The sequence below is a fragment of the Cyclopterus lumpus genome, chromosome 1, assembly GCF_009769545.1.
Source record: "Cyclopterus lumpus isolate fCycLum1 chromosome 1, fCycLum1.pri, whole genome shotgun sequence".
Lineage (NCBI taxonomy): Eukaryota > Metazoa > Chordata > Actinopteri > Perciformes > Cyclopteridae > Cyclopterus > Cyclopterus lumpus.
In genome coordinates, this window is record NC_046966.1 from 11894072 (window position 1) to 12009304 (window position 115233).

General features: G+C 41.3%; 9 protein-coding genes and 1 long non-coding RNA gene across 16 annotated transcripts; 3 read left to right on the top strand and 7 right to left on the bottom strand.

The window, feature by feature from the left end:
• Window positions 1–7024: 7024 nt before the first annotated feature.
• On the bottom strand, window positions 7025–14911 carry LOC117732448 (protein Wiz-like). Of its 2 annotated transcripts, XM_034535407.1 has the most exons (10): window positions 14821–14911; window positions 13744–13842; window positions 13146–13218; window positions 12034–12507; window positions 11103–11846; window positions 10569–10919; window positions 9724–9938; window positions 9430–9610; window positions 9178–9337; window positions 7025–8610 (listed from the first exon to the last, which is right to left on the bottom strand). In XM_034535407.1, exons 3-10 carry the CDS (start codon window positions 13168–13170, stop codon window positions 8454–8456), a joined length of 2307 nt encoding a protein of 768 aa, XP_034391298.1. In that variant the 5' UTR covers window positions 13171–13218; window positions 13744–13842; window positions 14821–14911; the 3' UTR covers window positions 7025–8453. The 2 variants fall into 2 exon arrangements, with proteins under 2 accessions (XP_034391298.1, XP_034391288.1); XM_034535397.1 differs by having other exon boundaries at window positions 13744–14894.
• A 1942-nt stretch (window positions 14912–16853) lies between these two features.
• prdx2 (peroxiredoxin 2) lies at window positions 16854–20781 on the top strand. 2 transcript variants are annotated; one of them, XM_034561260.1, is made up of 6 exons: window positions 16854–16986; window positions 17862–17983; window positions 18104–18257; window positions 18657–18779; window positions 19751–19881; window positions 20401–20781. In XM_034561260.1, exons 2-6 carry the CDS (start codon window positions 17881–17883, stop codon window positions 20481–20483), a joined length of 594 nt encoding a protein of 197 aa, XP_034417151.1. In that variant the 5' UTR covers window positions 16854–16986; window positions 17862–17880; the 3' UTR covers window positions 20484–20781. The 2 variants fall into 2 exon arrangements, with proteins under 2 accessions (XP_034417151.1, XP_034417955.1); XM_034562064.1 differs by having other exon boundaries at window positions 16898–17000.
• A 1088-nt stretch (window positions 20782–21869) lies between these two features.
• On the bottom strand, window positions 21870–23887 carry LOC117748747 (transcription factor jun-B-like). Of its 2 annotated transcripts, XM_034560048.1 has the most exons (2): window positions 23396–23887; window positions 21870–23155 (listed from the first exon to the last, which is right to left on the bottom strand). In XM_034560048.1, exon 2 carries the CDS (start codon window positions 23115–23117, stop codon window positions 22209–22211), a length of 909 nt encoding a protein of 302 aa, XP_034415939.1. In that variant the 5' UTR covers window positions 23118–23155; window positions 23396–23887; the 3' UTR covers window positions 21870–22208. The 2 variants fall into 2 exon arrangements, with proteins under 2 accessions (XP_034415939.1, XP_034415097.1); XM_034559206.1 differs by having other exon boundaries at window positions 21870–23887.
• Window positions 23888–31399: 7512 nt separating this feature from the next.
• LOC117751216 lies at window positions 31400–49309 on the bottom strand. The gene is made up of 3 exons (XR_004611881.1): window positions 49215–49309; window positions 48998–49086; window positions 31400–31797 (listed from the first exon to the last, which is right to left on the bottom strand). It is a non-coding gene; the product is annotated as an uncharacterized LOC117751216 (long non-coding RNA).
• Window positions 49310–49713: 404 nt separating this feature from the next.
• Window positions 49714–51072, top strand: LOC117735877 (protein Hook homolog 3-like). The gene is made up of 3 exons (XM_034541198.1): window positions 49714–49968; window positions 50083–50157; window positions 50627–51072. Exons 1-3 carry the CDS (start codon window positions 49912–49914, stop codon window positions 50756–50758), a joined length of 264 nt encoding a protein of 87 aa, XP_034397089.1. The 5' UTR covers window positions 49714–49911; the 3' UTR covers window positions 50759–51072.
• An 89-nt stretch (window positions 51073–51161) lies between these two features.
• Window positions 51162–59182, bottom strand: best2 (bestrophin 2). Its single transcript, XM_034539966.1, has 10 exons — window positions 59013–59182; window positions 58602–58809; window positions 58416–58510; window positions 57742–57975; window positions 55410–55564; window positions 55190–55267; window positions 53602–53754; window positions 53416–53496; window positions 53133–53287; window positions 51162–52972 (listed from the first exon to the last, which is right to left on the bottom strand). The coding sequence occupies exons 2-10, from the start codon at window positions 58751–58753 to the stop codon at window positions 52198–52200; spliced, it is 1878 nt and encodes a 625-aa protein (XP_034395857.1). The 5' UTR covers window positions 58754–58809; window positions 59013–59182; the 3' UTR covers window positions 51162–52197.
• Window positions 59183–59984: 802 nt separating this feature from the next.
• get3 (guided entry of tail-anchored proteins factor 3, ATPase) lies at window positions 59985–64916 on the bottom strand. The gene is made up of 7 exons (XM_034541135.1): window positions 64693–64916; window positions 63769–63916; window positions 62838–62986; window positions 62531–62681; window positions 62191–62298; window positions 61537–61734; window positions 59985–61433 (listed from the first exon to the last, which is right to left on the bottom strand). Exons 1-7 carry the CDS (start codon window positions 64833–64835, stop codon window positions 61305–61307), a joined length of 1026 nt encoding a protein of 341 aa, XP_034397026.1. The 5' UTR covers window positions 64836–64916; the 3' UTR covers window positions 59985–61304.
• Window positions 64917–66198: 1282 nt separating this feature from the next.
• Window positions 66199–68038, bottom strand: LOC117734027 (noggin-2-like). The gene has a single exon (XM_034538066.1). The coding sequence runs from the start codon at window positions 67201–67203 to the stop codon at window positions 66199–66201; it is 1005 nt and encodes a 334-aa protein (XP_034393957.1). The 5' UTR covers window positions 67204–68038.
• LOC117734016 (target of Myb protein 1-like) lies at window positions 68030–75462 on the bottom strand. 2 transcript variants are annotated; one of them, XM_034538053.1, is made up of 15 exons: window positions 75156–75462; window positions 73189–73273; window positions 72716–72794; window positions 72365–72514; window positions 71771–71905; window positions 71528–71677; window positions 70780–70896; window positions 70112–70245; window positions 69955–69997; window positions 69747–69861; window positions 69248–69314; window positions 68750–68825; window positions 68559–68618; window positions 68412–68451; window positions 68030–68277 (listed from the first exon to the last, which is right to left on the bottom strand). In XM_034538053.1, the coding sequence occupies exons 1-15, from the start codon at window positions 75226–75228 to the stop codon at window positions 68135–68137; spliced, it is 1467 nt and encodes a 488-aa protein (XP_034393944.1). In that variant the 5' UTR covers window positions 75229–75462; the 3' UTR covers window positions 68030–68134. The 2 variants fall into 2 exon arrangements, with proteins under 2 accessions (XP_034393944.1, XP_034393935.1); XM_034538044.1 differs by having other exon boundaries at window positions 69747–69864; window positions 75156–75458.
• Window positions 75463–78920: 3458 nt separating this feature from the next.
• grk4 (G protein-coupled receptor kinase 4) lies at window positions 78921–114583 on the top strand. Of its 3 annotated transcripts, none has more exons than XM_034538023.1 (16): window positions 78921–79265; window positions 89686–89781; window positions 94142–94254; window positions 95328–95405; window positions 96175–96275; window positions 100454–100546; window positions 101115–101178; window positions 101434–101574; window positions 105291–105481; window positions 106536–106573; window positions 106970–107059; window positions 107192–107400; window positions 108692–108829; window positions 109430–109567; window positions 110412–110589; window positions 111215–114583. In XM_034538023.1, exons 1-15 carry the CDS (start codon window positions 79214–79216, stop codon window positions 110586–110588), a joined length of 1719 nt encoding a protein of 572 aa, XP_034393914.1. In that variant the 5' UTR covers window positions 78921–79213; the 3' UTR covers window position 110589; window positions 111215–114583. The 3 variants fall into 3 exon arrangements, with proteins under 3 accessions (XP_034393914.1, XP_034393906.1, XP_034393922.1); XM_034538015.1 differs by having other exon boundaries at window positions 110412–110543; XM_034538031.1 differs by lacking the exons at window positions 78921–79265; window positions 89686–89781 and having other exon boundaries at window positions 94215–94254; window positions 96068–96275; window positions 110412–110543.
• The last annotated feature ends 650 nt before the right edge of the window (window positions 114584–115233 follow it).

The following is a 115233-nucleotide window of genomic DNA, read 5'->3' on the forward strand; positions in this document are numbered from 1 at the left end:
TGCTTTATTTCTATATAGTAGATGATCAATACATAGTATTTCAGTGTATCAATGTAACTTATCTATTCGTATACTTCTGCTGCTATGACCCTGTATTTCCCTCTGTGGGATCAATACATGTTTCATTAGAGCCAAGTTGCACACTCATGGTCCACCCACACAGTTGTATTCACTTCTCCATCTTATTGGACCTCTTATCACGACCATGTGTGTGTGTGTGTGTGTGTGTGTGTGTGTGTGTGTGTTTGTGTGTGTGTGTGTGTGTGTGTGTGTACAAAATATGCTTGATTGACACTTATTAGTATTAGTTTCAGCTCCGCTAACTGTCACATGTGTGTTACAAGGGCACTAACCACCATGTGCCACCATTAATGTTATTAGTATTAAACCATTAATGTTATTAGTGTGCTTCTCGTTGAATAGACCAGTGAAATATGGCTTACATGTTAATTCCCATATTCCTGGAGCTACGCTGGTTTGGAGCATGCTTAGTTTGGCCAAGCTCTCCTCTGTAATGAGCAGAGCTACAGTGTATGCCTGTGTCACAGTATCTGAGCAAGTTCAAAATGGTTCATGTAAGGTTATACAGTGTTAGGATGGGAGGAAAGGCTTTTCAATTAACTACTAGTAGTGAGGGTAAATCCAGAGAACTTTGATCTATTGCTTTGAATATCAAATATCTCAGCTTATTCATCTGAAATGTAGTATTCTTTCTGGGTACCGTTCACACTATGTATATATGTGGTTACTGTAGAGGGGTGCTGCAAGGGGAGGAAAACCATGAGTAAATCAGGAGTGAGAGCTGGACAGAGAGCCTGGAAAATGTCAGGGATTATACAGAAGATATTTATTGTTTCAAAGCTACTGAGACCTGTTATGATTTTCTGGCAGCACATATCTTTATATGGTCAACTTGAACATTCAGAACAGTTATTAACAACAGTGACAACTGGGGTCCAATCACAATACAGGTGGATTGGGGTCTCTTTATTCCTTTAAATGTACTAATATCATAAAGGAGAAAAGCAGCGACTCTTATTTTATATGAGTGGTTTCAGGTGATACTTGGTTTCCTCTATCCTATGGTATTTCACGTGGAGCACCTATCTCCTGAAAGCAATGTGGTGCTCTGCCACATCACCTTTCTCTATATTCCATATATGACAATAAATATGAATGTGAGTCACATCTGTCCATCTGTCAGCGCTGGGATGGACTGGCAATCTGCTCTGTATCTATCTTGGGCCTCTAATTTAATGCCACAGATTGTTTTCTTGCATTTGCACAGTAAAAAAGTCAACGTCTGCCTAGGCCAGGTCTGACAGGAGGAGAGGATATATTCTGGAGGCCAAATAATGTAATTGTCCTGGTACAAAGGTTCATGTTCTAAACTCAAAGCAGAAAAGCAACCACAGGCTATTTGAGCACCTCGGCAGCTGGTTTAAGAACTGCAGTTTTGATATCCTCTTTGCTGCTGAGTATTAAGCTCACCAGTGAGTGAAATAAGGCAACCAAAGCCTTCACTGTTTTCATGTGCTCCTGAGAAATGACCTACAACTACTGCAATTCCTTACATGGTTTTCTCTTTATTGAAAATAGGCAGTAGGATTGATTTTGTTTGTTAAGTCCCTCTCTGCAGTCAATACAAATCAAATGCAGCGGTGCAGAAAAAAAAAAGCTTAGTCTGCAAATATCTGAATAAAGTTAGCAGGTGAAGCCACATCAAAATAGATGATCGAACCCCAGAGTATAACTAAAGACAGGTCTCTCTGGTCTCTCCTCTCTGGGGTCCTACACCATGTCGTAACACTATGTCCTTAATGTCTTACTGCTGAGTTATGGACGCATATACATCCACACAAACATGGGCTGCTACTACACATTAAAAAACATAGGGCAGATGTGAGTGTTGCTCTGGATCCACGTAGGCAAACCCTGGGCTCCAAGCTGCTGCTTCCTCACACTGCATCATAATGCAGTGTGATGGCAGGCTGCCCTGGATCTCTACAATGGTCATATTATCATGGCCCGATCTGTTTGGGGAGAAATACTTATTGAAACAATTGAAACAATCATCTCTAAATTAAAAGCAGCACTGATATAAATAATATCTGTATCCAATGTGTGACTTTGCAATAATGAATACATCTGATAAAAAAAGATTGAAACTAATTAAAAATGCTGTTTCCTTCCTTAAAAGAAATCAAAGATAGATGGTTGTATCAATAAGCTCTATATGAAGATTAGAGCTTCGCAAATGCAATTCCTCCACAAGTGGAAGCAATTTCATCATTGTCAGAGTAACAATACTTGTGCCACCTAAACAAAAATACTTTTGTTTGTTTGGGCTGTTTTCTGTGTGTGAGAGAGATCAGGAGTATCATGGTTTCTAACCATAAGTTGATTTGTATTGGGCACTTTTAACAAAATAACTCCAGAACAAGCTGATAAAGCCTTATAAGGTTTAACGCATATCTAAATGTAATATTCACTTTGCATTCAGCGTTTTCTTTGTTTATAATATCTAATTCTGCTGTTTGGGGCAGTTGGTTGTTGCTTTAATGTTCCCAAATCAGAGACCTTTTTACCAGAGGAGCAGGACAGGAAAATGCACAGCTGGTACCAATAACATTAACAATACAGCAATTAAGTCTCATCAGTCTCACCTGTGTTAGACGGGTCCTAATGACCAGTGTGGTATTCAATGGGTAAATGTCTTACTGCTGAGTTATGGACGCATATACATCCACACAAACATGGGCTGCTAATACACATTAAAAAACACAGGCCAGATGTGAGTGTTGCTCTGGATCCACGTAGGCAGTGTGATGGCAGGCTGCCCTGGATCTCTACAATGGTCATTATCATGGCCCGATCTGTTTGGGCAGAAATACTTATTTAATATATTGAAACAATCATCTCTAGAAAATTAAAAGCAGCGCTGATATAAATAATATCTGTATCCAATTTGTGACTTTGCAATAATGAATACATCTGATAAAAAAGATTGAAACTAATTAAAAATGTTGTTTCCTTCCTTAAAGGAAATCAAAGATAGATGATTGTATCAACAAGCTCTGAAAACAGAAATGTTGAACCTCTCTTATGTTTACAGATGCAGTAATTTCCAACACACACTTTTCTGCCCATGTTGCTCTGCTCTGTCCTGAGGGTCGGGTAGTTGCAGCCTGTCACATCTGATGCTGTTGAAAACATTTAGTGAGCTGGTGCCATGTTTTGTCTTTCAGCGTTGCACAATTGTTGCTGGTTAACTTCTTGTTTAACAGAGGCAAATATACACAAATATGGTTCTGGGCTGGATTATTCCAGAAAGCATCTTGGCAGTAAGATAAATCATCCGTAAATCACTGGAATTATTCGCTGCTTAATTTCAGATTATTTTCAACTGATCCAGGATCTGCAGTGACCTCAAAGCAGGAGTTACACAAGGTCACCTGAGCCGTCTCAAGAGCAATGGCATGATAACTCAGTTATCAAGCTCCTCTTTTATGGAACCAGCTTCCACTTTCAGTCCGGGAGGCAGACACAGTCACCTCATTCAAGAATAGACTTAAGACTTTCCTGTTTGATAGTGCTTATAGTTAGGGCTGAATCAGGTTTGCCCGGGTCGAGCCCCTTGATATGCTGCTATAGGCTTATAGGCTGCTGGGGGATGTTTTAGGATACACTGAGCACCTATCTCCTCTTCTCTCTCTCCTTATGGATGAATTTACATCTCTCCATTGCACCTTATTAACTCTGCTTCCTCCCCGGAGTCGTTGTGACTTCACGTCTCATAGGGTCCATTGGACCTGGAGGTGTCTGATGCCTGGCGAGCCGGCCTCCCGCGTTGGCCCTGCTGATGCGCCGCCCCCCTCCTCTCTACCTCCTTCTGTTTCATGGATTGGAGTTCCATTCATACATTGTCATATTCATGTAATGTGTTTATGTAACTTTGTAATGCTGTTCATTCTGTACACATGACATCTATTGCATCTGTCCATCCGGGGAGAGGGATCCTCCTCTGTTGCTCTCCTGAAGGTTTCTTCCCTTTTTTCCCTGTCAAAGGTTATTTTTGGGGAGTTTTTCCAGATCCGATGTGAGGTCCTGGGACAGGGATGTCGTATGTGTACAGATTGTAAAGCCCTCTGAGGCAAATTTGTAATTTGTGATATTGGGCTATACAAAATAAACTGAATTGAATTGAATTGAATAACACCAGCAGCATTACGTCCCCCAAGTAAAAGGCTCTGTGCTTGTCTCTGGTGTTCGGTGTCTGTGTGGAGTCTGGATGTTGCAAAACTGCTGATGCCAAGTGCACTTTGATGACATAATCATAACCTCTTTGCCTGGAAATGATGTTAAATCCCACCATGATCACCACTCCTGGTGCACACATACAATAAGGTGGTTGTTTGTTTCATCAATAAAGCAAACAAAATGCAGTTATCGCTGCATACATTGTGTTTGTATATGTGCTGAAAACAGATTTGTGTGTATTAGTTTATGTCTTTGAACTATAGTGCAGTACCTAGAGCACCTATTTATCAAACCACAAAACAACAAAAACATTTTTTTAAAGGGGAATTACAGATGCACTGCTAGAGTTGCACAGTCTCGGTTTAATCTGTCCTCTGAGGGAAGATTACAAAGTTAAAAGTTGTGTGATGAAACTCCATCTTCTGCCAAGACCCTGAAACATAAATCACACTGGAAGAATTTACTTCCAGACTCAAAGTCCAACTCGAGGACGGACAGAAAGTCTTTTCCCCTCTTGATCTGGTGCTTCCACCCAAATAACAAATACAGTTAGTGTATTAGGACATATTAGGACATCTTAATATGTTTGCTTTAAATAATTACAGGTGTTTCCATATATTGTTGTTGTTGTAAGTATTTCTGTGTTCTCAGCAGACTCATCTGGTTAATACACAACAACACTACAGCCATCTTTGGACAAATATATGTAATCTTTCTGGGTTCAAGATGAGTCATCAAATCTAGTTTTCCACTATACAGGAGAAGAAAATAGAGGGATTGTTATGTAAAAATACACATTTGGCATATAACAAGAGATGAATTAATAATGTATGTGAAGATTAGAGCTACGAACATGCAATTCCTCCACAAGTGGAAGCAATTTCATCATTGTCAGAGCAAGGATTTAATACTTGTGCCACCTAAACAAAAATACTTTTGTTTGTTTGGGCTGTTTTCTGTGTGTGAGAGAGATCAGGAGTATCATGGTTTCCAACCATGAGTTGATTTGTATTGGGCACTTTTAACAAAATAACTCCAGAACAAGCTGATAAAGCCTTATAAGGTTTAACTCATATCTAAATGTAATATTCACTCTGCATTTAGTGTTTTCTTTGTTAATAATATCTAATTATGCTGTTTGGTGCAGTTGGTTGTTGCTTTAATGTTCCCAAATCAGAGACCTTTTTACCAGAGGAGCAGGACAGGAAAACCCACAGCTGGTACCAATAACAATTAACAATACAGCAATTAAGTCTCATCAGATCACACCTGTGTTAGACGGGTCCTGATGACCGCTTTAGTATTCAAAGGGTAAATCATACATCCATGTTTTCCCTACCCACAAGACCCTTTTAAGGTGAAAATGTAAACATTTTAAGTAAATTTATAAAATCACAATTAATGAATAAGTTAATAGCATTTTCAGGTCATTCCGTTTCCTGGTGAGTCTTATTATTCCTGCGGGCCACGTTCATGCAGACAGTCTGGTTGAGAGTAGGCTAATAAAGATACTTGAAGACGATAATTGACCAGTCAGAAACCCAGTTATTATACTCTTTCAAATCCCACAGCCCTGGAAAACAGATGTGTATCTAATTTGGGCTCTCAGTTCAATGAGAGCTTTGAAAACTGAGTCCCTTGTGTTTGTGATTAAACCAGCAGGTGTTAATAGATGTGAGCAACAGCCTACTCAGACCCTGTCAGGGGGGGATCACTTGCTCACAAGATGCCCTGAGATTGGTGAACCAGAAGAAGAGCGGACATCAGATTTATCCATCAGCGGCTGAAGGCAGACTGGAACAATGCCCACGTCCCTGTGGTAGTAAATTACAAAGAATGAGACTCCAGAGATCATCACTGTGACGTGAATATATAGCAGAGAAAGGGGGAGAATATATACTCTCTGTGGTGGAGACAGAGCAGAAAACAGAGTGCTATGCTGCATGGAAAGCTGTTATAGATCATCTTCACAGCCTCTCCTTCACTGCAGAACAGAGGGCTCAGTCAGCAACTGTTCAATGTATTTAGCACAACAAGTGCACAAAGATGTCCGTCTTTAGAATAAAATGTACCGTATCATCTTTTCTGAACAATAACGAGACGAGATTGGAGTGCAACACTTCAGCTGTCTTTTCGATCCGATCTCACCTGAAGTATTCATGGACAACCATTGCAAAATGGAAATTACAAAAATAATGCTTTCATACTGTAGCTTTTGAGGATATAAAAAACGGTATGTCTTGAGAGACACAGGAGACAGATTTTTATTTGTGGCTGTCTGCAGATTTTTTTCAATGTAAACCTTTCGACATTATTGCTGTCAAAGAGCAATAATGGATGGAGGACACTTGCCAACACAATGATCTGCACTGCAAAGTCAAATCAAGAGCCACACTTTAAACATTATAAACACAAGGGACAGCAGCTCATGTTTGCTCTGAAGCCAAATCGTACATTAAATTTACTTTTACAGCCACAGCTGGCATCAAGACACATTTATCAACAACTTAATGTCATAGAATGGAAGCATTTTCAGAACAGGAGTAAAGTACAGAAACATACTTTTGTTGGGAGAGGTCCTGGTTTACAGGAACATAAAACATAACATAAAAAGCTCCTAACTGATGCAAAATGTGCAGCATCTTCATGATTTCCACATTTTTACAACTACAATGCTGCTTGAAACTTAAATCGTATCTATGACTTTAAGCATGATGCATGTTGCATCATAACTGCATCTCCCTTTTTAAACAAAGGGGAGATGCAGTTATGATGCAACATAGCAGGGAACGAACATTAAGCCTTGATGTTTCATGGAATGTGTAAACAAAGGAAAATGTGTTAAACAGGCACAAACCGATACAAAGCAATCTGCATGGAAAAATACACCCAATACAAACTAATTCAGTTATTCACAGAGCTGTTCACACATTCCTCCATGAGAGGGAACTACATCCTGGTGGGCTGAAGAGTGAAATGAGAGACAATGTGGCCTTGGGTTTAAGGTGGTGAGCATGAAGAGCAACTTCCACTCATTTCCTTCTCTCTCTCTCCACAGTACACTCGAATAAACATATAAAATAGCCCAAAATAATATTTTTTTTTTTTTATCAAGTGAGATCCCAAAAATGTCGTTAAAAAATCTAAATAAAAGATGACAGCGGACACAGCAAAATGAAAATGATATGTAAATGAGAGGATATGAAAATATATTTGGGTGAATGGAGATGAGAGAACTTGTGTGCTGAATTTTGCTAAAAAATGTATTCAATAAATTAGATTGTGGTCGACATCGCTGACGTGTACATCTGTTTACTTTGTGGACAAACTGTATTTGTATTATCTGAGACTGGTGTAATGCAGTTATATAGTTTCTTAAAAATTGTCCATTAATTTGTAAAACAAACAACAAAAACATGTTTTTATATACAAGACACGATTTAATTAATATTAGTATTAAAAAACATATGTAAAAGACCAGAAAACCAACATAGTATTTGAAGTTATACCTGACGAAAGTGTCAATAATGGAATCAATGTCTCTAGGGTCCAGACGGTTGAGGCTTTGATTTTCAGGAGATTACATTCCTGATAAAATTTTTCTTCCGACAAGTTGTCACCAATTACATCTTTTGTTATTTCTTTTCTCAGTGTATTGTGATTCCAAAACATTTCCATTTACGTAAAAACCCTGAAAAATAAATGTATAATACAAGATACAATTCAAAAGCATATAAAAGGAGATAAAGTGTATGGACGAACACACCAGTCTACTCAGCAGGAAAAACAAATAAAATAAAATCACTGACCCGGAACGTTCTTTCAGTGTCCGACATTAAATAATGACAACCATTGAATACATCGCACTGAAACAAATTTGCAACATCTATACAGATAGTAGGAAGTATGAGCAGGAGGAGGAAAGCACTGGACAACGAAATGAGGGATGAATCAGCTTTGGATATTAACCCCAAAACATCCAGTTATCAGTATTGTGATCTATTGTATTCAGTGGATTTTACCTGAGTGGATTACGTTCTGCTGCTTTCCTCATATGGCTCATGCTTGCCCTCTCTAGGACAAAAAAGGAACATCAAATTTGCACTTTTTAATGACAGTTAGTAACCTCAAAGTATGGCCTTGTTAAGGAAAGTGATGACCTTGTTTAATGTGAACTACAGAGACTTTGTGGACTAGACAGCGACTGGCTGGACGAGTGCTAGAGCTGCCACTGGTGCAGCCGGAGGAGATGCTTTGCCTTTGTAGCCCAGCGACAGGATGTGTTTCTGCAGGTGTGTGATCCATCGCTCTTGAACTGACAGAGGTCCATGAAACACTTCCTCACAGAACCTGAACAGAAGCACAGAGAGGGAAGTTTCTCCACTTGAGTATCTTTCACGGTTGTTCAAATGATCCTACCCCACATTGTCTAATTCTGTAACCTCTCACTCGCTACAGTGAGCAGGTAAATAAAGTCAATGAATTAATACATAAGCCGACACTTGATTTCTTTTTATGGAGCCCCAACATGAAAACCACTTTGGTTCCGTAACTTTCTGCTGTCAGTCAGTCAGCTTGGTGAAGGCAGGGTGTGAGCTGCTGTCCAGACATGTTGCTGAAAGATGTTAACCGAAGATGGAGTCAGTGTGGATTGGATGATAGGACGCGTATTCCAGTATAGAGTGCCAGTAAGATGCTGGCGACGTAAGCACACGTCTGGTTTGAGTCCAGCAGGCGAGTCTTTGCATGTCATTCCCGTCTCTTTCTCACCTCATTTCATGTGAGGGGAGACTTCTACTTCTACCTAATAATGCACGCTGGTGAATATGAGACTGTAGGTAACCTTATTGATGTGTTATTCTAAGTCCCGTCATTCACAGAACACAAGGGGAACGTGATTCTTTGTTTTGTACTGACCTGCACTTGAGGGAGTAGACTTTGCCCACCAGTTTGACCAGAGGTGTAAGTGGGGGCTTTGGTAGCATAGCGGGGATGCTGCCTGACCGTGATGGCTGCTGGGAATTGGTGTTGTGATTCTCTTCCCCTGCTGGCACAACACGTTTTGGTGGGTGGACCCCTGAAACCACAAAGAAAGGTAATAGAAACATTTAGAAATGTTTTCATTTATCAATTACAGTATATCCGTATCTGGCTATTTTCAACTCTCACCCCTTGAGGAGCGCACGCCGGTGTCGCCGTGGGCTGCAATAGTCCGCGTGTGGCTGTTTGAGTGTCTGGATGAGCCGGCAGTCACACCCAAGTTCTCCCTGCCCACCGAAGGCTTCAGGCTGCTGCCAGCGACAGAGTCAGAGTCTGTGGACAGAGAGGGCGAAGCAGTGCCTCTCTGGGACTGAAAGAAAATAATTGTACATGAGATTAGACTGAGCACTGCTTAATACATTGCTTGTATGTATCCTGTTGTGAATTAAAATAATGTAAAGCATATTTTACAGCACAGCCCACCTTCTTGATGTAAAGGTCTCCCATGCGATAGCGTTGGGTTATTGCTGCTACCTTGACTGGGTCCCTGCGGATCAACTCACTGAGGAGTTCGATAGGCGAGCTCGCGCCGTCTGCCTTCCATTCAATGATTCCTAGCTGTCTGAGGTGGGCCCGCGCGTGACTTGCCAGGGCCTTCCGGTTTTCAAAGTCAAAGCCACAAAGCTCACAGGATGCGTCTGACAAAAAGAAGCCGAGAGTCAGTATCTACAGGACCAATAACAGAGGAGACGTTTATCACCAGTTCAGAGAGTTCCAGGAATAGTTTTTAAATGTTATAATTGTGTACAAATTAAGATGTGTGGTCTGTGTTGAACAGTGAGTTTGTCTCAACTAACTCAACTGATTTTTGAGATTTTAGGGCATGTCAGTAGAATCAGTAGTAAAATAGTTCAAAGGGACAGCAGATTAATGCCAAGAGTGCTGAGAATGTGTTGAGGCATTGCATTCTGGGATGTTGGAAGAGAGATTACAATAAATCCAGTGAAAAAAATCAAACTATGCTTCTGTCTCTCGATACTTACCAAATCCCCTTTTCTGTCTGTTGCACTCAGATTCATTCTTTCTCATTTAAAGATGTAAATCTGGCTACTGTAGTTTTTTAACAAACTGGAATAACTAGCGCATTGGTTGGTGTTGGTGTTATAGTGAGTATTTTTGTACCAGGTAAGTGTTTGAAGGATTGACTCAGCGTCCCAGTTCATCTCAGTTAATAAACATGTCACAGAGTTCAACACTATCTTTTAACAACATGGTAGTAAAATGATTACATAATGAGCTATTGGTTAACAGTGGTGTTAATATATTACCGGTGTGTGAGCCCCCACTCCTGCCAGACGAGGGTTTCTCCTTCATGGAATAATCAAGCGGTGCTGTGGAGGCGTTGGCGGCTGGTTCCCCCATCTGGAGGCTGTCCAGGGACCTTCTGGAGCCTTGAGGGGTGCACGTGGCTTTGCCTGATGACCCAGTGGGCACAGACACTTTCTTGCCTTCTTCACCACGCATCATGACCTCTTTGAGGAGATCAATCGGCGACGTTCTGATTGACCAGGTGAGCCCGAGCTGGCGCAGATGCGCACGGGCGTGGCATGACAGGGCTTTGCGGGTTTCAAACAGCTGTCCACAGAAATTGCAAAGGACTGTTGGTGGGGATTGGACATCTGTGGAATAGCAGAAAAGAAATGAAGAGGATGAATCCACACGTTGGTAAACACATAACAAACAAACAAAGTAATACATTTGAAAAATAAATATGGGGTTTATTGCTGGCTTCTGAGATATGGCACCTAACAAATACCATTTGACAATTACTACTATTTCATATGAATGGCTCTCTGCTTTACCTGCATTCAGATGCTTTGAAGCAGCAGGAGACTTCTGCGTAGGAGAGTTGCTGTTAGTGCTGGATCCCTTCGGTTGAACAGACACCTCAATCTCCACAGGCTCAGGCTTAGGCTTCCTATGAAGGGGGTCCACTGCTAGCCTAAAGCCTTTCTTTGCCTTTGGGGCCCTGTTAACAGGAGACCGAGCGTACTTTGCAGGGCTTGGGGAGAGGGATGTTGAGGGAGACGGGGCTGCAGATGAGCTTGTTGCACTGTTCATTTTGGGAGGGGGTACGGCTTCCAGCATGCCACTGCTGACCAGTTCTTGAACGGTGTCAATTGCAGAGCTTTTCCCCAGCAGGTCAACCACTCCGATCTGACGCAGGTGAGCGCGTGCGTGGATGGCCAGGCCTTTATGATTCTCAAACTTCTCCCCGCACAGAATACAAGTAAAGTCCTCTGATGTTTTAGGACGTTTGCTGGGTAGGGACACAGGTGGAGCAGACCGATTGGATGGTCGTTTCGAGGAGGATTTAGAGGGACTGTTTGAGGTGCTCGCTCCCGCCTGTTGCTCGCTGCTGATTGGCTTGAGGTCCTCTTCTTCCATGATCTGGTAAAGCAAATCAATAGGACTGCCCTTGATGTCGCTATCCGGGATTCCAATCTGGCGAAGATGTGCCCGGGCATGACCGGAAAGGCCTTTACGTGTCCCATACCAGCAGCCACAGAGTTGGCACACATGGACCTCATTGGTGGCATCTGAAGCTGCAAGAATGAAGAAAATGATGAGTTAAAGGAACCCAGACTGTCATGCTAAAAACTAATGTTACATTACTAAGTACCTCTCATAAAATGAAATAAGCTACCTGGGTGTTTGAGCTCTGTCTTGAACATACCACTACTCCCCTCACTACTTTAGCTATTTCTTTAAACATCTAGAATTTGGTCTTACCTAAGGTGATGGGGGCGTCAGTTTCCAGTGGCGCCCACAATGGTTTGGTTTGGTGCTCTGAAGATGAGCTGCTGCCTTCACTTATTCTGGACTCAACCGACATAAGACCAGAGGGGGACGAGGCGAGGAGAGAGGTTTGTGACTCTTTTAGTCTGGCATGATCCATTTTTTGTGGTGTAGTCATGACTCTACTCTCTGCTTTGCTGGAGTCACCCCTGTCCTCTGGTGCTGAAGATGTCCTAGACCCCTGCTGCTGGGCTTTTTTGAGTGGGGTCGGCCCATGCACAGAGTCTCCTTTGAAATCAGGGAGGGAGTCACCTCTCTCCTGGATGAGCTGGTAGAGCAGTTCAATTGGAGCGCCGCTGCTTTCTGACAACGTCACACCGAGCTGCCGTAGGTGGAGGCGGGCGTGGCTGGAGAGCCCTCGTCGTGTCTCAAAGATTGTTCCACAGACCTCACAAATGACTGGGGTTGCTGTTGCGAAGTTCAAATATAAATTTGTCACCACAACTTTAATGGGCGCACTTCTGTTGGCGTCTCTAACCAAGAAAAAGAACAAGCCTGAAGCTTGTTCTGTAATGAGTTGATTGAGATGTTGACACTTGAAAACAGACTTGACAACCTTTACTTATGTCAAGATTTTTAAAAAAGTGTTTAAAAAAGAGTAGCAATGAACAGACATTAGTACTGGCTATCCGCAATTGATACCAATTCTGTTTCACAAATTTAAATCTGCAGCATACCTGTGCACTTATTGTAAGTCGCTTTGGATAAAAGCATCAGCTAAATGACATTTAATGTAATGTAATGTAACTCATTGGAATCAACTTTCAGGCCTTGAAAAGAGATATGCCCACTGACATGCATATGGTGAAATGTAATATCATTGCAAATGTGATTTTGTATTCATAAATGTTCTGTTTTCATAAATAAGACACATCCTGGGTTCCATTTTCTTAATAGTATAAGAAATGTGTTCAAGAATCAAAATCATACTACGATCAAGGTCTAATCAAGGTGTTGAGCAATTAAATAAACAAGCAAGCTTCCAGCTCTTGTAACAATGTATATATTGTATTATTTAGGAGCTCGTTGATAACATTGCCTCCTACCTTGTGCATCCATGGCTGCTGACATTGTTGTGGGTATCTTTTGAGGGATTAGAAAGTTGAATCTCTGCAGATCCTGTGTCCACAAATGGAAGAGGTTCATATAAATTAGGAAAATCTGGTGTAAAAAAATTAAATAGTATTACTTTTGATGACATGACAAAAATGGGCAGATCATGGATGTTTCTGTACCTTCCTCTTTTCTTTCTCCATTCATGTGAGACACACATAAAGCTTAGGAATATTATTTTATGGTGTTTTTTTAATGTTTTGTTTCCCCCCGCTAAGTGCTGTTTTTCTTAATGCTAATAACATACACACAAACATATTTGTAACATGGGGCATCCAAAGACGCAATAAATGTGTGGTGACAGCTTGTGTTACTCATGAAAAACTGAGTATGGGTGCAGTCCAAAGCAATAATCAGAGCTTGTTATTAATACTTGCTTCGCCAGTGAGCATTCAGTGACGGTGGAGGTGTGGGAATTACCACTTGTTACTTGAAACAGAAGCCCATATGAAGACTGAAAGGTGAAGAAGATATGCATGAATTATATGGAGACCCTGTTGGTGAGAAGGGAGAGTCCTTGAACTAACTTACCGGTCTGAGGTAGGCGTGTCCTCGGCCCCCTTTCTTACGGCGCAGAGCTGACGTGACGGCTTTGCTCGAGGACTGGGCCGGACGAGTTGAACACCCAACCTTTGGAGAGGAAAAGTCAAACACAGAGGGAGCCGCCTCGGTCTTCAGTTTTTTGGTACGGCGGACCACCAGTGCGCCAGACTCAATAACCCTTTCCCCCACATAGTCCTCGTTCACGAAGTGCTCGCTGCAAACCCGAGCGCCCCGCCGGACTGAACTTCTCTCTCGTTTCAGCGCGGCGAGCCAACGACGAAGGACCGCCTGTCGTTTAAAAGGAAAAGAGTGAAAGCGGACACTCTTTCCTTCGTCTTTGGCTCGATAAAACTCATTGCTGCATCCGGGGGCGATACAGAAGTGACCCCCTCGGCGTCGCATTACATCTCGGGGTCCATTGTTGTCCATTGAGCTCGCGCTGTCACCAACTTTTAGTTAGGTGGCGAATGTGAACCAACCAACCTCATGACGTCACGGCTCTCGATCAGACCAAACGGAAAAAACACTGTTTTTTTAAATAAATTGACTCAATGTTGATAATAAATGTTGAAAAAATGGGAGATATTTGTTTGAAAAAGAAAAGTAGATGACTTCCAAACAGCTACGCCCACGGTGTTAGACCGGTTATGACTTTTAGAGAGGAGTCCGCCTTCTGCTCAACACAACGTGACACGATGGTAATATCGCGATAAACGTTTGTTGTCCGTCAAGAAATAGGTTGGCTGTTGATTGCAACTTGAAATGTTATTCACTTTAAGAATCGTCTCTATTTCCAATGATATCGTTCGCATTACAACTTACATAAAGGGACAACTCAATAGGCCACCGTTGAGGTTAATTATAAAAGTGTAAGTGATTTAAAGCGAACTTAGATCGACGTTTTCATTGTTGCACCCTCTGTTTTGATCTGGCAGGATGCTAACGTTAGCTGCGTGCTAGTTCAAATTAAACATCATTTTAGCGAAACAGCGAACAGCTACACATCTTACGTCCGAGACTGAAAACTAATCGACACTTATCAAATGTAGATGAAGGTTAATTTACCTAAAAGGTTGCACACATTGCCTCAGTACCGTTACATCTGATTCAGACACTGACCACAATCTCAGCGGAAGTGGGGGTCCACACATTCCCGGGGATGGATGTTTTCAAAATAAAAGCACTAAGGCTGACCAAATGTGACCCTTGGTGACAATCTACAAAGAAAACCAGAGGGTTCAATTATTACTCTAAATATTTGATATGACTACTTTATTTTTCAAGGTCTAGTAAATATTGTCCCACTGAAAAGTCAATTAATCTTACTGGTAAAACATACCATTTATTTTACGTTAAAACAAGAAGATAATAAATGTTATGTTACTTTTATGTTATTGAAAGAGAACTTCATTACTATAATGCTATATTATTCTTATTTTTGGCCAGTTGCTTTTCTGTTTATATCCGTATAAACTGAACAGATATTTTAATTCAACTCAGGAGTACATGTCAACCAGTTCCCTGTACACTCCTCACTCTATCGTGATAAATACAATTTCCATTTCATTAGGCCTACTAACTGGCATAAAACAGCAATACTCCTATTATGATACTGAATCTGACCATAAAGACTGAACTGGCCACTGCAGGCTGGCCAGGTCTGTAACTTTGTTTGACAGAAAAACTCACCCTTTAAAAACCTACTGTGAAATTCACAGCAATTAACATTGACAAGCAACTTACTGTAAAACAAAGGGGTAGAGCACAAACTGTCTATTTATCAAATTAGCTGGGATGTGCATGTTTATTATGTAGTTTGGTTTACAGGTGTAAACAGTAAACATCTAACTTTTCATACCTCATACAAATTACAATTATCAAACAGCTGCAAACTCTGGATCCAGACAAATGTTCTCTGGTGAGATGAAATAGCTATTTCTGACCTGAAGGGTTTCTACATTTAGGTATACATCAAATGTTACTTTTGTCAGAACTATAATTTTATATATTTACAATTTAGTGGTGGCTGCAAAGCGTGCTCTGAGCTGCCTGTTTTTTCCTGAGGACCATGAATATGATCAGATGAAATTCATTGTGGACATGTTGGGTCGGCCACTCAATTATCTGATGAACTGTGGACAAAAAAAAAACTTGCTTCTTTCGTATTCAGAGCAGCCATAACCAGCAGACCTGGAGACTTAAGGTCTGTCTGTCTGTCTGTTTAAAGGTTGTAGTGGAGAACAGCAGTGAGCCGGTGGGCTGTGTCAACAAGTTCTTTAAGAGGATCTGATTTGCTCCTCCTAGTTCTAGAGTGACGACAAAATGCCATGAACCTGTCAAACTTTTGGTCTGCATGATCAGTCATTATCTCTTATTATGTAAAACCTTACACCGGCTTGTAGCTTCGTCACTGTGAGCTAAACATTCTGTTTGCTGTCCTGGCAAGTGTAATGAGCTCCCCATTGACATCAATACAACAGAAACTCTCTACATCTTCCACCAGAAACTAAAAACACATCTTTTCTGACTATACCTTGAATAAAGAAAGTAACACTTTAGTAGCACATATATGCACTTACTTATAGTATTTTGGAGTTTGGCTTTCTTGAAGAAATTGTTCTTTCTTGATTATTGTTGTTCGAGTACTCATGGTTGAATGCACTTATTGTAAGTCCCTATGGATAAAAAGTCTATTTTCAACAGAATAAACTAAATATACAGATGAGGACTGCCATGTGATATTGGCAAAAGCTCTAGAACAGCTTCTAAATGGATCTTGGGGTGAAACAAATGGTACATTGTGTCTTCAATTTACAGATAGTATTTTCTGTTATATCAAAAAGTGCAATGTTTCCCTCTGAACTGTTGAGGAGCTAAAGTAGGAAGTAGAATAACATGGATACTTCAAGTAAAGCATGCCTACTTTAACATTCTTACAACATAAAAGTAAATACACTGTATCTAATTTGAAGTTATATATACATAAAGTGAATGTATGCAATGAATGTATTTCTAATCAACCAATTTGGTTCACCTGCCCTCAAAGCAACACCGAATACACGCACTAATCTCAACCTTTACTTTGAAATAAACCATATTCACTTCCGGGGATCTAAACTGGCCCTGCCCACTTCTTGCACTTAACCGTCCCTTCCCTCCTCTGAGTGCTCTCCTCCTGCCAGCAGCAGACCACCGCTCTGCGAACTTCTCCTCGGCTTCGTTTGAAGACAGGTGAGTTGCAAAATGTGCGTTTGTTTGACGCCTGACCGCTAAACGTTCACCTTGAGTGTCTGCTGAGCTCGAGCGGAGCAGCAGCTTCTTGTCCCGCAGCAGAGAGGCAACAAAGGACCGGGTTTACTACACCGAGCTAACGTTAAGCTAGCCAGGCAGTGCTGGTCAGTGGCTCGGCTCCTCCTTAAGTATCTGGGCCTGTTTCTGTCTTTGTTCCGGGACTGCAGCTGACGGCAGAGACTGGTCCTCGCTTTGTGCAACTTTTATTGCATGCCACCTCCTTTTGAGAAGCGACTTTAGATTGTGAAGCGTTGACCTACGGAGCTGAACTTTGACCAAGCAGTGTCTACTACTGTGGTATCTCTCTGTAAGCCGACAAAGGATTGTTAGCTTCGGTCTGGTCTTGAATCATGACGAGGAAAGTGACATGAGTTTTCTTTACACGCACACATTGTTGATTTTACGTAAAACTGCAGCTATTTAAAAAAAGTCACTCACGTTAGCTCATGGCTGCTGTGAAGGCCTGGTTGGATCAATATTTTCTTTAGTGCGTGTGTGAACGAATTACAGCCTACTTTTCTATATAATTGCAAAGATTAAAGCTTGATTTAGAAAAAAATAATAAAAATAACACCGTTTTTATAAATCATGTATCCAAGATGTATAAACGTGTATCCTCGAGCTCATTTTCTTTTAATGTATCATGGTTGCGTAAGCTTCTTAATCGGCTGTTGTTCCTCGCGGGCTTAACATGACTTGCATGTGACTTTACACGGTTTTCCTAACGGAACCAGGTTTTGAGCTGTGAAAACTGGCTGTGTCTTTTAGGCTTTTATATGAGCATTCATAATTAATATGTGCTGTATCTCCCTCAGTCATTTGGCAATAATCACCATGTCCTCTGGAAATGCTAAGATTGGCAAGCCTGCCCCAGACTTCAAAGCCACAGCTGTAGTGGACGGACAGTTCAAGGACATCAAGCTGTCAGACTACAAAGGTAACTTGGCCTTATTATTTCACAGATTGTGTTTTTTTTGTTTTTTACTTTTTATGTCCCATCTAAAATGGATTGATCAGTTTCAATACATGTCCCCTCTTCTCCTCCTGTGCTCTTAAGGGAAGTATGTGATCTTCTTCTTCTACCCACTGGACTTCACTTTTGTGTGTCCCACTGAGATCGTGGCTTTCAGCGACAGGGCTGAGGAGTTCCGCAGTCTCGGTTGTGAGGTGATCGGCTGCTCTGTAGACTCTCACTTCAGTCACTTGGCATGGTGAGAAAAATAATGTTACTGTTATCCTTGAGAAAAAGCTGGTTTGTTAAGTTAACTATTTCTGACCGTGACCTACTTTAAGGCTTGTGTATACTGGGAGCTGTGTAGGAAAATACAAATATTGGATCAAGACAGTGTGAATTGGCAAATTCTTATAACTCTGCTGAGTGAAACTGTTTTTGGCCGATCTGAAGCAGCACTGCTTATCTCCTGTCACTGTGCTTCTCTGCGTAGTCTTGATAAGTTCTGCGGTAACGGTCTCTGCATTGGGTCTAGATGTGAGTTTAGATTTTGACATGCTTTATGTTCAGTACATCAGAAGTGAGAGTAAAACTGTCAGTTTGCTTGTCCATTAATTTGTTTTGGATTTGCCATTTATATTTTATTCATTCCCTACAGGATCAACACGCCAAGGAAGCAGGGAGGTCTGGGTACCATGAAAATCCCCCTTGTGGCAGACCTCACCAAGACTATCTCCAGAGACTATGGTGTACTGAAGGAGGATGACGGCATTGCGTACAGGTCAGGAAAACCTGCCTGTCTTTATAATAAGTTTTAAATGACAGGCCACTGGAGTGCGAGCTTGATATAAGTAAATGGCGGTTGGCACAGCCCCAGGTTGGAGTAATAGACAGGAGTACGGGCATGGGAGCAAAGCAATGTACTGCTGTCGGCTGAGGCATTTTTAGCCACCTAAAAGAAAGGCCCACCTAAAAGTTGTCAATAATACTTTAAGTACACGCCATGTTGAGAATAGTTCCACTGTTTTACCTTGCCGTCAGACATCTTTCCGACAAGGAACTGAAGCCATTATATTTATCTATGCTTTTTTCAGAGCTGTAGGACTCATTGACAAAAACAGTAATTTTACCTCACAGAATAAGAGTTGCTGGTTTACTGCTACCTTGATTGCTTAATTTATTTGTGTGACTTCTGTGGTTTAAAGGGTTAGTTCGGATTAACCAAAGTCGCACAATAACACAAACAAACTAGGCAATCAAACCAGCAACTCCTGTGTTCTGCAATGTAAAATTACTAAATGTAAATAATGACTCCAGTTTCTCATAAAAAGCTGTCTGATAACCGTCAAAATAAAGCGGTGAACATATTCTAAATATGGGGTACTGTTAAGGTGATATTGATTTGTTTTTTTAGGTGCTAAACTATGTTTTGCTGCTGTCGCCGTCCACGGTAGTACGTTGCTTTGCTCCGGTGCTGCTCCTTCTGTCTATCTACTTACTATGAATGTGTACCTCATACAACTCCACTTCAAAACATCCAAGTTGTCCCTTTTTAAGCATGTGGCGAGACTGACAAACGTAGATGTAATGATTGTTCTGGGATGGTGAAACTGTTCCTTATGACTACAGTATACACAACAATAACTTGGCCAGTAGGCCATCTCAGTCAGTGTTTGTGCATCTTGGGACAAAAGTCACCAATGATCAGTAATGTCTGTTGTGCAATACTTACTCTTAATTTGTGCCTGTCAGGGGTCTGTTTGTGATTGACGACAAGGGCATCTTGAGGCAGATCACAATCAATGACTTGCCTGTGGGTCGCTCTGTGGATGAGACTCTGCGCCTGGTCCAGGCCTTCCAGCACACTGACAAATATGGAGAGGGTGAGTAAAATCCTTGTCAACATACTGCCTTTTTTTTTTTTTAAACTGCTTTGTACAGGAAATTATATCATAAATGTATAACTAAATTATGTTGACCTTTTGCTTCGGCTCTTAAAAATGTAGTCGGTAGAAGCAGATTAGTTTCTGTTTGGTTTAATAGTTGTTTTATAATCATTGAATTCATTTTTAACCTTCAGTGGTGCACAAGGCTCATCAGCCACATAGATTATTTTAAGTTGCCAGGTGCTTGGTTAACTTTGTTTTTTATCTGACTTTTCGTAATCTCATTAGCATTTAATCGAAATGCAGATTTTATGTTATTTAGATACTTTGTACATATCACAGCTAGTGTGTAAACAGTTAGGAAAACCATTTTTTAAATGAGGTTGCCTGGACAAACCCTTGAATTTATGGTTTACCCTATGGGGTATTCACACATGTACTTTGTTTTCATGGTAAGTAAAGTTCACTGTCCCTTACACCTTGTACTAAACTTGGTTCCTCCTCCCTCCCACACAGTGTGCCCTGCTGGCTGGAAACCTGGAAGTGACACCATCATTCCCGACATTGTAAAGAGCAAAGACTTCTTCTCCAAGCAGTAAACGTGATTGTCTTCTGTCGACTTCCTAATCGTAACACTTGCCTTCAGATGAGGTGTTCCTGTGAAGCAGTATCAAATGGCGTCCAATCTATTAAACCCGACAATTTCTAAACTGGTTAGATAAATCTTTAGTAGCAAATCTTTTCTCTTTGTGCGTCCAGTGTACAATTGATGGGGCAACCTCATATTCTCAGCACTGAAACTACAGTTGTTTTGTTCCATTTTCAGAAAAGTATTGATATTTTTCCTTGCTGTAATTTAATGATTTGCTACCATCTTTATTAAAACATTGAATCAATTGTGACGTGTTTTGTCTGGCGGATGTAGCAGAACTGATGTACCTTATATTGTGAACCTCATTCCACTTGTGCCCTCTAGATGGCGCCATAGTTCCTGTATATTTTTCAGGGTGCCTATAGTTCAGTGATTTAACAACTTCGAAGAATTATGCCAGACTTTTTTTTTTTTTGGGGGATTAAGTCTTTGAATCGGTTTTAGGCCCTGAGCCTGGCTACGGATCAGAGTACGTCACAAGGCGGTGAAATGTTAGTTACTGAGTTTGACTCAACCTGACATTGCCAAATGGCACTAGCTCATTGGGAAAGATTGGATTGTTCTGTGTGTGTAAACCGACCTGCGTGACGGTCCTAGCTCCAGATACGTCTTACAGAAGAGTCATCTGTATGTATCCTACAATCTTTCCATTGAAATGACTTGAGTTATTTGTGTTAAGTAATATTTTGAAGACACCCAATCCACCTTGTTATTTACTGAAGTAATGGTTGGATTATATCACTCTTCAGAGGGCACAATCCTGATTTTGGGGTCATAGTTTATACATTAATTATTGGGTGATTGCCACATGTAATTGGTGACCTCTACTCATGTCTTCAAACTGTGTTTCTAACACCACTTATTGTAATTTCAAACTAGCTCTTAATCAAATAGAAAGCTTGTTTTGTTTTTATAAACTTATTTTCCTGAGCTTGTTCTCACGACTTGTTTTGGGAAATTGAAAGCAGAATGGGGAAACTCCCGTAACTCAAACCCCTCATTGACGAGCCTCTCATTCACACGCACACGCGTTGCGGTGCGCAGGGGAGAGCGCAGCGTGTATGGCGCAGCGTGTATGACGGGCAGTGTAGGAGGGAGTTCCCGGAAACCTTTTCATTGTGACGTTTGAAAGCAAGTTGACCATATATGGACTGACGTATGTGCGTCAATTGGGAAACTATCCTACGCTGGGACGTCTCCAACGTCAAGCAAACCCCTAACTGCTGACAAGAGATCACCGGCGATATTGTGGTCATGTTAACGATAATTGCCGTAATAACCCTAAGCGGTGACATTTTTTTCATAACATAACCTCTGGAAGAAACAACACATCTTAGTTTCATAATTTCATTTACTTAAATATATACTGTACAAGTAAAAAAAAAAAAACAGGCTCATCCGGGTCAACCCGACGAACACAAATAACTTACATATGAATGTATCACAGATCGTAATTAAAGTAAAATGTAAACAGGCAAAGCCAAGACGACACTTTTAAAAACGTATTAAAAAATGCCCTAAGTGTTTTAGTCTTGTATGATTTCTGCTGCGCCTCTTTCAGCCGTAGAAACCACATTGGTCCAGTTCTCTCGTACAGACAATGTATAAAGTCAATGTCCATTGTATTGTCAGTGCAGTTCTTGTCCAGTGTTTTAAAAAGTGCATTGTTTCTTCAATAAGACTTCACTTTGGGCGCCAACATGAGCTGGCAGCCACTGCTCACATGTGTCATGACTTTCTGTTTGAGTTGGGCCACCTGGTCCCGCAGCACAGACGCCGTGTTTGACAGCCCGGCGTTGTCCGTTTTCAGCACTTTCACCTTGTCTTCCAGACGAGAGATGCGCTCCAGTTTGCGCCTCCGACACTTTGACGCTGCGAGCCGGTTCCTCAGCCGCTTGCGCTCAGTTTTCATGCGGTCCTGGTTCTCCAAATCGATGGGGGACATCGGCGGAGACCCGTCGCTGCTCAGCATGTCCGGGACCGTCTGAGGCTCCTCTTTCAACCCGCCGAACCGCTGCGAGTGGATGCCCACACTGGCCAGCGAGTGCTGGAAATGGTGGGACCCGTGCGCAATGGCTTGGGGATGCTGGTGGTACTGGTGGTGCGGCAGGTAGCTGATGGTGGTGGAGGGATAGCTGGCCGCAGATGACAGCCCGGGGTTCGTGGCGCAGCTGCTCAGGGTGGTGTACTCGAGCGCTTCATGCTGCATGGATGAGCCGAATACCGAGGCTGGAGCCGAGCACACAACCCCACCGGGGACACCACAGGCAACGCCGCCGATGGACACGTTTGGAGGAGCCATCTGGTTCATCTTGTGGAGGTCGTCCAGCGCTTTAACAAAACCTTCAGCGAAGCCTTCCTGCTCCTCTGTGATCCCGCGGTTGTAGAAGAACTGTGTAGGTGTCGGCGTCGTAGTGATGACCCCGTTGCTGTTCTGGATGATCAGTCGCTCCAGTTCCGGAGAGGCGAGCTTCAATGAGCCCACGTCCGTCGCCCCGGCCGAATAGAAATCACTATCGGCACGCAGGTGCTGTGGCTTGAAGTTTGAGTTTCGATATGAATCGGAGAAGTTCAAGTTCATATTCTGCTTTAGCAGCTTGTAGTCTGGCAGGGCTGCGCCTGGATGGCCATAAGCAGAGAGAAACGAGTCGTCATAAAAAGGTTGTTCCATTATTGTGGACATATTTCAAAATACAAGTCAAATACAAGAGTGCGCTGCAAAGATGCTGCGTGGACACCGAGGCTTTAGTGTCCCAATTGACTCAATCTCCAGCACAAAGTCCCGCTGTATTATTATACTGAAGACCAAAGCTATCAAAAACAGAGCAAAACTTCCAAAATAGTGGAACTGTACTGTACCAAGTCGTCGATTTGTGTCTTTAGTTGAATTCAAAGCGGAGTCCAGTGACTAATTCAGATGTTTTGATTCCACTCGTGTGTAGGAGAGTCTTTTCTGCTCTGAAACTGAGCTTTTCTTCTGTTTCCTCTGTACTGACAAGCCGCAGACGCGCTTTGCTGTACTTATATCATCCAGCTCCTCATGCGCTCCAACCAGCCTTCTGATTGGTTGTTACCGCTGTGGTCCCCGCCTCCGGGAAGTCAGACACACTTGCTGACGTCGTTGCCAGGATGAAGGTCTGTCAACAGACGAGGCCTTTTCGGCGTGAGGGAAACTCAAGATGGGTGAACGCAAGATGTAAGTGCACATCCACACTCCTTTCCGTTTATTAACGAGTCAGTTTGCATTTGTCTCACAACTCAAAAGTCATCCAAAAAAACACAAGGAGCCTTTTCTAACTGGAGGTCTGGGGAACCCAAAAACACTTCCAACAACCGCTTTGCCTTCCACTCTAAACAACAATCCCCAGCGGGGAGGATATATAGTCTGATGCTGAGTCATGCGATCCAAACTGATATCGGACAGTCCATATTTGGGTGTCCTGGCGCACCAGTTCCTCCCTGACAGGAGCGGGAAGCCAATCCCATGTTGGCCCGCTTCCAGCGCTCCGGGATGTGGGAGGCGGGGGAGGTGCTGCTGTCTGCCTTCACCCCGCAGGCAGGGAGAGGACGGGGAGGTGGCGTAAACTCTTGGGCGTGATGTCTTCAAAAATGCGTGAAGGATAATGTCTGTCTGGCAAAGTAAGACATGTGCTCGGGTTATCAGACACAACTCGTATGATAGACATATTTAATATTTAAAGATAAACTTATAGTTTAGCCTATGTTCACCGATGGAAAGAGTGAATCGGCTGTATACTCATAACACGAGTTGCTCACCAAAACACGGTACTTCTAATTAATATTGTATCAAAAAGGTAGTTGTTGCCTATCATTAACCATTAAAAAGTAGTAATTGAAGCTGACTCAAGGCAGTGTTTTTTCTTTTCTTCTCCTCGACTTCACTGTTTTTATAAAGTGCACTGAACTTAATCAGAATTAAGGGAGCAGAAACAAATGAGGAAATAGAGGAAAGGCATGTCCCCTGGACTGAACACCTGTTTGATAGAAGGACGTCTTTGTCTTCTCTATATGGTAATGACCTCTGAATCACTTCCCAGAGGGCCATGCGCCTACGCACGTTCATATCGTCTCGTAGTTCGACTTGCCACCTATCCTCAGGTCACGTGTGTGTTTGAGTGTTTTTCTCATAATGGCAGCACCTCATCCTTTAAAAAATATCTACCACCTTTTTTGAATGTATTAATTTTAGATAAGACAAGGCTTTTCTTAGTTGAAGTGATTTCTATATAACTTTAAAGGAATAGTTCACCTAAAATGCAAAGTCATTATGTCCTCACTAACTCTGACCCGTAAGAGACGTAACATTGAACAGTTTGAAGATAATGGGAGTCTCGCAAAATTGCACTGTGGGTGAAATAGTCAACTCGTATATATATTTTCGATTGTGCTTTTCACAGATAGTCTTCTGCCAGTCTGCTGTAAAGTACACAACAAGAGAGATGTCAGCAAGGACATGGACTGGTAAATTAGGTATTTACTTAAATGTTGGACTCATGGTGTGATTGTTTTGGTGGAATTTGATGGACATTTTATAGTTTCTTCTGTTGACTTATTGTCTGTAGTTTGGGCTTTAAAGGGGCACCCCAGCATTTTGGTATTGCACTACCATACATTTAGGGGAGTCACAAGGGATGTATTAAATAATCTGAGATATCCAGACTTTTAGTACGAGTCAAGTTCCAGAAAAACAGGATCCTACTTTTCCCATAATTAATATAACATCTGAATATGAGGTTAATATCCGGTTAAGCTCTTCTTTTTGAATTGGGGTTCCTTCATGTAATAAGACCAGGTTAACCGTTGAACCTTTTCACCACTCACCTTACCTGAAGTCAGAAATCAGGTGTACCAGTTAGTCTTCACCAGACATGCTGCATTTCTCTTTAACTTCAATGACAACAAGACAATTTTTGGGAATATCTGAAGCAACATCAGCAGCATCCTGTGCACTCCCTCAGATTGTGGGAAACGAATGTTGAGGTTTGGCCAGATGTTAGGTGGCGGTCAGTTTGGACCAAGCTCCTTCCACTGAATCAGTGGTCTGATGTGCCGTTGTCAGTGAGGAGAAACGTCAGGGGGAAACAGAAACAGAAGTAGTTTCAGGGAAACAGAGTGAAGTATCACTTAGTGGTCAGTTCCACTTTCAGAGTGACCTCATCCAATTCACTAAAGGTTACAATAGTCACAAAACTGACCTCTTATCGCATGTGGTTTGTTACATGTTTGCATTTGATTAGATTATAAATATATGGAAGATTCTTAGAAATGTTTCATAAGCTTATTATATTATCAGCCAACTCTTCTGTTTTTGTCTGAATATGTGACTGAGAATCTCGGGCCTTAAATCCGATTGAGTGAGGACGATACGGAAGTCTGTTTCGCTTATTGTTGCTAAATGTGCAGGAAATAAACTCTACAATATATATAGTGTTATTTAAGTCAGACTTTTTTACTCGAGACCCTTAATTGGCTCTGAGGCTCTGAACAATTTCTTGCTCGCATGCACATCATTTCATGCGGCTATGCACCAGAATTCACAGGCGCACAGTTCAAACACCTCATACATGCAATTCTGTCACTTTCTTTGAGCGCTGGTGTGATTCAGGTCGACAGTATGGTAATAAAGAACAGAAGCAGCAACAGAAATATGAAAAACATGAAAGCAACAGAGAAGCATATAGGTGCAATCACCTCCGGTGGTACAGATGGCGCCTGTGGCTGAGCCATAAAGAAACCTTTCTGTTCCCATTGGCTGTTGACACATCACATGATAACTGCTGGCTGTGCCCGGGAGAGAAAAGTGAACTATGGGTGGTATACGTGATAGGAAATAATTGAATATGTCACAATGTACTGTATCATTTATAAGAAAGTCTAAATGTCAACAACACATCTGGTCTCTCAGTTATGAATCATGCTTCCCAAGTATATTTTTTTACTGAGAATTCAATGATCTGGAACCAGCCAGGACTGCTGACCGAGCTAGAGATTGATTGCAAAATCATTAAGGGATGTGAGGATGAGTTATTGAGAAATTGGAGATAGTTCAATCAAGATAGGGATTTGGATTTACAATATGATGGTTGTCTGCAATTTCTCAAACACTTTATTTGGTTTTAATGAAACCAAGAAGAAGAAAAAATCTTGTTTGTCCTTCACTCACTTCAAAAACAAAACTTTTGTCAGAAAAGGACACAACTCCGGAGCGCCTGGAAGCTGCTGATGTTCATTTGGCTTTCATCACGACTTTAACTCCCTGCTCTCTTTCTTGCCTCCCACCACAACCTCCGCAGCTTGTTCAGGCACTAAAACACTGGGCGTCTTTATCAAATGAACCAGAAGTAACGTCGCTCCTGCATCTTTGGCAAGGTCTTCCACGCTGGAAACTCTGTGACCTGGAAGCGGCCTGTAGGTGTGGTGAGTCAGGTAGGGGTGTTTGTCGGGGCAAAAAGCTGGCTGTCCCCGCGAGGAGAGGACAGCTCACACAGCAGCATATTAAGTCAGAAGACTGTTAGTCCTTAAAGAGTGTGTGTGGGTCACTTAAATTAACGCTAACAAGCAGCCGTCGTCAATCCCTCTTTCCCCCCTCCTCTCCTCCATGAACCGAACCCCATCCCTGCACCAAAAGCCCTTTTCTTCTTCTTCCCCCTCATCGTTATCTGGCTGCCCGTGGGAAATTGAACCGCCTTGTGCATGTAATCGCTTTAATGAAGGCATGTTTAATCAGCATATTCTTCGTCTGTAGCTCCCAGATAGTGCCAAGGAGCCTTGTAGCGACGAGAGACCTTTAGCACAAGACAGGATGATTGCTGGGGCCAAATGAGTGTGGCAGGAAAAGACAGTCGGACCCAGCTGTCCCCCCGGGCTGACGCAACGCATATGGAGCTGTCCTTCCCACTTCCCCTTCATCTACTGCTTAAACTCCCTGTCACTCTGCCAGTCTGTAAAAATGGCAAAGTGGGGGGTTTAATTAGGTCTAATCTGATTTTGCATGCCCATTTGGTTTATTAATTGAGCTGTCTTTTTGTTTAAAAAAAGACACAAATATGAACTTGGTTATGAGTGTGTGTGTGGGGGGGGGGGGGGACTGTAAACATATAGCAGTGTTAACTTTAAGGATTGCTATTATTCTGATATATTTTGTCTATTGGCGTCCTTTGTTTTAGAATCAGGAACATGGCTTGGATTTGAAGTAATGCTAGCAATGAGATGCTGGTATCAAATGAGAGTAAGAGTTGAGTGACAGAGGTGATTTAAGAGGTCAAACATTCCCTTTGCAAACGCACCCAAACAAGACACATCATATGTTTGCTGTGACTGTGGCTATGAAGGCTAATATACTGTAAGTGACTAAAAGGTTGCTCACAGCTGAGACATCGTCTCATGCATTTTAACCTCGTACAAAACAATATATATCGTATTAGGCAGCAGAGTGCCACCTGGGCATTTCTGTATTAGTTTTACGCTACAATAAGCGACACAAAGATGCCAACTGATTTGCTCTAAATTGGTGGGTCATGGAGGAGAGGTGGGATATATTGCGAATGTTTGATTCCTCTGTATCTCCTCTGCTGAGACTTCCTCTTTCAGAAAAAAATAGGAGAAGTGAATGTGAGGTGGCGGGAGGCCAGGGTGTGGAGGATTTGGGTACACCACATTTTCATTTCCTCAATAAGTTGCTGTAATGGGCCAGCTGCGGTGCCAGTGTGGCAATGGTGGGCTTGAAAAGGTTCAGATCAACGTTGAGTCTGCTTATGCTTTGTGGGCCCATCCTTTAATAGGACAAGTATTAGTGGACCTACAGCTCTTCATACAGGATGTCAGATACCTTTGTAAGTCACATTACTCATGGCTGTGTAAACCTCGTTGTTCGGCATTATGTATCAATCATCTGCAGTGTGTTGGGTTGCTATGGATTTCTTTAAGGTATTCGTTATAAAACAAATGAATTATTTATGTTTGCTAATATGCTAACACATGTCCATTATACAAGTCTGAGTCACACTCTTAAAGGAATAGTTAAATGGTAAGATCAATGACACACTCATACTTGTTCAATGAATATCAAGCTGCAGGCAATGGCAAAAGCCAGTTAGCTTAGCTTAGCATAAAGACTGTTAACAGGGAGAGACAGCTCATCTGGCGCTGTCAAATGGTTAAATAATACCAGCACCTGAACGAGCACATCATATGTTGTTTGATTTATCTGAACAAGTGTACAAATGACAACTTGTGGTTTTTACAGGGGTAATGGTGTCACTCTGAGACTCCAGTCTCCAGTCCTGTCAAGACGCCAGTGTTTATGCTCAACTAATTAATGTGAGAATGGTATTGTTGGACGTTTACACATCTCTTTGACAATTCTTTACAACGCCTTTATAATTAAGTTTGGACTCCGCATAGGGTGAATAATGTAGATTGAACATCTCCTTGTATGCACTTGTTTGAAAGCATGTTTTTGCATATCTATCATAGTTTTTCAGTGTTTTGGTTCCTTTTTATTCAAGATTCTTAGGATGATGCTTTGTTGAAAAAGGAAATCCCCTAATTTTATGGGGAGTACTACTGTATACTTGAATATCGTTGTTTGTTAAATCTTACTCATTTACTCTGGCTCTTTACGCTTTGCCATGTTACCCCACTGCTCGTTCTAGAGTTGCCATATGACGGTTTAGTTGATAATGATAGATTATGTTACTGATATACGAGAAAGAAATGAGCATTTCTGTAGTAGAAGTTTGAATCTCAAAAAACACACTCAGGAAACCAGATTTCCAAGAACTATTCCTTAATCTCTAACACCCCTTTCTCTCTACTGTTTGCATACACATATTCATTTAATTTTCAATTCAGTTTATTTTGTATAGCCCAATATCACAAATTACAAATTTGCCTCAGACGGCTTTACAATCTGTACACATACGACATCCCTGTCCCAGGACCTCACATCGAATCAGAAAAAACTCCCCAAAAATAACCTTTCACAGTGAAAAAAGGGAAGAAACCTTCAGGAGAGCAACAGAGGAGGATCCCTCTCCCCGGATGGACAGATGCAATAGATGTCATGTGTACAGAATGAACAGTATTTACAAAGTTACATAAACACATTACATGAATATGACAATGTATGAATGGAACTCCAATCCATGAAACAGAAGGAGGTAGAGAGAAGGCGCATCAGCAGGGCCAACGCGGGAGGCCGGCTCGCCAGGCATCAGACACCTCCAGGTCCAATGGACCCTATGAGACGTGAAGTCACAACGACTCCGGGGAGGAAGCAGAGTTAATTAGGTGCAATGGAGAGATGTAAATTCATTCATAAGGAGAGATGTAATTTCATCCATAAGGAGAGAGAGAAGAGGAGATAGGTGCTCAGTGTATCCTAAAACATCCCCCAGCAGCCTATAAGCCCCGCATTTAGTGAGCGCAGTTCTCTAGTGGGGCAATATGGTACTACAAGTTCCTTAAGATATGATGGTGCATTACCAATCGAGGCTTTGTAGGTAAGGAGAAGAATTTTAAATGTGATTCTTGATTTTACAGGAAGCCAGTGCAGAGCAGCTAATACGAGCTGCAGCATTCTGGATCAACTGGAGGGATTTAAGAGCCTGATAATAAGGAGTTGCACTAATCTAGTCTGGAAGTAACAAACGCGTGAACCAGCTTTTCTGCATCTTTTTGAGACAAGATGTGCCTGATTTTTGAAATGTTACGTAGATGAAAAAATGCAATCCTTGAGATTTGCTTAACGTGGGAGTTAAAGGACAAGTCTCGGTCAAAGATAACGCCGAGATTCTTTACAGTGGTGTTGGATGCCAGGGCAATGCCATCTACAGAAACCACATCACCAGATAATTGATCTCTGAGGTGTTCAGGGCCCAATAAAATAACTTCAGTTTTGTCTGAGTTTAACATCAGGAAGTTGCAGGTCATCCATGTTTTTATGTCTTTAAGACATTCTTGAATTTTAGCGAGCTGGTTGGTCTCCTCTGGTTTGATCGATAGATATAATTGAGTATCGTCTGCATAGCAATGAAAGTTTATGCAGTGTTTCCTGATAATATTGCCCAAAGGAAGCATATATAAGGTAAATAAAATTGGTCCAAGCACAGAACCTTGTGGAACTCCGTGATTAACGTTGGTGGTCATTGAGGATTCATTGTTTACAAATACAAATTGAGATCGATCTGATAAATAGGATTTAAACCAACTTAGTGCGGTACCTGAAATGCCAATCGACTGATCCAGTCTCTGTAATAGGATGTCATGATCAATGGTGTTGAACGCAGCACTAAGGTCTAATAATACCAGTATGGAGATGAGTCCTTTATCTGATGCAATTAGGAGGTCATTTGTAATTTTCACCAGTGCTGTCTCTGTGCTGTGGTGTTTTCTAAATCCTGACTGAAACTCCTCAAATAAACTATTCTGATGTAGAAAGTCACACAACTGATTTGCGACTACTTTCTCAAGGATCTTAGAGAGGAAGGGAAGGTTAGAGATCGGTCTGTAGTTAGCCAACACCTCTGAATTAAGAGTGGGCTTTTTCAGGAGAGGTTTAATTACAGCTACTTTGAAGGAATGTGGTACATGGCCTGTTAGCAAAGACACATTAACAATATCCAACAGAGAGGTGCCAATTAAAGGCAACACGTCTTTAAGCAGCCTCGTTGGGATGGGGTCTAAGAGACAGGTAGACGGTTTAGAAGTAGAAACCGTTGAGGACAATTGGTCTAGGTTAATGGGAGAAAAGCTATCCAAATATACACCAGGGCATACAGCCGTTTCCAAGGCCACTCCTCTTGATGACAGATCGGCAGTAGTTGAGGGCAAGAGATCATCAATCTTGCCTCTAATAGTTAAAATCTTTTCATTGAAGAAGTTTATGAAGTCATTACTACTAAGGTCTATAGGAATACACGGCTCCGGAATTTAGATATCGTTAGCCTACTTATACACTTGTCTGGCACAATAGTTAATATTGTAAGTTTAAGACGGCCCCTTTATTTTCTTTTTACTGTATGCCTGCTAACTGCATCCCTGCCTGTAATAAGAGCACCTGATTATGAGAAATGTTTATCAAAGTGACTCGAAGCAGATACGAGGAAAGGCCGGTGTGTCTGATGTGTGGTTGGAGAGATCAATGGTGCGAGTTGGCCTGAAACTGTGTAGGCGCCTTCTGATGCTCTTGCCTTTGCTGATGATCATCGAGACTCAGCACTTTTAGACTCCATTGCTTCCTGGAAATAAAGCAGAGAGATGTGAGCAGAAGTGGATGCCCAAAAAGAAGACTTAAGATCATGAATGTCTACGTCTTGTCGACGAAGAGAACATTGAGCAGTTGTTGATTTATGGGGATGAACTGTTTCAGTCTTTTGATATTTAACTTCTGCAATTGCTCCAAACCACGAGGAGTTCTTCCAAATCAGTTTCCCACCCATTCATTAATTCATCAGAACAGTGAGTACATCACACTGTACTCCACACAGTGATGTGCATGTTGATAATGCAGCAGAGTCATGATGCCCACACTGCCCTGGTTTACTGGTTTCATTGTTTTGTGAGTGATTCGGAAGCTATACATGTTAAAGTCCTCAGCTTGTTGCTATATCTACATTTGTGTTGCTTTAACAGTCCCTAACGCATCGCAATGTATCAGTGCTATGATATTTAAGCACCTAGCACAATATTAACATGATAAGAATCTAATAATCTAATTGCCTCCAATGAGAGGGTATACAGTCATAATACATGCCAGTCATTCAAGCCCCTCAAACCTTCGTCTGAATTCAACCTCATTATCTGATTCACAGCAATACAGAGATGACACCAGCAAGCAAAGCCCACTTCTATTTTATTTACCAGAAGTGGTTCACCAGCTTGGGTTTTCACACACACTCACACACACACACACACACACAGGAACTTTCCTGTCAAAGGATGGTTGTTCTCGTACGAAGAAAGCAAAGTACAAAGGCGGTCAAAGGCGAGTGCTGTTTATCTCTGCGTGCATTGGTTCACCTCGAGTGGGCTCCTAGATCATTTGTGCCACTCTGTATATCAAGAGAGGTGTTTCAGTCCTTGAGCAAGCAGATATTGCTGCCTGTCTGCTGCATCGTGTACTGTATCTGCTGTTCTCGAGTTCTTTTACGGAACCTTTTGTGCGGAGAAAACGTCTTTCTTCTGACGCCGTTATGATGTAAAAGAAAATCCTGTTAAGTTAGTCACCAACATATTACAGCCTACAGACCGTTTGGTGCAATATATGTGTAAAGGTTATCTATTACTGGTAGTGTTGGCCTGCTACATATGGAACACCGCTAAAGGCACGTAGCAAAGTTACGCAGATCAAGCCACAACATTAAACACTGAGTCTCGTGAAAACTATAAACCACAGACACTTTTTGTAAACATGAGACTCATTTGTGTCCCCTGCAAGTTATCACTCTCCTTTCAGTGCCACAGTAGCATGACACATACTGTGTGCACACTCACAAATACACCGACATGGGGCATTTTGTTTCTGCATCTTTTACGTTTGATAGATTCCACAGTGGTCTGGTGATTTAGCTCAAAAAGTTATTGAATTGTCATTTGTTTTGATATAAAAGTTTGTTTTAAGCAAAACTAATTAAAATTCATACACTGTAGGCACAGCCATGGGAGCAATTTGGGGTTAGGTGTCTCGCCCAAGGACACGCGGAGCCGTGGATCGAACCACTGATCCTCTGATTGAAGATTGAAGGACGACCCTGCTCACCACTGAACTACTCCACTAAATGCATTCATCAGGCTTGATTCAATGTGTTACATGCATCCCAACTATTTCTGTTTCCACTGTTTTATTTAATGTATTTTGTATTCAATATTTGCGCCACACCACAGGTTTCTTATTTTTTGTACCTGTTTTAAACCAGCTAACGTTGTTAGCATTACCTCTTTTTCTGAAGCTAATCCTCTTTAATTGCATCAGTGGTGAGTAATGTAAAGAGAAATATGCTAATGTTTCAAACAAAAATGCTACTTTTCCCATTTGGTATATCATATCTGGTGTTCTTCATTAGTGCAGAGGCATTGCACTGGCCAGTCTCAAATTGTATTCAATTAACATTGGATTTAGAGATCCTTCATTTATCAAGCTCCTCTTTTATGGAACCAGCTTCCACTTTCAGTCCGGGAGGCAGACACAGTCACCTCATTCAAGAATAGACTTAAGACTTTCCTCTTCAATAGTGCTTATAGTTAGGGCTGAATCAGGTTTGCCCTGGTCGAGCCCCTAGATATGCTGCTATAGGCTTATAGGCTGCTGGGGGATGTTTTAGGATACACTGAGCACCTATCTCCTCTTCTCTCTCTACTTATGGATGAATTTACATCTCTCCATTGCACCTTACTAACTCTGCTTCCTCCCCGAAGTCTTTGTGACTTCACATCTCATAGGGTCCATTGGACCTGGCGATGTCTGATGCCTGGTGAGCCTGGCCCTGCTGATTGCCCTGCCCCCCCTCCTCTCTACCTCCTTCTGTTTCATGGATTGGAGTTCCATTCATACATTGTCATATTCATGTAACTTTGTAATGCTGTTCATTCTGTACACATGACATCTATTGCTTATGTCCATCCGGGGAGAGGGATCCTCCTCTGTTGCTCTCCTGAAGGTTTCTTCCCTTTTTTCCCTGTGAAAGGTTATTTTTGGGGAGTTTTTCCTGATCCGATGTGAGGTCCTGGGACAGGGATGTCGTATGTGTACAGATTGTAAAGCCCTCTGAGGCAAATTTGTAATAAACTGAATTGAATTGAAATTTAAGGGTTTTGATTCACTTATGCTTATTTAGAATATGTAACTGTTATATATTACATAGTCTAATTTTATTGTGACATCTGTTCCTCTATTTACTCCCCTTACATTCCCATGAGAGCAAAGGGGAAAGAGAAATACTGCAGGGGGGAAATGCAGACTCAATTGTGGTCAAAACTTCTAAAAAAAAACATCCCCTCTGCACAAGCGATACGATCCAGAAGTGGTGAGCTCTTCATTTTTAGTGTTTCCCGTGATGCCATAAAAAATGCCATGTGATTGCCTCATGAATATGATAATTTGTTTTCAAATTTATCAGAACATTTGGTTTCATTTCAGAAATGTGCAGATTATACAGATGCAGACCAGTCATTAGGTAACTAATAAAGATGATTCATCGGAGTGTTCAGAGATCTGTCAGGTAGCGGTGGAGACAGGCGTGACTGGGAGTGGTCTAGTGACACTTTCATCCATTCTCATTGGCATGAAACACCAGAGACTGAGAGAGAACGGTTTTAGTCAGACGACCACAAAACAACTCAATCTGTCTGGCAGTGAAACGGTTAAACTGCACTTTTTCTTTTTCTGCCTCCCAGCTGTCTGGTATTACTGGTGGAGTCTGGTGCCCAGAAATAAGGTGCAGTGTGGTATCACTCTATCAGATGGGTACGATAGTAACCATCAGGCGATGTGCAAAAAGTTCTCTGCTTAGCTTTGAGGTGTTTTTTCTGGAAAACAGACTCCTTTTATTCTTTGCATCTCATCTTCTCTTTTTATCTATCCGTCCATCATTCTCTACATTTGTCTATCTCCTTTTCCCTCCCTGTTTACATGTGTGCATTATGTGTGCTTTGCTGAGCATGCTGTTTGCCCTTGGGGTGTTTTTTATTTATACATTCTTGGCACAAGCAGTGTTTTTTAAATTCTCCCCGCAGGGGAATCACTTGACCCTTGTTTACACTGCAGGAGCACACACAATATTGATGATAAAAAGTCTTATTTTCATGTAGTTCCCTGATCACTAAACACACATGCAAGTGTGCACATGCAGACACTGTTGTTGACGCTCTGGTAATTGCCCCCCTTGCTAAGCCCTGGAGTTTATAATGATTACAGTGGAAGTTTTTACATTTAGACAGAAGTAGACAAAAGCAGGCTTCTTATTTCTAACAAAGACTGTCAATTCTGATGGCGAAATGACATCTGCAGCTAGCTAACAGGTTTTTCTTCATCTGTAGCTAGCTAACAGGTTTTTTTTCATCTGTAGCTAGCTAACAGGTTTTTTTTCATCTGTAGCTAACTAGCTAATTAATGCTGAGTTGTAAACTTCACCCCAGCTGTTTATGCTGTTAGCCATGTTAGCTGCTAGCACACCTGTTACTAACAATTGGTCTCTTGTGTTTTGCAATTTTGTAAAAGTTTAAGAAAGACGCCATGTTTAGGGGTTAATTTCGATCAATTCAGCCACACTGACAAATCCCATCAGAGTGTGAATATTATATAAAAATCCGATAAATAGAAAAGCCAGTCTCAATATGCATCCGGTTATTAATTTAACAATTTCTGTTTTTTATGCTTGTATAAGTACACATCCGTGCTATCATAGCCTTTTTATAAACACAGATCTTTATTCATCAGATGTGTGGAAGCGGAGTAACTCGTAACTCGTATAAATATGATTACCACTGATTATAGAACTTCAAAAGTGCTGTGAGTGAGAGTGTGGTCCACAGTGAGTGTGGCTCTCATTCATAATACGCTGAAACACAGCGAGTTACTAACCTCACATCCTGTACCAAATGCAGCAGGAAATGCTTGATTTCCTGTAGTGAATTGTAAGTGGGGGCTATCGTGTACTTGTGTGTGTGTATCTGACACATTGGGAGTGTGTGCCTGTATATGGTGTCAACATTTGTTCTACATTTGAAGTTCTATCAAGTAACGTGTATATCTTAAAATCATCCTCTGAGAACAGCCCTTAATTAAATACAGATAACAGTTTCATATTGACAATTATTAGGTTGCCACAGATGTGTGAGGGTCATTAGTCAGTTGGAAGGTGCAGATAAGTGTGAAGTTCCTTCTTATCACCAAATCTAAATCAGTGGAGAAAGCGCACCTCACATTTTCAAATCCATCCAGAGTTGTCATTAGTTGGTTGACTATGTCCCTAAATGACATCAATGAAAGCAATTACATAAGCCGAGAATAGATTTGACACATTGGTGATATTATATGACTGTGTTGCAAAACAAATTCAAACCTTGGAGGGTTCTTGAAACATCTCCTCACTCACACATCTGTCTCTCCTTTATTTCACCTGCGTTTTTACTGAATATTGTTTTCAGGAACAATCAAACTATTTAAGACACAGTGTGAAGAAAGTAGTCTTTTCTGTCAGTGATGCCAAACTGCTGAATTCACAAGAAAAATGACCTTGTTTTGCAATTTTGGCCACATCCCTCTTGACTAACAAGCTTTTAACAGTGTTGTCAAACACACACACACACACACATACACACACACACACACACACACACACACATACACACACACACACACACACACACACAAACACACACATACACACACACACACATACGCACGTACACACACACGCACACACACACACAACTGCCACCTCTGATCCCCGAAAATACTATACTGTTGTCAAGGAAACAGCCAGAGCCTATCAAAGTATGTGTGTGTGTGTGTGTGTGTGTGTGTGTGTGTGTGTGTGTGTGGATGTGTGTGTGCGTGTGTGTGTGAGTGTGTGTGTGTGAGAGATAGAGTGAGAAAGGGTGCATTTGTGCATCTTGGAATAGCTTCAGTGACGCATACATTTGCTCACAAACACCATGCCAGCTAACCGCCCTCTTTCACCTCCCCATTCTGTGTTACAACGTACATCCATCTGTCCTCTCATCTTTTTCTTTCTTTTCTTTTTCTGTTCTTTGATTTTACTCCTCTGCTCTGTCCCTTTCTCTAACTTCTTCTCCTCCACCTTTCTCCCTGTCTTTCCTCTCCTCTCCTGTCGAAGCTCGTATTCAGGGAGTTGTGGTTCATTCCTTCCTCTTCTTGGAAACTATCAAGCTTTCACCAGATCTGACATTTCCACTAACCCACAGATTGATTCTTGTTATTTCCTATCATCACATTTCATTATCTTCCACCTTCATGAAAAAGTGGAAACGCATCTAATCAATCTTCCCAGTCTCAAGCTGATTAGATAAAGAAGTTATTTTTTCAAACAAGATTTCACGCAGAAAAAAAAGAATGCACCACAGGCTGCCACAGCTTGTTAGTTTGTGATATCAGTGGTAGCATTCTGCTTATGAGCCATGTAAGGTTTATTTTTCCAGGCAGTAAAATCCCATGAGGCAGCGATGACTTCATATTGTCTCTGATTAATGGCTCTACATGAAGATGGGGGGGGTGGATGAAAAACTCTGCCAAAATCCCTTCTCCTCTGTCCCCTCAAGGCATCTACCTACATTTATACAACAACCATGATGCTCTGGTGGCAAACTTGAATCTTATTTTCATATCTGGCTGTTGAGTTAAAGGATGTCTACATGTGACGCAGGTTTCGTTATTATTGACCTGTTAATTATTCCCACAAATGACGAAAGATGTCAGCTGTTTGAAAATCTTGTCCAACAGTTTTGCCGTGTTTTAGGCAGCCTCTCTTAATATAGATTTATTTTGACATGACAACTAGCTATATTTAAATGCTAATCCTTAATCCAGCATCAAAGAAAGAGTTAGCGCTGGCACCCTTCAGTACTGATAAATATAAACTTTAGCTTCAGTTCATCAATCTTCACTATGTCACTTTTATGGCTCCCGATCATAATGTCAGTTACATGTTATGGATTTATTTTTAGCAACACAAGATGACAAAAAGAATGATATCTGATAATCTGACCACATGTGAAAACAGATCACAAGGTCGTATGTGAGCTTTCTGTGTGAAGGTCAGACATCTCTGTTGTGTCCAGCTTATTAAACCCTCAACTTCATATACCAACTTACATCTACAGGAGCTCAGAGGCCTGCAACCAATAAAGTTTGCTGCAGTTTGGGCATTTTCGCAAGTGTTTGCGTGTATGTGAGAGTTTGTGATGTGTGTGTGCGCATGACTCCTTCTGAGTCACTGCTGTCGCCCTGGGTGCACAGCCAGGGCAGTGGAGAAGGGTTTATGTGTGAGTGTGTGCTAGAGAGAGAGTAAAGACTTAGTGTGTCTGTATACATGTGCGTGCATATTAACATCCATATATGTGTGTGTGTGTGTGTGTTTATTTGTCCTTTAGAGCAGCCCAGACCTGAATACTCGAGTCCATGACTGTGTCCAAAACTGGATATTTTTTCATCAATTTTGAGTCATCCATGTCTTACAAATATGTTAGTCTTTTTACATTTTGTTCTGTTGTTCGTTTTACCCACTGATTATAGTTTATCTCATTTTCAAAAACACACAGGTCAGTGTTGCTCCAACATACACTTTATTGTAAGTCGCTTTGCATAAAAGCATCAGCTAAATTAAATGTAATAATGTAATAATACACAGTCCTGCTGTCAGAAATCCTCACTACCTGTATTACTCCGATGCTAAAAATGTTTCCTTAAAAATACAGTTTCCTCTTGTTTCATTAACATTTGGTAAAATCTACAGCTGTTTAAGGTTTTATAAAAATAAAAATATATAGTTGTGACTTGTTTTACAGATGTCTTCAGGAGTATCAAATTGCTTTGGATTAGTTGACAATACAAACATTATGGATTAAAAATATATAGACTAATTATAGATAGAAAATATATAGAATATTTACAGCCTTATCCTTCAAGGTATTACTAGTATACAGTATAATCTAATAATTTTCACCTGGCTGCCAGGTTTGGTGATTAGCATTAATGCTAGCAATTCGCATGAGCCAATTCAAAGGGTAATGGCCATAGTGAACAGTAAGTTAAAACCAGTCAAATATGGTGCTTTTTATTTTCTGCAACTGTAGCACGACAACACGACGGAATTAGCAAGCTAGCTAGCTAACTAATCTTCCCCTAAATGAGCTTCATCTACACACTCTTGTCACAGAGTAGGGAAGCACATTGCTATTCACCAGATAATCCTAAACACCGATTAACCAGATTTTGTAACGTGCAAGTCCACAGAAAAGAGCGGAAAGGCTTGTGCTGTGCTGTGTTGATAATGCTACACTGGTTTCACAAACTGGGCCGATGATAGACGCGACTCGGCGCCAGTGTTGAGACACGTCAGCCAAAATTCTGGGGTTTAGTTACTCTTTAACATTAAACAAGAAGACACATTAGAAGTTGAGAAAATAAAGGACAAGAAGATGACTGAACAACAACAGCAAGAAAGCAGAAGCCTTGAGCCAGCTGGTCTAAATCATGTGCCATTGATCAGGCCACCTGTTGAGTGTGAACAGATTCGAATGATAGCCGGTCCACCTGAACTTCAATGTGTGAGTCAGTGCCGCCAGCAGTTGAGTTAAGGGACTGGACTCTTCCTCAGTGGAGTCAATTAAGCTGTCAGCATGAGTGTGATTGGAGCGGGACCCGATGGCTGTGACTCAGGATGCTGCTGATGAATCAAATGGAAAAAACAGCAACATTTTAGGGTTTCAGTCTGTTTTTTGGGGGGCCTCTGTCTGGACTGACGGGAGGTGGAAAGATGAAAAGAAAGAGAGAAGGAGGGTTTATTCCCACAATGAGGGTGTTTTCCAATTCGACTTTACAGTCAAATCTTTTCTTGGCATCACTGTGGGGGGAAAAACATGATAGAGGTCTATTAAAAACACTCTGTTGTGATTAAATGTGTGGCTTTCTTGATCGGAGCGTGCTTTTAGTGCAATTACGTGTATTATTGTTTGTTTTTTTCTGTTAAATGTTGACAACAAACACCAATTAAAAATACTTTTGGCAAGCTGTGTTAACAGCAACATATAAAGAAGTATGCAGTTAGTACCATGTGACCTGCAGTTGAACTGAGTAATGAGACTGATGATCACTTTCAGACAACTCTGTGAATTAGTTTTTTTACTAACGACTGAACAAATAGCAGCGGGGGTAAAGAAGAAAGGAGAGCGGCAGCATCAACAACATTTGAGGAGGACCCATGGAGGTTAAAAGCTCCATGTGTAGACGTTCAAATACGTCGCGTCTGAAACTAAAAAGGGCCCATTTCAAGCTGCTCCAGTGACTCACTGCTCCTTCTCCCGGCTTTACGGGAAGTGGAATGTGTTTTTAATTCTTCAGGTTTCCCCCCCCACACTTCCTCCTCCCCTTTTGGTGGAGGAGAAGAGGGTCAGACCGTGGGTTAATGTTTGTCTGTCTGTGTGAATGTTGTGGTGTGTCTGTTTGTTCATGTGTGTGTCTCAAGTCTCTACTTGAGAGCAGATAGACCAGATTATGTAATTGGTGTCTAGAGAGAGTTAGCAAAGCCACTCACTCCTAAGACAGCCCAAGTGGGGCTTCAGTGTGTCGACACAGTCCAAAACACGAGAGACGTCTACCTGAGCAGGGAATTCATTTGCTATCTCTCCGTGTTTCTTTGCCGGGAGCAGTGATTTCCTTCCTTTCTTCTTTTCTTCCTTTCTTCACAGTTTGACAAGAAGAAAGGAAGAAAATTGTCAAACTGTTCCTTTCAGCAAGTGAATAAGGAAAGCCCGGGTTTAAGATAAGATAAGATAAGATAATCCTTTATTAGTTTAAACCCCAACACAATCAATGATACCCTTGATACCCATTTCATTTTTCTGCCTCTCATTCTCTTAAATTAAAGTTAGTTATTTGTATATATAATACATACATATTATACAATATTTTCTGAATAATGTGAAATTAATAACTTATGACAAATATATACATAAAGTTGAGTTTTTCTTGGAAATAAATATTTTCCAAAATGTGTTCTTCCAGAATTTTAAAGTTATCACATAGTTAATTACAGAGAGATAATCAAACTATGAACTCTATAGTCTCACAACGGCTCATAATTAGGGTGTAGTATGTATCTTGTTAATATTAAAGTGTAGTATCTTGCACAAAATAAAAACCTTTTGATTCAAATTTGTGATTTTACTAAACTCGTCTGGACTTGACCTATTTGCTCTGCGATTGTTCATATAACTTCAGAAATACCGATGATAATAATTAATAGTTTTGATTCCCGGTTTTCCGTCAATGTTACAAATCATCTTTACCAGTAAGTATTATAATAAAAAAGAAAAACATCTGTATAATTAGAGTTGATCAAATACATCAACCCTCCATCAAATACTACCTTTCTCAAGCTCAAATTGTTTTGTTTTTCTCGCTTGTCTTACACTATACAGGTGTTGAAGTTAATGTGTGCACCCCTCCTGTACTTCTATTGTTTTTCAGAAGCTCAAGAATAATACAAGCTTTTATTATTTCTGCCTCTAACCATCACCTTACAGAAGTAAGTGCAGAGTCTTGTTATGTTGCCCCGTGGCTGTTGTCAGTCAAAAGCATCACCTCCAGCCCAGACTGGCTTCCTTGGAAACTCTTGGCCTATATCTGTTTGTCTTGACTAGGGTTTTTCCAGCCTGAGGTGGCTATTTTGGTCAGATAAATACAATGTTGTTTTGGGAGCGGGGGTTGAGGAGCGAGGCACAGATGAGATCACCTCTCAAGGCTCCCGAGCTGCAAAACAACAGGCAGCAAGACAAGACAAGAACTGCCACGAACGGAGGCGGAAAAATAAAGGCTTGGAAATTATTGACATCCCGTCCAGGATTGAAGTTGGCCCGAGGCAAGGATTCGAGAGAGAACCTGTCCCTCTGTCTCTCAGAAAAATGGAGAGAGAGATTTGGAAACATTTCTTTTTCTTTTTTTTTTAAATCAGTGAAGACATATTTGTGATCATAAGACATGTTGCTTTGTGCCGCTGACGAGAAGGAAAAGTGTTCAATGGCTGCTGAGGGTATTTTAAGGTCTTCACCACCGGGCAGACCAGACACATCTGTATTTTGTTATGTGATTAGATTTGTTTGCGTTTGGCTCTGAGGCCATGGGAAAATTAAGGTTTTTTTTCTTTTTCATTTTCTTGTGCAAAAGGGAGCATTCTACGGTATACTTCATATTTGAATGATGAGAACTTCTGTCTTTCTTGCTCCCTCTGTCTGTCTGTCTGTCTGTCTGTCTGTCTGTGTCTGTGTCTGTGTTTGGACAATGGGAATGACTTGTGTGTCTCAGCTGTCTTCAGATCAGTGGCTACAAGTGAGTGTTTCCATGTACACTCATGTCTGTGTGTGTGTGTGAAGGAGAGTTTATTACCATGCGGTTGTCTGCGGTTCCAGCCAGGTGTGGCGGTAGTTGCTCAGGTGTTTGGCGTTGCTACCAGGTACAACACCGGCATGAGCTCTGAGAAAACAACTTCTGAAAACATGACTGTGCAGTGTTGGAATGTAACATTTACCCAAGTACTGTACTCAGGTATTTTAAGGTACTTGTACTTTACTTGAATATAAGCATGTTTTGGTGCTTTAAACTTCTACTGAAATAAAGTATGAAGTCTAATGAACTCATAATGTTTAATACTTCCATTAGAGTTTTTCTTGGAAAGGCGCAATCACTTCTTGAAGTGTTGTTGCCAAGAAATGTTTATTAGTATTTATGTTATATATATATTACAAATTATGATTTTAAATTAAATATATATATATTTAATTTTAAAAAATTAAGAAAAAATAAATATACAGTATATATATATATATATATTGTACCAACAATAGACAATATACATATTCATATACATAATATGCCTATGTTTATTGTTATGTCCCTTTCACCTCGTCAAATTCCTTGTATGTGCAATGTACTTGACAATAAACGATTCTGGTTCTGATTCTGATATAATGTGATAATCAGTGAGCTTTAGAGGTGTTGGTAGTAGGCGAGTCACAATAATGATGCAACCATTATTTCTGACCTCAATATTGCCTGTTGTGTTTAAATGTTTGTTTACAAAAGTATGTCACAAACATTTTAGCATGAAGCCAGAATAAACAGCAGGGTTTTCCCTATCATTAAGAAATGTTTTAAAAGGTGTACTTACATTATTATGTTATTATATCATCATTATATAAATGGCATAAAATGGTCTTAAATTCACAATAATATATTTTTTTATGTTTATCACAACTATTTCTTGGATCGTCCAAGAAAAGTAGATATCGTGACAGGTCTAATTTTGTTTTTAACCTTTGGACAGAGCTAGACTAGCTGCCCTTTGTCCAGTCTTTATGCTAAGCAAAGCTTTATATATACTGTACACAGTGCTGTGCATGAATGCACTTTTGAATGCGATCAACTGAACGAGAATTTCCTGCATCTGTAGAGCAATCCAAGGAGCGGAGACATTGGCCACTGTCTCTTCCCCGCCTGAAAAGTCAACTTGTCGAGTGAGTGTTGAGCCGTTGCTATAGAGCAGAGAGAGGATCAAGCTCTTCACAGCCCACATGTATGCATGAAACTAATAAAACACCATAGCATCCGAACATTTGAAAGAAAAGAAAGGAGGAAATTAACCTGAACTAGAGAACTTTGAGCTAACACTGACTACAGACAAGAGTGGTATTAATCCTGTCACTTAACTCTTGGCAGGAAATCAAATAAGTGTATTTCCCAAACTCTCAAACCATTCTTAAGGCTTTGAATTCAATTCAATTGAATTAATTTTGTATAGCCCAAAATCACAAATTACATCTGAATGCGGGACTTGTTCCATAATAACTTTTTTATGTCGTAATGGAACTTTTACATTTTACCATCCAAACAACTTTTACATTTTAACATCCAAACAACCTTCCTCCACCGTTGACTAGTGTGTGTGCGTGTGTGTGTTTCTAAGGTGTGTGTGTGTGTGTGTGTGTGTGTGTGTGTGTGTGTGTGTGTAAACCCTCATGCATCTGGAGCACCTCAAAGGGTGTGTGGGAGTAGGGAGTTTTGTGGTAAAATGAGGTCATCATTGCTGTTGATTTATGTGACACATGCTATTACTTACACTGCTGTGACTTCACCAACGTCTCCGCTGACAGCATGAATAATACATGTCCCCACCAAAGGATGACATCCTCCACTTTCTCCTCTCTCATCTGTTATTTCATAAAGTTTACTTCATCATTACTGACCCATGTTGGCACGGCGTGTGTGTGCGTTTCTGTGTGAGTTGTCCCTGTTTTATTTCCACATCGGCTCCTGTGCTGATTATCTGCCATCTTCCATCCAGTTCAACAAGTTCAGCCTTCACATTTATAGTTTACGCAATTGCACAACAGGATATGTGAAGGAGTGTATGCTTGTGTATGTGTGTGTGCCACACCCTAGTTTAAGAAAAGTGATTGGCATGCGGTGATCATTACTAGTGATACATTGTGTAAATGTTGTCTTACCGTAACACAGGTGTCAAACTGACTCACTACACAAATCTTTCTTCCGTTTCATTTCAGTCATTGATACATGCAGTACAACGACATTTGGGCTTTTACAGAGACGTGCAGTGATTTGCCTGTAGTGTTGAGAAACACAACTGACCGCCAGAGAGTAATAGTCATGGATGGGTGGCGGATCCCATCCCGGATGTGCTTTTGACAGCCTGGCTCAGACATTTTGCCCCAGATGAAGCTCCGGGTTGAGCCGCAGGACGGCAACTTCCAAAGAGAGGTCACCGTGGTCAGCGCTGAACGGGCACGAACGTGGGGACAAAGTGAAGGAGAGAGGAGGAAGGGGGTGGAGGAGGAGTGGTGTGGATGGGTGGGGGTGATGGGTATGGGGACGGAGGACAGCCGTTCCTGTCAGCATCCATCAGGAAGCCCAGGGGTGACATGGGAGCAGGCAAGACAGAAGGAATAAAGGGAGGCGAAGGAGGCGGAGGAGGAGGAGGAGGAGAGGTCAGGGTGGGGAGTCGGCCCTTAACTAGTCACCCCTCAGCCCATCGTTACAGCCCTGTAGTACACTTGTTTGCTGTCCCACACCACCTCCTCCCCTCTCCATCTGTTCTCAGTGCAGATGTGTAACCCTGCAGCTGTTGGATTTCTCAACATGTTATTCCTTACAGAGCCGTTACAGTTGTTTTACACGTTACTGCTTTACTTTAAATTATATTATGGACATGGTGACTATTGGCCAAAACATGTCATACACAGACTGGAGGATTATTGAAAGAAAAAACAAAAAAATTAGGGGAGAAAACATAATGAATACAGATGCCTCATTATCCTATTGAATTGGATTTTTATTCCACTTAATTTAAATCGCTGAATAAATATGAGATGTGGATTCAGGCTAGAAGAGTTGTAGAGGAAGAATAACCATTAGCAGTAATGTAGGCAATTTGTAATGGAATGAATGGTCCTTTAATGTACAAACTGATCTTAATATCAGAAGAAAGTCATCCTTTTTAAAATACAGCTTGCTCACGGTGTGGTAGAAAGCCCCCCAGCTCCAGTCAGCTCCACCTTAACATTATAGAAATAATAACATCCTCAGGTTGACTTATAGATAATAACCTGCAGTCTCACTGTGGAGACGTTGTCTGCAGTTTTCAGATCCCAGAGGGAAAAACATGTTTTGCTACTGCTGGCCTCTGCAGCCCAGACATAAACAGCGGTGTGGCCGGGCAGAGGAAGCTGTGAGGCTGGTGCTGCAGGAGGCCGCTGGCGGTGAGACAGGCAGTGGCCAACATGTCCACAGCACTGTGACACTCAGGTGCAAACACTGTTATGACAAATCAGAACTTACGGAATGATTCTGAAATGAACACACTGCGTGTAGTCAGGGTTTAAGCTTTTTCACATCAAAGACTCTTCACCTCCGCCCCCGGCTCATTTACTGCCAAAAAAGATATCTCCCCATTAGACCATGAACCCGTTTAATTAGATTAAAAAAAAATAATATCCTTTGGATTCACTTCTGAGAAGGCTCTTGTTGGTAAATATAACTTGGTTCAGAATGATAGAACTGAGTTAATGCCAGCAGAGTAAAGAGCAAAACCTATGAACAGAGCGGTCCTTAAATGTACATATCGTGCTGATGTTTCGGGTGTAAAACATTGTTACTTTTAACCTAGATCCCTGGGGGTTCCTGGAACCCACTGGCAACTACTGTGGCTAAATATGATTGTCACTTTAGGCCTATATACATATATAGACTAGATCATACTTGTATATATGTGCATACAGAGATCAAATGCCGCACATATGTTGAAGAAAGAAAAAGTGAGATTTTTAGGTAAAGTGACAGGAAAATGTAGGGCAAAAGACCATATACAGTATATATACATGTATATACATATATATATATATATAAAGTTTCAGTTGGTTGCAATCTGCTAGATAACACAACACACTGGCCCACTAACATGAGAAGATCAATACCATGTTTCTGTCTGTTTAATATGAACCTGGAACCAAAACAGTCATCTTAGCTTAGCATAAAGACTAGAAACAGCTGTCCTAATCTGCATAAAGCTATATAGCTATATAGCCTGTCTCACAACCCCCTGTAAAACTGTAAAACCACATGGATTATTTTTATTCTTAATTTTGTCCAGATTAAACAAACTACATACTACATATTATGTGTAGAGGTGCTGGTGAGCAGAATTGGACAGAGCCAGGCTAGCTGTTTCCAGCCTAATGCTAAGCTAGGCTAGCAAATGCTTGGTAGCTTCATATTTATCATACAAAAATGAGATCGGCAACAACATTCTCATTTAATGCTCAGCAAGTTAAGCATGTTTCCCAAAGTGGCACACACACACAGGCGCGCACGCACGCACACACACACACACACACACACACAGGCACGCACACACACACACACGCACGCACACACACACACACACACACACACACAACCCTCCCAAACAAGTCTTTCTTTTCTGCAATCCATCTTGATACCATTACACTGTCAGACAGACCATTAACAAACAAACTGATTCATTCTGGGTCAGACAATACTGATAAAGTGGTCTTGTTTCAACAAAGCCAGCAGACTGCCAGAAAGATACTGTATGTGATTGTTACGGAAAGAGAACCAACTTGTATCCAACATGAGCTGATAGACAGACAGATACACACACACGGAAAACCAGACAGACAGGTCCTTATGCACAGAGAGTCCTTCTTGTGAAGCTGGGTGTGTAAGACAGGGAGTGCCCGAAACGCGCGCACACGCACACACACACACACACACACTCAAACACACAAAAACAAATGTGAAAGTACAGGGTTAGAATTGGTACAATAAACACTGAGTGGAGTCACGTGTGTTTACTCAGTTTAAAGAGCATGTTGGATCCCGTTACTGACTTATGTGCACCAGTGTATATTTCACTCCACAAACAAGACAAAATAAATATAGTTGTTGTCATATTATTTACTTTGTTTTATGGCTGCGTGTGTGTATGAACTGGTATAACTGTGTGTGCAAGTTAATCTTTTTCATGGGAGTAGGAGACATTTCTACTCTTTGGAAACGTAAAATACAGCAATATTTTCTCATCATGCATATTTTGTTTATATTTTATTTTGTTTCCATAGTGTCTTTGAAGCTCTGCTCTCTATCCCTTATCATCTATCAGCGTTGTCTTGACTTCACGCTGACAAAAGGTCTCTATTTAAAGGGAAATTCCAGTTTAGGACAACTTTGTCGCTTATTAACAGTTTTGTTCACATTGGTAATGATGTGTATGAATAATGTGCATGATTCTTGAGATTTCTATGACATTACAAAAAAAGTCAGCGATGAGGATCTGACAAACAGTCAGATGATTAGAAACAAACCTCCCTGGTTAGTCTCTTAAAACAAAGACAAACATCCAAATGAACTATCTGTTGTAATCTACCACAGTTTAAAGTCCAACTTCCTCGTTCAACTTTGATCTACTGTACTTCACAAATAAAGGTCATTACTGACATTGTAGGTGTACATACTGTCATGTGTACCTCAAAGTGAAGTGGTTTAGTGGATCTGGCGAACAGCTTGTGTTTCTCTGCCTGTTGGACTCTATTATAGTGAGCTCACCATGTTCCCAGATCTCAGCAGTTGCTTTTGTGATTACAAGGTTATTATAAACGATGGAAATGATGATCAAAACTACAAAAATAAGACCCAACAGTAATTATGTTGTCATTGTAGGGTATTTATGGGAATATAAACTGCCTCTTCTAAAAATCTAGCTTCAACAAGTTTGCTTCATTAGATGAGCTGACGCGAGGAAACTGATTGTGATGAAGCAGAAATCTTTAGGAAAGTCAATCTGCCAGACTGCAGCTCAGAAACTATAGCAGTAGGAGTAAGCTTTCACAACAGATGTTCAGGCCCTGCTTATAGCTAACAGGAATCTGCAGTGATTGTGCATTTCTTGTCTGCATCTCTGTCTATAACAGAGTCAACAGTCGTAGATTTGAGATGGGACAGATTCCAAGAAACTTATATGTGAAAGCTTCTTTTCTTCCCACAATTTTGTTTGCTTCTTTCACTTTTCAGTTTCATGAGTACATTTCTTAACCACAGAATCCCACAAACTGAAAGCACAGAGCAGCAAATGCTTAAGAACGTGTTTGATAAGTGAAACGTGCAAACGTTACCTTATGGCAAATATGGTCAGCTCGTTTGTGTGAGGCTGCAGGGTAGATTTTCGTCTTAATTTAGACAGTTTCAGTAAGCCCAGCTGCTCCTGGTTCCAGAGAAACACACACAAACTTAGTTCTTTGAAATCCTCCCCCACACTTTTGTTTTCACACTTAATGACAAAAACATAAACCGCATTTCCCCTAAAGCCAGCACAAAGACTTAAAAACTAACTTAGGGAAATAGAGAGCTCTGGTAGACAACTAGCCACCAGTGGCCAGGCATGTTCTCTGTTGCTTGATCTTGTCTGATATGCTGTTACTGCTGGCCTTTGATGCTGGTCAAGTGATAATCAGGGGAACTACAGCATTTCTGGGTCACTGAAACTAGGAATGACTCAGTTAAACTGAAAAAACAGCATTTACTTGTGCATCTTTGTCGAGACAGCAAAGTGTGACATGACGCAGCTTATTAAGATCATTTCTTTGTATTCTCTTATAAGCACCATAAATGCATTTGATATGGCCCTATCGGGTCATGGTGTCTCTGCTTATAACGATTGTGGGCTATCAAAGTTTAACGCAATAAATTTCAACCTATGTCATATCTATTGTAAAGCTAATTGTATTGTGCGATGGTAAAAACCTACTAATCTCCAGGCCGTTGAATGACTGTCTGACAGTGAATATGCCCGAGTCAGCAGGATGGCATCTTTGACTGGCGAAGAGCCAAAGCATTTAAGCCTGCAGCACCTCTCTCCATATTGTTCTGCCACACAACAAAACCAGGGCCTGCATTGCAAAATATAGCTAAGAGCTGCAAACAGACGGGGCAGGTCAGGGGGCTGCTGGTGTACAAGTTGTTCAGTCACGCTAACATTTCTCTGCTTCTATTCGGGTTAGATTTGTTGTGTTGTGCTATATCTTGACCAATGACCAGCAAGGAGGAGGCCGGATTGTTTGATACCATGACGACAGCTGCTTCAGAGGTGGGTTAGTGTCTGTCAAGACTCTCTGAACTACTGTTTTTGTTGTGTTGGGCATTTTCTTACATTGTGGTAAAAGGATTTGGTAAAACAACATTTAAAATGTGACTGCTACAGGAAAATGAGGTTGACGATATAAGGTCCAGACAGGAAAAAGAGGAGAAACTGATCCTGACAGCCTGGCAAAGCATGGTGAGTACACAAAGAAAGAACATCCATATAACTGTGTCCCGAAAGACTTTCAATACATTTCAATGAAGTGCTGTTTATCAGACGTACATGAAAGTTAAAAAGATTTGTAGGATCGTAAAAACCCACAACCGTGGAGCTTCATCTGGCGGGTGGATCATTCACAATATCCCTCACTGGCTTCCCATATGCAAGCCACGTACAAGAATTGAGCCTCGGTCTTATTTTACCATTTCAAATTGTATTAGGTGTTTGGAAATGTTTTTTGTTTTCTTGTAAGGCTGTTGTGGCTCTAATGGCAAGTGTTGCACTCTATCTTCATGCTGGTATCGTGGTGGTAGTATAGTAGCAGAAGTAGCAGCACTCATTATTATTTGTGATAGCAGGTCTTTGTCCCGTGTGGTTAACAGACCTAAATTATAGTACGATAGTGTTTTCACTAACAGCTGACAGTTGCGTTTGACTCATGCAGTCTTCAGCTCTGCGGCAGCACAGTCTGTGTAAGGATTTCAGAACTCCAGGCCCGGCTCAGTCTTTCCTGGCCAAGCAGAGGCAGGCCACCCAGGCCAGAAGAGCACTCTCACCCTGGCTGCAGCCCCGGTAGGAGCCTCCATCCGCAGGGAGAAATGAAGGAGCTCAGCCCACTCATGGGCATGCTGGGAGGCCAGGTTGTGGAAGAAGGTCTTCATTTTCTGTACTTTGTTTTCATTGAATTACTGTCTGTACTCTCTTTGGTTTGCTGATATCACCTCCTGGTGGTCAATGTTGGAATCTGGAGTAATATTTGTGATTCCATATGAAAACTAAATAGTAAGTGCCATAAATCACAATTTGTATTTGTTTTATACCTAAATGTGGGCTTGTCAATAAGATTATCTTCTTCATTCCTTATTATATAATATTTATACAGATATTTGTACAGATAAGATACAGAAATAATGCAAAATGGTTGTGTTATCTCATTTGTTTTATTCAATAGTTATTTAAATTAAGTACAACAGGTAATTCATTAAAAATCATTTTATTTACAGTTATATTTTATGAGCCAATAGAAGAAAATAAAGTGAATAAAGAAAACTGTAGCTCATTTTATGTGTTTTAGCACCATTTTCAAAGTCCAAACTTTGGTTAATGCTAAAATACTAGTACAGACTTCAGGCAATAAATTGATATTCTTCAATATAATGTGCAGACAACTGGAAAACTGGAAATTGGTCTCCTCTCCTTTGTACACGTATAGCTTTGACATGTTTAGCCTAGATTAGCACAATGACTGAAAGTAGAGGGACATACCTAGCTTAGCTCTGCCAACGGTTCCTTTAAACAACTCCAAAGCTGTCTCACTGTGTTGTAGTTACTGTATTTAACAATCAGAGAAAAGAAAACGGAGCAGCTGGTTTAATTACTAAGAAGGTAGCTTAATTATTAAGCTAACTGCCACATGGCACCTCCAAAGTCCTGTTTCATGGTGAAGTTCTCGGCTTATAAGACAACACTGAACTAATATGGATGCCTTGTGTGTAGTTTGCTAGATACTAAGATACAACATAAAGAAACTTTTTATTTTTATTTTCCTTTTCCGATGGAGGCCAAACTCCCTCTGCATCTTGTCTTGGGGCTAAGCTAGACTAAATGTGATAAAACTAGTTTAGCGCAATTTAGCGAAAACATCTGAATTAAATAAACAGAGATAAGTATTTTTCTTCTCACAGACTCAGTGAGAGCACAGATCTTCCCAAAATGTACCTTTAAATACCAACATGTTCTTCCCAGTTCCCAGAAATGTAGTACAGTTCACATTTGACTTTCAGACACCATCAGTTAAAAAGGAGGGTAATATATAATATTATATTATAATATTTGAAAATATGGGGGAGCTGTTGCTTTCTTTAACATATGTGTTAAGTCTTCAGTAAAAGTGCTGCAGATTCAAAGTAAAAGTGGCAGCACAGTTTTGTATCTATGACTAATTGCCCTGGTGAAAACAAGAACAGGGTTTCAAACAGCCAAAGGTTCATGAGAATATCACAACCCATCGTCCACCTAAGACCCAGTGAGCTCTGATCCCATGCTCACACTGCGAAAGCGCTGACGCTCGTCATAAGACGGCACGGTGAGGAAGGACATTTTGTTTCCACCAAAGGGAGGTTTGGGAATAGCGGGCACGGCTCTGTTCTGGTTGATAGCCGGCTGGGAGCTGCAGTGCTCCAGACTGGAGTGGGCAGTTGGGTGAAACAGGAAGGCAGAGGGGTGACAGGAGGGGAAGGAAATGGCGGAGGCTGATTGGGTGGAAGTCTCTTTTGAGGACTGGGGGGGAGGAGGGAGCAGTGAGGCTGGAACTTGGGTCTCCCCCACTTTCCCTCTTTCCTCCCTCTGCCACTCTTCCACACTCATCCCCTCCACTGCTCTCACTCCCTTCTTCTCATTGGCAGCAGGGTGCCCTCCTCGCCTCTCCTGCTGCTCCGCTCCAAACTGAATCTCCAGCAGAGGCGTTCTAGCGCTCTTCTCCTCCCTGAAACTGCACACGGTGCTCTGTGTTTCCAGCCCCAGCCCTGACGGCAGAGACCCACCTTTACCTATTTTACCACTTTCATCATCCTCATCATCGCTGGTGCATAGGTCAATGCTGGGAGAGTGGCGTAGCCTCTGGAGTTGTGCTGAGGTGCGGCGAAGGGCCCCTCCCATTAAGCCGGTGGGGGAAGGAGCCACTTTGAGCAGGCGGTTGAAGAGGGCCATGTTGGGGTGATGACCGCCTGACTCCTCCAGGTTCTCAGCAATGTCCTCCAGAGGCTGGAAGTGCATCTCCTCTTTAGGGATTCTGTTGAGAAAAATCATTTTACCTCTTATTTTCAGATTATTTCACACTACTTTCACTTTCATCACCCACACTTTCCCACCTAGTGGGGGATTCAAACTGAAAGTATCACAGTCACAGGTCGAGCACACGTAGAGCGTGAAGATAAAAGCCAGAGACTTACGCCATGTCGAAAGTGGACCCCTGGAAGGAGGGTTTGCGGAGGACAAAGAGAGTGGCGGCGGTGTAGGGGGGTCTGGGGTTGGAATCATTCCAGTAGCGATCTCTCTCCATCATCGGCAGATCACCATACATCTCGTCCACCGCCATCATGGACACCTGCAGAGGAAATCGCAAACAGACACACACAGTAAATATACAGACAAAGGAGTTACAGTTATATTGAACTTAAATAAAGACATGACAGTAAAGCTAATTTCAGCCAAACAGCATTAACATTGAGAGACCTGGAAATTTCTGTCTATTAGCCAGTTGGTCTCAAAGTCATCGTCATCTTCTCCAAAAGGGTTGATCAGCTGCTCTGCAACCTTCAGAAGACAGAAAATGTAAATAGCTAACAACATAAATCATTGATTTTATCTTTGTATCATGCTCGGCTATCACAGCAGATGGTATGTGACCCTCTCTCTGACCTTGAGCCAGCCAGCGTAAAAGAAGAACTGCAGCAGGGTGAAGATGGGTACGTAGAGGTCGAGGTCATGACCTGGATAGCCTTGATTGGGGTCCAGGAACTGGCGACCAATCAGACACACCAGGAAAAAACTGTACACGGCCAACGTCACCACCTGTGGGAAAGATGGAGGCAATTGGTGACATGATACTATTTTTCATTCATATTTTTATTTGTGTATTGGTGCTGAAGCATAGTCGAGGTTGATGGAGGATGTTTCCCAGATGTTGTGTGTTTGATGTTGGATGCCGGCCATTTTATCTACCGAGATAATTGTTTTGTTTACATTCCTCCTGATGCAAATAATAACAAATGTTATTGCTTATAATGACAATAAACTGTCCTTGAATCCTTGAATGTGGACATATTGAAAATCACAGTACTTTAAAAATATAATATGTAATGCAAGAAGTTAGTAAAGAATGACTTTGGAGTTTAGCTAATTGCTTTTTAAAGTGAAGAATAGTTGTTTTTTGAAGATACATTTCTGCATCTATCTGACTTATAATAGTTAAAGATAACTTTCCATAATCATGCTCAAGCAATAAAACTTGTCTCACAGGTGCCACTAATAGCCTGGGCGTTGGGCGTAGTGCACACTGGCTCTTTACTGGGACAATTAAATTGAACAGTCATCAGTTACACCTATGCATATCCTGCTAAGACACAAGGAAGCCAGATTTATTTATTCTTCTTTGAACAATGTGAGTTGGTTGAGCATGAAATTATCTTCCATACATCGCTATATGCAAGTAGCTGTGATTAAAAAAATGGATTTATTAGTTAAAAGGTATAAGATGTTAATAAAAAATGTTGTCCAGAGCATTGTAGTACGAAATATCCTCAGGAATTTTTCACAGCAAACATTTTGACTTGACAAAGGTGTTACTAATAACATCAACAATGGCTCTGGTTCTGTTCACGTGTCCCTGTTAGCTAAGACAGTGTGTCATTTAAACATGTACTTTTCTTACTGTGACAGATCAAAATGTTTGTCTCTGAGAGATAAGATTCTGAAGCCTGCGCAGCTCATAACAGAATGAAAGTACGATTTTTGAATCAATAAACTTTTGGACTCAGGTATGCTGTACTTTTCGCTTGTATCTTTCCCAAGCAATTTTAACTAAGGCCGGCGGGAACTGTAGTATTAAGAACCAAAGCACACAAGTAATGTTTAAGTCAAAGAAATATCATCAGAAGCCATAAACCTATACTATTGTTTAACAACCCAGAAGATGTGAAATCCTTAAAGTTATTTGTATACTGTTCAAACCAGCAGCTCCATCCATTTTACAATTAAATAGTGGTGGTTGTAGCCAATATGCATATCAGCCAGTATCTCTAAAGCCTGCCAGTTCCAGTTTGTTTGTAAATTCAGCTGTAAAACATAGAGCAACACTTCTTCAGTACTAATGTAGAAAACTGACAAGTCTCCAGAAGAAAAGAAAAAAAGAGTATATTGGTGGTGCGTGAATGTCAGAGTTCAACTCAAGATGTGAGAGTGAAGCGGTGCACAAATCATGCAGCATCCCGAGCAGCAGAGCACTCACCTGAGTGTAGACGAGGGGAACGCTGATCATGTCATAATGAAACAGCATGCTGCACTTCCCTCTGAACGCATTCAGCTCCTGTTCACACACAGACAGAGACAGCATTCATTCAGCCAAACCCTCCTGCCTTCATGTCTTTGTGAATATACATAATGAACTGAATCTGTGTGTGTGTGTGTGTGTGTGTGTGTGTGTGTGTGTGTGTGTGTGTGTGTTGCACCTCCAGCAGTAGTTTGAGTGTGTGATCGTCTTTGATCCTGCCCTCGCAGCGGGCCGCAGCCGCCAAGTTGGTGAACCAAACGCAGGGGATCCAGTATTTATTATATGGAGAGTGGAGCCCCTCAAACTTCTTACGTTCCTCTCTTGACATGAATCCTGCACAAACAGCAAAAACGTCAAAATCGGCTCACAGAAAGAAAGGAATGAGGGTTCAATATTCTGTGATTACGTCTGAGATTGCCAGAACTTTGGGCAGTTTGATGGAAGTATTGAATCACATTCACTCTCGTTATTGTAGCATAATGAAGTTGTTGTTATTTGTACTATTCTTAAACTTGTCAATAGGCCAATTACTACTATTTATCACAAGTATTACTTTGATGCATTTCAAGTCGACTTTGTCACAGAGTAAAAACAAAAGTCAGATGAAAATGTCCTGATAATCTGTGTGAGAACTGAACAGAAGAAAGGAAATAAATCACAAACTGCGGCCACTGGGGGGCAGAGCTCCGTTTCTGGAGAGGTGACACTCAGGAAATAAAGGAATGTTCACTGGGAGATAATTTCAAGCACAATCAAATTAAGTATCATGGCTGCACGGTGGTGTAGTGGCTAGCACTGTCGCCTCACAGCAAGAGGGCCGCGGGTTCAATTCCCGGTCGGAGTGGTCCTTCTGTGTGGAGTTTGCATGTTCTCCCCGTGGCAGCGTGGGTTCTCTCTGGGCTCTCCGGCTTCCTCCCACAGTCCAAAGACATGCTGCAGGTTAATTGATCTCTAAATTGCCCATAGGTGTGAATGGTTGTATGTCCCTACATGTGCCCTCGATGGACTGGCGGCCTGTCCAGGGTGTCCCCTGCCTTCGCCCTATGTCAGCTGGGATAGGCTCCAGCGCCCCCGCAACCCTAATGAGGATAAGCGGTATTGAAAATGGATGGACAAGGCTGTGGTTATAATGAGTGTTTAAGTAGCCCCTATCTTAATTAATGACTGATTTAATTAACCACTGATAGAGCACACTACCTGACACAGCGGATCCTCCAGCTGTGAAGAACCTATACCTTCAGTGAGGTGTGTGAGGACTTTCTGCTGTTTGAGGCTGTTAATCCCTGATGTGGCGGAAGATCCCCATTCAGTCCAAAGCGTTTTGAATTTGAGGAGTGCAGTGGGACCTGAGAGGACGAATGGACTGGTTATATTTGTCTTTGAGAATGAAGGAGTAGAGAAGTTGAGCTGCCCTGCTGTTAAAGGTGAGTACAACAACAATACACTGTTGAACTGTGCTCATTTTTGTACAATTGTCTGAGCTTTGTCTCTTTTCTGGTTCATTCTTGTGAGACTATACTGAGGAAAGCAGTTGTAATTGATAATCCGTTGTATTCACAAACTGCAAAAGTGTGCCGTTGTTGTTCCCCTTGTGTATAAGTTAACATTTAATGCAATCTAAAGCTCTCTAACGCTGTTCTAATTTAACAACAGTTTCATATCATCACCCCCCCCCACACCCATACACACACACCTTTAAATATGTAACGCAGTAACGTTTACTCATAGTACATTTTAACTGACACGTCCTATTTTTACTTAACTGCAGGAGTTCAATACTTTAGTATTCTTTTTTTGCACCTCTGACTATTCGTGGAGTCTAATTTCCAATTAAATCTTTTTAAAGTGAGTGAGAACGAATTGTGTCAAGAAAAGACTTACTGTGTATACTGTATATTATAAGTGTTGACATTGTGTTTGCAACTCTTAAAGTCACACAGTGTCAATCCTAAAGTTGCAACATGGAAGGAAACAGTGAGGAGAGGATTGCTACACCAGCGTCTCGTGATCTTGTAACTGTCGTCAGATACATTTCTTTTATCACCAGTGCATTTCAAGATGTGCCTGTCCTTGTGATTTCTCCTGTTCACTGGTGTAGAAAATGTACTGGAGAATAAACAACACACACTGATGACGTGAGTGTGACTGATCACATCTCTCCAGCTACAACACTAGCCCGTTCTCATTCCGAGGAAGTCAAATAGTGATGCTTAGTCACGGCCCACTGCGTCGGATATGAGACGCAGCGGGCTTTCAACTAACTGCAATGTAAACCCATCAGTGTGATTATTACACCTATTCCTAGATGCAATTCAAACGAGCGAAAGTCCAATTGTTCCAGTTTTCTCAGTGAAGATGTCCAAACTTGCTACGCACCACTTCAATATTAATTTCAAGTTTTACTTAAAATATTGTTTAAGATCATTCACTGCAAAATCCCAGTGAGTGTTGTTGGCTAAGGATAGACCCCATCACCACCATCACTACCACCTGTCCTAGTACCTACTCACCCGCCTCCACCACGTGGTCCATGGTGGGGAACCGCTTGAATACGGCCGTGCTGACGGAGCGGAGGATGAGCAGGGCTGACAGACTGGTGTAACGCATCATGGTTCGTCTCAGCAGACGGCCACGCTCATCGGTCCCCTGGAGGCCCCCCGACAAGATGCACATGAGCCTGTCAGGGAGCGGGATGCTGGTGTACTGGCTCCACCACCGGTTCACCACCAGGGTCACATAGAAACCTGCAGACAGCAGAGCAGAAGAGACACAAGTCAGACAAGGAACAGACCTGGAATGAGGGGCTGAAGGAGTTTTTTGACATATTTCTATCAAGAACAGTCATTATGTTTAAAGAAAATATATTTTCCTGTCAGTTTTTTGCCACAATCAAAATAAAAAAATATTTTGGCTTTACTGTTTTCTGCTTTTGAGCTCAACTGATGGATCAGAGAGACACTATTATCATATAACCATATCACATATACTGTCTAAGCTATAGCAAGTATTTTAACTGATTCATGCAGGAAAAAAGAAAGAATGAAAAACAATCAGATTAATAAATAGAAAAGTGTACTGTGGAGTCTGTAAAAAGTGCGATCCTTGCAAAAATCATCTATCCATATTCTGTAGCTTAAATTCTGTCCTCTCTTCTGTTATCAGAAAGAATATCATTAGTGCTTACCCAGTACAAAGGACATCGGGATGAGACTGGCGTAGTGGTTGCAATAAATTGCCAGCTTTTCAAAATACCTCTTCTGATCATCATACAGGAAAAATCTAAAAGAGTAACAGTGATACAGTCATCTATTGAAGCAGGGATAAATGTGTCAACAGCCAGTGTTTCCTAAAGCTGTCCTCTCTATCTTACCTGTATGTGATGCTGATGGCGGTATACATGGCAAAGAAAGCCAGGAACTCTTTATATAAAACCTTGTAGATGCTGCCTTTCCAGGCCAAAAGCAGCTTGGAGAAGCCACAGAAACGGGCGTTTGCAACCCTGGCTGTGTAGGTGACAGTCATTGGTGACAGCCAGATTATAGCTCCTCAATAAAAGAGCTGGAAGACACAACCACCTGCTGTCGGAACAAACAAGCTCATGTAAGACGGTGGGTCAGAAGCCACGTACAGATCAACCTTGACTTGACTCAAACTCTCTTGGTCATGCATTTGATTCACGGATAAAGTATTTTCCCATTAACTTAAAAGAATAAATTACACTAAAATAACACACTATTCAATTATTTCTGATGTATTTAGTCTTGAAAGAATATTTTCTTACCTTTTCTCGTGTTTTGTTTCTTGATGAATGCGCCAATTGCTCAGCGCATCTCTGTGCGTAATTGGCCCCGCTGGAGAAGTGAATTCACATTTTCACTTAACAGTATATAGTCTTTCTCTGTGATCGCCAGTGGAGTTTTTTTCAAAGAGCTCATAACTCTGACATCCCCTGGCGTCAGCTCGGTCAACTCGAGGCTCGGTCGGCTGCATGGCAGTAATCCTCGGAGCCTCCTCGGTGCGTCCGTGGTCAGTGCGCCCCGGGGTAAAGCCCCAAAACGAGGAGGAGGAGCTCATTAGCGCGGCCCCCGACCGGGAGAACGCGGCTCGTGATGGACCACAAGCGACAGGCCGCAGCGCCGGGGCACAAGGAGCGCAGGGCCGAGCAGTACAGTCGGGAATCATGAAACAGGAGCCAGTGAACCATGGCAAACTGTCGTGTTAAGTGATATGAAAACAACAACCAATTTCAACGCTTACAGGTTTAGAATTATGCTTGTTGAATAACAACAACCAAAAGTGTCCTTCATGCGTTCATCTTTTTACTTATGTTTCTCCTCTCGCCAGTGGGGTGTATTAATCCCACTTGTTCCACATGCACTTTCCCACCGGGACATATTTTTCATAAATAAATGTTACGACTCAACTGACTAAATGACTTTTAGTAACTTAGGCTATGTTAAGCAGTGTGCATGTGACGTCATGAGGCCGACAATATTCCTAACCGTTTGCCTGGTCTTGTGTTTAGTGTTGCTGGGGGCATCGTTCATCGGAGTCAGTCCCTCCTGAACTGGGGTGTTGAAGGTTAACTGGGACTTCGTGCTCCGTCAGAGGCAATCTGCAATCAGGTCGGTTTAGGTCTGTGCGCGGACTTATGGAAAATAGCTTCCTTCTCCTCAAAATAACATAAGCAATAACTCAATAAAATAAGCAGCGCGCATGCAGTTTAACAAAAATAAACGACAAAAGGCTCTCGGCTGAGGCAATTTTAGTTTTTTAATTAACACTCGCAACATAAAAGAAAATCTATAGAAAACAGATTATTGAACAAAAAGCATCCAGTGACAGGAAGGGGGTAATTATGCATTTCCTTGAGGATGTAACAACCTGTTAACCAATCAAGAGTCCAGAATGTAATCACCAGAGGAAAGATGCTGTGATTTTACTGGAACAACTCACCAGTCATTTGTTCCATATTTGATCGAGCAACATTCAATATATTTATTATTAATAATGCACTAAGAATAAGGCTACTAATGTATTTCAATAGTGTTCCCATACAGTCGTCTGTAAACAGGGTGGACACAAAAAGTTTGACCGAGTGTTTGTATGGGGAACCTTTGGGTAGCGGGACTTCAGTTGTGACTAACTTTATCTTCCAGCCGCTCACACATTTTGTCTTTTGAATCTCATCAAACTAGTGTCGTCTCCAACCAAATACCACCTGAAGCAGCCGCAGTGGCCTAAAATATTTAACAGAAGCCATTAAGACTGTCCAGTTCAAACAATGACATCGCCATATATAGATATATAACTCCCAACTTGAGTTGATTCAAAATCTCATTGGCATTAAGTTACTGAATTTACACCAGGATCATATGGTGATGTGAGATCTAATCATTTGACACATGGTAAAATGCACACTACAGACTGATCTGAATTTCTTATTTCATATTTTGGGGAAATTATCTATTTTCATTGCCTTGCCATCAAACTCTGAATCTTGACATTTTGATGTCAGTTCCAGACGTGTGAGAGTTGAATTTGCATTCAATTTTGGTCAAAAGTCAAACTGGAGAATTTACACAGTCACCAAACCACACAGAATAAACAAAGCATTAACACCAACCATCTGAAAGCTGATTTATCCTGGAAACACTTTGCTTTCACAACTGAGGCCTGACTGCGAATGATAGACGAGGGAAAGTTTTTTTGGAAAAAGAGAAAGTTAAATGCTTCAAGTAGGAAAAGTACAACTGCCACACAGAGGACATGAAGGAAAGTGGAGGTGAACTGAAAGTAAGGCAGCACAAATCTGTACCGTCTTACTTCTGTAACAATACAGAAGGTTACGTATGTGTGTGTGTTTGATTTCATCAGCTCCCCTTCAACAAGGACATGTGTCCTGGTGTCGCAGTGCTCTGCTTGGGATGACGGACTGAGGAGTGAGTGAATCAACGTGAGGCTGTTACTGCAGGATTTGAGGCAGGTTGGGGGTGGAGCTCGGAGGAGGCGAGTTCAGACTGTAAAGGTGTGGTTTGCAGGAGGGAGAGGGGAGGTCCTGCAGGGAGGCAGTTCACTTGTTTGGGGGTTTGTAGGGTTCCAGAAGTTGCTGGGAGAACGTGTTGACCTTTTCAGCCCCTCGAACTTCATGGGGCAGCAGCGGTAACTTGACTATGTGGAAGTCTTCATAAAGGTCCTCCATCTGTAGGGAGCAGACAGACCATTAATGATGCAGACAACATGTGACATTAGGTGCAAACTATGCAGCCGTATTGACAAAACCCCATAGAACTACTGATTCGTACCTGATCTAAATATTTGGACTGAATTTTGTGGCGGGCTTCACACATTTTGCACGGCCTCTCGGATTCAGGGAAAACCAGTTGATTGACGATGATGTTGTGCGTGTCGATGCGGCACTTGGCCAGCTCTTGGATGAGCCGCTCCGTCTCATACAGAGAGAGGAACTCAGCGATGCACACACAGATGAAGGTTGTCTGTTCCTGATGGAGGTGAGGAAGGTGGGGAAGCAATTAAAGTTTACAGAAAGCTTTTAATACGACTAATTCATATGTTGTTAAAATATATTTTAATTTGAATATCTACATAATGTCCATGTAAAAAATAACATTTGAACACACACTACTGTAGAGTTGCAATCAGGAAAAGATATAATAGAAAAAGGATATTAGCATAATGTCTTAAGCAGTCTACATAAAACATATAGCTGCAGTAATAGTATATTTTATCCACATACAGATGCAGACAAAATGGAGATCCATAGTAATACAGAGCAGCAGCCAGCAAGGAGAATGTTTGCTAAGAAATTGTCATCTATTAGAGCAACAGAGCCTCGGCATGCAGATATAGAAATACTTTAGCAACTAAGTTTAATTGAAAAGGCATGTGATACAAAGAAAAAACTCAAAAACAACATCAAAACAACCGCGGGGACTTACAGGATCTTTGAACTGCTCACTGACTGAGCGGATGACTGGCAGGGTCTCCTCCAGCTTAGAGGCCAGCTGGTCTGCATTCATGTCCCCCAGACCGAGCATGTTACACATCTACAAACAGTGAAAGAGAAACACTAATATTTAATGTGTAAAATAAATAAATAAATAACTCCCTTGAATACAAAACACAAACTTCATTTCCCAGTTGTTTTTTTCCCCGTCCCTTTGCATCATTCTTACTTCAAGTTCAACAGTAGCTTTGTGGATTTTTACAAACATCTTAACTAAAATTGTTAAATGACTACAGACAATGAGTGACAGGACCAGCTTCTCTCTTCCTCACCTGGGAGATGAAAGGGCTGATCTGGTTCTTTATCTGCATGAGGCGGCCCAGACCACGCTCCACAATGGTGGGAAAGTTGAGCAGCCGGAGTGTGTGACCAGTTGGGGCAGTGTCAAAGACCACCACTGAGAAGTTCATGCCTTTCACTAACCTGGGGTACAGGTAGATGGCAGTGCTGAGTTAGTACAACACGGACTACCATTTATTTATTTACTCAGTCATACTACTGAAAAATAAATGCAAATCTGGGTCAACAATAAAAAATAAAAAAGTGTTATCTGGTTTTCCAGTGACCATGTTGTCTTACCTCATGACCTCCGCATAGCTCATGGCCTCGTCGATGCCAGGGAAGGCACTCATGGCCTCCTGCATCATCTTCTTACCCATGCTGAGCATGTTGTCCTCCTCAAAGAACTCATCAGGCAGCTCTGCCACACCCAGGCTTGGGTCAATCTCCTGCACACACAAGCACAAATAATGATCACTTTACAATCCGAGGTCCTGGGTAACTGTAAATTATTTCAGGGCCCCGAGCAAGTCAGTTTGATACACAGTGATGTGTTGTGCTTGAGACTCAGATGTGGAATGGACTATCCTCGTGATACTAAAGAGATAGTAATCTCATTTTCCATAAACGGCATAAATAAACCTCTTTGTTAACAAATGCTGCTATGTTTCTATCCACTTGTGCATCTATTTTTAAAAAGTAAAATGTGAATTATATGCAACATTTTGAGATGTCACAGTAGGAAAAGAACAGGTTACAAATAACAACATTAATGATGGCTGAATTTAATTTAGCTGCTTCAGTTTCAGGGTCCGGGTATTATGCCACACTGTTATGGCTGTCTGAACAGAACAGAGCCCTAACTGTGGCTTTTTCTTTTCACTCCAACATAATGTATTAGGGCTTTTTTATTTATTTATCTAATTCTGCTGTTTCCACTTTACTATCTTTACCGTTTAAATTCCTAGCATTCAAATTGATAAAAGGGACGTAGTTATCTCTCATTTGACAAGTGAATGGCCTAAAGGTGAATGTTGGCATACTGGCAAGGCTATTGAATAGAGATACAAATTAATGTCTGCTTTTTCTGCAATTAGGAGTCCACATTTCTGGTTTGAGAAATACCTTTTGGAACAGGTGAAAACCGTCTAAGCGCAACAGTTATCTGGAAAAAAAAAAGTTATTCTATAAAAAACCGCAGTGACTGTTTTCTTAATGCAGTGCCACTCACCATTGCAAAGAGGTTGTCATAGCCCATGACCTTTGTGGGCACCTTGGAGAACTTCTGGTCAAAAGCATCGGAGATGTTATGAGCTGGATCGGTGGAGATGATCAGGACACTCTCCCTGACCGAAGCGAGCTGCACAGCCAAACTGCAACTAGAAAAATGACACAGGAAATGTTTGTAATCTTTAAAGTTGCATTAAGTAAAGTGAAGTGAGCAAGTGGAGCGATACCTTCTCTAATTAGGTGGATGCTATGGATGCCTGTCAGATACACAATACCTTTACATCTGTACTATGTGGGCATTATCCAACGCGAGCTACTTAATGTTGGATGTTGCTTAATTCTGTCTTGTGGTGTTGTATATTCTGTATTTGGTCATATTCGCCTTCAACGATGGTAAAAGGAGGCGTTAGCATATCAGTTTAACGCTCTGTGCCAAACTGACAGCTAACGCTAGCTAGCTAACCAGCGGTAGTCTCTTCGTGACCCACGGAGGACAGATAACGTTAGACGTCCTTTAGTCGAGTCACACAAACGTTATCCCTTGAAGAAAACCAGCAGGCTGTCGGTGCCACCCTGCATCGTGAGTGTCAGCCCTCTTGAGAAAGTCAAGGATGCATGTGCCAGCTGGCTAACGTTAGCTCGTGACAGCATTCAATTCACTCAGCTATCGGCAGATAACGGCTCCCCGGCATCTGACTTAACCTACACGTAACGTAACGGCGACGATCTTCTCAAGCGTGCGCGTCTGATGCGTGTCACGCGAAGCGGCTGTCCATTAGATTCGTGTTGTGAGGAAACATTCGTTGACGGAAAAATCCACGTAAAAGTCATGGTGGCAGCTAATCTGAGCAAGCTAGCTCGGTTAGCTGTGTCAGTTTAGCTGAGTCAACATCAGGGGCTAAAGAGCATTTTGCCTTCAACGTACCTGCATGTGGTTTTACCAACACCGCCCTTTCCACCCACAAATATCCATTTCAAAGACTTCTGCTCGATGATGTTTTTCAGTGTTGGTTCTAACGGCTCCACATCGGGCGCGTCTTCAAACTCGTCTTCCACTGAAGCTGCCATCTTGTCTGTGTACACTGTAGCGTACAGCTCAGGTGGGATGCGCCCGCGCTGCTGCCTTCACTGCTCCTCGGACACCGCGTCACTGCAGCTGTTCAAATGGAGGCTGCTGTCAACCGGAGAGAATGAACTCTTGTCAGAAGTAATGTTGTTGTCAGAGATGTGTTGATATCAATCTAGCTCCGAGAGATATTGAGACAATACCAATAGGGGTGAGCGCAGTAATAAGGCTAGTGTGTGTGTGTGCGTGTGCGTGCGTGTGTGTATGTATATGTATATGTATATGTATATTTATATGTATATGTATATATATATATATATATATATATATATATATATATATATATATATATTATAATAATAATAATATATACATTATTACTGTTATTATTTTCATTTATTGCAACTCAAATAATCAAGACACTTATATTATACAGTTTTATTAGGATATCAATGGTGTAAATTAATAATGATGTAATACACTCAACATCGACCTGTGGCTTTATTCATTATGTGTGAAAAAGTTAGCAGATTGACTATTATTATTATTATCTCTCATCTTTAGTTGCTTGTATGCTATTATAATAATACAAAAGAAAAACATTCCTTTAGCAAAATTATTTTTCAGAATTGCCCAACTGGATACCATTTTCTCTTTGATTTACAATTTTAGGATAGGATAGATATTTCTTTTAGGTTGACATTTTAAAGTTTATTTGATAAAAAGCACACCATGCTAATTGTGGAAAACAGAAAAGAAAACAAAAGAGAGAGAATAAGTCTCCAGTGTAGTGAAACCATTGGTGAAAACATAGTGGAACCACTCATTTGGGAACATTTCCAAATCATATGAATGTATTACAACCCAAAAGTAATATTGGACAAGAGCTGTACCAAAAGACAGTATAGTGTTACTGACACCACACATGTAGGCCTTCTTGACTTTTGAGGAAAGCTTGTGATCAAAAGGTTATAAATTATAAGCCCCAGAATATCACAGAATGAAGAAAATGAATGAGTAGCCTTTTCAATAGTTTATCACTGACACTTTTCAGCTACTTACATAAAGCAACTATACATCATAGTGTTATTCATAAATCAGAGTGTTACTGGAAAAGAGTGATGCTGAAGAAACAAAATAATTGAACATTTTAGGAGAAATTATTTGTATTTAAATCTATTTAAAGCCAGTAACATAAATGTGCAACATCTTACTGAGTGATTAAAAGCAAATATGATTAGGTTTTGGAAAATCATTTGACATATTTTTTATTTAATCAATAACAATTCAATGTCAAATACATATGCATATAAACATCCAGCATATGAGGATTGAAAAGCTTAAGCTCCAATGAGAAAAAAACATTTATTTACAAGAACATGTACATGCTGTGACCACAGGGTAAGGCACGTGCCTCCATATACACCTTTTCATGACTTCACCTGTCCCCATCTCATTTCTGCCATCAGATCTGACCGATTTTACCCCTCTAGAAACATCTCCTCCCTCTCTGATTTCCAAGCAGTGCCAAGCCAGAATCTTTACGCGAGCTGTAAGAATTCGCACACACTCCATCCCAGCAGGAAAGGAGCAGCTTCTCACTCCATCTGATTTTTCACAATCAGTCTGACGCAGCCAACGTGGCGAGAAAAATGGACCCAGATCCACCCATTGGTAGCTCAATCCACAAGTGGCAGAGCGCACTAACCAGTTTCTGACTGAACTGGCGACATGTGAGGGCAAAGAACTGATATCTTGATCTGCAGCTTCCTTTCCCGGCATGATGATTTGATTTGCTGCAGCCTCTCTCAGCTCTGGAGAAGCACTCAGGTTGAACTTCTTCTTGGCAGTGGTGTAGTTGGGTAATTTTGCCGGCAGTGACTCATTACCCAAAGATTGACCATCCCGGTGACACCCAGAGACTTCAGATGGCTGCTCTATGGACATCCGGAACAGGTCAAAAGAGGATCCCAGAAGACGCAGGAGGCGTGAGGGGCGGCGGTGTCTGGGTTTGGGCATGTAGTGGTAGTCCTCAGCATTTGTCAGCAGAGTGTATGGAGGGACTGGCTGTAAGTAGGACAGCAGACTGTCTCTCAGCTGAATAAATGGTGAATCCCAGTCTGTGTCCTCCTCGTCTTGAACAACAGTCTTGTTTGCAATCTGGATCTGGGTTGAAATGTTCGAAGCAAACAATGCAGATCCATTGAGAAGGACAGAAACAGAAATCCAGCAGACACACACAACACAGTTGAATGGCTGAGGCATAGTTTTAGGTGCGGATGGTACAACAGAAGGACGAGTTATGGGTTTTCCTTTGGATGCTTCAGAGACTCCTACACCAGACATCCTTGAGCTTGTGAACAATAACATACTGAAATCAGTGCCTTACAACACAAACAACAGACATATTATTGAGGACGGCCAGAGCTCACCTCAGCTCCCACTTCTTTTTCAAGGTTCTGATGTTTTGGCTAGCTTCAAAGCAAACACATATGACACATCTGAGAAGCTAGGTTTATGTGTTGATTACTAGATTTAGTTTGATGTAATTCCCAGCAAGCATGAAGCAAGAAAAAACCCCAATAATTTGACCTTGATTTGGCTGAGGAGCAATCTCAAACACAATAATTGAAAAATACTCTCACACAGAAACTGCACTTAGATCAGTTATAAAATGAGCTTCAGGGTAAATTCCCATCATGGCAGCTTAGATAATGACATAGCAGACATACGTTTAAAAAGAGGACAGATGCAACATGTTTGCAGGATAATAACCCTATTTATTCTCACATACACAAGATATGTCTGGGTCAAAGGCATGATATCAAACATATTTGTGTGAATTTAAGTTTTTGTTGACAACAACATTATAATAATATATTTCATAAATACAGACATAGGATGTTTTTATACTTGCATAAAGATAATGAAGAGCAGGAATTAAGAATTATTGCTTTTATGCAATGAGTTGATTAGGCAGCAGGTCTGTGGTGTCAGGTTTATTGTGTGTGTGAGTGTGTGAGTGAGCTGGCACTGGTGAAGGGAAATATCACTGTAATGACAGAGATGCTGAATGAGCTAATGCCTGGTCAGAGCCAGCAAGATGATACAGAGCTGCTACAGGTGTGTGTGTGTGTGTGTGTGTGTGTGTGTGTGTGTGTGTGTGTGTGTGTGTGTGTGTGTTTTCAGAGGAAACCTGACTTAACACAGCGTGTGTGTGATTGTGGACATTTTTGTATATGAATATTAAAAATGTATGTTGACATTTACATCCAACAGCTTCTCTTGTTTGTCCTCAAACTCAAAGTGAGAAAAGCTGGTCTGATCTTTCCTGTTGCCGGGTAGATTGCGGCAGCGGTCTGGATGTGGAGGATGGCACGCTTCGAATTGCCTGTCCACTGGAGTCCGATGCCTTCGCCCGATCTTCCAGAAACTGATCAAACTCTGAAAGGCATAGGTGACGTTAGATGGGCGTGTATGTGCATGAACACATGAACACACAGGAAGTAGACACGAAGAATGAAACATTATGTTTACACTAAAATGGCAGCAATGAACCAGTAGACAGAACAACATACCTGCACTGGAAACTCCCTCACTAACTGAAGATTTGTCTTCCTGCACATCCAAACACAATAAAACAAATTAAAGATATATCATCCTGCAGTATATTACACATTATTTGAAAAGAACACCGTTTAATAGAGAGAGAAGCTTTCTCTTACGATATCGCAAGACAACCATTTGTCAACATCGTTCTGCGGAGAGTTTTTCGCTGATGGCATCTAAGAGGAAAAGTAATTGTTATGAGTCGACACTGTGTTTTACTTGTATTTAACAATTATCACGACACTTTGTATTTTTGTTCCACAGGAAATGTTTTATTATATTGCATGTCTGATGATGCTATACTCACCCCTCCTGTGACCTGCAACCTCGTATCCAGAGCTCCAGCAAGGCCCTCCACAGCTCCTGGGTCCTCATACCTGACACTGGGGATAGGATATATTGTAATGCTGTGACACAGTGTAGGCTGTATTAAACTAAATATTAATTTCAACACAGGTCTTTGCCCGAGAGTCAAACCTTGGACGTTGCAATTACATGGCATGCATCGTTTGATAAAGGAACCTTTTGTTTTGTGATGCAGTTACAAATAAATGCAAATTGCCAAGTGAAAACCAAAATTTGAATATAAAGAACTGCAAAGGCTTTTTGTTCCTCATATGGTGTCAAAAACTAAACTGTATATTTCATTGGCGGTTTAGTGGCAAAAATAACCTCAGGCTCACAATTTAATCTCACTACATTGACGTTTTTAATTAAATTATACAAATACAAGCACCAGACATGTTGTGACAGTTCGAGGTGTCATGATATGATGTGTGTCTTTCTGTCAGTTAGCATCGCTCACCTTTTCCTCTGGTCAGCCAGGGAGCTGCCTCTTGTCTGGGCAAACATGTCAAACTCCCCCTCCTCTTCTGCAAGATAGATTTGTACTCATTAAGTCACAACTGAATGAAAAAAAACCTCCTCCATTCTGTTATCTAAATTCATGTAGCAACACATCTTTTATAATTAAACCACAAACATGAACTTAAATACTTTCATATTTTATTCTACCAACATTTTATTATTTGTATGGAAACAGTGATTCTGTACCAATAGGCCACTTTCAAACACATCATATGCTCCAACAGTGTAATTTTCGATTATCTCCTGTTTTTTATTCTGAAACCACTCTTCTAAACTCTGAATTTCCATGTGATGCCCAGCCACAACATCCTGTTTTCTGCCAGATATATACGCCAACTTAAGAAAGCATAACTCCAGTTTCAGGAATGTTATATGTATGGATTTGGTGTTATAAAAGAGTGCACATATAAAGCAGAAGTTATACATAGTGTACTCACTGTGATCGTCTGACTGCGGTAGACTGGCGGGGGTGCTGCTGACTGCTGGTTGGCTGGTTGTTGTGATGACAGCCGGTTGGCTGAGGTTGACGAGGCTCGGGCTGGTGGTTGAGCTCTGCTAGAGTGAGGACGCAACACAGTGGGGCGTCACCTCGTGCGTGAGCTTGTTCTTACAGCAGAAATGAGGAGGAGCGAGTCGTCTTCTTACCTGTTGACCATTTGGAATTTGTGCCTTGTTCATTCTGTCAAACCTAAAAAGCGATGACAATACAATGAGCATGAATTAGAGAGATACTTATTGCACTTTTATAATACAAATAGTAATAATTGTATAATCCAAAACATAAAGCTAGGATGCAGCACACCTCTCATAGCGGATGAAGGCGTTGTTAAGGTCATCGTTGACCACAAGCAGCTCTTCAATAAACCCTTCATCCAGCAGCTGTGGGATGAGCTCCACCACTCGAGTCTGCATACTCTTACACACCGAGTACAGCTGCTGCTTGGACATTAGAGAGATTCATTAATTCTCATAAATCCAGTCCTAAATCCTGTACTTTTGTTGGTGTACCCAATTTTCTTCATCTTGCTTCATCTCCTTTACATTAATCGCTAGTTTACTACATTTCCCAGAATTCTTTCACAACAACATGATACCTAAACTTGCATAGAGTACAGAGCAATTGCAGAGATTTATAACACACTCTTGCAGGTGCTTCTGCTTCCTGCTCTGAGAGCCAGGAAAAGCAAACAGACCGGGGATTATTTCCTTGTTTGTACTTATGATTTCACAGACTAACACACATTCACACACCTCCACATAACTTTGTATTAGCCCAATACTTTTACTCTGTCACAGTTAGTTTCTGGTGCCAAGGGGATAAGCCAAATTATATATAGTAAAATCATAAGTTGTAACATTTAACTTGGTAACGATAAGTATAATAATTGGTATTATATACGGTACACACACACACACACACGCACACGCGCACACGCACACTCACACGCACACGCACACGCACACACACACCTGTAGCAGCTCTGTATCATCTTGCTGGCTCTGTCCAGGTATTAGCTCATTCAGCAGCTCTGTCATCACAGTGAGATTTCCCTTCACCAGCACCAGCTCATTTTGCAGCTTCCGTTCCTGGATAAGAAACTTTTTTTTTTTAATCAACAGCAGTCAAAAGCAACAACATAATGACGTTTATTCCATAAAGCCAGAATTGGGCATAGAAACAGCCTATTACTCACGTGATATTTTAGTTATATCTTGACATGAAAAAGCAGGAAAAGCACAGGTGGAACTAAAAGCATTAACAATGGCTCTGCTCCAGCTCAAGTCAAATTGTCATTTTCTGAAAACTTAATTTTCACTCCACATTTTTCCCCACGGTCACATGTGCCAAGTTTGGGAACCACAGACCTGATTTAAGATGCAGTTGAACTCTAGTCTATGCTGGTGGTTTAAATGCCGTTCCAGAGGCAAAACAAGAATCGACTTCAAGAGCTTAGAATTTGGGAAATATGCTGAATATTGAATGCACAACATTGGTGCCTATATAAGAACATTTGAAGAGTGGACATTTTCATGTTTTTATTGCAACACTGAATCACAATGGATGCATGTAGGATATTTGAAAATAAAAAGGTTCTTTAATGTCAAAGTGAAAGCAAATTAATCTCGAGTCTACAAATATCACTAACTTTGAAGCGTCATAGTTTTCTTCACCTGCTCTATGTACTCAGTGACTGACAGTGTTTTTCGGCAGCTGTACCTGTTCTGCAGAGAGGCAGGCTGGTCCCTCACTGGACAGGGCTGGAGGTGACATACTCATAGTGGGAACATTGGAAGGTGCTTGTGATTGTGACTGCTGTGTGGGAGCAGCGACGGGGTTCGTTTCAGGGGTCTCGTTTTCCGGTATACTCTGCGAGATGAAAGGAGAACATGCAATGTAGAGATAGATATCTGGAGATGCATTTCTTATGGTGTGCTAATTTCACTTTGTAGACAGTCTCACCCTATTGGGAGTGTGGATGGGGGACAGAGCATCCAGATCTGTCATGGGGAACTCCAGACCACGCCTCCTCAGGTCGTCATATACGCACACCACCCCTGCTAGGGAGGGAGAGCTACGAAACGCATCGGCCCACGACTGGGGATATGACGAAAAATATTATGAGAATAACGGATTCCTTATTCAATACCACAGTCTACTGGCCAAATGTGAAAAAAACACAAAGAAACCAAAAACAACAAAAAGGAAAAGGAAAGCGTGAAGGTATTTCAATCACAAATAACACTAAAGATAACATAACTGTACACGTCTGCAGACATTTTGATAATCATTATTTGCTGGCTTTATTTGTGTTTTATGGTAGTGCATTTAACATATTTGGGTTTAGAACTACTGGTTTAGGGGATAAAAACATTAGCAAGACATCACTTTTGATTTTGGTCAAATGTGACTGAGATTTTCTTTTTCTATAGACACGATTAATCCATTATTTAACACAACAAGCAGCAGACTAATTGCAAAGGGAAATACTCATTAGTTGCAGCACAAGTGACTACAGTTTCTGTCATATTGCACTCTACAGGAGCACCCACATACCTGAATGAGGCTGAGCACCCGATCATGGAGGGACGTGGGGGGGTTATATTTGGGCAGAATGGAACGGACCAAAACTCCTTCTATAAACTCCTGCGACGCCACAAGAATGTGGAAGCGATGGCCACAGTTCTTCACACAGGCCTCAAGAACCTGTGTGATGCAGTACAAATAAAAAAAAAGGTGCAAATGTAATTAAACATTACGGTCAAAATAAAGCTTTGTCTCAATGCGTACACTAAGACTTCAATGTTAAATTAGCCACAAACCATTGCAACTCGGCCACCAGCCAATCAGGAGCGTGAAAGAATGGATAGAATCATTGCACACTATCACCTCCAGAGGATTACTCACCGTGAGGGCCAACATGATCTCATTGAAGTTCTTGTTTACTACGATTTTCTTCTTAATAGCTTTGACTGCATCTCTGGGCCTGAGAAAAATATAACTGATATTTACACATGAGGAAATGAGCAAAGAATGGTAGGTTTGTTTGTGGTTCATCTCTGGGAGATCTCATAATATGGGCTTTTTACTGTATACATCTCACCACTATACATGCTGCATTGCAGGAGTACAGACATTTGTCTTTTAGCATTACAAAAGCCACACTGCAGAGAAACCTTTGAGATTGGCCTTAACCATAAGTAGGTCATTCAGTCACAACCCCCAAAAAATGTAAATAATGAAGGACGTGACAATAAAAAGCAACATACAAATAAAATGTGTAGCGCTACATACAGTACAGTGTATTAGTCAGAAGGGTGAGGCAATGTGCAGATGGGGACAGTTCAAGGCTTCTTGGTGAAACCACGTTACTTGCGTACCCCTCGTCTGTTTCGTTGATGATGTCACATATCTCCATATTGAGCCCCCAGTCCTCGTACTGCAGAGCACCGCTTGTCGCTCGCTCTGTCAACAGAGAGGGAATCACATAAAGTTACAGTTATATAGGAATACTGATAAGGTAATAGAAAAAGTATGCGATAACCAGAAGACCTGCTTCTGATATCATGATATCTGCAAGATAAAGGCCATTTCTAGCTGGTCTTTTTTAGATTTATTACAGAAATCATTCTTTGAGAAATGTGTCAGTTGGGATATAAATGCGTGATTCATATTATTAAAACACCACATGGAAATCTGATAATAATATCATACAATAAATAAGATATATTGGTTGTTTTATTTGTATCTGTGGATCTAATGACAGAATTCTAAAATGCATTTACAGAAGTGATACTTGAGGTTACACACCTGTAAATGTGTTTTTAAATCATTTCTATTGAAAACTAAATGTTTGCGAATACACAAGCAACAATTAACGTTAGAAGGGAAAAGAACTTGAAATACGAATATCAGATATGTGGTTATAAGTGCTCTATGCTTGTCAGATGGTCACTAGCTGTGTCTGCTCTGCTGTTTGTTGTTGTTTTGTCGCGTATACGCTGAAAGCAGTGATTGTGAAAAAAAATGGTAAAGTTGTGTGCCAGAAAACCACAAAAAAAACAATGAGCTGAAAGATGGCAAAACACATGCGTAGAGCTGAGGGGAGCTGCAGAGTCTTGTGGGTTTCTCACTACAAGAGACAACGTTCATACTACACATAATCTGCATGCGTATAATAGGGTCAAGGGCCTCTTTAAGAATAAAATCAGCTTATTGTGGACTGTGTTGACGTGGTTGGATCAATCATTCTGATTGGTTGGTTGGTTGAGGCCTCCACCTTCATACAACAAGACCCCATCAACTTTAAACCAGCCAGAGGAGCACAGACAAACATAAAATACTGAAATCTCTCATGTGAATTGAGTGGTATCCTTATATATATATACTACTCGTTTATAGTTATAAACTGATTGAGAAAGTTGGTTTTCAGCTGAAACATGTTGTACACTAAACTATTTATCAAAGCAAGCTTTCTTTGCACTCCACCCCTCACAGGCTCCTCTTAAATCTCTCAATCTCCTTCATTCCTCTCCACCATAGCCCCCCCCACACACTTCCCCAAACCCTCACTGCTTTTCTCAATCCCATTTAACTCCCTTCCCCTTTGCATCCTCCACCCCCTCCTCCTCCTCCTCTCTCCCTCCATCCACTTCATGTGACTGTCAGCTGCTTTCTGCTCTCATTGGCCCCAGACTCGCTGAAGCCTCTCTGACATTAGGCTACTGTGTGAGAAAGTGAGTGCATGAGGTAAGAGGGAGGAAGGCTTGGGATGGCTGTGTGTCAGCTTCTCACATCTCTTGACTGTCCTGATTACACATCTGTCATCGGCAGCTGTCTTAAGAGTTTGTTGAGGATGTGTTTGCTTCACAAAAAGCAGCAACCTGTTGCCACTGTGGGGGAACACTGCTGGTTTAAAAATTGTTCAATGTGACACATGCTCGTTAAAGAGCGTCAGTGACACTGGTGCATAATGGTGTGTTTTTGACAAAAACACATTGATCGAGGAAGTGAGAGGAAACACAAAGCGCCTCCTTAATTCGTCAAATGAATTGTCACTGAACTTGCAAGAACCAATCAAACGGAAGATCGGGAGGCTCGAGTCCCGCCTCTGCCTCGTCATTGGCTCTAAAGACTTATTTCTATGTTTCTGTCAAGTTTGGAGTTCCTTTTTCAACATTTTAGATCAGGAAACAAAAAGGAAAAGTGATATTAAATGGGTTTAGGACACGTCCCCGTGAGTCTAGTTGTAAAATGCTGAAACGTGTCATTGATTAGGTAATTTAAATGATGTCAAATTGAATCCAACGGTGAACAACTCCTAGTTTCAAAAGCAAAGGCGACTTACCGATTCTCTGACCGACCGGCGTTGAAAAGGGGTTTCCTATGAGGAACTCCATCTTCTGCCCGAGTGAAAACATCTTCGAAAATCACAAGCGTCCCCTCTAACTATATTAAAGTAATGTGGCAGCTACTGAGCTCAAAACTACGAGTGTTTCCGTTTGCTTTCAGCGTCCTCCGCTGCTTCAGAGGCTCACGGGCTCACTTTAGTGGTCACGTGAAAACTCCCACAGGGCAAGGACCCAGCAGACATCAACAGCGAGGCGCTCAGCCTCAGAGGCTTTTCACGTGTACGTTCGCTCAGTGCTACTCATAACCTTGTCCTGCATACAAGTAGTAAAGGTAGTATTACCAGCAAAATATAGAATGCATACGGTATCAAAAGTAAAAGGTATCAATTTGCAGAAGGAGAACCTTCCAGAAGGAAAACCATCTCTGCAGCACTCCAGTAAAATCGTTTAGTTTCCATTTTTTCCTCGATTGTAATTAATAACCACAAGTGACTTTTTAACTGCAGTGATTCTACCTGTGTCCTTGTATTGTATTTTATATATTGTTGTTGTATTTGTGTGTGTTGCTTTATGGTCTCATGAGTCTGGAATAAAATAAATATATATATATATATGTAATCTCTTGGATTATTTAGATTGATGCAGTTTTGCTTCCAACTTTTCCAGTTATACATTTCAACTTTAAGGATTTGCAGCAGTTCAGTTCAATGCTTTTGGGGTTCAAAACTTTTCATCAGGTAGTTTCCCTTTTCTGGATTTTCCGCTATTTTTTGATTTCTTCAAATATTTCAGCTTTCAGCTTTAAGCATTCGAACGCATTTTCAGCAGGAAATGCATTTTCTAGTTGATATACAGTTTCGCCTCACAGCACATGAAACACCGAGGGAAGCCATGCTCACATGGCATTACAGGTATATTGTGAACAAAGAGACCAGTTTTCAAAATGTGTAAATAAAACACTCTCTCAAGCTTGAAAATATTACGTTTCAAGGAATTATTTGCAAATGTAAAATTCGGACATTCTTTTATGTCAGCAGCACCATCTAGTGTCGTAAATGTAGCCTGCAGAAAAACTACCCAACAACATTTGGTGGAGAAGCATTTAGAGTTAATAAATCTGTTGTTGAGTTTTACTTCTGGCATCAAGAAGAACAGTTGCTTTCTCAATAGCTGCCACGTGTTAGAAACTACATTCTTATGGTTTAGGACTCTTACTGTTGGTTTCTCATCAACCAAATATCTATTTATCTGATGTACGCAAGACACACTATGGGTTGTTTAGGTTTATGTATTTTTGTCAAGAAAAAAAAACTGATTTCCCTCATAGTACTTCAGGTAAAAATCAAAATTTATAAGTTTAACGGGTCTATTAGAAAACTCACCGCATATACATTTTTTTACTAAAGTATTTTTGGGAAATCATGTGCCTTTATCTGAGACAGTAGAGATATTACAGTAAAGAGCAAGAGCCGATCCAGTTGACGAAGTGGAGATTACAACTGTGTACAAGTGAAAGGGCAGAAAGAGACAAAGATCCTTCTGGGCAACAGTTCAAAAAGAAGAAATCACCAGTTGTTGGTAAAAGAAGCTGGAAGCTTAGCACCTGAATGTGTGCAGATTTAAATAGGAACAGTTTCTGTTTCAGTGTTAAGTACAACTACAATAAGCTGGAATATTAACAGGTGTTTATTTAGCAAAGCTATTCTTAAAGCGTCACAATAGAAATATAAGAATAGTGTAGAGTTATCACTTTTGGACTATCAGCTGAACAATACTATGACTAACTAATCACAGTTAAACCTCTTCAATCGAACTGCTGAGTAGACTGCAGAGGGCACAAAGACAAACGGCTACCCAACATATTTAGATGAATTAAAGAAATTAATGTTTTTCTGGACTGACAAACAACTTTAAAGTCAAAAGGGTGTCTGGGCAGAAATGGTTGTTACAGTATTCTCCCATCATGTAAAAAACTAAGGGGAAATCGACTTAACATAAGTCTTCACAATTTAATTATTATTTTGGGGCCAACACTATTGCTAATATAAAAAATAAATTTGATGTCTGATTTATACTCTTTGTCTCTGTGAAAATAGTAATTATTGAACGAGATAAGTGAACTAGCATACTGCTTGAATTAGCTTGTATTCATGCATAATCACCACTAGGTGGCAGCATTGAATCTGAATGGACCAGTAGTTTGGTTTTATGATTTTTTCAGACAAGCAACCATGTACCGATCGACCATGGACAGTGAGTGGTGCATTACTAAAATGGGGTAATAAGAATCAGGTTTATATATTGTACAGACAGTCTCTTTCTTTGAGAGTTCCCACTAATGTAACCCTGACTGAGGGGTATTGTTAGAGTGATAGCGTCCACTTGTGCTTGTGATGAGAAATATACCTTAAATATAAAGTAAGAAAGAATCAAGGCATTTCAGCACAGTACAGCATCAGATTTAACCCTGTACAACCATGGCCTCTATGGCTGTCAATTGAATTGCTGACCTGTGGTCGAGCTACTGCCCATCCCATGTAATAATCACTATTATGTCAATGGGCTCTTTGGTTGTCTGTCCCATAACCAGCATCCTGTACTTCTAGGAACTGATAATGGTGATAATGTCGTGGTAGGAGAGTATGCTACCACAACATATTGATTTCATGTCAGACACACACCTGTCCACATAATAGATTTATTTAGAGAGTAGCTAGATAATGTAAAGCGACCGGATCCTTCTTGCAAAATGAACCCAGTCAGGGCGATTCAAAACAAACATTATTACTTACACGTCCAGCGGTTAAACTTGAAAATAGACGTGTTTTGAATCTTCCAGTAACTTGTCACATTCTGTGTTCATAAAATCATTGAGGAAGTGAAGATGAAAGCCTGTGATCTTCGACCTTTGAGTTACTCCACTCCGCTCTTGAGATAGCCTGGGGCCTCCCTGCGATGTGTTTATGACCGTAGTAAAAAGGAAAAGTGAAACAGCAATGGAGGCCTATTGTTTATTCTCAATGATCACATTTATGGATCTCTAAATCTTTTCAAGAACAACTTAATCCATTACTTTTCAACTCCCACATTGTTCCTTGAAAGGCACACACCTTCTCTCCTCTCATTCAGCAGACACACAGCTCTTCTCCGAGCATTGCGGGCTCAGTCGATCCAAAAGTCAGATTAGAAAGCCCAGAGGCCGGCTGGGCCACAGTGTGTGGTTGTGAGGAGGAGAAACCTGGTGTGTTATCTCTTTTCTCCAGGCTGTACAACCAGGCATAATGTAACAACTTCAAAACCCTCACACCATTGTTCACACAACACAAAGTCTGTATCAGGCCTCGGTGGCCAAAGGCATTCATGTTGCCTATAACGACACATTAGCAGGCTGCACAAAACAGGAAAGCAGGAAATCATCGGAAGGAAAAGTTTACATATGTTTGGATACAAAGCCATTTCAGAATGAGTATTTCAAGGAAACATATTTTTTTCCCTGAGATATTTCCAGTACTCGCTCCTGTGGTCGACGAGGGGGAAACGTGCAGACAACCACACACATAAAGCTCGTTTTAATTAAAGCTGCCACACAAGAAATGTCATAAACATCCATAATTTCAGGACACTAAGCCTTGGAAATAGCATGCATGTACGTCTGAATGCACTTGTGTGTGAACGTGTGTGTGGTTGCACTGGTTGTAAATTGATCCCTCCTACTCTCGCTGGTTCGTTGAGCAGAGGAGGGGCGAGGAGGAGGAGGAGGAAGAGGAGGAGGGAACCGAAGCAGGAAGGAAGGAAGGCGGAGAGGGAAGGGAGGCAGGCAGTGAATGCTAACAAGCACCGTCGTAATCATAGTGCTCCGTAGGTAGGGTTTGATAAAAAAAACCGTCTTGCCATGGAGAGGAACGACGACCACTATTAAACACCTACTATGCGCCAGTGCCGCGTTAGCCCTGTGCGCGTGCAGCCTCACCGTCGTCGGCACGTTTGATCTGAAAAACCGTATTTTTCCGCTGAGTGAAATGTATCGCGACTGCTCGGGATTCACATTCTGACAATGGAGATTGAAAATATCGTGGCCAACACGGTTCTCCTGAAGGCAAGAGAAGGTAAGCACAGCTGAATGCCAACAAGAAAGAATGAAAATGTCATTTTTTATTTTGTGTGTGTCCCCCCCCCCCCGGGCCCCCCCTCCCCACCCCCCGCCTCTACGACATGGCCACGGACGAGCCCGAGCTTTCGGCTGTCCTCCTCGGGGTTTATGTTTTCTCCGTGTCCCATCCCTGCTGAGCGCTTTGTCTCTGGGCAGACCCCGAACGTATTCCGTTGAAATCAGATGTTTACACACCAACAACACACACATTTACCGGCCAGGTTAACGCAAGGCCCAGCGGGCTGGAGATGAACAACGCAGGGAGTGTTTGCAGCATCGCGCTCAGATAGCAGCGTTGCATTAGAGGCGGTCGAGCACATTTTTTCACACAATCACCAGTGGTTTTGGTGGATATTTCCAATTTAACAATGACATAATTGATATTTAATGGTATTCACGTTACACGCTATTGCAATTGTTGGTCAAAAAACAAGCTGCGCAGTGAGGCTCGCTGCTTTCAGTGCAGCCTCTTTCTCTCTGTCATTGTAGGGTTCAATACGTGCGTGAAAAGCCCAATTAGAAATGTAACGTGAATTTGTGGTATTATTTGACGCATAAGTATGCCACTGCATTGCCGCTTGGCTATTGATAAGGACCTAGTGTGGGAGGGAAGAACATGTTAGAAAATGTTATAGTGGAGGTTTTAGATGCAGAGGGAGACTCTGAGAAGGCCCACCGTGTACCCCCGCGGCCCAGGCGCTAAAGCCCCGGGTGTGCACGCTGCTCAGTGGGCCGGTGATCCCGCAGCAGCTCACACCTGGAGGTGGAAAAGAAGCGAGGGTCCATCTGTTTTCCAGGATATGGCAGAGCAGCCAGTGAGTGGGCACAGGGTGGGTGTACAACACGGTATGAGCTGCCAGGGGAGGGTGAAAAGGTGTTATTACTAGTCAACGATTTCCACTTGTGTTTTTTTCTTCTTCTTCTCTCTCCATCTCTACCAATAGGATTGGACGGCTGTGGGCCTCAGAGTTTTTTGTTGTTGTTGTTGTCAAAGTTGATGCATTTTATTCGCTCGCAGCGCGGCTGCATGGCTCGGCGGTCGCGCTTCGGTGTGCGTATGTGCAGAGGCCTCCCCCTGCTTATGGTTTACATTATATTCGGACTGCGTTTCAGTTAAACACTGCTGTTAAAATATATTATTCACAGCAGCAGTGAATCCATGTCATAGCAGCAGCAGCAGCAGCTGCTCCTTACGAGGCACCAGGCTTTCCTTTACCTGCCTTTAAATGGTGCTTGGCATTGTCAGGATTGTTACTCGTGACGGGAACATTCTGCTGATCGGATCTAAAGCCTCAGTTTCTGTCAGTGTCCTCATCCAGAGGCCCTCAGTGGTGAGGATATGATGCATGCAGAGACCATATGGGGCCAAACGTCACCATTTATTCAGCTTCAATGGTAAAAGATTTGTGCAGAAACATTTAGTGATTAATCAGGTGGTCATTTGACATGAGTCGTTCATCACATTAAAATACCAACCAGTCATTTACATGTATTATCAGTATTATAGCATAAGTTTTATCAACAAATAAAACAGTCAGTTCTTTCAGTTTTAATTAGGATTTTGGATATATTTGGCGCCTGTCTGCCACCTCAAATATGTTGAATAAGCCAGTGTTGTTTTTATATTTCCCCCTGCTATACCATTCACTGTGTTAATTAGCACTCAGATTAAAACTGCTAATGGCACCCAATTTATCTTTTTAAGGTGGGCAGGAGACGAATTTGATTTTAATTAGGCTTTCCAGAGGTGGGTGTTTGCAGCTGTCAAAGTGTTTCAGTGTGTCACCGTGACAGCTGTGAACACTGGCAGCGTACCGAGTTTAAATGCACAAATCCAGACAGAAAACGGCTCCTGTGGATCAGAGATCAGCTGCCTTTTTTATTCAAGAGTGCCTCCTCAATCACCTTCGTGCTACACAACATCAAGGCCTCTGCGAGCAGTAAAGAGGTACAAGGAGTCTGTCTACCAGCTGCATCCCATCCACTGAGTCGGCAAGAGTTTGCCCTGCTGATGTGTCCTTGAGCAAGACATTAAATCAGTTTTTTCTGTAAACTCTCTGACCTCGTTGTGGAGACAGGAAATGACAGTTTCCAGCGTACTAAAAAAAAAATATGCACGGTGCATAAACGATCATTTTGTTTGCTGATACGCTGAATTAACTCTTGATTATTAAGGCTATCCTACATGTCTGTCAGTACCTCAATGACCTTTGAGTCTGGCCACAAGATGCTCAAAACGTTTACCTTTTTTAGTCAACTCTTATACACCTGTTGATGTGAAACTGGGTGGCCAGAAGGAGAAGTGTTATGATAGGGTGTGTCCAGTCTGTCACAGTTGAAATGACACGACAAGGGAAGTGGTTTCGGTGTTGTAGAGATGACACTGCTCTGGCCTCTCCCCACCTCATAGGCCTGTTTGGACAGCGGATATTGTTTTTTATCAAAGATTGTATTGGCTGATATTCACAGAAAACAGCACTTGAGATAATTTAGAAACAGTGTTATCATACTTTGTCCCGCAGACTCCACTGTTTACAAAACTTTGCAGCACCTGAGTTGGCGGAGCAGCCTATCAGAGCTGAGCAGATGGCGGTGTGAAGTCTGAGAAAATCTATGTTTACTCTTCAGCTTTAAAATATCCTGCCTCCATTACATGCATTTGTCAGAGCTGCTCAACAACCACATCGGAGGGTCCTTTTGATCAACTTAACATGCAAAAATATGGTTTATATGAGGTCGGCAAACAATTATTGATACAAACTGATACATTTCTTGTACCTGAACATACAGTTGTATCTCAATAAGAAAGAAGCAGTGTTGAGTAGCCACTGAAGCATTTACATTAAACATATTTTCCTCTCTCTGACTTAAAACTTTATACATAAAATTGAACTGCATTTTTAAACGTGACACAAGGAGCTTCTGTACAACGTGTCGGTTTTATATCATCTACTGAACGATGTTGTCTCAAACTATTAAAGTATTAGCCCTTACTGTATTGTATACTGCTTCGTTTTGAGTGAAGATGCACCACATAGACAACAGGAGGATCTGGATGTTGTAGTTCTTTAGGGGGAATTCTTGAATTGGACATTCAGACAAAATCAGGTCCGTTGCTGACCCCTAATATTGATAGCTGTACAATTTGGGGTTTGTTGTCAGAGCTTTTAATTCAGTTAGAGAGACTACGTTTCCCAGAGTTCCCTATGAGAGCCAACGTTTTCTTGGTGCCTTCAGCCAGGAGTTTTAAATATAGTCGGTGGGTGCATGGTTGAGTACGTCAGAAAGAGCTCTTCCAGGTGAGAAGTCAGTTGCACCCCCGTAGTCAAAGCACAGCATGTTGGATGTCTGCAATGCATTCTGGTCAATCAAAGTTTGTCATTTAGAACCGGATTTGAATGTAAAGTTGGTAAAATAACACCTGAGGGGTTTCCTCAAATACAGCTTAAGCTTTATTAAAGCTGCATTGGTAATGCATTGATGTGACTTTAAGTTATCTATGTCTGGGACTAAATAACTCCTCAAAAGTACACCGTTGCCACAAAAGTGTTTTTGGAGATAATGAAAAATATAATTTGGAGTTGATAAAAATGTGCAGCTATTCAGTGAAATAAACCGTTGTCTTTTCCATAGATTCATGCTTTGGTAGATACATGTGTCTGTGCTCAGAAGCAATGCAAATACCCAAAGTGCACAGAGGAACAGCGTTGAGATGTGTAGCTGAATGTTATTACTCTTTAATACAAACTTGTATGCGACAGGGACATGAACATATGATCACCAACATATTATGTTTCCACACATATGTTAATATTCAAATATAAAGAGAGACTGGACAAAAATAATCCCTCTTCCTGAATCACATTTCATTAGATCTTTTTTTCCGTTTTGTTTCTTTTGTCATTCCTACTGTCTTCATAAAAAGGAAGGAATGTGGACAGTCCGGTGCTCACATTCCCCGGACAAACATTCAAAACTAATCCTGCTTATATAAATTATTTCCACCGTACAAGCTGGGAGCTCTTTTTTTTTGCCATAGAACATAACATATGAAAGAGGATCTACGTCTGCTTTTGCAGTCTCTAACCTCTCTCTGCCCTCTGCCCCCTTTCCACCACCCTTCAAATTGTAGGCCAGCGGGTCCTCTCAGACCACTTGTGAGGGTTTTCCTGTGACGTTAGCCAGCGTAGCTTTATTAGTTTTGTGGTCATAGCTGGGCTAACACTTGTTGTCATCACTCTGGGGTGTTTCCTCCATCTGACGCTCATAAAACACATTGCTTTGTGACTGTCCCTTGATGTGGGACTCATTTTACAGTTATTACACTCACAAATTGGCTGTGCGGGGAACGAGATGCAGTGTGTTGCGTACGCAGGCAGGCTGCATGGCACTAGGAGCGACGCTTCGCTGGATGGCTATTGGGAGGTTCATTAGCACAATTTCTTGGCAAGCTGACTGAGCATGAAGAGGCACTTTTTGAGGCACTTTGTGAACATCATAGGGACGTTGTTCCAGCTGCCTTATTAAATGTTATATGGCCGTTCTTCCTGTGAGAACCCAGCTGTCAGCCTGAGTTTTAACAATGTGTATGGCTGAGTGTATTTGCAAGTTCTTATGGTTCAAGTTAAGATTTAGTTTATCTGAAAAGAGTTTTTTACGGTCAGTCAAAGTCTACTAGCAAGTGTATTAATTGTCAAAGGTCCTTCATATTTATAATGTTGCTTTTTTGAAACATTCAGAGTCACAATTTTTATTTTTATGTCAGTCCTTATATCAAACATGACTTGAAGGTGTTACCACAGATAATCTTCAAGGTGTAAAATGTGCTATGTGTTCCACACCCAAGGGCTCAGTGCTGGAGAGGCTGCTGTTGTGTGTTTGTGCTCTTTCAGTGAGGCTGTGAAATTAACCAGTGGGCCCTTCATCTGAGAGACAGCTGTAGATACCATATAGATGATTAACCTTTCAATCTGTCCTCTTACTCGATCCAACTCTGTGCGTCTTGCTCAAGTTTAGTCTCACCATGTTTTCTCGCCGTCATTCCCTCCCCCTTCTCCCTCAAGACGAATTGAAAACAAGGGTCAGTTTTCAAGCACGTCTCGGCTCGATTTTAATGGAATATCTCGAACACCGAGATATGGGGCAGAGGAAGGAAAGGTCTTGCAAAACACCACAGCACATCGCTGGAATGAGCAAGAGCGCATGTTTATGTGCAGCGTGTGTGTAGTTTTTATGCTGAAGTGGAAAAACTGCATATTCTGCCTCGTGTTTGTGAGAAAGGGCCGTCTGGCCATAAAGAATTAGAAAAGGCAAAACAAGAGGAGAAAACTGTTTATATGGGGGAGCGGAGGAAGAAGCTGAAGTAAGAGAGAAGAGGGAAAAAAAAGAGGCATGTGGGAGAGGTGAGGATCACAGGATCTCTCTCTCTCTCTCTCTCTCTCTCTGAGCTGATGTGCGTCTTTCAGTGCTCGTATACAGACGGATTACTTTATGCAAACACTGGGCCTTTGCTTTGAATGGGCAACACAGATACTCGCAGCTAATGTTTTCCTTATCAGGGGCTACTCCAGCCAATCACGCACTGTATGAGAGAGAGTGACTGGGAAAGCAACAGGCCATTCATTTATGGCCAGGCTCCATTGTGCCCGTGTGCATACTCATAATACAATGGGCCTAAACTATGCGTGACCCTCTCTCATTTCCTACAATTTAAATCATGTTTTTAGGGAGTACTATGGCCGTCCGATCCAAACATCCACCGATGTGACTGCTGCAGGGTGAGGGTCAGATCTAGCGAGGTATGGGCTCGTACCATCAGGGTATGATTACATTGGCCAAAAATAACTTGGTAAACATTGTTATCAGTGTTTTTAAAGTTAGAAAAATGGTGTTAGTGACTTACCAAACAGCACATTTGGCTTTTTACCTTTTCATTTACTTTTCTCTTAATTTTTATGCCCAGCAGATTTAAATTTAGGTTGATCTTTAACCACCACCTCATGCTTTTTTTTTTAAAGTTACTGTTCAGTTAACTAAGCCTTCTTGCATGCATTTTATGTCACTGTGTGCGAACGCGTAGCTGACTTGCCCTGAAGCAGATCTTATGAAGATGTGGCTGTTGGCTGCCCCGGTTGGTCTGTCACTGTCATAGACAAGCTGGATTCTCTGGCCTCGTGGCTGTTATTCTGAGTGTCAGCATGTGACATGTGTTCATCAGATGGGTCAGCGGCTTCTCCCATATGGTGATGCAAAATGAAGACGGGTTATGAAGACAGCAGCGCCACACTCCTGTGTTCACAGAAACATCTGATAAAGCTGGGAATCGCAGCAGAAGAAGTTGCCAGTTTCCCTTTATGAATGTTTTTATTTAATCAAAACTATCTCTTCAACTTTCACAGAATGACCATTTAGTCTCTTATTAGGGTTGCAAATGGTCGCTTCATGTGTTCAGTGAACACAGAGACGTGCTATTGTTTCGTTTGGATGACTTGAACTATATAAATATAGTAATGTTGCGAGTAATGTTTGTTTTTTAACATGTCTGCAAATTGTGAAAGCTCATAGTGGCTTTGTAAAATGTTGTTTAAGTTTTGGACTGTTGGTAATTCACTTTTTTTTCATACAAGAGAAAAAATCAGTTTGATCAAGACCGATACTATTTTGAGGCTGATGATACTAATATCGATATTTGAGATAATCAACACTGTTTCTATTACCTCAAACACACATTTCTATTTCTATCTTGCATGTTCTTGTGACTTATCAGCCAATATTGAGCTCTATATTTAATGAGATATATTGGTTGACACATCTGTTGGCTGATTTAGGTCTCGCTTCACCCGTTTCCCTATAAATTCAACAGATTGACAGCTTCTAGATGTTAAGTCATTTGAACGATTGAGTCATAAGTCACACAGGAATTTCTTCTCTAAGTTCGATATAATTGTTTTCACTTTAACTGTTGGATGGGAAATAAGTTGAACTTTATTTGAACTGTTTTTAAAAAAGTGAATAAATCTCAAGTCTGAATTAGTAAAAACCGGCAGGAAGTCTGAAAGTTTGGGACGGATGACTCTCCCTGAGACGATACTTCCACCGTCTCCTGTCTCTGGATCCTTCTTCCACTTGAGGTGAAAGAGACATGACAAGGCAGGGAAAGGGAGGACAGGGAGCGGAGCATATTTGGGATGGTGTTTGATTGTATTTGGCCTGCACTTACATTACGAGCATAATGTGAAAACAGAGAGCCGAGACAGAAGAGATCCATGGATGTTCATTTTTATATTCATTAATGCAGTCATAGCTCTCTCCAGACATACAAACAAAAGCTGCATAACAATATTCTCTGTCTAGTCCTCTCTCTGTGTATTTTGTCTTAAATACATCAAACTGGACTTTAAAAAGTAGGAAACGCACCAAAACCCACCTCAGACACAGTAAACATTGTTGGTATTTCCATCCCTAGTGTTGAAAGAGCTGCAAGTGAGATACAAGAGCTGGATTGCCCAGGGACGTTCAGAAATGTTGTTACTTGGTAATATGACAAATTCTTTGCAGTGATGCCTTTTGGCATTGTGTGTCCCTTTTTAAAAAAAAAAAAAAAGAACAGACTGTTTGATTGTATTAATAAGGAAGAAGAGGGCTTTGGTTTCCATTAAGTTGTTTTAAACATGTAATGTTTGGTCATCCATTAATCTGTGGCCAAAGCTGTCAAGCATTTTTTTAAATGGTCTTTTTCTTTTTTGTTGGATTGCTGACAGCAGAGAGTGACACAGGAAACATGGGGAAGCAGAAAGAGAGGGGGATGATGTGAGGCCAGTCATTGGTAACATGTAAACATGTCTTGATCTTCTGTGCGACCAAGAGGACCTCGCTCTCTGTAAATCTTTTAAGGAAAGGAATCCTTAGTTGAGAGGCACGTCTCCTGATTTGACACCAGTCTTTCTCAACATGTTCCAATATTTGAATCTCGTCACTTGCGCGATGATCTCAGCGCTGCTGGCTGTTGCTCAGCTATGAATGAGCGAAACCGCTCTGAAGACGGTGTTTATGGAGGGCCCCGCTCTCTCGGAGGGGAGAACCAAAGTTAAATAAATACTTGCTCCATCCTGTCTGCATTAAGGGCCTGCACACATGGCTTTGACGTCAGAGTGACATTAAACAGGGTGGGGTGGCCAGCCAACACCGACTCGGCATGTGCGTGCGTGCGTACACACACACACACACACACACGGTGTACCTATCAACACCCACTCTTCCATAGCTTGCTATTAAATCCCTGTCTTTCTTTTCGAATCTTTGTTCATTTAGTTGTTTTCCTCCAATTATTTTCAGTCTTTCCTGCTCTCTTTTCTGACTCCAAGTTTAGGTTACGTTTCTCCCTCTTTTTTCATGTACACACATTGTCACTTTCAACCTTTTATAGGCACTACTAATCTCAACACTTAAATGTTCCTCTTACAACATCTTCTGATCGGGAAGAAGTCAATCTATGACTGTTTGATACTTTTTGTTGAGCTGAATTGACTGTAATCATCAATCATGTATTTTTGGCTCAGGTGTGTGCACAACTGGCTATCATCAGTTTGTGTGTAATCCAACATTTTTGCTGTGACAAAAAAGTGTAACTAAGTCTGCAGTAATAGAGCGACGGTGGTGTTTTTGTAGAGGTGAGCGCATAAACACTATACATGCGTGTGTGTGTATTGGGAAGGTGTTTTGCAGATGTTTGACCACAGTGATCCCCTGTATGTGTTTGTGTTCAAGCTGTCGCATGTCACTGCCGGACCAGCTGGTGGCTAGTGAACTTTGGGGCAGAGGATTTCCCTCTTTGTCATCCTCAAACTGTCACAGTCTACGTGGTTCGCTCGGGCTAGTTTGTTTGCTCAGTGTTTTAAAACATCGGTTTGAAGTGATAGGAAACACAGCAGTGTGTGCCTAAAGATAGTTGAGGGTTTTAATCAGCTGACTCTGAAATCAGATGTGTGTCTCTGCAGAAGGGGCTTTCTGTCCTTAAAGGCAGGTTTTTGGTAATCTTGAGTGCGCTACATATTAAAAATCAAGTTAAGAAAGCAGCTTGTGGAAGACTGCGGTGACATGCAATGACTGCACCAGCAAAATACGTGCCGTCAGGCAAGCCAGTAGCATTTACTTGGTGTTAGATGAAATGTTTGGATGGACTTTTTACAGTCCTGTGGATAGATAAGTGATGTTTGTCGTCTTTTTTGTTGTTGTTATTGCATTTGATTCATTGATTGCTCTCAGGATGTAATGAGAACAAAGATATTGAATATATGTTTGAAGAAGATTGCCAACCCTGCCTTAATCTCCCTCTAATTTTCTAACAACTGTAGACACTGTGGTTTTTTTAATGATAGAAACCGGCAAAATAACTTGATAGAAACCCAAGAAGATGCCTTGTTTTGTTTTTTTTAAATGTGAAATGTGGCCCTATATTTGACAGTCTGTAACTAACTTAAATCCTAGTTTTGCAAACTTTATACTGTACTGCCCCATCTTAAAAACTTTAACATGTATATAATTCCTCAAAGTAATGTCTTGTCTCTTCTAAATAGTGCGACCGGTTAGATGAAAGTGATGGAAAAGGATAGAACTTTATTTTATAAAGAAAATTATATTTACAAACAAACTATTTATTAACTATTAGTCAAAACTGTCAAACATTCAATTTGATTAAAACATTACCAAGAGTCTAAACTGCCATTTCGATCATGGATGCTCACAAATTCACGTTGATCCCAATGTATAAGCTTTCCTCTTGTCTCTTTAAAGGTTGGCTGCTTGTGTGTAAAGCTGCTACTTTGCAAATCAACGCAGCATTTCATCAGAAAACTCTGCTGACTTTGTCCTCAAGGAATAAATACATCAGTTCACCACACACACACACACACACACACACACACACACACTAACGCACCTTTGCTGGTGTTGCAATGAGCATTTCAGTAAAACATATGAAGTGACCTCAGTCTTTTTGAAGAGCACTGTTGTACCTTGAGGTCATTTACCCCTCGTGTTAAGGGCCATCTCATTTACCGAGAGGAATCTCCATTGCCACCGTGTGCGTGTGTGTGCGTGTGCGCATGTGTGCGTGTGTGTGTGTCCCATGATCTTTAAAGCTGTCAACATTCTTCACCCCATGCTCGGTCATGATGCATAGAGGCGTCTGGTGAGATGGACCAGCTGTCTCTGCCTCTGGTCGCTGCAAGGTCAACATGCTCGCACACACACTAGGCTGGATGTACTCTTGTTCTTGTGTTGACAATGCCAACCATTAGCTGTGGTTAAAGACTCCCAGAGCAATGTTGAAACAGTGACTTGATTGATGGACTGATTGAAATGTCTCTGTCTCGCAGGTGGAGGAGGGAAAAGGAATGGTCGCAGTAAGAAATGGAAGGAGATGCTAAAACTCCCACACATCAGCCAGTGTGAGGAGCTACGCTGCTCTATCGGTAAGCAAAAACGCATGCGTGCGTGTGAGGCAGAAAGATATGGTGCCATGCTGTGTCGTTGGGGTGGGTCCGACTGCGGGAGGAAGTTCAGATTGGACTTCCTTCCTGTTTCTACCCGTCTCCACCCGCAGTTACAGGCAGGGGACAGGAAACGGTGTGTGTATAGATGTGTGTTTGTGTTCTTGTCTGACTCTGGGAATTCGTTTGCACAGCCGTTTCTTAATCCCAAAGTCTCTCCGGACATTACGTGCGTGTCCCACTGACTATCTGTCTGCTTGCACACCAAATCAAAACGTCTTCACTCCTGCTTCCTTCCTGTTCTCCACATCCAGGTTTGACTTGAAGGTAGGGACAGGATTCTCTCTTTTGGCCCAGACAAGTGCTCCACTCCTGGGCTTCATTATCTCCTCGTCCTCGTCCCCATCCGCACACCCTGGTCCTCTGAATGCAACAGCATTTGTGTGTGTCCGTGCGTGTATGTGTGTTTGTAGAGGCCTGTGTGTGTGTGTGTGTGTGTGTAATAGTGCGTCACTGCTATCTCTGCCAGAGATTGCAGTGCTACCCTCCCCCACACACTCTCCCTCCATGCCTCCCCCTCCCACTATCTGCATCTCTCTCTCTCCCTCCCTCTTTCCACCACTTCAGAGGAACATAAGAGTTATGGAGAGAGCGAGTGAAAAACAGAAACAAAGAGAGGCTTTTACCATGGGAGGAAAGATCTCTTAAGGACAGGAGCGAGTGGGAGAAACAACGTAAGGAAAAAAGAGAGGCTGCGTGAAAGAGAGGAGCATAGTCCCTACGGTGATATCTCTCACTCAGCGACGATTGTGTTCCTCGTCGTTCTGTCTTCATATCACAAATCATCACTCGCAGATCTAATTATCATAAACTTAAATGCGTCTATCGTCGAGGCGGGATAGATTACCTGCTTAAAAACAGCAGCAAATAAATGTCACCATAAGTGTGAAGAAGCATCGTGCTCGTCATATTTTACATATTTATTCCCTTTCGGATTATAACTTTGCAGAGGATTCTAAAATGAGCTGTTGTGTGTGTGTGTGTGTGTGTGTGTGTGTGTGTGCGCACACACACACACATATACACACACAGCAGCTGTTGAGGGTTATGTATGTCACTATTGCACAGATAGCTATTGCGTAATTTCCCTATCACACCGAACGCAGGATCAAAATAATCCCTTTTGCCTACTTAAACACACAGACGTGTAGGCATGTGCGTACACACACACACACACACACACACACACACACACACACTTGTGCATACCCATACACAGTGTAGGCACAGTGAATAGAAGGCGAGTAAAGCGACCGATAGTGTCTTTGTTGTGTCTTGATAATGTCAGGCATTTGACCTTAGCCTTGATGAGTGTGCAGTACTTCTAGGAAGCCTAGATTACATTATGTGGGCTGCTGCCACTTTGTCTGCGAGCTTTAGGCCACTCTTCCTCCCTCTCTCTCCTCTCCTTATATCTCCCCTTCCCTTTCTCTCTACAGTGCACCTATCATTTTTCATCTCTGCCATGCCGACCTCAGATGCGTGCACACCCATTACACACGTGTACACTTGTGCACATTTGGCCATCAATGTCTCCCTAACTCACTCACTCACTCTGGGCCTAAATTGGAGTATTAATTAAGTTGTAATTGCGGCTTACTTTCCCGGCTCAGACGGTTGCTATTCCAGGCTCTTTGCTGTCTTGTATTTTCTCTCTAGTCTTACTTTCACAGTCTAATGCAAAGAGGACATTTTTCGTTAGTCGAAGGTCTTTTACATTTTTACATTACATTTGTATATTGAACTTGGACACGCGCGTGCACACACGCGCGCTAACGCTAACCCAGAAACTGTTGGTTTATTTTCAGGCAGTAGGTCATTTTATGTTAAAAGTCTTCCTTTTTAAACCGATTCCTTTGTTTGGCAGGTGAGCACTTTGTAGACTTCATCTTACAAGATAAAGAGATACTGTGCAAAGACATACATAGGCATTAGCATTGTTACATTTTTCATATTTTGACTGGTATTGACAGTTATTGTGGAATAGTCAACCCCATTAAGGTAAACTATATAATTAACTTGTTTATTTATTCATTTCACTCTTTGTTGTTATACAGTTAGTTGACATGAACTCCCTCTGTAGTATTTGTTGCTCTAAAAGAAATGTACTATGTTTTAGATAATTTCACTTGTTTACCATTTAGTTATGAAAACATGGATACTGTGTCCCTGGTTTTAGATTGTTGCCAAGTCCCAGTTCTCTGTGTACCGGTAAAATGTAAACAAATTATGACCGATGACCCCCCACTATATAAAGGCGGTGTGCGATAGACGAGGCTTAACCCTATCAGTATGTTTTATTTGTGTTTTTTTTGCCAGAAGGCTCAATGTCCTATATTTTAAACACAATTTATATATATTTATCTCTGGAGCAGAGACTTGATCTTCTACCATTCATATACACATATTTGTGGTAAGTTGAAAACCTGTGGACAAATAGGTAACAAAAATCAAAACAATTTCAAATGATTCTAGAATAACTGTGGCATGCATTACTAATAAGTGTCTATACATAGATGTCATAAAAACTGAGCTAGGGTTTATTTAAAACATATTATCATCCTGAAACCATCTCATTTCTTAAATTGTATCATGTTGATTGACACATGGATCATGTTGGCGTCACATACGTTGCCCAATGTCTCTGTTACTTAAAAACATGGAAATCCTTTCAAGAACATTGCACAACAGTTTCTGTGACTGTGTTTATTATGCAAATTGGAGTGTTTCACCTCAAAGAGCGACCAATTGTGCTGTGATTCAGCAGGAAATACGAGCAATTGGATTGAAACCACCCTAAAATGCTCACATCAAAACCAGTTCTGGAGCAAGACACTGAAACCTTATCAGGAGGCTCATTGTAAACTCGAGCGTTGGCGTAATGATATGCAGGAAAGGCTGAAGAAAATTCCTGTGAGAAAATATGAACTAAAATAAAGAATCGGTAATCTCCAGATATCTGGATGCCGAGAAGCAGACGCTAAAAAAACTAAGAGAACATTCAAAGATAATTTTCATCTGAACCAGAATGGAAAAGTTGTTTTTAATTTGGTTTGTTTTGGTTCACACTGCCCATTTGTAAACAAACCAGCTCATAAACAGAAGTCACATGTACAAGAACCGTCTTTATTGGACAGCATGTTGACAGCCTGTCTTTTGATGGAAATCAACACATGTGGTTGCATGGAAGTAAAAAGAGAGCCACATTTGTAGGTATTAATGACATTGTTCTCACCTTTCCAGATGAATCATCTACCTCCCAAAGTTCAAATAAATGGTTCCAAACATTTTTGCTTGATAGATTCCCTAAAATATAAATTATGAGTGTGAGGGGCTTTCCCAGCTCCAGGTCACAACTGATAGGGAAACACCAATAAAAGAAAAAAAGGCATAGTCTGAAAGCAAGTGAAAAGCAGTTAAAGATCTCTCATTGAGATTTTCAGAGTGAGCTTTTGATCTTCAGATTTAAAACACAGCAGCCGCCGATGGAAGGGGAAGCAATAAAAATATCATATTCTATACACTACTGTTTGCTCACGAAAGCGATAACTTAGGTTCTGTGGTCGTATAAGTGGTGAGTTTGAATGAGAAGCACTGTGCTGCAGAGCAGAGGGGGCTGCTGTGTAATAAACAGTGCAGCTGGGAGGACTGTTGTGAAGATTTGATTTATCAGAGGTTGTCCTGTGGATGTCACCACTCAGACATTGTGTGTGTGTGTGTGTGTGGTCAACCAATGATGGAAAACGTCCTGGGTCTTCTTCCTCATTTTGTGCGAGAGGAAATATGACTCAAATAGATGCCATTAGTCTTAATAGGCCAGCTGCACAGAAGACACACACACATAGAAAACACAGACATGCAGTGTGTGTTTGTTTTTAGCATGTCGTAGCATACGTAAACATACTAATTAAGTGACCGCTTTCTTTTTTTCTCTCTCCCATACTTTTTAAAGTATGTTTGTCAATGGGATTAGTCGTTTTTTTTTGTTTTTTTTGAAAGTTAAAGCATTCAACATCTCCAGCTCCCATCTGTTAGTTAGCTTATGACCGTTTAACTTGTAGGATATTTTGTTATTATTATTATTATTATTAGAGGGCTGAACGGTTAAAACTGTCCAGTACAAAAAATACAAAGGCAAAAGAGTGTGGAAAAATAAAGATTTTTTTACGGAGAATAATTTTTTCTGTAATTCCTGCTTGTTGGGTCGCCAGGTTTAGATCCACTGTAATAGTATTTTTCTAGTGTAATGACGTTCCTCCATCTGTCTCACTCCTCACCTCAGACAGGGACTACACCAGTTTATGTGAGAAGCAGCCCATTGGTCGGCTGTTATTCCGTCAGTACTGTGACACCAGGCCAGAGCTGAAGCGCTGCATCGAGTTTATGGATACTGTGGTAAGACTTTGACCATTACTCTGCTTGTTCTCTGATGTTCTTTAAGCTATCTTCTCTTCACACATCCTCTTTTACTCTTATGTTCTTTGGTCTCGCTGCAATTTCTCCCACTACACCAGCCTGAATCCGGCATGCAGAGCAGTAAACAGGAGAGGAAAGTGGGAGCTTGGTCGTTTTCCTGCTCTTGGCAGTAGCTCGGGGTGGTGGGTGGGGTGGGCGTAGGGGAGTGATTAGCGACTTAGACAGGCTGTCAGAGAGCAGACCCCCACCCCTCTTCCTCCATGCACTCCTCAATGAGGTCAAGCCCACGTCAGAGGCAGGTCCCCTGGGTGAGCAGGCAAACACAGGCCCGAGCTTGTGTCTCGGCCCCTGGAGGTATGCGAGAAAGAAAAACAGGGGAGAATCATGCTTTTTAAATAAGAACCCACGTTAGTCTTTTTCAAAGCAGGTAGACAGCCACGTAGGCACAAACACAAACTCACACTTACTGACACAATTACAAGTAATGAAACAAGCAAGTTTGTTAGTGTTCAACATGCCATTAGTCTCACTGAGGGCATCATGCCTGGGCTGTGATGCACAGTCGCATTGCTCGGACCATTCCTCTCCACTGGGTTGTTTCAAATAAAACACACGGCCTAAAGCGGCAAAAAACTAAGGCCCATCTCCCTATGTACATATTTCCCCACCTACATATTTTCCCAAAAATGCAATCTGTAATGGGGTGACAACTGAGGCCTCGTCCTGGTGGGTTCCAGATGTAACGGGCGAAGCGTGGGGGATGAACATGGTTGCCAGTTTGCTGCCTTGACTCAGATGAGATGTTTTGTCACCAGTACCATCTCTCTATTTGTCTGCAGTCATTTCTATTTAGATTTCTTCCTCTCTTGTTCCTCATTAACCCCTCTACCCTTCTACCTCTCTCTCGCTCTCTTACTCCTGTCTCAACCGTCCTCTCTGCCTTCTGCTGGCCGTCTCTCTCTGACCTTATTTGGAGAGATATTAAAGATGGCTGGATGAGAACGGCTTTCTGCGTCGTTGTGGTTGTTCACGTGTCTGTTTTTCTCCGACAGGCGATGTACCAGCTAGCTCCTGACGAGAAGAGGAGGGATTGTGGACTGAATGTTTTAGACACATACTTTAATAATGGGGTACGTTGCACGCACACTCACTTCATAACAGGGCTGGACGATATAGACATAACATACTATTTGCAAACGGGCTAATTAAATTTTCCAGTTCTTATTGAACTGCAATATTTTATTTAGTACATTAACACTGTCTTTTTAAAACAATGTTAGTTTGTTTTTAATATTACATATATAATTTTGAATGACTAAATATTACTCAAAGATGTGTTCCCTTAGCACTAGTGCAGCACTATTAGTATTATGTCGTGTTTAGACTATTTTGGTTCTCTTGGTTGGTTAATTACTATTTTTGGTCGAGATTCAAATTTCTCATAAAACATAGAGAAATAGAGTAAGGAAACTGTAGCCGGTAGAAATGGGTTGAGTATATTTGAATCTATGATTGTGCCACCCATATCACACACACCCGTGTGATATGGGTATGTGTGGTTTTGCCTTGTGTTCACATCACAACCACATTGTCACCACTATATGAACTGGACCAAACTAATAAACGACCCAAAGATTCAGTAAGTTTACATAGTGTTTGAAAATAAAAACAAAACGGTAATGTTAAGGAGTCAAAAAGGCGAAGTGTGTCCAAAGCCCTGATGTCATGCCCCACCATTCAGACTGTACATGCAAACGGAAGGAGTTAATCATGTTTTGATCTTTTTTCTTAGACTTGATGCTCTGCAACTTATCTTATATCACACCATCACCTCACTGTATCTGTCACCCTCTGGCTATCTGCCTGCTTCACCCCGTCTCTCTCCATGTCACCCTCAAGTCGGCAGCCCATCTGCCAGACGTACCCCAGGATGTGGTCGCTGGGTGCCGGGAGAGGCTGGAGCAGAGTCCTTGTAAGGAGCTCTTCAATGACTGCACCAAGTAAGTCTCATTCTGGCACATAGATTTTATGTTTTTGATTGAGTCTGGCCATTAAAGTGCAGCAGCACCAATAGAGTCCTGTTCCTTCAGAAAGTATGTGTGTTTGTAATTTGTGTGTGGACTAGTGCACCCTGTCACTAGTAATGATGAGGCAGCTGGCACCTGGTATGCAGTGTACACACACACACACACACACACTTGCAAACACACTTGCAAACACATGCACAGTGGAGGCGAATGAAATGGGCAAAGAGAGCATCCGGATGGCTGGCATGAAAACAACAACTACCTCAGTGTTCCACGTAAACACACCCCCACACACTCTCACACACGCAAACACAGATTTACAAACGCACAAACACTTTTGCAGGTGCTTCTGCTTCCTGCTCTGAGAGCCAGGAGAAGCAAACAGACCGGGGATTATTTCCTCGTTTGTACTTATGATTTCACAGACTAACACACATTCACACACCTCCACGTAACTTTGTATTAGCCCAATACTTTTACTCTGTCACAGTTAGTTTCTGGTGCCAAGGGGATAAGCCAAATTATATATATTAAAATCATAAGTTGTAACATTTAACTTAATGTAGTAATTGGTATTATATACGGTAGTCCATTCTATTTTATTTTCCATGTTTCCTTTCTTACCTCTGATGTGTTTTGTATTGATTATTGAGCAGTTAAAGATAATTGATTCTGAAGTATACTGCGTGTGGATTGTTGGGCTGCTTTTCCTCGTGTAATTAAAGTGAAAGTCCTCACCAAAAAACATTTTTAAAAGCCTTTCATAGACGAGTATACTCCAAAATGTTGCTGGTTTGTGTAAACTGGCATGAAATCCCATGTATCCCAGGCCTTCTGCCCTACGACAGATTTATTTAATAGAATTTGTTTGTCAGGGACCATAAACAAAAATATCGATACATAAACTGTACAAGCCCCTTTTCAGTTGGATAAAAGAAAACAGACGTTTGCTCAGTCCTGGCAAGAGCAAAAGAATTGCTATGACCAGCCTCAGATTCACTCGAGCTTCCCCGGGGAATACTGGAATCTGCTCTTTGGAAGGCTGGAGAAATGGGAATCACTGTTAGGAAACTCAGTTATGTTCTCGGCCTGCTCTCCTGCTGTGGCACAACCCATTTAGAGAGCTGCTGGAATCAGTGAGGTTCAGAAGCTGCTCTCTTGCTGTGAAGAACAGATGAACCGTTGGCTATTTGATTTGTAATTATTTTTTACATCCACTTGTCTAGACCAATAGTTTTGTTCCAGTTTGGAGAGTGACAAAATGAGCAGCGCAGAAACATGGCGTCTTGTGATAGTGAGAAAAGAAAGTAGCTTGTGTGTGACTGGAGCTGGAAACACCAGTGTTTGAGGATGAACACAACACACCTGTCTTTGGCATCTCGGGTCGTGTTCTGTCGGCCCTGTGTCCTTCCCGTCTGCATGCATCTTTATTTTAACACCTGTGGTAGTCAAAAGGGCACTGGGGAGGGCAGAGAAACCGTGCTGAAGCTCCACACGTTTTGCTGTGGGAAGCATCCAGGCCATTCAGATTGCTTGACCGGATTGAAAATGTAGCGAGCTAGGAAAGCGATCACCCGGCAGAAAACACAGCAAGAGGGGACACGTCATAAACACCCTCGGAGAGTAATGGAAGGAGAGCAAAGAAAAGAAAAGGAGACATTTGGGTAAAGTGCGGAGAAACGTCAACGCGTTAAGGAAAGCGGGGCCAAACCACAGAGGACAACACAGGCACATGTTTGTGTTATTGAAGGCCTTTGCAGCCGTAGCTCAGATGTTTTTGAATGGGAATTCTGTTCAAGTTTGGTCATCAGTCCTTCCACTATCATTATTATTTGCACTCCGTTATTCCGACATGTCATTCTGTCCCAGGGCTTATTCACTTATTTCTCAGAGGGATAGCTTGTAGGAAAGCATGGTGCTGCACGTGGAAATGTGACGTTAGCCGGAGCCACACACCCACAAGCAGAAGTGTATTAGCTCACTCGTGGATTTTCTTCTGCTGCAGTGGAACATATGGTTATGTCACTCCAGGAGTAAAGCGGGGCCCTTCAGTACATGAGTATCTTGGATGTTTTGTGTATCACCGCGCTTGACAAAGGTCATTGTACTGATTTTTCTCCTTTTTCGTTTCCTCTCACGCTCTCCGCAACAAAAGCCATATTGTAGCTGTGTTTATTTCTACTCCCAATGGTGTCTGTCTGAGGCTGGTGTCTCCTGTCTTACTACAGCCCCCTTACTCTAACTGTTTTTGTCTTCCAAGACTGAGGGAAGTCAGTTGACATGATAAGTGAACATTGATAAGAGTGGAGAAAATGTAGCTATTCAAGGCATGATTTGAGGTTTGAGACAAATGCTTGTATTGACATTGTATCTGTTGAGGTTTTCATTGAGCTTTTGTAGAAACCCTTGAGCTCAGGAACAGCAGAAGAGAGATAAAGTCCCAGAAACACTTTACTTCTTTCTGCGAAGACTCAACGTAGAGTGTTGTAAGATGGAATCTCATGTACAAAGCAACTGGATACCATGATGACATAATTCAGTCTTCTTTTAGACAGCGGAAGGTGCTCCCCTTGTGGAAACTCTCTACTCTTGAGCCTTTTGCCAAGAACCGCCACCCCAGTGCTGTTGGTAACCGCCGGCAGCTTTCCTCATCCTCCTTCATGATGAAGTAATTAAAAAATATGGTTAAGGAAAATCTCCCCGTCAAATATAAGCATCCCTTCAACAAGAAGGCTGGCAGAAGAGATGTTTCGCTCACTGGTCGGCAGGAGAGAATTTAGTGCTGGTGTGACTGTTATTCTCTGCTTTTTTGGCCAGATATAGAGGTTCTTTAGATTTATTTCACTTTTGAAGGCTTTAAATTTTAGGCGAATGCAAAAGTGGATTTATTTCAGTGTTTTGGGATCATGATACTGGTTGTCCCCTCTTTATTAGATCTTTCTGTTTTAATCAAATTAGCTTAATTTCTTGGTTTTATTGTGAACATACAATTCTGTACAATTAGTTAAATATTATTAAACAGATTTTCAATATAGGGAGGCACCAATTAGATTTTAACATTATAGGGCAGTAACATTATAAGAAATTGTGACCCCTATCGACTATCATATTCTTTTTTGGACTGCGAGTACAAATACAAACATAATTATCTTTTCTGACGTGCCTATCTTGACGTAATTAAGTGGTACAAAGTTGTGTTGAATACATTTTCTCTACCTTGAGAAAACCTGCTGACTCCTATGTGTTGATCAAAGAGAGACATGCAATCAAAACCTACACTGTGTTGTAGTAATCTTTTAATATCTGTCGGCAACACCAACAGCATAGACAGTAAATTTGGCGCTGTAGTAACCCCAACATTTATGCAGATCCATAATATTTCTCTCCAAAACCCTTAATGTAAAATGTGAGTTCTTGTCCGTCTGGTACAACAATGTCAAAGAGGACATGGTGTTTTGAGTCAAACAACATCTGTAGTCAAAGCAGTGAAAAAGGACACTCGCATGAGAGGCGGGCAGGGTCATGTCAAAGAGTCATGTTCTTACAACTCTCAGTGGACTGACGGTGGAAGTATGGTCAGGAGACGAGGAGGCTCAAAGATCTTTTATTTTTGTGTCCGTTACATCAATCCTTTGACCTACAGCAGGGCCTTTACACAATTAAGTGTTTTTTGTGGGGTGATTACGTCTGAATATAGGACATACTCGCATAGATTCAGACTCACTCCCACATTCACGTGTGAGGAAAAATGAGATCAACCTCAACCTCCTGCTCAGTGGAAATGGTAGAGTTGAGTGGAATGTCTCAGTTCAAAAGGATTTTAAAAAAATGTTCACGGTGGTTGTACCGGCACTGAGTTCTTTCACTTTTTCCACTGAGAACTGTTTAAAAAAACACTAAGATACATATGCAAACATGCACACACATGTGATTTAGTTGGTGGTCAAATCAAGACAATGTGTGTGTTTGTAGTCATTGTAAAGGTTAGAAGGTGTTCTCTGGGGAGAGCAGGCCAGATTCCTGTTCTGTTGTGTAAAAGATTGAGCAAAGTTTTTGACATGTTTGATTGGTTTCTTTCCTTGTGACATAAACATCTTTATTACCTTGTTATTAAATGATCACCAACTCTCTCTCTTTTTTCCTCCCTACAGAATAGTTCGTGATTATCTGAGTGGAGCTCCATTTTCCTCCTACCAGGAGTCAATGCACTTCTCTCGCTTCCTGCAGTGGAAATGGTTGGAGAGGTGGGTAGACACTGCAGATTACACCCTTTGTAAAGCAAACATGCAAACCATTTATTTTTCCCAATACAAATGACACCTGTGCTCGTATACACATTCAATATTCTCCATTGAGGGTTGCATCATTCACGCCACTTCTTTGTTTGCTAAGGGCAGCAAATTGTCTCCTTTTAACTTCCAGCACATAATCTCTAGAGGAAAAAACTACAGATAATAACGAACATTTTTAATGAATATGATATGCAAATAATGATAACATTATGTTAATTAATGACAGAAGAAATGCACACAACAAGTACATGGAGAGAGACTTGTCACAGGAAAGATGTTTGCACTCGAACACAAAGGTGGTGCAGCCAGGGTTTTGGTGTGCGGGGTAAATTATTGATGATGCTTTGCATAATGGCTGGCTTAATGTAACGGGTTGGAAACGGCAGTCATCAGGGTGGATTAATAATATATTGGTGCATTACTCTGACTGCACGCTCACATGATCAGATCAGTTATTGTATGTCTCTTTTTGTCATTCTCTTTATCATTTCTCTCTTTTCTCTTCTTTCTGTCCCTGCAGGCAACCAGTAACCAAAAACACCTTCAGACATTACAGAGTACTAGGAAAAGGTGGATTTGGCGAGGTGAGTTGGAATAAGTTACTGTATTTTTGTGATGGATACTGAGCCAACTTTAAGGTCCCTTACACAGCACGTTTTGGAATGAGATGTTAAGGATTTAAGTTGCTCCAAGTAACCTTTAACAGTTACTTAATGTCATGCTGTTTATGAAATCTGTAGTTTGACATATTAACTTCCATTAGTTATACTTTGACTGTGTGTGTGATTTTTAGGTGCATGTGTGTGTGTGATCATGTTTCCTCGCTGCTTGTTTTCCAGGTTTGTGCCTGCCAAGTACGTGCCACCGGTAAGATGTACGCCTGTAAAAAGCTGGAAAAGAAACGAGTGAAGAAAAGAAAAGGTGAAGCAATGGCACTAAACGAAAAACGCATTTTAGAAAAAGTTAACAGTAGTTTTGTAGTAAGTACTACCCTTTTCTTATTCAACCTTTACACAGAATTGTACCTGTTTTTGTCTGTCTGTTTTGAGTGTGTGTGTGCGAGCATTGTTTGTTGTGGCTCCAGGATCCTGCAAATTAAATTGAATGGTGTCTTTGCAAAAGCTGTTAATCAGCTGTTTAAGACAGTTGCTGTGACTCCATGCCTGGTGGACGAGCGTGTGGGTCGCAGTGGAAAGAAACATAATGGGATAGAAGCACAAAGCGGGGAAAAATGAACTGACATGATATTATTGACCAGTTGCAGATGATTGCATACAGTTAGCAATGATGGGCACAAAGGTCAACAAGTTCAGCTGAATGAGCAGTAGTAATACAAACCAAATGCACATTCATTTTCGTTACAAAACTGCTATTTTGCCTGTGCAAACATGCCAAATTTGATTTTAATTTGGAGCATCCTGTGAGCAGTTAATCATCTGTGAATGTATTTTTACTGTTATATGCATTTTTTTTACATGATCTTCATGCTGTGGTGTTTAAGACTCAGATATACACATTGATAGTTGTATATATTTGTGTACTTGACAGGTGCATGTCATATAGATTGTGAGGGGGAAAACACACATGCCTCTACACTTATACTTTCTACTTCACACATCTTTTAATGTTCTACATTTGTGTGTAAATTGACATCATCATTGTATTCAGGCTAAAACTTACTTAGCTGAAAACAAAACCAAGGTATGATAAGAATAACAACTTTATTAATCCTATTTGCAGTGACCCTCAAAACTGTTCATCTCGATTCCTGTAAGTGTCCAGAAGTCTCCACAACTTGAGCTCCTTTGAGGCCAAATCAATTGTTGGACATGATATTAGAACAAAACATATCTAATACCAAGCCTGAGCGCTTTTGAGGGAGTCACCTAGCTTTTCATTTCTTCCTGTACCAAAGTACTGAACGACAGAAATGTACAGTTAATGGTCCATCAACATGTAAGATGATATATTAAAGGAAAAGTTCAAGACCTCAAAAGGAGATGGCAATAAAAGTCTATGTGAATAGAATAACCATAAATGTTTAAGTTATGTTTATTTAATTTATATGGTAGCAGTGGCTGACATAAACCCAAAATAAGGAAGATTGATTTAAGCTGATACTTTATTCGATAAAATATGAGTAGGAAGAACAGAAATTAGTCGAATTCCAAAATATTAACCATCTTCACTCTTTTTATCTCTCTGTGTGCATGTGCTGCAGTATATGTATTCCTGGTGTCTGTTTTTTTACTCTGCTATCAACACTCCCTGTTTATATAAATTTAAATGCCTGAATTTCAATCCTGCTTGACATCAGGATGTGCATCTAGAAAATTAGTAACGTGTGCTTCTCTTTCCATTCTGTCCAACTGTACGCACAACAACTTCCCAGGTGCTCTTGCAGAAAAAGAAAAATTAGCTCTGTTTCAGTGTTTTTTGCTCTGTTACAAAAAAAAAAATTGTTCCAAAGACAAGAACATTACAGCAAGTCCTCTTTTAACATTCATGGAACATTACGAGGAGCGACTGGAGGGATACACATGTTAATTTCTGCTCTGTGGGGCAATGTGTACTTTGTATATATGTATATCCTGTCAAACCCGGTGTTCTACTATTTAATTGTACAGAACAGAGATATTGATCTGTAGTACAGTACGAAGGAATGTAAGGGAGCAGACCCTCAAAGCCTCTATGTTCTCAATGTGAAGCTAATGGTCGTGTTTGAGTTTGTGTACTACGTTTCTGGATAAGTCTGTTTCTGATGCAGTGTGAGCTGTGTTGCACGTCCTTGTTTTGAGTGAGTCATGGCAGAAGCATGTGTATGGGCATGCGTATGTGTGCAAGCGCACGCATATGAATACACACACTACACACAGGCTGGAGTGGGCTTGTTACAGAACCTCAGACTTGGTGTGTGTGTGTGTGTGTGTGTGTGTGTGTGTGTGTGTGTGTGTGTGTGTGTGTGTGTGTGTGTGTGTGTGTGTGTGTGTGTGTGTGTGTGTGTGTGTGTGTGTGTGTGTGTGTGTGTGTGTGTGTGTGTGTGTGTGTGTGTGTGTGTGTGTGTGTGTGTGTGTGTGTGTGTGTGTGTGTGTGTGTGTGTGTGTGTGTGTGTGTGTGTGTGTGTGTGTGTGTGTGTTGCAAGCAGAACTGATGACTCTTCATGTGCCTCTCTACCTACCAGAGCAGCTCTGTTGCATAGCAACACTGCCCAAACAGCTGTAAGAGGAAGAGTCAAGTGCTCTCTTAAACCCCTCATTTCTCTCTCGCTATTCCTCTTTACATTTTTTTTTTTTAAATATATATTTATTTATGTGCGACAGAGGGCAGGCTGACCCTGTTCTAAAGTCTCCGGCAGCTGAGACTGAGGTAGATTTTCCTCGATCTGATGCTGATTTGGTTGCCTATAATGTAAAGAATCAAATTTTTTTTTTTTACCTTACATAATAAGTTAGTCTTCTCATTTTATGTTGCCTTAATACACACTTCCTAGAATAACATTTTATTTTTAAAGGTATGAGATAGGGCAGTATGTTGAAATTATATTGTGATACGAGACTATCGTAGTGTTGTCTTTTCCTAGTTTTTAAGCAATATTGAGGTATTTGGTAAAGGAATATCTTGATATTTGATTTCTCCATGATGCCCAGCTCTAGATTAGGATCATACATTTATACAAATACTGAATTTAAATTTGGGATGGACCAAAACTACTAAATTCTATGTTTGTCTGATTACGATGTCATGCGTCAGCAACACGCCAACAGACCACACAGCTGATAAACATCAAACATGTCAGCTGTTTGGAGATAGTTCCCACTTCAATAATAAATAACAATTCAGTACATTTATATCTATGTATTTATTTCTTACATTTACTTTCACAAAGTTAGGTAAGCACTATTTAAGTCTAAAGATTTCTAACACGTAAAATAATGATCCCCGTCTTCCACACAGTGAGGCATACAGCTTATTAATTTAACACTTTGAACTTCTTTAATTATTTGGAAGCTTTGTGCATTTAGTTTTCTAGTATTTTTAAGAACATACGGACCAAGTATGTTCAAGTCCAGTGTGAGAGACATCTTTTTTTGTGGTACCAAGTTCAATAGATTGGTCCATTGCTAATGCATAAACATATAACACGTTTTATTTAGACTGTTTGCTTTGGCTTATAGTTCATGTTTGTTTAGGGTGTGTGTGTGCTGTTCATGAGAATTTGACCCATCCCCGTCTCTGACTACGTAGTCCAGAGCAGATGGGATTCCTCCCGATGGCAGCAACATCCTGCATGTGCTCAGCACACATGCTCACAGACTGTACCCTGCGTGTCACTGACCCACAGGGAGGAGAGGAAAGAGAAGGGCAGGCTGGTGGGAATGAAGGGAGAGAAGAGATAGATGGTGGGATTAGAGGAAAAGCACACAAAGCAGTGGAGAAGAAGCTTCTGTTTTTTTCCATATCTGTGACATATATCTGTCTTTGTTTCTCTTTGTGTACATTCCTGCTGTGGATGATTATTTGGGGCATAGAATAAACCAAATGTAACAATCATTTTGCTCTAGCCACCCTGTCTCTTACCACTGCTCTTCCCTCTTCCTCCTCCTACCCCTCCCCCTTTCTCTTTTCTATACCAACTCCTTGACTGACCCTTCACCTCCCTCGTTATCACTTCCCCAAAATGTTCCTCCCTCTCCAGGTTAATCTAGCATATGCCTATGAGACCAAGGATGCGCTGTGCCTGGTGTTGACCATAATGAATGGCGGTGACTTAAAGTTTCACATCTACAACATGGGCAACTCTGGTTTTGATGAGCAGAGGGCCATCTTCTATGCTGCTGAGATCTGCTGTGGCCTTGAGGACCTGCACCGTGAGAGGATAGTATACAGGTTAGACCACATGGGGGCAGAAACTGTTTTGGGGAGAGTGTAGATGGTTAATCACTTCAAGAAGATTAGACTAATTCATTCTTTGCATATTGTAGGCGGAGCCAGCATTCCTAGAATGTAGAGGCGTAAGGTCATTTTTCAGGGGTATTTTGAGGATCTCTGTCTCTGAGGACCATTTGAGGTTTACAGTACAACAACATTATGTAAGCTTGTTGTTGTACAGGAGAATTTTTTCGACAACTGGCTAAATGTCCTGGCCTTTAAAGGATCACCCTCTCACACCGGAAGTTTAGTTTGTCATGAGAAGAACGACTTGACCAATAGTCGTATATATATATATATATATATATATATATATATATATATATATATATATATATATATATATATATATATATATATATATATATATACGCACGCCATAGGAGCGTTTGTGTTTGATTGGCCTAAGTGGAAATGGAAAGACCTGGATAATGAAGTGTCACTGGATTAATGTAGTACTGTCATGCACCTTTCTCACTCAATGGAGCCTCAGAGTAATGTTAAGGTAAACACTGGTGTTTTTGGTGGATGCACGCACTCGCATAGACATGGCCCATGTGGTCATATAAACACACCGTGTTCCTTGATCTCTGCATGTGTGACAATGAGTTGGCTAAAAAAGAGGGTTCAAATACAGTCAAATATAAAAATTAATTGAAAAAAGGCTTGAAATAGGCCATATACATATACCATATACATGAGTTCTGTGATGAGAAAATTCATCTCTTGTAACACTATTGAAAACTGAAATATAGCTCGGTACAATATATTGCATGATAACAAGTAAAGCAAATAAAGATATGTGTGCAGGTAAGCCATCTATTAATCCACATGAAAGATTGTAGAAACACACGGGCAATAAAAGACAATGAAATGTCAACAACATGACAAACTTGATAAAGGATACAAATATTTATATTTTATTGTCAAATCTTCCAATGTAATTTATATTTGTATACAAGAATTACATCAACGAAATGACACCATTACATGTTTTGTTTTTTTTCTTTAGGGATTTGAAACCTGAAAACATCCTTCTGGATGATCGTGGTACGTTCCAATTTTGTTCCTCTTTTTAAGTAACCCAACCTCACAAGACACGCATGCAGTTTGTTACTCGTTACATTTCTTGAAGTTCTTCAGTTCACGCTCTCCTCTTCTTCTGAGCCATACTCCCATATCATCTATTTTCTGTAACACTGTCTTATCTTGAAATGGAGGAATCTCTTTCATGAGATCTCTTGCGCTCGTACTTTTCATATTCCCTTTTCTTTTTCACTTTTATCATAAAAGATCATTTTAGTGTAACATGGGTAAAGTCCATGGCTTTAACCTTTGCTCTCTTAATGTCTAGAAAAGGAAATGTATTCCTCTGTAGAGTATATTTTATGTACAGTACATTCAACATCATCTTAGTTAGGTTATTAATCTGTAGGGTTTTTTCAGGACACATCCGAATTTCCGACTTGGGCCTTGCTGTTCAAATCCCTGAAGGAGAGACGATACGAGGGAGAGTGGGCACTGTTGGATACATGGGTAAGAATTTGGGTAACTGATACCCTCTTCTTCCTCCTCAAGCCGTCATCCTTCTTTGCGAAAACTACTGCAATAAACTTATCCACTTGAATTGAGCGCTCTTCTCTCACTCCTCATCCCTGCCTCCCTCAGCTCCCGAGGTGATCCAGAACGAGAGCTACAGCGTCAGCCCTGACTGGTGGGGGCTGGGATGCCTGATCTTTGAGATGATACAGGGCCAGTCGCCCTTCCGAAAGCGCAAGGAGCGTGTCAAGCGGGAGGAGGTGGACAGACGAGTGCGCGAGGACCAGGAGGAGTACTCTGATAAGTTTGCAGAGGAGGCAAAGGACATTTGCAGACAGGTGAGATGGAGGTGACGGCTGGCAGAAAAGGGTGGAGGAGGAAAGAGGACAAAGGGAAGAGAACACATTAACACATTTCTTTGAGACATGGATGGATGTAGCTATTGAGAGAGGAACTTATTGATGGATTTCCGTTATGTATAGTCGCAAAACTGATGAAGGTCTCCACCAATTCCATAGAGAAATAGCTTGCTCTTTTGCTGCTAAATGCTCTTCTATGTTCACCAAGTTGTCACAAACTTTGTCTGTCTGGTGTTCGGTGCCGGACAGGTGCTACACCTATGTGTTTATCTGGGTTGAAAACAGTGCAGAGGAGAGCAGTGAGACTGAATCCTGAAAGAACTATAAATGTCTTTAAAACCAGAACAATGAGCTGAAATATGCTAAATTACTCTGCAGATTTAATCATTCTGCTATATACATAGTCATTTCACCCAGTATAAATATGGATTGGTGTATCTTTAAGGAGATCAGTTGTTTATTATAATTTAGCTTGCAATCTTCCCATCTCTCCTCCACATTCTGACCATTCTGCAACAGGGAGCCACTGTGCTGCTTTGCCTCCTGAGCAGGACGGGACAGGACATTGATTCGTGTGACGTGGTGGAATATAATGACCCGAGGTTCAGCAGATTCATAATCTCCCCAAGGAGAGGAGGAGGAGGGGGGAGAAAGGTTTCAGCAAGAAATGTACGAAAGATAACAAGGAAGGGGAGACAATACAGCTCAAAATAGACAAGTGATCCAAGTTGTTAAGAGCAGAAAGTGAGAGTGAGACCGTGTTGTAAGTTGGGCAAAGACAAGAGAAACAATTGGGAACTAGGGAGAGAGGGAGAGAGAGAGGGAGAGAGAGGGAGAGAGAGAGAGGCTTTTGTGTGACAACAGGGCCAGTGAGAGTGTCCACTGGTAGCTAAACCACTAAACAGCACTCATCCACTTCACAAGCCTGCTGCACTGTAGGTGGTGCGGTGGTAATATTATCGATCTCATAGAGGCGGCAATGGCGCTCTCTAATTCTATCCATGATGGTGCTGCATTAACCCCTGAGTGCATGGATTTGTATCGACCTTTATTAGATTACATTGGGTCAGACTCATAAAGGCAAAATGTAAACTACAACCATGTGTGTGTTTTGTATTCATCACACTAGAGGTTAGGTTATGATTCAAGAATCGGGCTTAAATAGAGGCTTTGTTCATATTTTTTTGTGAGATCTATTTGGGCTAGCGCGCACATCTTTAGGGTTGTAATGTTTAAACCTCTCCTGCTTTTTCCTCCTGCTGCGTGTCAGCTCCTGGTTAAGGACCCCAAGGAGCGACTGGGTTGTCAGGGTCGAGGGGCCATAGAGGTCAAGCAGCACCCCATCTTCAGAAACATCAACTTCAAACGGCTGGAGGCCAACATGCTGGACCCTCCCTTTAGCCCTGATGTAAGAACAGCACACACACACACACAAACTCAATTCAAACCCTGTGCACACAGGCTTGACTTGAGTCTAAAACCTCAGCGAGCAACAGTTCAGCATACAGGAAATACCATTGTCACAAATAAACAAACACTTATAGTACAAGCCAGTTAGCAAAAAAGCGATTAAAACAGAGTTTCCCTGTTTTTTGGTAATCATCACTGATACTAATACCTCCAGTGGAGCTTGTGAGTAGTAGATGGCTGAGGTACCTTCCCTAGATAAATGTAGCTCAACCAAAGACACTTTTAGCTTTTTTGTGTGCTGCACTCATAGAGTTTTGCCTCCAATAACAAAGCTGGTCATTGACAGAATCATACAATTATCAGTGCCATAGATAGACTGAGTGAGGGAGAGGGACTGGCCTGAGGGGTTACATCAATAGCTGAAAGTAGATAGTGCTATCTGGGTTTCTATTTTGGGTGATTCAGGTCAGTAGGGCCCCGTTGAGGAAAACAGAGCAGCAAAGAGTCGTTATGCGGACTTCCATGTTATTAAAATATCCATCCCCCTTTCATCCAAAATAAATGCACATTTCACAGTTGTCTACTTTCTCTCTCTCAGCCTCGGGCCGTGTATTGTAAAGACGTCCTGGACATTGAGCAGTTCTCCACTGTCAAAGGCGTGAACCTTGACCCCACGGACGACGACTTCTACCACAAGTTTGTCACAGGCAGTGTCTCCATTCCGTGGCAGAACGAGGTACTGCATGCAGATGATGTCATCATTCAGTACCACAATAGACACGCAGTATGCGGTACAGCAGTGGTGCCATAGAAACACCTGTATTAAAGAAAAATACCTTCCTTTAAAGGACATTTAGTATGCTCAATTCCAGGTCCATACTTGTATATTGGGTTTCTACCAGAACATGTTTACATGCTTCAATGTTCAAAAAGCTCAGTTTTTCTCACACGTCGGTCTGAATATACCTGTATTCTTCACCTTCTGTCTGAAAAGCGCTGTTTTAGTGTGTTTCAACAGAATTGTGTTGCTAAGCAACAGCTTGGGTCCATGTTTACTTCCTCAGCTGATATTATTCACATATGAAAAATGTCGAAATAAACTAGGACACATTCATCAGGTTTTTCATTTAAAACTGAAATGGTCCATACTTTGTATAGTTGTGACATCACACAGCTTGTTTAAAGGCACAGTTTCTGAATACAGTGTTTCTCCATGGATTGAGTGTTATGAATTTTTTACAGTATTTATATAGACATTATAATATAATGCTTTATAATAAAAAATGCAAAAAACTCACTTTTCACAATGTGGGACTTTTAAGAGTGACATAGAAGGATACATCTGTCAAAATGCTTTTAAATGTGAATTTGCCATTGCTTACGAATGAGTCAAGTTTTCGAATATGTATGAGACACAGTGTAGAGGTGTTCAGTTACAACCTAAATGCTCAATTCAGATGGACACTTAAACAGCTACCTGTAGATGGCACCCTCCCTTAGTACAGGCCTTTTGGACAATCGAACTCCCTGAGGAAGTGAAAGTCATCAGGATGGATAACTCACCCTCTCGTCCTTTGTAGATGATTGAGATGGAGTGCTTCAAAGAAATCAACGTCTACGAGACTGACGGCACGCTGTGCTCAGATCTGGACGTGAATCGGCCTAATCCTCCACCAAAGAGAGGCTTCTTCTACCGCCTGTTCAGAAGAGAGGCAAGTGCTAGTGCTCCGGCAACTGTCCGAGGGGGTGGGGGCTAAGGTACTTCTTCTCTTCCTTCTTTCCTTCCTCCCAGGCCTTGTCCAAACTCAATATGTGAAAGTGTTAGCCCTGAACCTGAATCAATTTGTAGTTTCCAGTTATGTCATCCCTAGTTTAAGTTGGTTAGAATAAGGCCTCTCTGTTTTCTTTTCTTCCCTTTGCATATTCTTTTCTGTATTTGTTGCTGTACCACGTTCTCTCGAGCATGACACGTCTTGTCTTGAGAGAAGCTGGTTTGTGGTTGTGGGAAGACTTACTATCAAGCTTTGCTTTTAAGAGACAGTGTTACAAAATATATAATAACTTCATTTATAGGCAGCAGCCACTACTCGATTATTACTGAAACTGTCAATATGCTGATCTCATCTGAGTCAACCTGTTTTAAGGCAGCAGTGAACGCCTCGTGTATGTTTTTTCACCCTGTGTCTTGCCTCTCGGGGTACATACAGTCAGCTTTATTTTATTGGAAGACGGTGTTGTGGCTGTATTTCAAATTTAGTGGACACTAGTTTATTTCACTCCAGGAATAATACTTATGTGGTAAAGTCAAGGTCAGTGTTTCAGGAGAGTGTGAACTCATCCTGCACATGTGAGGTGACGTATCTTCACTTCTGGTTCTTCTCAGGTCTGTTTTAAGAGCAGTTACAGCGACGACGAGATCGAGGAGCCCTCGCGACTTTAAACCACTCCCTCCACCTGTCGCCTCCTCCTCTTTCTCCTCCTCCTTCTCCTCCTCCCACCCCTATCCGCTGAACTTCACCACAAACTCCAACCAAGCGCGAATCTTAGGAACTCAGTGAATGTTGACCTGTATTTATGAGCTGTATTAAAAGTGTATTATAATTAAAGAAAAAAGTATGAGTTTAAAGATTTTGTACATTTGTACTTGAATTTATGTCTAGATGTATATTTTCACTAAAGGTTGTATTGTACAAAAAGCCATAAAAGTACCACTTGAATGCATACATTATGTTTAGATTTCCGTTTCTTTTTCTTTTGGAATGAGTATGATGATGTGTATCGGGATTTAAATATTTTTTTTTTTTAAAGAAGCACAGTACCAGTTTTTGTTCTTTTTTTTCAATTTCTTTTCAATGTAGCATAAGGTCTTTTTTTTAACATGTGCTGTATGTTTGTCATTGATTTGGTCAACATGACGTGTTGTTAGCACATCAGATCCACCCGGTTCCCAAACTAACACTTAGCCTCTGCCCCCTTAAGGCTCAGGTAGATCTGAATGAAGCACATTGATCCAAATGGGAGAAAATAATTCCAGTCTAGCATTGCTGTGTTGATGCCATGCTCCACCTGCCCCTTTTAGACCTAAAATTGGTTTTGAAGTGATGATCCACACCCTTCCATCAGCTCAGTCAGTTAGGTTGCTCTGGACTGTATGTCAAGTGTCGTAAACCGTCTTCTAGGTGCCTGTACCTACTACATTTTTGCAGAGATAGCATGGATTTATTTCCGACAATATGGAATCAGCAAGTGCACCAACTAGTATATTTAAAGTAAATATCACAGAGGCTTTTTTCGGTGAAAGAAGGTCTGATAATTATTATTCCTGTTTTCCAAAATGTTCTCATGGGCTTCTAAAAAGCTCAGATCTTTAATTTCAGACCGTTTCCTTCTGGAGAACAGCTGTTTAAAGCCTGTTACATTATTCACTCAGGCAAAACATGTCTTTTGTTTATCTTTATTCCTCATCACTTTATATATATATATATATATTTTTACGGCTTCTTTTGTTGTACTATCTGGCTTTTCTTTGTTTCTTTCTGATGTGTCCGGTTATTGTTATAAACCTGTTTCATGTGCCGAGCGGAAATCCTTTCCCCTAAAATATCTTAGTAATTTGCCACCCATATTTTCCGTGTACCAGAAAGCCAGGTGGAGTTGGAACACCTGACATGATGATAATGGTGGTGGCACTGTATAAGAGATCTGATTTGCAGCTGACGAGAGCTTCATCTTGATAACAAATTGCTGTTGCATCAAATGAACTTCCATTGATTAGGCTGTAAGCAGCTATTAGCCTCTGTCAAGATACAGCCTGTTGATAGATAGCACGATGCCTGATGGACACACATCCCGCGAGTAGACCTGCAGTTAGATCCTGTGGCTTTGGCTGTGTTTGTACTAGATGAAAATACAATTATTTTTTTTTAAAGCGTAATAGCACCCACCGTTAACTATTCCATTTTAAAACCTGTATGTTGTGACGTAGGAATGGCTTGGAACAGTTGTTTGTATGTGTGTAGACCGAGAGGAACAGGGGAATAATGTTTATTAGCATCCTGCAGGCAGAGTTGCCATCATGTGTGTATGGGAACAGTGGTCCACTTGCAGAACCACAGCTGCTGTGCACTTTTGTTTCCTCATAGACTGAGTGTTTACTTCCAAGTTAACCAGTCGTGAACAAATGCATTCGCTGTACATTTCTCAGCATGTTCTAATTGTTTTTCTCATTTGCATTTCGGAGGCATTTGAAGCCGTTTTGCTTTTGAATTTAGCTTTTAAGGCAGTTGCTGTTTGCTCCCCATCACCTGTTTTTAATGCTGTGAATAACTAATCTGGACATGTTCACTGTGTGTGTGTGTGTGTGTGTGTGTGTGTGTGGGGGGGGGGGGGGGTCATTGTAAGCAGATGCAGCTTCTGTTCAATCTGATGCATTGAAGTACAACAATACAATAGTTAGAAATGTCAATGTCACTCATTCAAAATTGAAACCGTTCAAGACATTACAATTAAAATGGTACTCGTAAAATTTACCATCCTGATATCTAATTTGAAAAGTTGGCTTGTTCTAAACATGTTGTCCCCTGCTGCACATTCCATTGTCAAAAATCAGGAATCGAATGTGTTCATCTGTTGCTGGCTCGTCATCACTTATTATTTTATTTTTTTGCTCTCAGGCACATTTTGAAGCTGATTTATCTTGCCTATGTAGATTTTAGCCTTTTAGCTCTTTAGCCTCAAAAACCTTGTAAATGATGTATTTATAACATGAAACTAAGACACACTCACTCTCACAGGCAAACTGAACTGTGTTTGCCACCCATGCCTCTGTCATTGTTTGAACTTTGCTCTTATACCATCCATATAGCAGTAAAGAAAGTGTTTAGTTCATTGCACTATGGTGTGTTTTGACTGACTATAGGAAGTGTCTTTAACTTTTTTGCCAATGATACCAAAAGCAACATCAAGTAAATCAAACTTGTCTTGTCTGAAAATTTACTGAAGAAAGACTGACAGCCTTTATTATATGTGCCAGTTATGTTCTGACATCCCGCCCCTTTTTTTTTTTTTCAGCCTCTTTTCTATCATTCCGTCCATTCTGAGAAATTCCTTCACATAAAGGAACTTTAAACAGCTCTACAGGTTTTGAATGTCCGCACTAAGTGCATTGTAATGCCTGTTTTAAAGAATACATATGTTTTATTACTCAAGCATGTATTGGTTTGTAATACTTCAGGTTCCTTGTATATGTAAATGATGACCTAGTGCCAACATATCTCACTGGCATCTGAGGACAACTTTCTAAATGGCAAGGTGACCAGCTGAGTTGGCCCCCGTTTAAATTCCCAACATGCATTCCTTCTCTCCTGCCTTACTCCAAGGCGATAGTGGTGAGTTGGGAGCTGGGATGACGCTCATCAGCAACGTTTAGACGTGAGAGATCCTCAGTTCCTTGACGTCACTTTGGAATAACCACCGATTAAATGCCTGGAGGTTCTCCAGGGTTTCCCACTCTTCTGTCCAGATATGTCAGATCAGTGATAGTTTCAAGGAAGGGAGGAATGACAAATGCATTATTGGTATTCAAACGAGGCCTCGGACTTCTTGATTTTTCTTCTTTTTTTGTATCTGTACAGTCATGTCGTTCAACCACTGCAGTCATTGTTAATTCTTGTACAAGTTGTATCACTGGTTGTTGTACCATATCTGACATTTGTAATTATGAAATAATACACTGCCATTTGTATAAAAAATACTTGCGTCTTGACTTATTTGTGTCGTAAATTGATTTGTTTGTTGTGAATTAATGTGCATAGTGTCATGCTGGTAAGACATAAGAAATGCCAAAGCCACAATATACAATCTGCATCGGTTAGGGTAGATGCTGCCGGTGTGTTGTTTTGAAAGCTTTTCCTACTTCCTTCACCCACTACATAAAGTTAAAGGTCTAAATGTATTTCTAATGGGTGGTTGTGTTTACGCCATTAATTATTTTCCAACTGAGTCAAGGGTGTGTAGGACTGATCAACGTAGGTATAATGTGAAGGTTACAGACAAATAATTTAGATGTTCATGCACATGCTTTTCTCCACGTTTCCCTTGTTTCTTTTCCTTCATGCATTCCTGGTAGGAGGAAGAACACAATACAAGGAGAGAGGAAAGAAGGAAATATGTTTAAAGAGAAATGAGACGTCCTTTCCTCTGAACAGTCTCGTTAAGCAACGTCTGTTTCTGAGGACGGCAGCTGCTGATCACAGCTGGATTGGGCCTTGGGATGTATCCCTTGACTTGATTCACCGGAAGAGAGCAAATGGATGACAGGATGTTGGTATTCCTGATTGAATACTAAGGTTCAAGAGCTACAACTAACTTGTATTTCCTTTGTGAGTTAGCTAGACACATCAG

Coding starts and splice junctions, on each gene's coding strand:
- LOC117732448 (XM_034535397.1), bottom strand. CDS start 14,184: ATGGACAACAATGGACCCCGAGATGTAATGCGACGCCGAGGGGGTCAC. Junction 11,847..12,033: donor TGACGCCCCCATCACCTTAG/GTAAGACCAAAT, acceptor TCATTCTTGCAG/CTTCAGATGCCACCAATGAG. Junction 9,611..9,723: donor GAGACCTTTACATCAAGAAG/GTGGGCTGTGCT, acceptor ATTTTCTTTCAG/TCCCAGAGAGGCACTGCTTC.
- prdx2 (XM_034561260.1), top strand. CDS start 17,881: ATGTCCTCTGGAAATGCTAAGATTGGCAAGCCTGCCCCAGACTTCAAA. Junction 18,780..19,750: donor GATGACGGCATTGCGTACAG/GTCAGGAAAACC, acceptor TGTGCCTGTCAG/GGGTCTGTTTGTGATTGACG. Junction 19,882..20,400: donor CACTGACAAATATGGAGAGG/GTGAGTAAAATC, acceptor CCTCCCACACAG/TGTGCCCTGCTGGCTGGAAA.
- LOC117748747 (XM_034559206.1), bottom strand. CDS start 23,219: ATGTCCACAATAATGGAACAACCTTTTTATGACGACTCGTTTCTCTCT.
- LOC117735877 (XM_034541198.1), top strand. CDS start 49,912: ATGACCAGCAAGGAGGAGGCCGGATTGTTTGATACCATGACGACAGCT. Junction 49,969..50,082: donor TGACGACAGCTGCTTCAGAG/GTGGGTTAGTGT, acceptor TGACTGCTACAG/GAAAATGAGGTTGACGATAT. Junction 50,158..50,626: donor TGACAGCCTGGCAAAGCATG/GTGAGTACACAA, acceptor TGACTCATGCAG/TCTTCAGCTCTGCGGCAGCA.
- best2 (XM_034539966.1), bottom strand. CDS start 58,753: ATGACTGTCACCTACACAGCCAGGGTTGCAAACGCCCGTTTCTGTGGC. Junction 53,755..55,189: donor TTCCCCTCGTCTACACTCAG/GTGAGTGCTCTG, acceptor TCTTTCCCACAG/GTGGTGACGTTGGCCGTGTA. Junction 53,497..53,601: donor TTTACGCTGGCTGGCTCAAG/GTCAGAGAGAGG, acceptor TGTCTTCTGAAG/GTTGCAGAGCAGCTGATCAA.
- get3 (XM_034541135.1), bottom strand. CDS start 64,835: ATGGCAGCTTCAGTGGAAGACGAGTTTGAAGACGCGCCCGATGTGGAG. Junction 62,987..63,768: donor ATGACAACCTCTTTGCAATG/GTGAGTGGCACT, acceptor TTGTGTGTGCAG/GAGATTGACCCAAGCCTGGG. Junction 61,434..61,536: donor AGTCCAAATATTTAGATCAG/GTACGAATCAGT, acceptor TGCTCCCTACAG/ATGGAGGACCTTTATGAAGA.
- LOC117734027 (XM_034538066.1), bottom strand. CDS start 67,203: ATGTTATTGTTCACAAGCTCAAGGATGTCTGGTGTAGGAGTCTCTGAA.
- LOC117734016 (XM_034538044.1), bottom strand. CDS start 75,228: ATGTTTTCACTCGGGCAGAAGATGGAGTTCCTCATAGGAAACCCCTTT. Junction 73,274..75,155: donor GCCGGTCGGTCAGAGAATCG/GTAAGTCGCCTT, acceptor CTCTGTTGACAG/AGCGAGCGACAAGCGGTGCT. Junction 69,865..69,954: donor AAATTCCAAATGGTCAACAG/GTAAGAAGACGA, acceptor TCCTCACTCTAG/CAGAGCTCAACCACCAGCCC.
- grk4 (XM_034538015.1), top strand. CDS start 79,214: ATGGAGATTGAAAATATCGTGGCCAACACGGTTCTCCTGAAGGCAAGA. Junction 101,179..101,433: donor GAAAAGGTGGATTTGGCGAG/GTGAGTTGGAAT, acceptor CTTGTTTTCCAG/GTTTGTGCCTGCCAAGTACG. Junction 108,830..109,429: donor ACCCTCCCTTTAGCCCTGAT/GTAAGAACAGCA, acceptor TCTCTCTCTCAG/CCTCGGGCCGTGTATTGTAA.